The 131,743-nt window shown below is 38.4% G+C and overlaps 1 pseudogene; it reads right to left on the minus strand.

Moving 5' to 3' along the window:
* Nucleotides 1–64,456: 64,456 nt before the first annotated feature.
* Nucleotides 64,457–121,034, minus strand: LOC149240217 (UDP-glucose 4-epimerase-like; annotated as a pseudogene).
* Between the last annotated feature and the right edge of the window lie 10,709 nt (nucleotides 121,035–131,743).

A 131,743-nucleotide genomic window follows, 5' to 3' on the forward strand; every position in this document is an offset into this window, starting at 1 on the left:
ATTAAATGAAAGAAAGGTTTGGTTCAACCAAATCTATGGTTGGGTGTTACATGGAAGTCCCTGACTTGGTTGGATTTTGCACAAGTTACTAAGATATATTTTCCCATTGTGATCTATGAGAATTTGTACCTGTTATTATGTTTATTTAATGACTGATTTTTCATGGTTACTATTCTGGTTATAAGCACGGTTCTATGATGTGCTCTAACTATGGCTCTTGTTCATGATTTGATAAGTATTTTAATGGTTGATGAATGCATGGGATAACAAGTGTTGTTGCAACTATTTGAGAGGGAATTATACCTTCTTGGTGATTCTCAGATGAAGTTCATAAGATTTAAGATCAGATATTCATTCATGACCTGTAACTCATATGTTTTCCATATGTTTAACGAAATGTCTAATGTGTACTAGGAAATCTAGGTCAAGTTCTTGCATAGAGTTTGAATGTTTGGGATTGTTATCACCTTAATTATGATTTTGGAAAGTTACAATTAGTTTTGGGCAGTGGTCTGGAGGCTAGCCTGGAAAAGTGGCTCAAATCTTGGAATCGCTGACACAAAACAAGTGAATTTAGGTTATAACAGCATGTAGGCAAGCTTGTGAGTGTGGTTGGAGCCTCATAGTTGCACAAATGCAGTGTTATGCGTGCGGTTGGGGAATTTCCCTAGTGAAAAAGTGTTCCAACTCAAGGATTGACCACTTGGAGTGGTTTGCAACCTCCTAAGTGTCTGTGGTCTTTGAGAGATGTCAACTTGTGGTTGGATTACAGTCCTCACTTCCATAACTAGAACTTGGAGGTCGGGTCATGTCATAGTAGCACTCAGCTCACATTTACCTTGGAGAGCTTGTAAAAGTGGGTAAATTGGGAGGGGGAGTTACAGATTGGTATCAGAGCTTCCAAGTTCAAACACTTGGAAAATATGGGCTGGATGTGATTTTTATGCATGCATTTCAGTCATATGTATGTATTGCAATGACTATGGTTTTCATGTATATAATCAGTGTTACAATTTAAGTTATCATGCATGATGTCGATAGGTTGATATGTTGGTGTGTATACATACATACATACATACATACATACATACATACATACATACATACATATATATACATATATATATATATATATATATATATATCATGCTAATCTGGACTAATTTGTGCAGACGAGATAGACTACCCTGAACTTCACTAAGGTATGATTTTGATGATGTTTTATATTTGGTTTATCTAACATGGTATGTTTGTAGGAAGAAGAAGATCATAGATAATGAGAAGAATGGTAGATTATAGCTCACATGAATCTCCTTATAGATCAGCTGAGCAACAAAGAGATGAGTAATCTCTTGAAGGCTTGATGATTGCCAAGCTTGAAGGAAGAAATAAAAAGTTGGAAGGTAGACAATGACAAGATAATTGAGTCACAAGAAATACTTGTTAGAGCTTAGGAAAATCAAGTTGAGGTTAATGCAGTGATCATTCAGAGCTTATCAGATTTGCAGAGATAGGGAAAACCACAGATCATTCATGGGAAAGAGGAAAGGACTAATGGGGCATATGGTTACAAGTCTTGATTAGGATATATTTTGGACAAGGATGACACAATCATAGGTGGAAAATGGTTGGATACACCTACTAGGAGAGGTAGTACTTATGGGTTCTATTCTAGTTCTGGTTCAAAAAGACATCATTGTCATCATCACCATCATCCTTATAGGAGGAGTGAGAGACAATACTTTCCAGATGAGTTCAATAAAGTCAAGCCTCATACATTTGATTGAGAGATGAATAAACCACAAGATGCAGAAGCACAATTGCTTGGGATGAAGAAGTTCTTTGAATTGCATGATTATACAAAGAATATGCAAGCTAGGATAACTATTTTTAGTCTCAAAGGAAAAACAAATATCTAGTGGTAAGATGTGAAGTGTGTCAGAGGCATTAAGGTAGAAGAGTTGAGTTGGCATGAGTTTAAAAGATTCTTTAGAAAGAAGTACTTGTCAGAGAGATATTATGATGGAAAGGCTAAGGAATTATATGAGGTGAAGATGGGTTCTATGATAGATGAAGTGTACATGACAAAGTTTCTATATTTGTTGAGGTATGTGCCTTATCTCAAGGATGAGAAGACAAAGGTTCAAAGGTTCATTAGTGGAATGCTATTAACATTCAAGGATCATATTGAGTAAGATGAGCCTCGGTCATTGGAAGAAGTCATCGGGAAATTGAAGCATTGTTATGAGCAGTCGAAGAGTAAATATGAGCCTAAGAAGAATTGGAAAGGGAATGAGAAGGCTAAAGGAAAATGGCCTCAGAAGCGAGAAAGACCTCAAGATGTAGGTGAGAAATAGAATGTGGCTCCTTACAAGAAGTTTAGTGCATTGAGAAGGGTCATGGATCTCATCCTAGAGAGAAACATAATAAAGTTAGTGGCAGATAACCGTTGTAGTGTTAGATTTGTGGCAAGGACCATCGCAAAAAGGATTGTCCATTGTACTAGGGTGGTGGACCTCAGATCTACAATGCTCAGGAGGTGCAGATAGTTCGGGATGTTGGTCATAACATTCCTCGGATCTATACAACACTTGATAACAGGTAGGAAAATAATAAGGTATCCATTATTGAGATGGAAGGTAAGATTTGTGATAGAGTTGTTTCCATTTTGATTGATCCTGGATGTAATTATAGTTATGCTAGTCCTGACTTGGTGGATAAGTGTGGCTTGAAAAAAGAAGTGCATGCAAAGCCTTGGTTAGTGCAACTAGCTATAGGGACCAAGAAAGAGTTCATCATTAGGTGAGAGTTGAATGAAATGCATACATCAACACATCTAAATGTGCTTCCATTGGGGTCATACAATGTGATTTTGTGTATGGATTGGTTCTTTACTCATAGGACTAAGGTAGATTGTTATGAGAAGGCTATTAAATTCCTGGATGATGATGAAGAGGAGAATATTGCAAGGAAAGAAGAAGCTTACATCAGTGAGAATGGGTACAACCATGCAAGCTAAGAACAATTGCAGGAAAGGGTGTGTATTATTTATAGTGCATGTTTCTAGTGACAATGGGGAAAGATGTTGAGGATTATGAAGTATTGAAGAGGTATCCTATTTTGCAATAGTTTTAGGATGTGTTTCCTATAGATATCTCAGAGTTAACGCCTCATAGGGAAGTAGATTTCTCTATTGAGTTGGTACCAGGAGCAACACTAACATCAAAGGCACCTTACAGGATGAGCACTCCAGAGTTGCTAGAATTGAAGTTGAAGCTTAAAGGGATGATTGATAAAGGATACATAAGGAAAAGTGTGTTGCCTTAGGGTGCACCAATGTTGTTTTTCAATAAGAAGGATAGTACTTTCAAGTTGTGCATTGATTACAAACATCTGAGCAAGGTGACCATCAATAACATATATCATTTGTCGCGGATTGATGATTTTTTTGATCAGCTGAATGGAGCACCAGTGTTTTCAAAGATTGAATTGAGATCATGATATGATCAAGTGTGCTTCAAAGAAAAATACAATTACAAGACCACATTCTGTACCAGGGACGAGCATTATGAGTTTGTGGTGGTTCATTTTGGTCTTACTAATGCTCCAACCACTTTCATGCATTTGATGAACAGTGTGTTTTATCCTTATTTGGAAATTTTGTGATAGTATTTATTAATGACATATTGATATATTCTAATAATGAGGAAGAGCATGTAGAGAACCTGGCAATGGTATTGAATTTGATTTTGGTAGGATGTCATTGTAAATACTGCATCAAATTATGTTATAAAGTTCCATAGAAAGTATGTTTTGTTTACATAAGTTTGCTGGTCATAGGTGTCATGGAACATCGAGGATGGTGTTCCCCCAAGGGGGAGGGGTTTGTAACAACCCTAGGTTAAAGTTTCATGTAATAAAGGCAAAATTAGGCCAAGGTCACGAGGCATGTATTCCAAGCTGAATGTTGAGAAAACACTATAGTGGACATCACTTTTGGTTTATTTATGGCTATGGGAATTGGCAAAGGCATTGACAAAGACAAAGAGGCAATAATTGGCATTTAATTATGATAAATAAATGAAAATAGGAGAAAAGTAAGGTGAAGAGACACATATTTTCATGCAAGGGAAATTAGAGGGAAAATGAAGGAAAATTAAGAAAAATAGGAGCTCAATGATAAAAAGGCATCAGAGAAACAATTCACAACTTTTTGTCAGTGTTGGCTTGGATTATTTTGAGAGAGAGAGAGAGAGAGATCCATGAGGATAGAGCGAGTAAGAAAGCAAGAAAAGTAAAGGAAATAAAATGAAGGAAAAGTACAAGCAAAGGAAAGTGAAGGAAAGTAAGGAGAAGGCTGGATCAATTGCTTGAGCAGGAGGTTTTTCAGGTAAAAACTTGTATGTATGATTTCCTAGCTAAAGTGTGAATGTATTGTACATGCATTTGTTTATTTGGTTCATTTACTATTATTGGCATGGGTTTTTCTCAATTTGATAGTGGTTTCAACCTCACCTTCCCATTTCTTGGATAGCCATGGTGTGATGGGATTCATTCTTGGTTATGCTTTGGATTGCCTGAAGGTTTTGGAACCGGGTGAGGTGATCTCAAGAAAATTCCCAAGGGTTAGGGGTGGAGTTGGTTTTCTCTAAGAAGCCCTCAAAAAGTGGGTGGAGACAGGAAAGTTCCTCAAGGTATGGTGAAGAAATTCTGAGGCATCCAAGGTCGATTTGGTTTTGCAATCTCAGGACCGGTTTAGGTGAGATCATGATAGATTGAGGGTGGAGGTGGTTTAACCTCTAGATTCCCTAGTTGATTATGATTTGGTTTATCCCATGAGATCCCACATTCATGCTTGGAATATTGCATGGGGGTGATTGGCAGAAAGAAATATTTGGTTCAACCCAATCTATGGTTGAGTGGTACGTGGAAGTCCTTGACTTGGTTGACTTTTGCACAAGTTAATAAGAGTTATTTTCCTATTGTGATATATGAACACTTTTTCTTGTTATTATGTTGAGTTATCATGGTTAATATTCTGGTTATATGCTGGTTATAAGAATAGTTCTATGATGTGTTCTATCTATGGCTCTTATTCATGATTTGATAAGTATTGAATGGTTGATGAATGCATGGGCTAACAAGTGTTGTTTCAACTACTTGAGAGGGCATTAGACCTTCTTGGTGATTCTCAGATGAAGTTCAAATATGCAGTCATGACTTGTAACTCATATGTTTTCCATATGTTTGACGAAATGTCTAATGTGTAATGCAAAGGCTAGGTCAATTTGTTGCTCCAAGTTTGAATGTTTGGAATTGTAATCACCTTAATTATGATTCTGGAAAGTTACAAGCAATTCCAGACAGTGGTATGGAGGCTAGTATTGAAAAGTGGCTCAGATATCGGAACCATTGGCATAAAACTGGGAAACTTAGGTCATAACCGCACACATGCAAGCTTGTGAGTGTGGTTGGAGCCTCATAACTGCACGAATGTAGTGTTATGGGTGCTGTTGGGGAATTTTCCTAGTGAAAAAGGGTTCCAGCTCAGTGATTGACAACCTGGGGTAGTTTGAAGCCTCCTGAGTGGTCTCTAAGGGATGCCAGTTTATGGTTGGATTGTAGGCTTCACTTTCATAACTAGAACTTGGAGGTCAGGTCATGTCATAGTAGCACTCAACTCACGTTTACCCTGGAGAGATTGTAAAAATGGGTAAATGTGGGAGGGGGCATTACAAATAATCTTGTTATATTGTAAGTATTAAATTTTTATATACTTATTAATTAAATTTAAATATGGTTACAAAATAATTATTTTAATTTGTATTATAAAAATGATCTGAATTTATAACTACTATTTATATGTTATATATTTTAATGTGTTATGTATATTATGATTTTCTTTTATTTAAATAAATATAAGTTTTATTAATAAAAACAAAATTACAATGTAGATGATGATTTCTGATTTGATGTAACTCAATGTATGATGGTACATTAACTTAAAGTGACTGGATTAACAATGTGCATTGATTTCAGTGTAAGCACAAAAAAATGATTGACAATGCACATTTATTTTTGTGTTATAGTAATTCAACCTATTAATGTTGGAGAGCAAGAGAGACAAGGTATTATGTCTACTAGAATGGAAAGAATGATTTCACTCCCAGAGAGAGAGTGAGAGCGAGAGCGCCACGCCGCGATGGAGACCAGCCATAGTTTTTTTCCGCAGTATCAACCAACCAATGATCTTGGCCACCTCTGTGTTTGATCCAATCCTTTCCCGATGCTTCTATAGATCGCCGAGAACCCGCCGCGTCTCTGCTTTTCATTCGGCCATCTCTTGCTCCAATCAATAGCCTACCTCCTTTGCATGACGGGCTTACGATCCCTTCTCCTCGTTGCAGCCTAGCTACCTATCCGTCCGTGGTAGCTCATGCGTGCATGCGACGACGAATGGCTTGTGTCGTGTTACCTCCAAAAAGGTCCTCACTTCTTATTTAACAAAACCTTTTTTAGTCGCGCGCGGTCTTTGGCCCTCTGGCCATCCTTCCTCCTTGCGTCCAGTGCAATGAGGTTCCATTTTGTCCCATGCTTATCGTTCTGAATCCCGTCCTTCCGCATGGTGGAAGCCTCCATTTTTCTCCATCGTTTTGCTGATGGCATGGTGATGCTCTGCGCATGCGGTCTTCGGTGCTCTCACTCACACTGGATGCTCTATGTTAAGGTTAGTACCTTGCCTCCATAATTGTAGTTTTCTAATTTTTGAACACGATTCAAGGCTTATATTATGGAATCCTAGAAAATACAGTGACATTTATGGTTTTGCGTCCAAGAGTGTTCATATATAGAATGGAATGTTTCTTTTCTGGTCAATTTAGAAAGGAATGTCTATAACAAGAATGCTTTCTTAACCTGCGTACTCCCTCAGGGCACTCTCAAGATGTTTTTGGAAATCTTTCAAAAACTCAGGAAGTTTATAGTAGTTTACAAGCCATGCACAGACATAAGGTTCAGATTAGGAGATTGGTGGTGCATTGTCGAGGTATACTGCTACTGTTTTGTCTGTAATGATTCTCCATCCTGTTAGCTTATCCTCTGAGTTTTTGGCTTCGAAGTCACACAAGACCACCTGGTTTGGAACCAGCAACCTCCTCCATTGCCGGAAAATTTTATTTGGTGAACGGAATTTGACTGGATCCCTATTCCGTTTCTCTGAATGAAATTTCAAAATCTCATAGGGATTGGGGACGATGTCCTATAGTGACCTGTCTTGTACCTGAGTTTTATGAATTTTTAGGATCATCCCTTTTTTGTTCAATTTGACGGTGTGCTGTCGTCATCCATAGTTAAGATCCTGAACCAATTTGCAGCCTTTCCTGGGTTAGTGAATGCCTTGATTTCTGGAGCTGTTTTCCTAGTTTCATCTCCGTGCTTTCTCGACTATTCTATATGCCTGTCCTTGTGTCAGATCAGTTCCATCCCCACATATTTCCCTCTCCCAGCATTTATATAATCTAGCTATCTCTCTCAGAGGGTAGTCAGAGGGCGTTTTAATTTCCTGTACTAAATCGGACTTGGAAATATAATCTTGATAAGTATCCGACTGTAAACCCAAGGAAAAGATTTTTTGGAGGTGCATGGACGGTGGGTCCGATGCATCAGCCATGGAGGCTTTGATACAGGCCACTATGGAGGCTGAGAGGGCTTGGGAGAATGCCACGCTATCCGGGGGGTGGCAATCAACCCTGGATGACGTGGTCGTTAAACCATATTTACACGCAGGGAGAAGGAAGAACGCTCTTTCTGAAGGAGAATTATCTCGAAACAGGAGGAAAAGGTTTTATACAAGCACTTCAACCGCTATAACAAATCCCGAAACCTTGTCAAAACCATTGCTCCGCCTTCTGCAATCAAGCTGGATAGCATTCATCTGACTGAAAGGATCGAAAGCTTACAAAATCTCGCCTTGGTAGGTAGATGGCATTTCCCGGAAATGAACGATGCTGAGATGAGGAAATGGTTAGCAATCCATTGGAAACCAGTGATCGGATACACTCCTATTATATCTAATCTTATGAAGGAGTGGTATTGCTTTCACTTCTTAAATGCTACTGATGTTGATGCTATTCTCAAAGGCCCTCGGGTATATAGAAGGAGTTTTCTCGCTCTTTATAGGTGGTATATTGGGTATGATCCGCTGAAAAACACTCCCTCTAATAACCTCGTATGGGTAAAACTCCCAAATCTTCCCCTGGAGTTGTGGTCCAAGGAAACCCTTGAGGAGATAGGCAATTCAATTGGCAGATTTGTCTATGTAGATCCATGGTGTTTGGGAGAGAATGACAAGAGAATAGCGTGGATTCTCATAGAGAAGGCCTATAGGGGGGGATATCCAGATCACATCGAGATAGCTTGGAGAGATTTGATAATCAAGCAAAGACTGGATTTTTGGGGCATCCCATTCAGATGCGCAGCATGCCATAAAACTGGCCACCTCATAAAAAACTGTCCTCAACATCTGGTTCCAAAAAATAGGAGTTTTCATCGATAAAAAGGAGATCAATGAGAAAAAGGCAACAAAGAAACAATTCACAGCTTTTTGTCAGTGTTGGCTTGGATTAGTTTTGAGAGAGAGAGAGAGAGATCCAAGAGGATAGAGCGAGTAAGAAAGCAAGAAAAGTAAAGGAAAGAAAATGAAGGAAAAGTACAAGCAAAGGAAAGCGAAGGAAAGTAAGGAGAAGGCTGGATCAATTGCTTGAGCAGGAGGTTTTTCAGGTAAAAACTTGTATGTATGATTTCCTAGCTAAAGTGTGAATGTATTGTACATGCATTTGTTTATTTGGTTCATTTACTATTATTGGCATGGGTTTTTCTCAATTTGATAGTGGTTTCAACCTCGCCTTCCCATTTCTTGGATAGCCATGGTGTGATGGGATTCATTCTTGGTTATGCTTTGGATTGCCTGAAGCTTTTGGAATCGGGTGAGGTGATCTCAAGAAAATTCCCAAGGGTTAGGGGTGGAGAGAGGAAAATTCCTCAAGGTATGGTGAAGAAATTCTGAGGCATCCAAGCTCGATTTGGTTTTGCAATCTCAGGACCGGTTTAGGTGAGATCATGATAGCTTGAGGGTGGAGGTGGTTTAACCTCTAGATTCCCTAGTTGATTATGTTTTGGTTTATCCCATGATATCCCACATTCATGCTTGGAATATTGCATGGGGGTGATTGGCTGAAAGAAATATTTGGTTCAACCCAATCTATGGTTGAGTGGTACGTGGAAGTCCTTAACTTGGTTGACTATTGCACAAGTTAATAAGAGTTATTTTCCTATTGTGATATATGAACACTTTTACTTGTTATTATGTTGATTTATCATGGTTAATATTCTGGTTATATGCTGGTTATAAGCATAGTTCTATGATGTGTTCTATCTATGGCTCTTATTCATGATTTGATAAGTATTGAATGGTTGATGAATGCATGGGCTAACAAGTGTTGTTTCAACTACTTGAGAGGGCATTAGACCTTCTTGGTGATTCTCAGATGAAGTTCAAATATGCATTCATGACTTGTAACTCATATGTTTGACGAAATGTCTAATGTGTAATGCAAAGGCTAGGTCAATTTGTTGCTTCAAGTTTGAATGTTTGGAATTGTAATCACCTTAATTATTATTCTGGAAAGTTACAAGCAATTCCAGACAGTGGTATAGAGGCTAGTCTTGAAAAGTGGCTAAGATATCGGAACCATTGGCACAAAAATGGGAAACTTAGGTCATAACCACACACATGCAAGCTTGTGAGTGTGGTTGGAGCCTCATAACTGCATGAATGTAGTGTTATGGGTGCTGTTGGGGAGTTTTCCTAGTGAAAAAGGGTTCCAGCTCAGTGATTGACAACCTGGGGTAGTTTGAAGCCTCCTGAGTGGTCTCTAAGGGATGCCAGTTTATGGTTGGATTGTAGGCTTCACTTTCATAACTAGAACTTGGAGGTCAGGTCATGTCATAGTAGCACTCAACTCACATTTACCCTGGAGAGATTTTAAAAATGGGTAAATGTGGGAGGGGGCATTACAAATAATCTTGTTATATTGTAAGTATTAAATTTTTATATACTTATTAATTAAATTTAAATATGGTTACAGAATCATTATTTTAATTTATATTATAAAAATGATTTGAATTTATAACTACTATTTATATGTTATATATTTTAATGTGTTATGTATATTATGATTTTCTTTTATTTAAATAAATATTAGTTTTATTAATAAAAACAAAATTACAATGTAGATGATGATTTCTGATTTGATGTAACTCAAAGTATGATGGTACATTAACTTAAAGTGACTGGATTAACAATGTGCATTGATTTCAGTGTAAGCACAAAAAAATGATTGACAATGCACATTTATTTTTGTGTTATAGTAATTCAACCTATTAATGTTGGAGAGCAAGAGAGACAAGGTATTATGTTTACTAAAATGGAAATAATGATTTCACTCCCAGAGAGAGAGAGAGAGCGAGAGCGCCACGCCGCGATGGAGACCAGTCAGAGTTTTTTTCCGCAGTATCAACCAACCAATGATCTTGGCCACCTCTGTGTTTGATCCAATCCTTTCCCGACGCTTCTATAGATCGCCGAGAACCCGCTGCGTCTCTGATTTTCATTCGGCCATCTCTTGCTCCAATCAATAGCCTACCTCCTTTGCATGACGGGCTTACGATCCCTTCTCCACGTTGCAGCCTAGCTACCTATCCGTCCGTGGTAGCTCATGCGTGCATGCGTTTGGATGCGACGACGAATGGCCTGTGTCATGTTACCTCCAAAAATGTCCTCACTTCTTATTTAACAGAACCTTTTTCAGTCGTGCGCGGTCTTTGGCCCCTGGCCATCCTTCCTCCTTGCATCCAGTGCGATGAGGTTCCATTTTGTCCCACGCTTATCGTTCTGAATCCCATCCTTCCGCATGGTGGAAGCCTCTGTTTTTCTCCATCGTTTTGGTGATGGCATGGTGATGCTCTGCGCATGTGGTCTTCGGCGCTCTCGCTCGCATTGGATGCTCTGTGTTAAGGTTAGTACCTTGCCTCCATAATTGTAGTTTTCTAATTTTTGAACACGAGTCAAGGCTTATATTATGGAATCCTAGAAAATACAGTGACATTTATGGTTTTGCGTCCAAGAGCGTTCATATATAGAATGGAATGTTTCTTTTCTGGTCAATTTAGAAAGGAATGTCTATAACAAGAATGCTTTCTTAACCTGCGTACTCCCTCAGGGCACTCTCAAGATGTTTTTGGAAATCTTTCAAAAACTCAGGAAGTTTATAGTAGTTTACAAGCCATGCACAGACATAAGGTTCAGATTAGGAGATTGGTGGTGCATTGTCGAGGTATACTGCTGCTGTTTTGTCTGTAATGATTCTCCATCGAGTTAGCTTATCCTATGAGTTTTGGCTTCGAAGTCACTCAAGACCACCTGGTTTGGAACCAGCAACCTCCTCCATTGCCGGAAAATTTTATTTGGTGAACGGAATTTGACTGGATCCCTATTCCGTTTCTCCGAATGAAATTTCAAAATCTCATAGGGATTGGGGACGATGTCCTATAGTGACCTGTCTTGTACCTGAGTTTTATGAATTTTTAGGATCATCCCTTTTTTGGTCAATTTGACGGTGTGCTGTCGTCATCCATAGTTAAGATCCTGAACCAATTTGCAACCTTTCCTGGGTTAGTGAATGCCTTGATTTCTGGAGCTGTTTTCCTAGTGTCATTTCCGTGCTTTCTCGACTATTCTATATGCCTGTCCTTGTGTTAGATCAGTTCCATCCCCACATATTTCCCTCTCCCAGCATTTATATAATCTAGCTATCTCTCTCAGAGGGTAGTTAGAGGGCGTTTTAATTTCCTGTACTAAACTGGACATGGAAATATAATCTTGATAAGTATCCGGCTGTAAACCCAAGGAAAACATTTTTTGGAGGCGCATGGACGGTGGGTCCGATGTGTCAGCCACAGAGGCTTTGATACGGGCCACTATGGAGGCTGAGAGGGCTTGGGAGAATGCCACGCTATCCGGGGGGTGGCAATCAACCCTGGATGACGTGGTCGTTAAACCATATTTACACGGTGCTGACAGGGAGAAGGAAGAACGCTCTTTCTGAAGGAGAAATATCTCGAAACAGGAGGAAAAGGTTTTATACAAGCACTTGAACCACTATAACAAATCCCGAAACCCTGTCAAAACCATTGCTCCACCTTCTGCAATCAAGCTGGATAGCATTCATCTGACTGAAAGGATCGAAAGCTTACAAAATCTCGCCTTGGTAGGTAGATGGCATTTCCCGGAAATGAACGATGCTGAGATGAGGAAATGGTTAGCAATCCATTGGAAACCAGTGATCGGATACACTCCTATTATATCTAATCTTATGAAGGAGTGGTATTGCTTTCACTTCTTAAATGCTGCTGATGTTGATGTTATTCTCAAAGGCCCTCGGGTATATAGAAGGAGTTTTCTCGCTCTTTATAGGTGGTATATTGGGTATGATCCGCTGAAAAACACTCCCTCTAATAACCTCGTATGGGTAAAACTCCCAAATCTTCCCCTGGAGTTGTGGTCCAAGGAAACCCTTGAGGAGATAGGCAATTCAATTGGCAGATTTGTCTATGTAGATCCATGGTGTTTGGGAGAGAAGGACAAGAGAATAGCGTGGATTCTCATAGAGAAGGCCTATAGGGGGGGATATCCAGATCACATCGAGATAGCTTGGAGAGATTTGATAATCAAGCAAAGACTGGATTTTTGGGGCATCCCATTCAGATGCGTAGCATGCCATAAAACTGGCAACCTCATAAAAAACTGTCCTTAGCATCTGGTTCCAAAAAATAGGAGTTTTCATCCATAAAATGGAGATCAATGATCAAAAGGCATCAGAGAAACAATTCACATCTTTTTGTCAGCGTTGGCTTGGATTAGTTTTGAGAGAGAGAGAGAGAGAGATCCAAGAGGATAGAGCGAGTAAGAAAGTAAGAAAAGTAAAGGAAAGAAAATGAAGGAAAATTACAAGCAAAGGAAAGCGAAGGAAAGTAAGGAGAAGGCTGGATCAATTGCTTGAGCAGGAGGTTTTTCAGGTAAAAACTTGTATGTATGATTTCCTAGCTAAAGTGTGAATGTATTGTACATGCATTTGTTTATTTGGTTCATTTACTGTTATTGGCATGGGTTTTTCTCAATTTGATAGTGGTTTCAACCTCGCCTTCCCATTTCTTGGATAGCCATGGTGTGATGGGATTCATTCTTGGTTATGCTTTGGATTGCCTGAAGGTTTTGGAACCGGGTGAGGTGATCTCAAGAAAATTCCCAAGGGTTAGGGGTGGAGTTGGTTTTCTCTAAGAAGCCCTCAAAAAGTGGGTGGAGACAAGAAAATTCCTCAAGGTATGGTGAATAAATTCTGAGGCATCCAAGCTCGATTTGGTTTTGCAATCTCAGGACCGGTTTAGGTGAGATCATGATAGCTTGAGGGTGGAGGTGGTTTAACCTCTAGATTCCCTAGTTGATTATGTTTTGGTTTATCCCATGATATCCCACATTCATGCTTGGAATATTGCATGGGGGTGATTGGCTGAAAGAAATATTTGGTTCAACCCAATCTATGGTTGAGTGGTACGTGGAAGTCCTTGACTTGGTTGACTTTTGCACAAGTTAATAAGAGTTATTTTCCTATTGTGATATATGAACACTTTTACTTGTTATTATGTTGATTTATCATGGTTAATATTCTGGTTATACGCTGGTTATAAGCATAGTTCTATGATGTGTTCTATCTATGGCTCTTATTCATGATTTGATAAGTATTGAATGGTTGATGAATTCATGGGATAACAAGTGTTGTTTCAACTACTTGAGAGGGCATTAGACCTTCTTGGTGATTCTCAGATGAAGTTCAAATATGCATTCATGACTTGTAACTCATATGTTTTCCATATGTTTGAAGAAATGTCTAATGTGTAATGCAAAGGCTAGGTCAATTTGTTGCTTCAAGTTTGAATGTTTGGAATTGTAATCACCTTAATTATGATTCTGGAAAGTTACAAGCAATTCCAGACAGTGGTATGGAGGCTAGTCTTGAAAAGTGGCTCAGATATCGGAACCATTGGCACAAAACTGGGAAACTTAGGTCATAACCGCACACATGCAAGCTTGTGAGTGTGGTTGGAGCCTCATAACTGCACGAATGTAGTGTTATGGGTGCTGTTGGGGAGTTTTCCTAGTGAAAAAGGGTTCCAGCTCAGTGATTGACAACCTGGGGTAGTTTGAAGCCTCCTGAGTGGTCTCTAAGGGATGCCAGTTTGTGGTTGGATTGTAGGCTTCACTTTCATAACTAGAACTTGGAGGTCGGGTCATGTCATAATAGCACTCAACTCACATTTACCCTTGAGAGATTGTAAAAATGGGTAAATGTGGGAGGGGGCATTACAAATAATCTTGTTATATCGTAAGTATTAAATTTTTATATACTTATTAATTAAATTTAAATATGGTTGCAGAATAATTATTTTAATTTATATTATAAAAATGATCTGAATTTATAACTACTATTTATATGTTATATATTTTAATGTGTTATGTATATTATGATTTCCTTTTATTTAAATAAATATCAGTTGTATTAATAAAAACAAAATTACAACGTAGATGATGATTTCTGATTTGATGTAACTCAATGTATGATGGTACATTAACTTAAAGTGACTGGATTAACAATGTGCATTGATTTCAGTGTAAGCACAAAAAAATGATTGACAATGCACATTTATTTTTGTGTTATAGTAATTCAACCTATTAATGTTGGAGAGCAAGAGAGACAAGGTATTATGTCTACTAGAATGGAAAGAATGATTTCACTCCCAGAGAGAGAGCGAGAGCGAGAGCGCCACGCAGCGATGGAGACCAGCCATAGTTTTTTTCCGCAGTATCAACCAACCAATGATCTTGGCCACCTCTGTGTTTGATCCAATCCTTTCCCGACGCTTCTATAGATCTCCGAGAACCCGCCGCGTCTCTGCGTTTCATTCGGCCATCTCTTGCTCCAATCAATAGCCTACCTCCTTTGCATGACGGGCTTACGATCCCTTCTCCACGTTGTAGCCTAGCTACCTATCCGTCCATGGTAGCTCATGCGTGCATGCGTTTGGATGCGACGACGAATGGCCTGTGTCGTGTTACCTCCAAAAAGGTCCTCACTTCTTATTTAACAGAACCTTTTTCAGTCGCGCGTGGTCTTTGGCCCTCTGGCCATCCTTCCTCCTTGCGTCCAGTGCGATGAGGTTCCATTTTGTCCCACGCTTATCGTTCTGAATCCCGTCCTTCCGCATGGTGGAAGCCTCTGTTTTTCTCCATCGTTTTGCTGATGGCATGGTGATGCTCTGCGCATGCGGTCTTCGGCGCTCTCGCTCGCACTGGATGCTCTGTGTTAAGGTTAGTACCTTGCCTCCATAATTGTAGTTTTCTAATTTTTGAACACGATTCAAGGCTTATATTATGGAATCCTTGAAAATACAGTGACATTTATGGTTTTGCGTCCAAGAGTGTTCATATATAGAATGGAATGTTTCTTTTCTAGTCAATTTAGAAAGGAATGTCTATAACAAGAATGCTTTCTTAACCTGCGTACTCCCTCAGGGCACTCTCAAGATGTTTTTGGAAATCTTTCAAAAACTCAGGAAGTTTATAGTAGTTTACAAGCCATGCACAGACATAAGGTTCAGATTAGGAGATTGGTGGTGCATTGTCGAGGTATACTGCTGCTGTTTTGTCTGTAATGATTCTCCATCCTGTTAGCTTATCCTTTGAGTTTTTGGCTTCTAAGTCACTCAAGACCACCTGGTTTGGAACCAGCAACCTCCTCCATTGCCGGAAAATTTTATTTGGTGAACGGAATTTGACCGGATCCCTATTCCATTTCTCTGAATGAAATTTCAAAATCGCATAGGGATTGGGGACGATGTCCTATAGTGACCTGTCTTGTACCTGAGTTTTATGAATTTTTAGGATCATCCCTTTTTTGGTCAATTTGACGGTGTGCTGTCGTCATCCATAGTTAAGATCCTGAACCAATTTGCAGCCTTTCCTGGGTTAGTGAATGCCTTGATTTCTGGAGCTGTTTTCCTAGTGTCATCTCCGTGCTTTCTCGACTATTCTATATGCTTGTCCTTGTGTCAGATCAGTTCCATCCCCACATATTTCCCTCTCCCAGCATTTATATAATCTAGCTATCTCTCTTAGAGGGTAGTCAGAGGGTGTTTTAATTTCCTGTAATAAACTAGACTTTGAAACATAATCTTGATAAGTATCCGGCTGTAAACCCAAGGAAAAGATTTTTTGGAGGCACATGGACAGTGGGTCCGATGCGTCAGCCACGGAGGCTTTGATATGGGCCACTATGGAGGCTGAGAGGGCTTGGGAGAATGCCACTCTATCCGGGGGGTGGCAATCAACCCTGGATGACGTGGTCGTTAAACCATATTTACACGGTGCTGACAGGGAGAAGGAAGAACGCTCTTTCTGAAGGAGAAATATCTCGAAACAGGAGGAAAAGGTTTTATACAAGCACTTGAACCGCTATAACCAATCCCGAAACCCTGTCAAAACCATTGCTCCGCCTTCTGCAATCAAGCTGGATAGCATTCATCTGACTGAAAGGATCGAAAGCTTACAAAATCTCGCCTTGGTAGGTAGATGGCATTTCCCGGAAATGAACGATGCTGAGATGAGGAAATGGTTAGCAATCCATTGGAAACCAGTGATCGGATACACTCCTATTATATCTAATCTTATGAAGGAGTGGTATTGCTTTCACTTCTTAAATGCTACTGATGTTGATGCTATTCTCAAAGGCCCTCGAGTATATAGAAGGAGTTTTCTCGCTCTTTATAGGTGGTATATTGGGTATGATCTGCTGAAAAACACTCCCTCTAATAACCTCGTATGGGTAAAACTCCCAAATCTTCCCCTGGAGTTGTGGTCCAAGGAAACCCTTGAGGAGATAGGCAATTCAATTGGCAGATTTGTCTATGTAGATCCATGGTGTTTGGGAGAGAATGACAAGAGAATAGCGTGGATTCTCATAGAGAAGGCCTATAGGGGGGGATATCCAGATCACATCGAGATAGCTTGGAGAGATTTGATAATCAAGCAAAGACTGGATTTTTGGGGCATCCCATTCAGATGCGCAGCATGCCATAAAACTGGCCACCTCATAAAAAACTGTCCTCAGCATCTGGTTCCAAAAAATAGGAGTTTTCATCGATAAAAAGGAGATCAATGATAAAAAGGCTTCAGAGAAACAATTCACAGCTTTTTGTTAGTGTTGGCTTGGATTAGTTTTGAGAGAGAGAGAGAGAGATCCAAGAGGATAGAGCGAGTAAGAAAGCAAGAAAAGTAAAGGAAAGAAAATGAAGGAAAAGTACAAGCAAAGGAAAGCGAAGGAAAGTAAGGAGAAGGCTGGATCAATTGCTTGAGCAGGAGGTTTTTCAGGTAAAAACTTGTATGTATGATTTCCTAGCTAAAGTGTGGATGTATTGTACATGAATTTGTTTATTTGGTTCATTTACTGTTATTGGCATGGGTTTTTCTCAATTTGATAGTGGTTTCAACCTCGCCTTCCCATTTCTTGGATAGCCATGGTGTGATGGGATTCATTCTTGGTTATGCTTTGGATTGCCTGAAGGTTTTGGAACTGGGTGAGGTGATCTCAAGAAAATTCCCAAGGGTTAGGGGTGGAGTTGGTTTTCTCTAAGAAGCCCTCAAAAAGTGGGTGGAGACAGAAAAATTCCTCAAGGTATGGTGAAGAAATTCTGAGGCATCCAAGCTCGATTTGGTTTTTCAATCTTAGGACCGGTTTAGGTGAGATCATGATAGCTTGAGAGTGGAGGTGGTTTAACCTCTAGATTCCCTAGTTGATTATGTTTTGGTTTATCCCATGATATCCCACATTCATGCTTGGAATATTGCATGGGGGTGATTGGCTGAAAGAAATATTTGGTTCAACCCAATCTATGGTTGAGTGGTACGTGGAAGTCCTTGACTTGGTTGACTTTTGCACAAGTTAATAAGAGTTATTTTCCTATTGTGATATATGAACACTTTTACTTGTTATTATGTTGATTTATCATGGTTAATATTCTGGTTATATGTTGGTTATAAGCATAGTTCTATGATGTGCTCTATCTATGGCTCTTATTCATGATTTGATAAGTATTGAATGGTTGATGAATGCATGGGCTAACAAGTGTTGTTTCAACTACTTGAGAGGGCATTAGACCTTCTTGGTGATTCTCAGATGAAGTTCAAATATGCATTCATGACTTGTAACTCATATGTTTTCCATATGTTTGACGAAATGTCTAATGTGTAATGCAAAGGCTAGGTCAATTTGTTGCTTCAAGTTTGAATGTTTGGAATTGTAATCACCTTAATTATTATTCTGGAAAGTTACAAGCAATTCCAGACATTGGTATGGAGGCTAGTCTTGAAAAGTGGCTCAGATATCGGAACCATTGGCACAAAACTGGGAAACTTAGGTCATAACCGCACACATGCAAGCTTGTGAGTGTGGTTGGAGCCTCATAACTGCACGAATGTAGTGTTATGGGTGCTGTTGGGGAGTTTTCCTAGTGAAAAAGGGTTCCAGCTCAGTGATTGACAACCTGGGGTAGTTTGAAGCCTCCTGAGTGGTCTCTAAGGGATGCCAGTTTGTGGTTGGATTGTAGGCTTCACTTTCATAATTAGAACTTGGAGGTCGGGTCATGTCATAGTAGCACTCAACTCACATTTACCCTGGAGAGATTGTAAAAATGGGTAAATGTGGGAGGGCACATTACAAATAATCTTGTTATATTGTAAGTATTAAATTTTTATATACTTATTAATTAAATTTAAATATGGTTACAGAATCATTATTTTAATTTATATTATAAAAATGATCTGAATTTATAACTACTATTTATATGTTATATATATTTTAATATGTTATGTATATTATGATTTTCTTTTATTTAAATAAATATTAGTTTTATTAATAAAAACAAAATTACAATGTAGATGATGATTTCTGATTTGATGTAACTCAATGTATGATGGTACATTAACTTAAAGTGACTGGATTAACAATGTGCATTGATTTCAGTGTAAGCACAAAAAAATGATTGACAATGCACATTTATTTTTGTGTTATAGTAATTCAACGTGTTTAATGTTGGAGAGAAAGAGAGACAAGGTATTATGTTTACTAGAATGGAAATAATGATTTCACTCCTAGAGAGAGAGCGAGAGCGAGAGCGCCATGCCGCGATGGAGACCAGCCAAATTTTTTTTCCGCATTATCAACCAACCAATGATCTTGGCCACCTCTGTGTTTGATCCAATCCTTTCCCGACGCTTCTATAGCTCGCCGAGAACCCGCCATGTCTCTACTTTTCATTCGGCCATCTCTTGCTCCAATCAATAGCCTACCTCCTTTGCATGACGGGCTTACGATCCCTTCTCCACGTTGCGGCCTAGCTACCTATCTGTCCGTGGTAGCTCATGCGTGCATGCATTTGGATGCGACGACGAATGGCCTGTGTCGTGTTACGTCCAAAAAGCTCCTCACTTCTTATTTAACAGAACCTTTTTCAGTTGCGCGCGGTCTTTGGCCCTCTGGCCATCCTTCCTCCTTGCGTCCAGTGCGATGAGGTTCCATTTTGTCCCACGCTTATCGTTCTGAATCCCGTCCTTCCGCATGGTGGAAGCCTTTGTTTTTCTCCATCGTTTTGCTGATGGCATGGTGATGCTCTGCGCATGCGGTCTTCGGCGCTCTTGCTCGCGCTGGATGCTCTGTGTTAAGGTTAGTACCTTGTCTCCATAATTGTAGTTTTCAAAATTTTGAACACGATTCAAGGCTTATATTATGGAATCCTAGAAAATATAGTGACATTTATGGTTTTGCGTCCAAGAGTGTTCATATATATAATGGAATGTTTCTTTTCTGGTCAATTTAGAAAGGAATGTCTATAACAAGAATGCTTTCTTAACCTGCGTACTCCCTCGGGGCACTCTCAAGATGTTTTTGGAAATCTTTCAAAAACTCAGGAAGTTTATAGTAGTTTACAAGCCATGCACAGACATAAGGTTCAGATTAGGAGATTGGTGGTGCATTGTCGAGGTATACTGCTGCTGTTTTGTCTGTAGTGATTCTCCATCCTGTTAGCTTATCCTCTGAGTTTTTGGCTTCGAAGTCACTCAAGACCACCTGGTTTGGAACCAGCAACCTCCTCCATTGCCGAAAAATTTTATTTGGTGAACGGAATTTGACTGGATCCCTATTCCGTTTCTCTGAATGAAATTTCAAAATCTCATAGGGATTGGGGACGATGTCCTATAGTGACCTGTCTTGTACCTGAGTTTTATGAATTTTTAGGATCATCCCTTTTTTGGTCAATTTGACGGTGTGCTGTCGTCATCCATAGTTAAAATCTTGAACCAATTTGCAGCCTTTCTTGGGTTAGTGAATGCCTTGATTTCTGGAGCTGTTTTCCCAGTGTCATCTCCGTGCTTTCTCGATTATTCTATATGCCTGTCCTTGTGTCAGATCAGTTCCATCCCCACATATTTCCCTCTCCCAACATTTATATAATCTAGCTATCTCTCTTAGAGGGTATTCAAAGGGCGTTTTAATTTCCTGTATTAAACCGGACTTGGAAATCTAATCTTGATAAGTATCCGGCTGTAAACCCAAGGAAAACATTTTTTGGAGGCGCATGGACGGTGGGTCCGATGTGTCAGCCACAGAGGCTTTGATACGGGCCACTATGGAGGCTGAGAGGGCTTGGGAGAATGCCACACTATCCGGGGGGTGGCAATCAACCCTGGATGACGTGGTCATTAAACCATATTTACACGGTGCTGACAGGGAGAAGGAAGAACGCTCTTTCTGAAGGAGAAATATCTCGAAACAGGAGGAAAAGGTTTTATACAAGCACTTGAACCGCTATAACAAATCCCGAAACCCTGTCAAAACCATTGCTCGGCCTTCTGCAATCAAGCTGGACAGCATTCATCTGACTGAAAGGATCCAAAGCTTACAAAATCTCGCCTTGGTAGGTGATGGCATTTCCCGGAAATGAACGATGCTGAGATGAGGAAATGGTTAGCAATCCATTGGAAACCAGTGATTGTATACACTCCTTTTATATCTAATCTTATGAAGGAGTGGTATTGCTTTCACTTCTTAAATGCTGCTGATGTTCATGCTATTCTCAAAGGCCCTCGGGTATATAGAAGGAGTTTTCTCGCTCTTTATAGGTGGTATATTAGGTATGATCCGCTGAAAAACACTCCCTCTAATAACCTCGTCTGGGTAAAACTCCAAAATCTTCCCCCGGAGTTGTGGTCCAAGGAAACCCTTGAGGAGATAGGTAATTCAATTGGTAGATTTGTCTATGTAGATCCATGGTGTTTGGGAGAGAAGGACAAGAGAATAGCGTGGATTCTCATAGAGAAGGGCTATAGGGGGGATATCCAGATCACATCGAGATAGCTTGGAGAGATTTGATAATCAAGCAAAGACTGGATTTTTGGGCATCCCATTCAGATGCGCAACATGCCATAAAACTGGCCACCTCATAAAAAACTGTCCTCAGCATCTGGTTCCAAAAAACAGGAGTTTTCATCGAAAGGAGAGGAGAAATTATTCTTCGGCCAGCTTATCCTCCACAGAATTGTTGGATGAACAACATCCTAAGGTATCATCATCTCAGTGGGTATTGCCTCAGGATCTCTCTCAGACTCCCAAAACCAGACCTGGTAGCCCGGTTAAGATTGATGGCCCAATGATCAGCAGTCCTATAGCTTTTCATTGCTCACCCATTCTGGAACCGAGTGATGATAAAGTCGTTCCCTCCCCTGTTCCTTTACAACTAAAGGATTTCTCTTTGGGATCCCTCCCCATCCCTATATCATCTTCGTCACCGACTCCTGATAAAAATATTTTATCATCGAAGAAAGGAAAGGAGATATGCGTCGCTGCCACCCTTGTAAATTCCCCTGCTTCATCACCAATTAATTTGTATGACAACGATATAGACTTTCTTCTTAGTAGGAAATCTCTCGAACTGGAGCCATTAGCTATCCATAAACCTAGGAATCCTGCCTCTCCTTTCATAAGCCCAGATTCTGAAAAGAATATAACTGTAAGAAAGAAGCACAGGGGAGGTAGCAGACATTTTAGGGGGAGAACTACTGTTACAGATAATGGGGTTAGGAACCTATCTCTGGTCGATGTTCCTATTTATGACAATTCGAAGTCTCAGCCTCTTAGAGCAAGCACGATTGGAGAATCTTCCAAATGACATTCATTATTTCTATGAATATCAGAGGTCTCGGCGCTGACCCAAAATTCTTAACGTTGAAGGATATTTTCTACTCTGCTCGGCCGCAAATAATTTTAATCCAAGAAACTATGCACAGTAGCTAGGTCTCCATTTCTTACTTCAGGAAAATGTTTCCTTCATGGTATATGATAGCTTCAGAGGCAAGAGGTCTGTCAGGGGGGTTGGCAGCATTATGAGATCCTCATAGGTTCAGAGCCAAAGCTTACAAGTGTTTCACTGGCATCATTATCTCTGCCTCCATCAGGGGCAAAGAATTCCCTATAAACATTTTAAACACTTATGCGCCTTATAAAAATAGGGCTCCTTTCTGGGAGAAGTTTTTTGCCTCAGAAATTTTTGATATTGAATATCTGGTGATTGTAGGTGACTTAAATGTAACATTAAGCTCTGATGAATGTTGGGGATGCTGCAGAAAAAAGGACCCGCTTGCGGAACGCATAAAGAATGAATTTCTGAATAAGAACCTTGTGGATATCGTTCCTTTGGAAATGAAGCCGATATGGGATAATGGTAGATCAGAAAAGGCATATATTTCCAAAAGGATTGATCGGTTTATAGTGCATGTTAGCATTATAGATAAATTGGGCATGCCATTTTCAACAGTTGGGAATGCATTTGTATCTGATCACAGGCCAATTCTTCTTTCCTGGCGGAAAAAAGGATTCAGAAAGGGATATCCATTTAAATTTAATAGAAAATATTTAGAAGACCCAACGTTTAATGATCTCATCACCAATGATTGGAAAGATTTATCAGCCAAAGCTATGTCTCCCCCGTTTCTGACTTTTAGAGACAAGATGACTACTGTGAGAAAGTTGGTAAATGAATGGCAAATCGAAAAAAGGAAAAAAGACAGGCAGGAGCTTCAGGCAACATAACGGGAGCTGGACAACATTTTAAAATCTTCAGATGCAAACTCTTGTCCCTTCAGAATGAAATGTCGCATAAGAGAGCTCGAAAGGAAAAAATATACATTGCTGAAGCAGGAGGAATCCTTTTGGAGGCTTAAAAGTAGGGCAATATGGCTCAAAGAAGGGGATAGGAATACAAAGTTTTTCCACACATATGCAAATGCCAGACGTGAGAAAAACACCATATGGAAGATAAGTGATGGAAACGGGGGCTTCTTCGTATCTCAACAAGATATCACAAGGGAAGCCGTAAGTCATTTCAAGAGCCAATACAGAAGAAGAAATGATGGTGCTTTTCAGGGCATTCTTTGGGGTATCGAATTGGTTCCTCAAATGTTTGACGACGAAAAAAACGAGTCCCTGTTTCAGCCAGTCACAGAGAATGAACTTCTTGGAATCTTGAAGGCCTTCAAGAAGGATAAGTGCCCAAGCCCAGATGGCTGGACAATCGAATTTTTCACCCATTTTTTTGATGTCATTAAGTGAGATTTACCGAGGATGGTTGAAGCGTCTAGAATGTCTGGTAGCATTCACCACATAACAACATCCACTCTGATTGCTCTAATTCCGAAAAAGGGGGATGCAGAATCCTTTCATGATTTTAGACCGATATCATTATGTAACATTTCTTTTAAAATCATCACTAAAATTATTGCTGAAAGAATTAAAGCAACTCTGGCTTCTTTCCTAACTAAGGACCAACATGCTTTTCTGAAGGGTCGGAATATTTTGGATGTTGTAGCTAATACTCAGGAGTGCCTGTTTTTTATGATTTAAAAAAACTCAGATGCGGCCATCTTGAAAATTGACTTGCAGAAGGCCTATGATTATTTGCACTGGGGGTTTGTTAGATGTCTTTTGGCTAAGATTGGTTTGAGGCCCAATTCCATCCGGTGGATCATGGCATGCGTAGAAAATGTCAACTATGCGGTCATCATCAATGGTATTCCCTCCCATTTTTTTCAAGCGGAAAGAGGACTTCGACAAGGATGCCCCCTTTCGCCTCTTTTATTTATCCTTGCAATGAACCCTCTAAGCATCCACATTAACAAAGTGGTCGCTGAAAAAAGATGCAGGCCTGTCAAGATATGCAGGAACAACTTCATATCGCACAATCTCTTTGTTGATGATGTTCTCATATTTGCAATGCTTTGCAGGATATCGTGGATTTGCTTAAATGATATTCTTGAAAGATTCCAAAGAGCCTCTGGGCTTATAATTAACAAGGCGAAATCCACCCTCTTTCACAATGATGTCAACATGGAGTTGGTCATATGGATCTCTGAGTTATTTGGTATAGAGACAAGGTCACTCAAGGAGGGCCTTAAATATTTAGGCTTTCAGCTCAAAGCTAAGGGTTACTCCAAGAATGACTGGCAATGGTTAATAGAGAGATATTATAAAAAGATTTCGGCATGGGAATACATGAGTCTTTCCTTGGCAGGCAGATTTATACTTTCTCAAGCAGTGTTATCGCAGATGGCTGTCTATTGGGCTCATTTATTCTACCTCCCGACAAGCATCATTCACAAGTTGAACAAGGTTACGGCTAATTTTATCTGGCGCGGAAAGTCAGAACATCGGAAATTCCATCTTGCTAAAATGGAAAGAATATCTTTACCTAAATGCCTTGGTGGATGGGGATTAATGGATTTAAGGGCTTTCGAAAAAGCTCTCTTATGTAAATTGCTTTGGAGAGGTATCTTCGTGGAAGGGCCATGGAGTGTTACTGTAAAATTAAAATATATGAAAGGTAAAAATCTGGAATATTGGTTCAGAACTGGAGCAATTGGATCCAAGCATGGATCTGCCATTTGGCTTAGTCTTCGGAAGATTGAGCAATACTTTATAAAAAATCTGAAGTGGAGGATCCATACTGGTAGCAGACTATTAATTGGTATCGATCCCATTGCCTGCGGTCACGAAGTCATTTCCATTCCTGAGAGTCCCTTATTCTTCTTTCACAAGAATGGTATCTTTACATAGGACAAGCTCATATCCGCATGGCGAGGTTCTGCCCCTTTATGGAAGGATGCCATCGACCTTTGTTTACCGGAGAAGTTGGTGTTGTCATGAAATGCGGACAAAGATGCTCTCGGTGGTTGTGGGTTTCAAAGTTTTGGGGCGGCAGATCACCTAATCTGGACTGTGCCAAATGCACAAATGCCGGTCCAAGTAAAGGATATATACTCTGATATCATCAATTCAAAGGTCTCTCACTCAAGCTCTAAGTTTCCTGTGTCCCTTTGGAAATCGGGATGCCCCCTTAAGATGATCTGTTTCGCGTGGTTGGTGTTCAACAATAAGAATCTGACATGGGATAATTTAAGGAAAAGAAGCTGGCACGGCCCAAGCAGGTGTTCGATGTGCGAATCAGACGAGGAGTCAAATTATCACATGTTTTTCCAATGAAAATCCTCTCAGCAAATCTGGTATGATCTGGCTATCCTTTTCGGTTTTCCTCATGTTGCTTTTGTTTCTACCCATGCACCTTTCGAATGGTGGAGCGGGCAAAGAGAGACATGGTGTATCCTCATCATTATTGTGTTATGGTGTGCATGGAAGTGGAGGAATTATAAAATCTTCAAGTACTCAAAGGAACCCTTTAATTCTATTCTGCAACACATTATTGCAATCTACGATTCAGTTCCAAAAAGGCAGCCCAATAAGAAGAATGCAACCGAGAAAGAAAAAGAAGTTTGTCTCAATAGTTTCCCTTGTGCATTCTTTGTCGGTATAGAACAACAAAATAGATGCGGCTGTGGAGTTCTCATCTGCATGGACGAGAAGCTAAAATTTCTAATTTCTTGGAATGGAGGTACAGGTTCTTACAGGTTGGCTGAGGCTAAAGCTTTAGCAGGCGTTCTTGCATTCTGTGTTTTCTTCGATGTGCAGGCTATTTCAATTTTTGGTAACTCCAGGCAGGTGATCGATCACGTAAATGGTGTTTGCCTCAATAGGAGTTCCCTCATGATAGACTGGTTGGACAAGGTAATGCTCTTATGGGGACTCATGAGTGACTGTTCCATTCAATTCATAGGTCATGAACAGAATCTCCAGGCTGTTTGCCTATCAAAGGAGGGTCTGCTATCTGAATCTGGCTTGTGGTCTATGGAAGTAAAGGAGGAAGAGAAGTCCTGCTCTGTTCAGGATTTTGTTATCCATGGTTATTAAATTTTGATGCGTTTTAGTCCTTTTTCTGAAAGGTTTTGGCTTAACCCTTTGTTGATGTTTATGACTTGCCTTCTGGCTGCCCTGTATACACAGTCCTATAATGGTCTGGTTTGTGTTGCTGTATATGTTTCCTTATGGACCTTTGGCATTTGCTTCCATGATGCCTCTTTTGTGGCTGTCATATGCCACCTTTTTGTATCTTATGTTGTTTTTATATTGTCTTAATATAATCAATGATGCTTTTTTTCTCTGAAAAAAAGTATTATGTTTACTACAATAGTTAGAGTTAAAAAATTGAATGGTTTATGATCTCAACTATCCTTTTCATATAATCGATATGAAAATATGGAAAAACTAACAATAATGTAAATATTTTGTAAATCTGATCACTCATTAAAAAAAATCAAAATTACATTATTTCTTAACTTTTGCAAAACAAGCTATAGATTAAAAAATCTGACTACTCATTAAAAAAATCGAAATTACATTATTTCTTAACTTTTGCAAAACAAGCTATGAATTAAAAAAAAATCAAATAAATATGATACCGAACAAGCATTTTGACAACAAAGCTCGACTAGCATAAAGATGTTCAAAACCCATGAAATCTATGAAAAGAACTGCAGTGTTTAATTTGTAGGTGACACCGCCTGTTGGAAAGTTACCCGTGCCTTTCAAAATCTCAAGGAACACAGGGGACATGTTAGTACTATTTCAGGTGGGATGTCTGGCGAAAGCAGACAACGAGAGAATGAGGAAAGAGAACCTTCAATTGAAAGAAAAAAACGACGTGACATATTTAACCAATAGGATTTGATTAAAAATCCAGTTTCATTAGAGATTAATTTCTCACTTATGACATTATCTTCCAAACAGATAAAGATAAATGATAATGTAAGTTTCATTAATTTTTATTAATTTCTATCAGTATAAAAAATATGGGATGATGACATTATCTGCCCAACAAATAAATGATAATTTCATTAATTTCTATCGGTTTGAAATGTATCAGAGATGAAATAATATGCTTAACAAACAAATAAATGATAAGGGTAGGTGGGGAATGGTGTGGTCGAAAGAGGTCTGGAAGGGTAGGTTGTTGGTGCAGTTGCAGAGACAGTTTGATTGGGCCACAAACCTTGACTAGTAGTTGGTAAAACCAACCACTCTTTTTATAAATATTGTTTTCACTCAATGGAAAGCTTTGGATGGAAATACTTTTGCTGTTGTATATGGTGTCGTTTGTGCTAGTGCAGATGGTGTTGGTGTTGTGACGATTTCTCCTACATGTAACTAGGAGAGTTACAGGTTGTCATAGTTGTAGGCTAGTTGAGTTTCTGTTGTTTCTAGATATGGTGCAAAGGGAGATGGTTCTGAAGGTGCTGGTGATGCGAAGGCTTCTTTGCCCTCTATTCTCAGTGTTTACTTGTATAATAGTTGTCAGTGGGGAGTGGTTGTATGGTTATATTGGTTTCCCACCAATGAGCCTCACATCAGTAGTAACCAATGGCATTGTCTATCAAGGTGGTAAATTTTACTGGATGACATAAAATCGAAATGACATTAAGAATGTTTGAATCTTGTTTTGAATAGTGGAAATGGATTCAAGAACATCAAAAACCTCTAGGGCACCCAAAATATTAAATCTAATCGGTTATAACCTAGATTGGCGGATCAACCCATGCTTGGTCGTAATTTGGTCCAATTCAGTTGTTTCAGGTGGCCGATGACAATTTTGCGTTTCCTACAAGCAATTTTTGGTTATTTTGATTTGTTTAAAGGTGATATCGTGTTTTCCTGTTACCATGTCTGGCCAAATTCCATGTTTCGATCATATTGCAGACATGGAAAAGTTGATCGAAGTCATTGTAGCAATAAATCATGTTGCGAGTAGTAGGGCGGGTCAAACAACTGATCCCATATTGTCTGCATGTGCCTGATGTGGGAAAACATTCGTGGGTGTGACCACCGATTCCAGATTGGATATTACAAGCAAAGCCATTCCATAAAAGAAGTCTAGAAGTCTAGAAACAAGAGAAAAAATTCTATCAAGGCAAACACGGAAACCCAGAGCTTGATTCTTGGTGTGGACATCTACTGGGACATTTTGGCGAGGCTTAAGCAGAGTGTGCTAGTAGGGCGATGGGCATTCTCACATATGATAGGCTTGCAGATGAAAGATTGGATTGATAAGAGTTGGTTTCTAATCCTTCAATACAGGCCGAAGGTTAGTGTCTTCTGGATGGATTAACTTTCATTTTTTGAAGGAGGAGGATGTCAAGAAGATTATCTCCTACCCTTGGGTGAAAGGTCATGGCTTTATCTCGCTCCAAAGGTGGAATGTGGGTTTCGACCCCATAAAGGAAGTACCCAAACGAAAAATTTTGTGGGAAAAACTTCCCAGGCTCCCATTGGAGCTTTGTTCCAAAAAAAGCCATTGCAAAAGTTGCATGAAAATTGGCAAGTTTTTCTATGTGGACGAAGCGTTCCCGGAGCTCCTGGACAAAAGGGTGGCTTGGGTTCTTCTTGAAGTTGATTTCCTATGTGGCATACAGGTGGTTTTGGATATTTACTAGGGGTATTCTGTATCCAACAACATATAGACTATTGGGGAGTACCTTTCAGGTGCTTGGGCTGCCATGATATGGGTCATCTAATCTGGGCCCTTTGCTGTTTACTCCTAAGGCGATTATGTCTAAGCCCTTTAGTTCAAAGTCTTTTCCTCCTCTTGCACCCAGTCAGGGAGGGCCTAGTGGCCAATCTCTTCTAGCCTATAATGAATCCTTGACAGTGGAGGATTTGCTCATATTTGGTCCACGAAGGGATTCTCCACTTTCATGCCTATGGTCTCCAGAGAGTGCAATTGATAAATCATTTGATCCAAGGGCATCATTGGCACCGCCTTACTGCTTTGGGTCTCCTCTGGGGAGATATTCCTCTCCTCTATCTAAGGACATCAAATTAGGTATGCTTTCCCGTGAGGGGTCTTTGGGTTTGGAACCCATGTCTATCAAGAAATCCCTTTTCCAAGAGAAAGAAGGGAAAATCAACCCTGCATCAAGGAAGCAAGCAACATCAAGGAAGAAGAAAGGAATTAAATACAAGAAAATATCCTTAGTGACAGGGATAGTATCTGAGCTCAATACTAGCTTTTAAAAGACTATGGAGGAGGTCTGCTATCGTCCATTTGAACCTTGTCCGTACAATCACATCAATGACTCGTTAACAATTTCTGTGCCGCGGGTCCTCAGTGGGAATCCACCCACTGATTTTCCACTATAATGAATTTATGTCCCTCATCGTGAGGGGATTCCTCCAAAACATTTCCTCTTTGCAACAACCCTCTGTTGTTTTATTACAAGTAACAATGGTAGATAAAGGTTTCAAGTTCTGAAGGTCTGCGTTTTTTTTCTTTTCTATTTTTGGCATCGGCGTACATATCAAATTTTGGTCAATTTTTTGGTAGAAGGTGGTTCATGGTTCTTTTTTGTTGTTGACCATTGGTATATTCTTGTATAAGTAGATATTTTATGTGATGCTTTTGGCAATTAGTATCGTCATATAAGAATTTGAGAAGGGTAGCCCACAAGTTTTTCTAAGGATTTCCAGTAGGGAAATCTCTATGTTGTCCTTTCTCTTGCATTACTGGTCTTTTCTCTCTGATACAAACTATTATTTCTCACAGGAACAAAGATTATCAAATTGTTGAAAATGTAACAACTTTTGTTTTTTTAATGAAATTTTGTCGTTTTTTTTTCTATGGGAAAAAATGAGAAAGGTAGGTGATAATAACATAATATCCATTGATAAGTATGAGTATGTTTTACACATTCTCATACTTATCAATGAATATTATGTTATTATCACCTACCTTCCTCATTGGACTGTATAAAGATTCCTCAACAAATATAACCATCAATTTCCAATCTTTTCCCTGTGGAGGCAAATTTTGGATCTCTCATTGCTCCTGCTTCTGTTAATATTCAGTTCCTGGAATGGACTAACACATTGTAATTATCATTTCCTTATATTAATATAATTCCGCTTTTTTCGTGATAAAAAAAAGTGAGTATGTTTACAATTTAATATAAAGAGATTTTGTTACATTAAATTTAAATAATATTATATTAAAAATAATAAAAAATTAAATTAATTTAATTAAAATTATATATATATGATTTGTTTGGTAAAGTATAATTTTGATGGAAATATTTCTTCATATTTGATGATGCAAAATGTTTGAAAATAGAGATTTTAAAATAGAGTTTAGGAATCACATTATTTTCTCACATCTACAATACACCATTTAAATTATTTTAAGGTTTCTTTCTCAACTTATGTATGGTGGATTAGAGTGAACAATTAGTTGCACAAAAAAGTTGAATTCTAGCTATTGCCAAGAAAATAAGCATTCAATAATAAATAAACATTCAATAATTTATTGACTATGAAATCTGGAGCTAAGTAAATAAAAAATGAAAAAGTTAAAATTTATTTTGAAGTTAAGTAAATAAAAAATGAAATTTTAAAATTTATTTATTTAATTAAAAATAGCAAATATAATTTCAAAAATAAAGTTTCAATTGGTTTATTTTAAGTGGTTAGAATGAATGATTGTAATCTTTCCGACCTAGATATAATTTAGATTGAATAAACAACTAATTACAACATAACCTAAATTCAAACATTAGTTCTTGGATGGTGTTGAGGTTCATTCCTGCCCATATATTTTTTTCAACACTTTGTATTTTGTAGGTTTGTTTTCTTGTGAAATATGCACAACAATATGTTCTAGTGTAGAAGTATTATGTTGTAAATAACACTAAATCAAGAGAGAATCAGGCTTTGGTAATCTAAAAAAACCCCAAAGTAACCATAAATATATGTCTTTTAACACCTAATTTAGATAGTTCTTGCATGCAACAAAAGCCAAAAAAGAGCCCATAGCCTACCCTGAGGGAAACCAGGCATTATTCTTAGAATTTGGAGAAAGGTTCTCAAGATTAGTTTCCCATACTAGAAATCAAATTGGCTCTACGCCAAGTTTAAAACTACTAGAGGCTAGAAATAGAAAGCCAAAAAAAGGATCAAGACAATTATAACAAAATAACCATATGACTCGATAAAGGAAACAAAGAAAATTCACCTAAGCAGAAGGTTCTATTGATACATCAATGTGGTTTTCCTTAGAGGTCTCCACAACATGAAAAACAAGGACACCAACATGCTTCTTCGCCAATTGGGTGTAGAGAGTTACCAAAAAGCACCCTTCCTTCTCCATGTTATCTAAACATTATTTAAGCTCCAAATGTTCTAAATCGTAAGTGATGGGGGCGCGAGCTACACAAGTTTCAATGTGCCAATAAAGCTCTAAGGTAAAATGAAACTTAATGCCCTTGATTCTATTGGTTCTTGGATTTTGAATAAGATGCTTGACCATGAAATTGATTTCCTTGTTAGAGTTACAAGTCCTCTCCCTCTTGACCTCGTCACTTAGATCTTGAACATAGTGTTTGATCACAAAAGGAAAGAAGTGATGAAAGGTTTTTGCTGCATCATAAGCCACCAACTCTACCTCAGTCTAACACATCAAATCTTTCCCACAATAGCATAAGCGTGGAACCATGATGAATAAATGGAGTGAGAAGCAGAGGATGGACAAAGATCAAGGGGGATTGTTGTAGTGATGCAAAATAGAAACAACATTCTAGATAACAAGAAAAGCATAGCTCAATTAATCCATCAGATGACGATGGAGGCATATCTACACATCTTCCATTTGTGATGAATTGATGGCGTCATCCTCCTTCATCATTCCTATTGCGTCCCAAACCCTCATGCCACAGACATCCTCTAGTGTGAACTAGACCTATGGCCTACTCCCAACTATCATCTTTGTAGTTGGTGTCTTGTATTGCATGCGATGGGGAGGGCTTGTGGTGGCATGTGTCCTCTAATAGTGGTCCCTTGTCTCCCTTACATGTGAGTTATCCAATCGTACCATCAAACACTTGATATGGGGATAATTTTGGCAATCTAAATTACCTATTAAATCTTTTTTATTTGGTTAAATTGTAATTAAGGTAGTATTCGGTTTTATGTATGGTATCAAGGCTAGATGAAATAAAAAAGGTGCATGATACCATTAAAGGTATCCACTACAATAATTTTCTCACAAACATGATTTACACTAAAACCACTTTTTGATCCTAAAGTAAAACCACGTTTATCTTCCTTGAAAGCAAGGAAATAAGTTAAGGACTAACATTTGGTAAGAGCAAAAATTTACACCCCTTTATAGGCCACCAACAAATCATTTCAAATGGTGTCATTTTTCTTGAATAATATTTAGCCACATACTTGGATAGCAATTAGTGATGACTATCCCCACTTCCAACAACTAAATTGTGATATTACCAAATTTTCAAGATAGGTATACCCATTTGTCAAAGACCCATAACAAGTGGTTGAAAATAAATGTTATCATAGTATCAAAACATTACGTGGTGAAAACCCTAAAATCCAAAATCCCTAACCCTAGGAGCTAAGGTAGCAAAAGGAATGTAGCCTCAAGGAACCTATTTGGTACGTCAACTTATTGGGGCCATAATTTCCATAAATGAATTTCATTATGGGAATTATTTCGATCATTACAAATAATATTCTAAGTTCTACCTATTTTAAGATGTGCCAAAAAAATAAACACAAATGCATGGGAAAGGGTTCAGATTTCATGGAATTTAGGATCTCTAAAACTGTTATAATTTGGCAAGGTTTAGGACCATTTTTGATATGGTGGTTGACCCAAATAACCATCTAAATCAATGAGAGTTGGGTTATTGGTACAACAATGAGGAAATATCATGGCCACAAGGTAGAATGTGTTGGACCAACATTGTTGGTAAAAAAGAGAAACATGATGAACTCAACAAGGTTGAAGACAAATGAATTTTTTTTTTTAATAGCAAAATCAAAACAACATGTAACCTTAGGGGCTCCTTAAGGATGATGTGTATACAACAATAATACCTCAATAAATAGCATGATGCTTATTAACTACAAAATTACAACAACCTCATCCTGATACCTAACTTGTTGATTGTTTAATTATCACCTTAATTATTTGCAAGAATATAACTCTAAAGCCCAATATACATTTTGGATCATTATTCCTAACAAATGCATGAAAAACAATGATGGAACTCCACACAGGGGTGACTTAAACATGGTGTTTTATAGATATGTTCATGTACATTCATGGACATTGTATATGATTGGTTGAGAAATAATTCATCTATAAATTATTATGGGTGTTCCAGTAGAGTAGTTTGTCACAATTGTCTTATAATATTACACAATCTCTTATTATGCAATATTTAACTTCAAATTTTAAATTTAATATTGCTAGCTTATTGTATAAAATATTTAAATAAACATAAAGTGAAATGAAAGAATCCAACCAAATAACACATTATCCACACTAAACACAAGTTGTACCATGGGAAAACCCTATACGGGAAAAACCCAACTAGAAGGTGAAGCTTATGCCATGTTCCTTTCTTCCCATTTATGAAGTGCAAACATAAACACAATGCACTCACTATGGAGTTTTGATGGACACTATGATATGTATGGTTGTTTTGGGATGTTCTACTTCCTTTATTTTACTTCAATATCACACTTATAGATTCTTTACTTAAGTCTATAAAAATGAACATACAATAAGAATGATATCTCTTCCTATCCCTGCATTCCAATATTTAACATGACCCGATGGTCATCACGGGTTAAGGTTAAGATTTTTCATGCTTCAACTCCTAATAAAGGTTAGGTTTTTGGAATCTCTAGAATCTTATTGAAAATCCACACATGACTAGCTCCATGTGTGTGAGTAATGTGAGCCTATTTGGCATACACTTGGTAGCATGGTACTCAACATGATAGGTCAACTTACAAGAGGCATAACCTCCACATACAAGCTATGATTGAGGTGATATTCCTAGAGTTGGAATTCTCTTGAAGTGTAGAACAATGTTGAGGGGCTAGGAACATAAGTCATTGAGTTTTTACCTTCAAAATGACCATTTAAGGCCTCAAATATGCTCTAGAAGTTTTTGGACTCCTTATCACAAAAGTGGGACATGCCCTTAAAATGGGCCCTATAAGCCAATAATTCCATTTTAGATGAAAAAGTATATAATTACCCATCTTAGATCTAGATTCATCTCACTAATAATGATAATAACTGCATTCAATAACAATATGGCTACGACTATCACAAAAACAAGAGCCCACCAAACTTAACATCATGTATTTTAGCCAGTTTTTTTCAACAAGAAGTATAATTTTCCATATTTGTCCAACTTGAATGGAGTGGAAAGAATAAGGACCAGGCTCTCTATTTATAGGGAGATCGAGAGTCACAAATTGAAATATTACTTTCTTTCCCTTTTTTCTTTTTAAAACTTTCCACAATACTTTATGTTTCATTTTTTTGGTTCTTGTAGGGCCAATGATTGGTTTTTTTCATCTCTAACAAATGCATGTAAAAATGTTCCCATTCTGGCCTAGGAGGATCTAGGAGACCTCAAAAATCAAAGTACTCAAAATTTAATGGAAATAGTGCCATGTCGAAGAGTTCGACAAGATAATTCCGACACAAATTGAATTGCGTCAAACAAAGAGTGTATGGAAAATTTATGGCAGTCTGGAGTTTGTGCTAAGAAACAAAAAGGGAATCTATAGGGTTGCCATGTGGTAGCACTAGAAAGTACCACGTGACACTATACAAATTATAACATGGAAGACACTGATGAGCTTTTACAATGATGTGGTAGGCTCTAGGAGTTGATGTGGAATTGAAGGTGGCGCTAAGTTGGAAATCACATGGCCACAAGCTGAGACGTGACACCCTTAAGACACCTCCGTATGGCATATTTTTGTCGACAAGTGCCACAAGTACCAATCACTAAGTGCCACATGGCACCTTATGGTTGGCTAGGTTGGTCTACACAAAAAAATTAGCAGTTTGAATGACCAAGGGTCAAACCCTGACCTCGACACCAATAGAAAATGATTAATCAAACAAAAATGGGGTGGAACCATATACCATGTCATATCGCACTAAAGAGGGAGGCTCGCGAGCTTTTCCTCAGGACCTCTCCCCAACAAACTCCTTAATGTAGCCTTCACCAACCAGTCTGCCAATAGATCACGTTGTTAAGTCCCCCAAGCCATGGGTATGAATTCCATGGGAAGAGTGACCCACGTGCCCAACCATGGACACAAATTCCAAAGAGGGGAATCAATGTGCCTATTCATGAGCACAAAGTTTGAGGCAACTTGCAATTAATGCAAAGGGGTTCAGACTACGTGGCACAAATTCCAAGGTAGTGGAGCCCAAAGAAGTCCAAAAGTAATGGTGATAGTATTATGGTGTTAATAAACATTCTTCATAATTTTTTGAGATGATTCCCTTGGTGCAGACACAATTTGGATCTTAGCAACAAATATGAGGGCTTATGGCATAAGCCCACATGTTCCATTATTGCTTATCATGAAGTTTGAGACAAATATGCACTTTTCATAAACTGGTTGTGTTTACAATCAAAAGTTGCAGAATGATTAGACAGACCTGTTGGTGCTAAGTTTGCTAAGTTTTGTGCATATGATTGAGTGTTTTGGCATGGAAACTAATGTAAGTCTCATTTATTGTTGATTTTCCCCTTTTCAAGATTTGTAAGAGGGAGAATATGTACTTGCAGATTCAAAGAGGAATATGCTTGAGTCTGAGAAACAGATTCAAAGAGGAGATTGCCACTCGATGTGAGAGTTCAACTCTTTTGTATTGTCAAAGGGGAACGTCTCTTTAAAGGAGATACATTTCCACTCAATGTTAGAGTTCAATCCTTTTGTATTGTCAAAGGAGAACGTCTCTTTGAAGGAGAGACATTGCCACTCGATGTGAGAGTTTAGTCCTTTTGTATTGTCAGAGGAGAATGACTCTTTGAAGGGGAGACATTACCACTCGATGTGAGAGTTCATTCCTTTTGTATTGTCAAAGGAGAATGTCTCTTTGAAGGGGAGACATTGTTACTTGATGTGAGAATTAATTCCTTTTTATTGTCAAAGGAGAAAGTTTCTTTGAAGGAGAGACATAACCACTTGATGTGAGAGTTCAATTCTATTGTATTGGCAAAGGAGAGCATCTCTTTGAAGGGGAGATAATAAAGCGGCTACACAGTTGAGCGGATCCTGGAGACGTAGCCCACATTGGGTGAAATCCATTACCAACTCGATGATCTCCTCTTATGCAATTGATCTCTTGTCTCATGTTTTCTCATGCATGTCATTTTCACTATTATGATCACTAAATGTGATAAGTAATGAATTTGGAGACTATCAACTCATTCACAAGTTTAATATTCAAATTGGATTCAATCTTGATAATGCAATCCGTGGGCGATTCACTCAATGAACTTTTGACATATCATGTGCGTTCATGGCATAATAAAAAATACCCCCTAATTTGACTACATATTGGAAAATACCTCTAAAAATCACATTATTTAACCCCTTACCAATATGAACCCAATACACCTTCCCAATTTAAAAAACCTCTACTTTCACTAGATATTGTATGTATCCATTTTTTCATTAAATTTTTTTATACCCCTTTATATTTTTTCATTAACTTTGAGCTCCATTTTTTATATATGCAAATATAAAAACCCTTTACCCCCATTATATGCTCAATATATTATGTCATTTTTTTCCTCAATATATATCCCCCAATATGAACGCACGTGGTATGGTATTTCTCCCCTAGTGAAGCCCCCGTGATGCAATCAAGTCAGAAGGTCACTATTAAGAATTGGGTCTTCTTCAAGGGGATTTAAACTAGACCAAGTTTGTGATTGGTTGCCTCTCGGATTCGGATCACATTACTAAAATAATACAACAAGATCCCATTGAATATGAGTGAAATCAATTTAGTGCAAAATGATCACAGTCCAAATATAAAATTAAAACATGTCTCATATCCAATCACATATATTATGTAATACATGTATAATCGAATAAACCGCTCCTCTAATCCCTCCTTCCTTTGATCCTAAACAAGTTTTGGGAATTTTATTTCAACTATGGGGGAGGTCACCTTCCTCTCTCTAATCACAAAGTAAAAATATTTAGAGCAATGGTTTCGGCAATGGGAAATGCAATTAAATCTCAACCCTCTAGATTTATTAAGGAGTTGTATGAAATCCATGATGTGCCTCTTCCTCCTTCCTCATCTTAGCACATAAATTTGGTTTTTGCTGAAAAGGGGTTGATATGCTAGTTCATACAGATCCAAGGGTCGTGCAATATGAATGCAAAATAATTGGCAAGTTCTTCTAGAGGGAAGACTTCCCCATTATTTTTATGGTAGAGGATTCTATGTCTTTCTCGTTGAGGCTGAGGATTGTGACCTCGTTTTTCAAAATGCGGTTTTTCTTTCTGGGTATTAAGGGTATATAATAGAACATATGGACTCTTGATTTTAACCTAGAAAGTGATATATCATTTGTTGTGTTGGTGTGAGTTCACTAGAAACATCTTCTATTACATTGCTGGAAAGTATATTCAATGTATTGCATAGGAAATACCCTGGGTAGGTATATTGACAGATATAAACCTAGAGATAATTTTTTTTTAGATGTTTGTATTTATGTAGAAGTGGATGTGGAAAAGGGTTTGCTTGAGACAATTTAATTAATCCTATATAACTGGAAAAACATGCAATCAATGGAGTATGAGAAACTTCATTTTAAGTTCAAATACTACCATGAGTATGGACATTTTATTAAATATTGGAAAAAAATGCCTAGGTGTAGCAAGTAGTACAACAAAAGGAGGACTAATGATAACGAATCAAAAACAAGAAGAAAAAATTCAAACAAGCCACACCCGCCTCAAATACAAGACATATATCTCAAGCAATGGGTTGATTTGAACCATATAAATGTGGAAAAACAATAGGACAAATGCATTTTATAGCATTAATAGCACCAATATTGAGTTACCCTAAAGAATCTATAGGGAAATAACCAAAATTTCCCAAGGAGGTGAAACAAGTTTAATGGAAAACGTGTACGAAGTATTAGCACAAGAAAATATATTCCAACTATAGAGACTATACTTGTTCCTCCATTTAATTTAGGAATTTCAATAGCAACACCGATATTGGAAGAAAACCTAGAAACGTTGCTTTCTCTAAGAGTAAAAAGTAGTACCTCAGTTCATGAGAAAGAGCTTGACCATTTCCAGAAAGGATAGTGTCCTCAATTGGAATCATTACATGGAAACAAGATCAAAACTATTTGAGATGAGGAGAAGGGGGAAAAGGTGGCATCATAAAAACTAATGAAAATCCAAAGAAATAAACTAAATAAAGAACAAAGGGAATAAATAAAAAATAAAGAAAAGTGGTTGAGTACTGAAGTGGCCATTTAAATCACTCTGGGCATAGGGCTAAGAAACACTAGAAACCCAGGGGCACAATCCCGTCATTTGGAAGGAAACAAAAATCAACAGGTAACTAATGAAGGTGATGTTTTAGAATTGCAAAGGCATGGGTAGTAGGATCAAGGAAGAATTTGTAGAAAATTTAGTAAATTAGAAATGCCTAGTATCATCCTCATCTAGGAAAAAAACAAGAGGCTATGGAAGTAGCTAATATTTGTAAACTAAAGTGGAAATGTAGTGAAGGACAAGAAATTAGTTCAAGAGGTGCATTTAAAGGCATATGATCAATATGGGACTGTCTATCTTTCTAGTTGGAATTCTCATTGATACTCAATACTATTTATTAACAATGTTTATTAATAAGAAAATAGGAAGGAAACTTAATATTATCAATGTTTACATGCCCACTATCTACAAACAAAACAAAGGATCATTAGGAATATCTTTCAACCTTAAAAAGTATAGAACTTTGGCAAAAAAGCTTTGTAGCCATAAAATTTAAAACCATTATCCTTGACAAATAAACTAGGGAGGGAGTATAGTTTAAGATCCATTAAGAGAAATTATTGAAGGTCTAGTCTCTCTATGGGATATAATGTACATTAAACCAATTAAGGGAAAGTTCATTTGATCATCGATGAGAGCACATGACGACGCCCAAATTTAATAATAAAATTGAAACTAGGCAGTGGTGATCTAACCAATACGTAGTTAATTCAACTGGAGGGAGGTGCATCATAGGATTATGGAACGACATACTTGTAAGGGGCACACTTTATGTAGTAACAAGATGGGAAAACTAAGCACCTTGATTTTAGGATTCCATTTAAATTCTAGTAGCATTGAGATTAAGCTGGATCTTGCACATATATTTATCAACACCATGAGTGATATTGAGTAGCAAATGTATGTTGCTTGTGGTGGAAAAATCAAACACTACTTTAGATGACAAGTGTTAAATGGTGGCATGCCAAGTATCAACAACACGTGCCAACACAATGAACAACCAGGGTGTTGGCATAAGAAGTGGGAGAGAGGAAAAACACCAATCTTTATAGATACACCAAAAATTCATGAGAATGAAAACAATAGTCACTCAAGTTGCAACAACAATTGGCACACTTGTACAACAAAAGTATCAAATGGTAGTCCTGGAGGTTGAATTTGATATGCTTTAGAACATGGTGATCAATATGAGCAAGGAGGACCAATCAAGGACCTTAAATAAGGTTTAGCCCCTGAATTCATACTGTGGAAGACCAAAGGAGAAAGAGACAATGCATCAACTATATGATATAATGTAAATTGAAAAACAAGACTTGGACCTAGCCAATGTTGTAGTGGAATAAGTGATTAGTAGACATGTATTTGATTAAGTTTTATGTTTTGCAAAGTTTGAAGCATTTCATATTTATTTTTTAGAATACATACCACTCATAAGTGTTGGGAGATTTTACCCCCTAATATAATTAGGATTAGTTACAAAGTAGTAGATTGTATGGAATTTTGTTATTGTATGACAACTTTGGAAGAGACCTAAATGTAATTATTTTATAGCTTTGTTGCAATTTTTTTTATTAATATAAAATCTACCAATTATGGTTAAAAATAAAAATTATTTACATAATACAAGTCATTAAATTTACAAATCTAATTCCTTTGATAGGTTGATTCTTTAAATATTGTTGAAAAATATTCAATCTCTTCATATTGGCCCTAAATTGGGGAAAAAATCAAATACCTCAAAAATGCAAATGGCATATTACAATTTTGTTTCTAGGCACTACTACAATACATTTCCCTAGAGTCACCTTTAATGTTGTCTTATAGTGTATTTTTTTTTTTCAGTGAAACATTTATGTTCTCATGATGCACCACAAAACACTCTTTAGGGTGTTGTAGTTTGTGTTTTCTTAGAGTTAATAATCGTGAATATTGCATAAACAAGTTCAACATAGTTCAATATCATCTTAAAATCATAATATACATCACTCTATTCATTGTTACATAATCTTAACAACATATATAGTAGAATGAAAAGCATACAACATTGTTGTTGCATTGAATTTGTGCACAATTTGTGTTTGTTACATTGAATGCATGTTTGTTGTTTTAGGACAGTGTAATTTTGTTTTGTATGAGTGTTGTACTTGTGTCATTATGGTTCATCATGCTAGCATTAATATGGAAGTGATTAAACTAAAGCACATTGAGTTTGCATCATATGCATAATTTATAATGTCACCGAGATTGATGCAAATATACGTTGTCAACAATATAGCCTCATATTTGGGCTTGCTTGTGTCAGTATCATGCAATTGGCATCATATGTGAGTCATTCGTGCACCATTTAGATGTTAGGTACATTATCAATGTGAGAGTTTTATGTCCATATTTATTATGAATTATTCTTATTATTATCATTATTGAAATTTATTATTATTATTTTCCTCATTATTTCAAAATTATTAATAATTAATTACATTTTAATTACTATCAACTATTAATTTAATGACTATTTTTTTTGGATATTTATATTCTTATCATATTTAACTGTTTATGAGATTGATTATTATTATGCATATATTTTACCACACGAACATTCAACCATTTTCATAGGTTGAAAGAAAAAAAAATGTGTAACCAAATGTAATTATGAACTTTTATATCACTAACATTCAACCAATTTCACACCATAAAAGACAATAAACCATGCACACATAAGCACAATTATAACCCCAAGAGTTAGCTCAATCAATTTGTGCCAATTTTTCAAGGACCTTGTTGGTAATTTGATTCATTGTGCTAGTCCCCACATCAATTCCAATGGGGCCAAGTACATTAAATCTATGCCACCCACTCTACACAAGGTAACATCGTCAAAATGTGGGAAAATTCAAAGGAGTTTCCAATGGAATTATTTCCAAAGAAAACAATAAACAAAATTATGGAATTTTATAATAAGTTGTAAATTGCCATGTAATTTTTTTCCTCTATAACAACCAGTACGCTACCTCGCCCATGGAAATGTCAACTTTAAATACAACATAACATGGAAAAATATCTATAAACACTAAATGAAATGAAGTTGATATAAAAAGTTGACTAAATTGTTGTAACATAAAGCCTCCTCATCTTCTAAACCCTCCTCATCCTCACTTTCTAATAACATAATAAAAGAACACAAGTTCAATAAAATAAAGAATTACTAACATTAAAGATGTGGTAAAAACCATATAGGTTGAAAAGTTGTTAATACTCTTCGAATCATTGCCATTATCATGAGTTTGAATATTATTATAATAATTCAACTAATAAAAAGCAATTAAAATTATATATAAGGTAAGAAATAAACACATAATTAACAATTAATTACCAGTGGAATGGGCTAGTAAGCTTCACCATTATTTCATAACCATGCTTTAGGGAATATATTATTTCTTTTATACTTGGCTTATGACTATAACAATTTAATTGTATGAAATAAGAGAAAATCATATTTAATAGTAACATATAATAAGCTAGTGTATTAGCATAAGAAATGGGATTATCTTGATAAAAAATTACATAACAACCTTTAATTGAGGACCTCCCAACCTGATTGGAAGTGTGTGTGTGTGTGTGTGTGCGCGCGTGTGCACGTGCACACGTGCATGTGAGATCATATACATAAGCTATGTGTGTGAGAGAGAGAGAGAGAGTGTGAGAGAGAGAGAGAGAGAGAGAGAGAGAGAGAGAGAAGGAGGTCATGTACATAAGCTAGAATACGCTTAGTTAAGTTCATCAATTTCAAACAAATGTTAATGTTATTAAAATGATGCATCATAAAAAAAGTACAATGTCAATTCTAACCACCAAACAATTATAATCGTATCGAGGCCAGTGTTCCATTACTGTGTCTCCTACTAACATGGATAATATAGTTGTATAATTCTAAAAATTCCTTTATAAAATGAAGTCATTCCTATAATAGATTGAAGATCATGGGCCATAGGATATCACCCTAGATGAACCAAGGAAACCGTAATTTAAATTTTGATAAAAGGTCATAATTTTCAACTCAGAAACCGTTGTCGCCCTAATAAAAACCCCATAGCCATGTCCCTAGCCCTCAAATATGTACCATTATCCCTCATACACCTACATATGTTAGTATATGCATCAATAAAAAATCTCACTCTCCTTGACCAATAGATTAAGCCTCCCATTCTCAATCTAGATCCAACTCATGGTGTGAAGGGAAAGTTCTTGAAATTCTGAATATCCTTTGATATGCTCTTCAAAAATCATACTAATGAAGCTATGGACACCCCACAAATCACTATAGAAACTGTTAACAAAAGATTCAAAAACATTGGAAATCATAACAAGAACCCTAGAGATTGTCACACCTCAGACTGACCTGTCTTTATTGGTGTGAGTGTTGATGTGGAAACTTGATAAATTGTTGAATAGGTCAATATTTCTCTATTGCATAAATTATTTTCACTCTATTCTCAATAATCATCCCCTTATATAGTAGATCATGCCTCTCATTTTTTATCTATATCCCAAATCTTGACATGAAGGACAAGTTCTTCGTTCTATGAATATCCTTGATATGCATATTCAAAAGTTACATTGATGAAGTTGAGGAAACCATAGAAATCACAACTAAAGTAATTCACAGAAGATTAAAAAAATATATAAATTGTCTCACCTCATGTGGAACAAGGGTAATGTGATATATGGAGACAAGATACATTGTGTAAATTTAGAGAGTAGAGTTGAATCGGTTTGATGAATGCATTTTAGGGGCGGCGGAGCTTTGGTTCTAGGGTTTCACTAAGCGAGGGACGGAGGGCAACAGACACCCATGGAGACACAGGGAGGAAGGAGCTCTGATCCCTCCTACAGTAATATGGTAACAAACAGAGGATAAGGAGGGAAAAAGAACAAACCTCCACAACCCTTGGAGATTTAGACAAAAAACACTGAAACGCAAAAGGTGGAAGGCAGCAAAACCCATGCAGAGCAAGGGACCCACAAAGAAGACCGTCAGGAAGATAAAGAGGAAGACAGAGGTCAGGGGTCAGAGAACAGAGCCAAGATGGGTTACTCTAGAGATTGTCCTCTTAATAGAAACGAGGAAAACCTAAATACTAGCAAAGGGAAAGACCAAACAGGTTTCACCAGAGTAGAAGGAAGAGGAAAAGGAGGGGGAAGGAAGACACAAAAGAACCCTATTGGGAATGATAAAACTAAAAGCTACAATAGGTTTGAGATCTTAGGAGAACAAGAGGCAGATGGAGGGGATCAAGAGAGTACAGAGAAGAAGATAGCAAGGGGGAAAGAAAGAGGGACCAACATGGAGTTCACTCAGGAACAGAATGAACACACAAAGGATCCTTTGAGTAACATGGAAATAAAAAAAGACCAGGAAATGTCTCAAAGTGAAAGTGGCACAGAGGATCAAGACTTACAGGAGATCCTAGAAAGGGAAAACCTAGAGTTGGAAAAGTTTCTAGAACAAGGAGGAAACTTGGGAATAAACTCCATCCCTTAGGAGGATGTGGACAAGGTCCAAAAAATATTCCTGAACAAGTCAAACCAAACAGCTACAGGAGTCAAAAGGGGACATGACAACCAGGAAAACAAAGGGACTTCCTCAATAGGATTAATAACAAGAAAACTAACAAAGAATCCAGGCAAGGGGAGGGGAAGAAAAAGACAGAAAGAACTACTACTGGAGTGCAGCAAACTCATGATTGACTCAGGAAGGATGAAAGACCTTTCCAGTTACTCCTTTAAAACCCCACCTCAATGAAAATTACAACCTGGAACATTAGAGGACTTGGGAGCAGAAGAAAACAGAGGAATCTAGGTAAAAGAATCAAAGAGGAAAAACCTGACATAGTATTCATACAGGAAACAAAATGCTCTATGGAGAGGATCCGCGAAAAACACAGCAAATGGTTAAATAGATATGAATACCTTGAAGTTAATGCAAATAAATCTGCTAGTGGCATTCTCACTCTATGGGATCCACAAAAATTTGGTGTGATTGATGCAGAGGCATCCAGACATCACCTTTCACTGATTTTCCAACCAGTGGGTGACAGAAAATGTTACAGTATCACCAATGCCTATGGTCCTTAGCCAATGGAGGACAAACTTCGACTCCTCACAACATTGGAGGATATGAAGAAGAGATACCCAACTCTACCCTGGATTCTTGGAGGTGATTTTAACATAACAAAATCACTCATGGAGAAGAAAGGAGGAACTAGAACACTTGGAAGAGACTTAGTTGCCTTCCGGAACTTCATCACCAATAAGAAATTAGTTGATATGGAAACAAGCAATGGAATCTTCACTTGGAATAACAAAAGAGGGGGACCTACCCAAGTAGCCTCAAAACTGGACATATTTATTGTTTTAGAGGAACTTCTTGTTAGGGGAGGCATCATTATTGCACTCATTCTATCTTTTGGAGGTTCAGATCATTGGCCTATCCAATTGGAAGCTTCCCTCTTTGGCAAACCAAGGAACACCCCCTTCAGGTTTGAGAACGCTTGGCTCACACATTCATATTTCCTCACCAATATTGAAGAATGGTGGAAGGAAGAGCTTCACCTTCAAGGTACAAAAATGTTCCTTCTTCATAGCAGGCTCCAGCACATTAAAAGAAGACTGAAAGAATGGAACAAAAAAGAATTTGGTAACATCTTCAAAGCCAAGGAAGATGTGGAAAAGAAACTAAAGGAAATAAACCAGATTCTTGTCACTAAAGGCTATATAGAAGAAAGGAAAGAGATGGAAAAGTCACTCTAGTAGGAATGGGACAACAGATGCCTTCAAGAGGAAATATTCTGGAGACAGAAATCTAGAGTACAATGGATTAAAGAAGGGGAGAGAAACACCAAATTCTTTCACAGATCCACCATAGCTCACAGAAACAAAAAAAGAATAGTGAAACTTACAGACCAGCATGGAATAGAGAGAAACACTCATGAAGAAATGGAGAAGGTTATACTCCAGTATTTTCAGAAAATTGCTGAGGAAACCTTGGAAGACAGATACCAGTCCATGAAAAGATTTACTCAGTACATCCCTAAATTGGTCACTAGAGAAGATAATTTCAACCTCAACAGACCAGTAACAGAGGAAGAAATAGAGGAAGTCATGAAAGAGATGAAAAATGGGAAAGCACCAGGCCCGGATGGCTTTAATGTAGACTTTTTCAAAGCCTGTTGGAGGATAGTGAAACAAGACATCCTGGAGGTAGTGGAAGACTCTCGAAGATTCAAGACAGTCTTAAAGGTGCTCAACGAATCTTTCATAGTCTTAATCCCCAAACAGGAAAAGGCCACCTCTCTAGACAGATTTAGACTTATAGCATTACGCAATGTGATATACAAAATTATATCCAAAGTCATTGCCAACTAGCTCAAACCTCTCCTCCCAACCCTAGTGTCAGAGGAGCAAACGAGCTATGTGGAAGGAAGACAAATTCTAGATAATATAATTCAAGCTCATGAAATGGTTCATTCACTCATTACCAACAAACAGGCATGAATGATTATGCAGCTGGACATAGAAAAGGCATATGACAAACTTAGTTGGTCGTACATAAGAGCAATATTAAAATCCTATGGCTTTGATCACAATTGGATTAAATGGGTTATGGTGCTAGTTACCACTGCCAGTTGTTCAATTCTTCTCAATGGCTCTCCTTCAAGAACCTTCAAGCCTTCTAGAGGTCTCAGGTAAGGAGATCCTCTTTCTCCTTTCATTTTCATTCTAATGATGGAAGGGTTAGGGAGAGCTATCAGAGTAGCTAAGGAGGAAGGGAGAATTCAGGGTCTGAGACTCACTCAAGGTGGAGACACAGTGACACATCAACAATTTGTGGATGATACCATGCTTCAAGGCACACCCACTGTCAAGGAAGCCAAAGCATTCAAACAAATTCTGAGTGAGTTTGCTAGGGCAGCAGGCACAAAGGTAAGTCTTATTAAATCAAAGATTTTCTTTTTCAATATGGATATTTCAATACAAAGAAATCTTTCCAGAATTTTGGGCTTTGAAAGGGAGTCACTGCCTACGAAGTACCTGGGAGTTCCTCTCACTGAAAAACCGCTTCACAAAGATATCTGGGAGCCTGTTCTTAATAAGTTAAAAGACAAGATTATCAAATGGACAAATAGAGTACTAAATCTAGGAAGGAGACTGGTTCTCACTGAGGCTATCCTCCAAAGTATCCCTATCTATGCTATCTACCATTCCAGCACCAACCGATGTTGTTACTAATATAAGAAACATTCAGAGAGACTTTCTCTGGGGGAAAGGGGAAGAAAGGAAGAAATGGGCCCTTGTGGAATGGGACAAAGTATGCAAACCTAAGTCCCATGGTGGCTTGGGTCTACATGACTTAGGAATTCTTAATAGAGTTCTTGGAGCCAAAATCTGGTGGAGATGGCTAAAATAAATACAAGCCCCTTGGGCAAAACTTTGGAAGCAAAAATATGCTAGTGAATGGCAGGAGAAGAATCTAATTAGAATGATAGGACAAGTAAAAGGCTCTACAATTTGGAATAGGGCATGGGAGAATAGGGCCCTAGTCCAAATTCACAGTTTCTGGGAGATCAAAAATGGAAACCTGGCTTGGTTCTGGGAGGATAATTGGCAGCAGGAGGACAATCTCCAAAGTGAAGAATTAGCAGAAATTCACACTGATACCATCAACAAAGGACTAAGGTGGGTAAGTGACTACTAGGACCAATCAAGGAACAATGGGAAATGGAGAACATGGAAACTTACAGATTACAGAGAAATGGGCATGCTGGATACTCAAGCTATAGCCCCTAAAGGTCTTTTAGACAAGAGACAAATCTTAAAATCAGACTTGGATGATCAACTAAGATGGGGAAAGAACAAGGTAGGTCTCTTCAACCTTAAGGAAGCCAAAAGGATAGATGCAGGGTTTAACCTTTCAAACACAGATAAGACGTGGAAAGAAATCTGGGAAAATCCTCATTGGATGAAAGTCAAACTGTTCAAGTGGCTGGTTCACCAGGGAAAGATTCTGACATGGGATAATCTTAAAAAAAGAGGATTTTTTGGCCCCTCAAGATGTCACTTATGTAGACAACAAGAAGAAACTACAAATCATCTCCTCAATAGATGCACTTTCACCACAACACTTTGGAATTGGGTTGGAGAAGTCTTTGAGCATATAGACAGAGATGTTAATGACACGATCACTACTTTGAAGAATTGGAGGAAAAATTTCTCGGATAATGAGATCATAAACTCAGCCTGGATACTGATCCCAAGATTCTTAATCTGGAATTTATGGAAGGAGCACAATAATCGGATTTTCAAGGAGAAAGCGAGTCCAGCGAGCAACATCCTCAAACTAGTCCTTAAACAACTCAAAGAAACTGTGAATATCCTGGGAGGAGCAGCTACAGGCAAACCCATTGAACCAAGAGAGGCCAGAATATTGGAGAAGTTAGAGCTCAAGGTTATCCCCCCTCAAGGTTCTATGCAGATTATCAAGAAAACCTCAACAGAAAAGTCTTCTTGGCAACCCCCTTCTCAAGGTTTTTTAAAATTCAACATAGATGGGGCTTCAAAAGGGAATCCGAGAGAAGCTGGTTATGGAGGGGTTTTGAGGGATGAGGAAGGAAATATATATGTCATCTTTCACAGTTATCTAGGCAAAGCACCTAACAATATGGCTGAGCTCATGGCAATGGAATTATGCCTGGAAATACTGCTCAAATACAACATTCAAAATGTCATCATTGAGGCTGATTCAGAACTAGTCATTAAATCAGTGAAGAGGATAAATGTTGGCGCTGCTCCTGAGAAAATCTCAGAACATTGGGGGCTTCTGCAAGTCTACCAAAGAATCCAAGCGCACCTAAGAATGCTGAGAACCCTTAGGATGGTGCATGTTCGTAGGTAAGCTAAAAAAGTGGCGGACTGGCTTGCTAATGAGGGGGTACGAAATAAGAATATCGATTTTTGCTGCTAGTGGGATGAGATAACAGATGACAGGTTGAAAGAGGGATGTTCATCCAGGGCACTCAGCGACCGACAGCAGCGTCAGAAGAATCAAGAGACAGTATTTGTTGACACAGATCCATAGTGATGGGGTCCAATTATTTTGATTTCATTATGAAGTCTTTTGTCATAAGTGAGATCCTTTTTGGGTTGTAGGTCTATGTCAGCCTCATTAATGCAGGTAATGGCAAACCAAATGTCTCAGGGGGATGGCTGGTTAGAGGGATCTTCATCTCCCTTTGGCCCATGAGCCGGAACCCAGATTTCAACAGTAAACGCAAAAACCCAAATTTTATTCTTGTGAATAGCTTTACTGCCCTTGAGGTGGTTTCCGGTATATCGCAAGCTCCTCAAGTGGAAAGCGGTTTTTCTAATTTGGGAGCGATTCCACTCACCACGTGACACGTGGCCAAGGGTGCGGTGGAATTACCGCCTTCATCGCGCGCTAACTATCGATGCTCTTAGCCCGCACGATATGATCCGTAACCATTGGATCTAGCGAGGATAATCTACGGCCAAGATTTTGCATGCAAGTTGGTGGGTTCGCAACAAAGGTTATGTTTCGAGCTATTCGTTGGATCTGTCCGGGATCGCACGCAAATGGTGGATTTCAGAAGGTTAAAGTGATCGAAGGATAAGTTAAAAACAGACCCAATAGGATTATAGATTATGGTCTATTGGGTTCATTGGGTTCGATTCATTTGTTAAAAGGTGTGCATGTTGGCCACCCGATTTGTTTTTCATCCACTGGATCTACAACGCAAGATCCAACGGTCATTTTTGGTCTGCAAGTTTGTTTTGGCGGGCTCGCGTCCTTGGGTCCGCTTTGTCATTTTGAGACCATGATTTGGGGTAGGCCTATCATATTGGCGGGCCTCACCGCTGTGGTCACCTTTGTACAATATTTCTCCTTTTTTTAATTGAATAGAAGGATCCACTCTTGCCTTAGCAAAAAAAGTAAATTTAGAGAGTAGAGTTATAAAGGAAAAGAAGGTAATATATTAAAGAAGAAATCATAGATTTGTGGGTGAGAATAGAACATGAGAACATTGGATTTAGATTAGATTGCATATGTAGATGATATCAAGGTAAATTGAACCAAACCAGAGATAGATCATTTAAAAAGACAAAAAAAGTTGAAGGTAATGTTCAAACTTGTCCTCCCTCTCTTTATATTGCATCTTAAGATATTTGTGTGCGCCCTCACTTAGACCTGTCAACCTTCTATGAATACTTGCAAATCAATCTAGTGATGACTTATTCTCTTTTCCAGATTACAAACCCAAGGAAAACCTTGAGTAATTCCTCCCATTTCAAGGATAGTACCTAGATTAAACCACACAAATTCAGGGCACGAGATTGTCCAACAACAAGGCTTGAATCCATGACATTGATATACTTGTTAAGAGCTCAACATGTCACTTGCAATGATTGAATCAAGGTGGGGAGGATAATAATCATTCCTCCCGAATACTTGAGTTAAACCCATTTGGAAATTGATCTAATTATGACTTTATGTAGAGGGAGATTAAAATAATAGTTTTCACAACATATATTTTAGATTGAAGAGGCTTAAAGTGTGGTTTCCATGGTGTGTGCAGGACAATGATTAAAAGACAAAGCTTAAATTATATGCTCTTCTTCCTATCTCTATATGTTTTTCTTTATGGGCCATCTTCACTATAAGTAGATAAGCTATACCCAAACCATAAATTATATCCAAAGAATTGGGATGATCTAACCCCCCCACAAACTTTTATAATTAATATTGTAAAAATTCATTGTAATTTCTAAAGATAATTCTTAAAAAAATTTAAATTATTTATTTTTTAAAAATATATGTATTTTGGCAAAACTAGTTGAGCATTACATATCATTAAACTCTCAACATGTCACTTAACAAAATTGAATATCTTTGAAAAATATAACAATCATCATAACCCCTTGAACTAAACCAAATTCACATTATAAAATCATTTAATTATCTTAATTAATCAGTTAAAGCCAATGTAAAAATGAAATTTCATTACTTATAAAATGATCAATTATACAATGTCCCCTTGAGTCATATATTTGAAAAGCAAGCTACTTGCTTAATAATTATTGTACTTCCTTCATGTATCAATAAAAAAAATCACTTTGAAATGTCTAACCAATCTAAATGTGATAAGGAAACTATTAATAAAACTCAAAAATACATTACAGGTTATATTTAACTCTAAAAATAAAAATTAACAAGTTTAAAAATTTTAATAAATAATAAATAAAATAAAATAAAATACTTTATTTAAATTTCAAAATATTTTTATAATATTATAAAATTTACAAGATTATTTTAAATATTTACATTCATAAATTTCAAAAATTTACATTGATTATCTTTATCTCAAAATCTTCATTTTTAAAACTTCTTAGCTAATACCTTTATTGTAATGTAGCTAATATTTTTTTTTATTATTTTTGACATATGTGGGTGCATTCAAATGGAAGAAGGGCTCATGGACATTATTAGATTTTTCAAGTCATTATAATGTTGGAAAATTTCATTGTAATAACTCTTAGTTTTTAAATTACACTTATTTAGACAGTCATTAGACTTCTGATAAAATTATATATATTTGCTTTTCTTAATAGAAATCCCTAGTTTTTTTCTTTGCTTCTAAAAAAAGTACTTGAATTATCACAAATCAAACTTAATTTTAATTAAGTAGATTACGTGGTCGATATTCATAGAGATGTAAAACTATTTTTGTCAACTTAAATTAAAATAAATTATAATTAGGAAGAGTTCTTGCAAATTTTTAATTTATTTTTTATTAATTAAATATTAAGGTTAAAATGTTTGGTATATATCATTTAAACGATAAAAGTATTCATTCCTCGATTGGGGTGCGATATAGATCATTATCTTTCTCGGCACTCTCGACAACAACGAAATGACCGGTGATAGAGTAGAAGGGCAACTCAACCCAGGACCTTACGTGCACGATCAGGACGGTGGGGTGGTAGATAACATGGGTGAGTTTAATGTTTGGAGCGATCCGACGCATGATTCATAAAATCTAGGTGGTGAGGGCTCGTAGCCCCATTCATGCATTTGTTTTGTGATGGAGACTAGTTTTAGGAGGGAAGCGAAGGTGCTTAGTTCTCTATCCTCTGGTGGTAAGCTTGGTTGGGAGGTTCTGCTCACGGGATGTCACTAGCCTTGTGTTCATGGAAATTGTAGTCAGGTATGTATTGTTTCTTTTCTCCCCTCCTCATCCGCGACCTGCTCTATTTCTGAATGTCTCTTGCAAGTTTGTCGACCCATCCTGCAAATTGATTATTGAACTATCTGGAATTGACTGCTCGATAAGAGAGCATAGCTATGTGTTTACTTTTTATGTTGAGTGTGTTGTTTCTATGCCAATGTATGTTTATATGGTATTCTATTGTTTCGAATTGGAATGTATGGAACAATTTGGGTCAGTTTTCTTTTGTGGAAGGATTGTCCGCTTGATGGAAATGGTTTTCTTCATGATTTGTTGAACTGGAATGAGAAAGTATCCTATAATTCTTCGTCTCTAGTTTTTTATGGTTATGGTGTGTTTCTCCATGGTAGTTGGCTTGAGGAGCCGATCTGTGGCACCTCCCTTCTAAGTTGATAGACTATCTATGGTTTCTATATGTCAATTGAACCATCTGAGCATGAGGAGCTGGTTTTTTGCCACAAATGACGTTGGTGGTTGGCCTTCTCGACCTGCTGTGTTTTCGTATGACATGGGCATAATGTAGTTTGCTTCTTGCTCTTTTCCTCTGAATTTTTGTCAGGTTATATTAATTGGGGTTTTCACTTAGGCCGCACGTATTCAGTCTGTTCCTGGACTATGGCTCAGCCTGTTTGGGTGGAAGGGTATACTGTGTTGGATTGGTGGTTTATATATATGGCTTGACCTTCTCCGGGTGTTAGTCCGTCAGGAACTAGGGGTCGGGGTCACAGTCGTAATGTAATATCCCTCCCCTTAATAATAAATAATAAAATTAATAAATAATAAAATAATAATAAACAATAAATAATAAAAATAATAAATAATAATATAAATAATAAATAATAAATCACTTAAATAATAAAAATAATAAATCATAAATGATATTAAAAATATATGCAAAATAATTAATAATAATAATAATAATAATGGTGGTTATTCTCTAAATAAGAATAAATAGAAATAAAACAAGAAAAACAGGAAAAAGAAGAAAATAAAACAAGAAAGCTAAAGAAAAGAAAAGAAATAAAACAAGAAAACTAAAAAAATCAAAAGAAAAGTAAAGAAAGCTAAAAGTCAAAGTCGCATGTAGACACATGGAGTGTGTGCATGTGGTTCCCCATCCAATGTTTTCTCTATTTATTAGAGAGTGAGGAAGATGGGAGACATTCCATCTTTCATTCTCTTGGGAGAATGGTGTTCTAAGACTTAGGAGTCACTGGCAGTAGTACGTTGATTGAGGGCTCGAGGTGGCCAGTTGTAGTAGATCCTTGCACAATTGAGTCTACGATTTGGTGGAGAGTCATCCCCAAAACCTTGTTGTCATCTAGCAGACTTTGATCACAGGTAATATAGGTATGAGCTTATTTGTTTGTTTATGATTTTAATTAGGAAATTAACTTTATATTTACTTTGTACTATTAAGGTTGGGAATAGAGGTGGACATGGTTCCTCCTCTACATAGCCACTTAGGAGAAGTGACAGAAATTATGATGTTCAACTTATCAATGTCGCGGCCCATGCATATAACACAGGTACTCCAGCCAAGGTAAAACAATTGATTTCATCATGGGAGGTAGATCTCAACCAGTGTGCTGAGAATGAAGTGCAACTCATGGTTCCTGATCCCGGCCATACCCAAGGTTGGATCACACAGTATAAACAAATGGTTCACCTTTATCGGACGATGAAGAGTATTGTGGCCCGAGTTGTTATGAATTCTACAGGTTCTGTTAATTCTGATCACTATTTCCAGGAAATTTGGAAAGAATTTCGACTTACCCAATTTCAAATTCAGCAGCAGAATGTCCATCTTGGTCATATTGAGAAGCACATTCAGTGCCTTCCTCAATCAAAATTACTAGGTTCTATCACTAAGGACCCAACCCGGATGGAGTCCTCTGATGAGTAGTAGCTAGCGACATATTTTTTGTTTATTTGTTTGATCTATATGTCAGTTAACAATACTTATGTTAGTATGTTAGATGTAAATTGGTTTATAGACATTCAATCCTCTAAGGCATTGTGTGACAGACTTAAGATTCTAATATTTTGGATGGCATATAGTGCGGTCCAATGGCCAACAAACCTAGTTTCCCAATGGGAAGGTTGAGGCCACGGAATGACTTTCATGGATGTAACCTGCTTTTTTGCAAATGAATGAATGAAAGGTCCTACCAAGCTTATAAAAAAATGACAAAAGTATTCATCATAAAAACTTATATGATGTTTGAATATTTAATTGGTCACAACCAAGTATTCTCAATTCCAATTAATTTGTTCTATCATTTATCATGTTTGCGTTTTAAATGCTGGTTTTGATGATGGTTTTGGTGATAGTTATTGAAACATATACCGGTTCATGTTTTCTCGCTTAGATCTATAGTGAAGGGTTGTGGTTGTTCTTTTGTAGTATAAATGAAGAAATTAAAGATAGAATTAGTTTGTTTCACCATAATCTATTACAAAGTTGAGGTTCTTTGCCCTAGCCATTATTATTTATCCTCTTACCTTTATCTACATGTATGGTCAAAGTAGATTGTAATTATGCAATAGAATCCTAAGGAAAATGTAAGGGACTAACATTCATCTCAAGAATTTGAGTCCTTTCAAGGCTAATTTGAATAATTTCTCTTCATATTCAAAAGTTTTTTTTTTTTTTCCAATCTCTCAAACTCTCTCGTTTTCTCTTAGAATGTAATAGGCTCCACTTCTTCTAGTCCCTCTTGTCCATGTTCTATTTAGAATTTTGTCAATATTATTATTATGTTTGTAACAAAAACAACTTTAATATAAACCATATTCTATAAAAATTATGGGTTAAGTCGTTGCTTTAACATGTGGTAATGATTAAAAGACTCACATTACCAAATCTTTCAAAGCTGGAAGCCTTTTATATGGAAACAAATATATTTATCTATATATATGAAATTTTTTTATAATTAAATTTAATTAATATCTCATTATAATAATAATCTACATTTTAAACTTTAATTTTAAAACGATGTCAATATTAACATAAAACTAAGCTATAAATTTTAACTTTTAGTTTTTTAATAATCTCAATCTTTTATAAGTTATCCAACCTGTTTATGTGTGTCACACAATTTTTTACAAACATTAAAAATTACAAATGTTTATGTGTCGTCAAATGCATGGTACAAACTAATCAATTTATACTCTAACCAATCACAATCAAAATATAAAATCTAACTAAAATAAACATATCTTCATGTAATTATATAAATATTATTTAATAAATTTAAATTTAAATGGCAAAACAATAATCAGATTTTCATATGGTTACAAGGACATTATAAACAATTTAAATTGTGAAGAGATAATGAACATATTTTTATGTAACTATAAACACATTATAAACGATCTTCCATCTTATAAATGATGAGATGAATTAAATAACACGGAGGTTAAAGGATTGTATAAGGATAGTTGAAAAATGGGAGCTACTCGGTGGATGGCGGAGGAGGGTTTCGAAGGTGGAACCCTAGGCCCTAGGCCTAGGTGAGACAGGCTATGCAGTGGTCACGCAGGTACGGGGCCTGCAGTGCTGGCAGCTGCACAGGGCGACGTCAAGCACGGCGGGTCAAAGGTCTCGAGCAACAGTTTCATTACGGTTTCCGGTGGGTGGTTTACTGTTTAGAGGAAGGCAGGGAAGGTCGTTTTAGTGAACTTTGTTACCCGTGAAACCCTTGGCATTTCAACCCCGTTTCAACTGTGCTTTCGTTTTCACTGCTCGCGAGTAGGCGGTTTCAGCGGCTGCTGTGGGAAACGGTTGCAAGTGCTATTTTGGGGGTTTTTACCTTTTTACAATGGTTATTTCTGGTGAGTCGGTGGATTTGGACCCAACTCCCGAAGACCTGCTCACGGTTTGGGGGAAGGAGGTTAACGCTCAGACTTTGAGAGAGTTGCTGGGGAAGACGGAAGGGCACGGAGCTGTCAAGGCAAGGGGGGCGGCCTCTAGAGCGCAGAGTTACGCGAAAGTGTTGCTGGAGGAGAGCAGAGATTTATCCGGAAATCAGGGTTTACCTGGTCAAGAGGCTGTGGGTGAATTTCTGGGTTATGCTCAGAATCGTCGAGGAAGTAAGGCTTTGGTAGACACATCTGGTAAGCCGCTTTCACCTTCCAGAATCCCATATTCATCAGGAGGCTTAGAGGATATTATAAATTCTGCGCAGAAGGTGGGGGTTTGGAGGTCAGTAGGAGGCCTGAAACCTCCTCGTAGAGAGGAAGGAAGAAATTGTAATTCGGCGCCGGTTAGTAGGAGCCTCTTTCCCAAGTTTCTCCCTGAGCGGATCTCTGGAGTAGGAGGGTTCGACGTGGGTCTGGAAGGAAAGCAAGGATTTGGGGTGAATAGTGAAAGGGCCGAGACCCTTTTCGATTTCGAGCAGAATGGTAAGTCGGCTGAAGGGTTGGCCGATCCCTTGTCTGGTACAGCAGAAGCAGATCTTGGAACGACGGGGCGTCATGAAACCCAAGCTCAGAATCCGAGGGAACAGGCGGATGAGTCGGAATTAAGGAGAGCGGGATTAAAAAGGAAAAAATCAAAACCCCTGAAGACGAAGAGTTTTGCAAAGTTAATACTGGGTATGGATGTTCAGGTCGAAGACGTTCTCGACGTGGCCGAAGTGACGCTGGTAGGTAGAATCAGAGGCAGACCAGTATCGGGGAAAGCTCTTCGAATGTGGGCAGAGAAGTTATGAGCTGGAACCCCTGCATCATCTTTCAAATCAAATGTGCTCGTAAGAGGTTGGTTTATGGTAAGTTTTGACAGCAATGAAGCTCTGGAGTGGGTGGAAGGGCAGAATTGGGCTTTTGGAAGCCGGCCGATTTTCTTCAAGAGGTGGACGCCACTCTTCGATGCTGAAACTGAGAAGGTGGATGAATTCCCTGTGTGGGTTAGGGCCCCGAGTTTACCACCTTTTTTATGGGCGGATTCAGTGTTCAAGTCGATAGGGGACCTGCTCGGGACGTATCTAGATGCAGATAGATCTTATCTGCACACTTTCGAGAAAGGGGTGGCAAGAATACTGGTGCGGCTTAACCCGAAAGAGGGACTTGCAAAATCCATCACACTGGTCTACAAAGAGTTCGAAATTGAACAGAAGCTGGACTACGAGCTCCTCCCATTTCGATGCCATCGATGTCATGAATATGGGCATCTGGCGCGGGATTGTCCCCTGGGAAGACGAAAGAGGAGGACGCAAAAGGATGACGAGGAATGGATGGAGTTTGTGAAAAATGCTGAATATAAGGCGGATGGGAAGACCGGCGGTGATGAGGTAGCAGAAGTAATGGCAACTCGGGACGAGGATGAGCTCCCAAAGGACGAAGACGTTCAAATCCGTCCCTCAGAGGATCAGCCGTTGAGGGACGCTTCTGGTACAGCTCAGGATGCCGTCGGCGGAGACGAACATCCGGGTATGCAGCCCTCTTCGCCCCTTTCTGATTTCAATGTAGTTAAAATGGGTGAGGGATTATCTAAAGAAACAAAAAAAAATGATGATGATCTGAATAATATTGAAACCCTATCTGAAGCTCTCCCATCTCTAAATCTGAACTGTGAGAATTTTCCCCCTCTGAGTATTGGTGCTGGGTCTTCAAACGGTCGTCATTATAATTTGAGATCTTTAACCAAGAAATCCAGTGTTTCTTCTGAGCTCTCGGATCCCGTAGGAGGCCTAGGGGCTGAGACATCCAAAAGTGGATTAAAAAAGGGGAGGGGGCGGAAATCTTTGTTTTCAAAATCCCAAGCAAAAGCTATTTTTGATGTGGCAGATGGTAAGCAGATGACTATTCCTGGGGCGCTTAGAGCAGTCAAACCCCCTGATACGGGTTTAAAATGATTTGCCTCTCCTGGAATTGTAGAGGGTTAGCTAGTAAGCCTAAAAAACTAGCCCTAAAGGACCTTATTTCTCGCAGTAATCCTGATATTGTTTTCCTTCAGGAGACCCTTGGTAAGAGTCAGGATGTAGAAACGGCTCTAAACTCTCTGCTCCCGGGATGGAATTTTTTAGCTGTAGATGCCTCAGGCCATTCGGGAGGTTTGGCGATTGGATTAAAAGTAGGAAAACTGAAGGTTCAGAGTACGTGGGGATTACATAATGTTATGGGAATGGAGGTGAGGTCTCCTGATTTTGATTTTCCCCTGTTCATTGTAAATATTTATGGCCCTTGTCAGGGAAGGGTAATTTTTTGGAACGATCTCCTCTCCAAGAGTTTGATGAAAGCTGGAAACCTTATTATAGGGGGTGATCTTAATTTTTCTATGGGTCTCTCTGAAGCCTGGGGTCCGGTGGCGAAGGAAGATCCCCTCTCAGATTTCTTTGCAAATGTACTTCAGAATCACAAGCTGATTGATGTAAATCTTTTGAAAGCAAAACCCACTTGGAGAAATCGAAGGACAGGAGAAGAAAGGATAGCTAAAAGATTGGACCGGTTCCTGATTAGTGAAAGCCTGGCTTCAAGGATTCCATGCTTTCGCCAATGGGTAGGGGAAGGGGGAAATTCGGACCATTTTCCCATCTTATTAGAACTCTCAAAATCCCCGTTGAAACCGGCAGCACCTTTCAAGTTCAATCCATCGTGGCTTCAAGAGGAGTCTTTTATAAAGCTTTTTAATGAAACTTGGAGACACCCGGACCCGGGGTATATGGGGAGCCGAGCGGGGTTTTTTATGGAAAACCTTAAGAGACTAAAAAGAGCTTCCATTGAATGGGCCTCTGAAAGAAGAAGGAAACAAGTGGAAGAACTTGAATCTATCGATGAGGCTCTTGGGATCCTTGAAGACCCAGCATCTGATGCATATGCATGCAACGAATCAAAAGACAAAATTCTGGACCTTGAAAAGAAGAAAGCGAAGATTTTACTAGATAGAGAAGAAGAGTGGAGAATGAAAAGCAGAGCTATCTGGTTGAAAGCAGGAGATGAGAATACAAAGTTCTTCCACAATTATGCAAAAGGCAGAAGGATCGCGAATACAATCTGGAGGCTGAAGGACTCGGATGGAAGAGTGGCTTCCTCTTTTGAAGATTTGTCTGATATGGGGAAGAAGCATTTTCAGTCCCTTTTTGCTGACCCCGGTGGGATCTCTTTGCCGGAGATTATTCGAACTGCTCAGGCTTTCCCTCGTTTTGTGGAGGAGGAGGAGGCGGAAGACCTCTTCAGAGAAGTTACTAAGGAGGAAGTGGAAGGCGTTATAAAATCTATGGCAAAAGATAAAAGTCCAGGACCTGATGGTTGGACTATAGAGCTATTTTCCCATTTTTTTGAATCTTTAGGTTCTGAGCTGGCCGAGGTGGTGGAGGAATCTAGGACAAAAGGAGAAATTTATGGCCCTTTTAATGCCACTTTCATTGCCCTGATTCCTAAAAAAGAAGATCCAGAAACTTTTGAAGATTTTAGACCGATCTCATTGTGCAACACCATTTACAAGATTATTGCAAAGGTCATTGCAATTCGTCTGAAACCAAGCTTATCACGGTGTATTTCATCGGAACAATTTGGTTTCTTGGATGGGAGGCAAATTCATGAAGCTATTGGTGTGGCTCAAGAAACAATTCACAGTCTAAGACAGGCAAATAAGAAGGGGGCAGTTCTCAAAATTGACTTATCCAAAGCTTATGACCGGGTCAGTTGGACCTATCTAAAGATGCTCTTGACACATCTGGGTTTCCAGGTAGGTTTTATTAAATGGATTATGGGATGCATCTCTAATGTGAATTTTGCCGTTCTGATAAACGGCGCAGCCTCTCATTTCTTCAAAAGTCAAAGAGGTCTTCGTCAGGGGTGTCCCCTTTCGCCTTTGCTCTTCCTCCTAGCAGCTGAGGGCTTAAGCAGGCTTATTCAAAAGGCAAAGCGCTCAGGTTTGGTTAAAGGTTTGGAAGTGGCTATTAATCTCTTTATCACTCATCTGCTCTTTGTAGATGACATTCTGCTTTTTATTAATGGAAATATTGATGAAATTGTTGAAATAAAGCTCATCCTAGATCAATTTCTGAAAGCAACAGGTCTCCAAATAAATGAAAGGAAATCTCAGCTAATTTTTGAAGGCTTCAGTAGACTTGAGGAGGTTTCAATTGTTGCTCAGCTGCCCTTTCGATCCTGTAGTATGGAGCATACCTTCAAATATCTTGGTTTTTGGCTTAAACCATGCTCTTATAAGAAACAGGACTGGAAGTGGTTGATAGCGAAGATTGAACAGAAAATAGCGCACTGGAGCTTCAAGTGGCTATCCAGGGCAGGTAGATTGACTTTGATTAATTCAGTTCTGCAGGCTATGCCGGTGTTCTGGGCAGCCTTGACCTGGATTCCAAAAGGTACATTGCACAAAATAAGACAGATATGCAGCAGATTTCTTTGGTCGGGATCAAAGGAGGACTCCGTTCTTCCATGGGTGGCATGGGACAAAATTGCAAGGCCAAAAGACTGGGGGGGTTGGGGTTTAAAAATTCTCACTGATTTTAGCAACGCTCTTGCGGCAAAGTCAGGTTGGAGTATTATCACTAAGGAAAACCTCTGGACAAGAGTGATCAGAAGGAAGTACATTGACCCTACCCCCCTAGAAGACTGGATCAGATCTCCCCTCAAAAAAGGGAGGAACTGCTTAGTGATATGGAAAGCCACTACAGAAGCTTTCAAGATCATTGAACAAGGTCTGGCATGGAGAGTTGGGAATGGTGAAAATGTGAGAATTGGCAGGGATCCATGGGTAGGATGTAGTGAAGATTTCGCACTGCCTCCAGATATGCTCTTACATTTGGAAGACTTAGGACTCAGAAGCTTATGGCAAATTGCTTGTATGGAGCGAACCTCCATTTGGGGTCAAGCTTGGAAGACCGAAGCGGAACTTGGGATAAATATCAGGTGGAGAGAGGATTGGCAAAGATTTACTCAAGAGCTGAAAAGATCAAATGTTAGACTGCTAGACAGGCCTGACTCTCTAATATGGGCACATGCGGATTCTGGAATCTATTCCCCCAAGGCTGGGTATACTTTCCTAATGAAAAATAAAGGTTGGGCCCCACCGGTTTGGTGGTCGAAACCTCTGTTCAAGCTAAAGTGCCCAAAAAAAGCTCGAATTTTCTTCTGGTGTGCCTTAAACAAAAAGATTCCTACTTGGGATGTCCTTCAATCACGTTTCAAACTGGGACCAAGTAGATGTCCGCTGTGTTGTGAGGCCTCAGAATCCATCTCTCATTTGTTTCTCTCATGCCCTTTTACCAGGAAAGTCTGGCTGGAAGCTGAAAGAATCGTTGAGGCTAAACTAAAATGGGAGGGGGACGATATGTCTTTGGCATGGGATTATTGGTGGAAGCACTTCCATGAGAAGAACCTGAGGAACTTGCCACCAATCATTTGCTGGGGGATATGGCTAGCCAGGAACCGTTGTATTTTCAGGGAATCAAAGATAAATGAGGCAGTCATTGCCATCCAGAGCAAAGCAATTCTGGACAGTATTCCTTTAAAGGAAGATCAATCTGGGGATAGAAGGAGGAAGGAATTCCAAATTAGAGAAGGAGTTCCATGGGCCTTTTTCGATGGTGCAGCACAAGACAATATCACGGGGGCAGGGATCAGCATTCATTTAAACCAATCCCATTCTTTAAAGGCTTCAGTGGGAACTGGCGTGGGCACAAATAATTTTGCGGAACTCTCGGCCCTTAAACTGCTTCTCTGCTGGCTAATCCATAAAAATATTCTCACAGTTCAGATTTTCGGAGATTCCAAAAATGTGGTTAATTGGGTTACTGGGAAGTTTAGATGCCACCATTATATTTTGCTTCCATTATTAGAGGAGATTCAATCATTAATTCATCACTTTAATGGTTTTTACATTGATCATATCTACAGGGAATCCAATGAAGAAGCAGACGGGCTTTCTAAAGCAGGTCTGCAACAGGCTGTGGGCTCTTGGCGGATAACTGAACAGCGTTTGGATCAGATCCATGTGACGGATCAGCCTCCTTATGTTTGATTGGTTTATCGGTCCTTTTTGGTTTCATTCTCAGCAGATGCTTTGTTTTTCTGTCTATGAAACAAGTGGCATATGCAGTTCTTGGTCTCTTTTTTCTGTTGTTGGTTCATAAAAAACCTGGTTATATGGTGCTCTCTCAGAAGAGCTGATGATGACAGCAAATTTTCAGTTGTGCTATGGGTTGTTTTCCTTTTGTAAGGAGGCCCATGTGAACTCTGATTATACTCTCTGTGTTTTTATCTCTTTGGATATGGCTGCTCGGGCAGAGTTCAGCTTGCTTTTTTGATCAGCACTTTGCATGGGGTGTTAGATGATCCTCCTCAGAGGAGATATTGCCTTCCCACAGGCGTTTTTGTATCGAATGTTAACTCATGTACTTTGTAACTTTTTTTACTTCTTATAAAAAGAGTTCGCTTTTTTCCTTGGAAAAAAAAAACACGGAGGATAAATTTATTTTTAAATAAAAATCTGTAGTCGATTTCAAAGTAAGCAAAGTGTTTTAATTAAGAGGTTTAAGCACTTAATTGTATGGGAATAATGACACATTATAGCGTAAGTAATGTCAAAAAGGAAAGAAATAATGCAATTACTAATAACCATCACAGAATCCATGCATGTGTCTCTATTAGTTTATTTTTTTGAGGAAAATTAATTCCTTGATTCGATTTGTTTGGCCATGGTTTTTAAATATATTTTAAAAGATGAATAAGTATAAATACGGAAAAAGATACGTGATTTTTGGGTTAGAATTGGATGGGTAAATTGTTTATTATACAGTGATTTGATTGTTAAATACAGTAAAAAAATAATGCTTATAAATGTTTTCTTTAATTTCTCAATATGGAGCATCTAGTTAACTAGATTAGGGGAACAAAGATTTATCTTTTTTTTTTGGACCAATCAACAATAACCATCAAGTTGCTATAAATAAAAATCCTCTCCATATGAAGTTTCCTAGCATAAAATAGCAAGCCCTATAGAGCAAGGACTTTTGCTTTAGTGTTTGTGCCACTACCACCAAACCAATAAACTTGTATTTGGACATTTGAGTTGACATGTAAAATAACCCCGCAACTACAACATCTCTATTGGGCTGCAAGTTTATTAGATTTCTGGGTAACTTATTTTTGTGATGCTTCTACATTAGCACAAAGTCCACACTCACTAAGGTTAAGGAGATTTACCTTTCTTATAGACGAGTGAGTCACAAATAATCTTCCAACATGTAAGAAATGTCTAACTTTCAACAATAAATTAAGTTATGTATTCAAGCTTTTGTGATCCGTAATGAATTAAGCAAAGTCTTTCGGTAGAAATCACATAAGAGAAATTTTTGGCCAAAGCATTTCGAACCAACAAGTGTGGTTCATCATCAGGACCAGATGAAGAGACAGACCATGGCAAAGACTTAAATAGGGAGCAATGTAGAGACATAATTACAAGTAACGACTATATTTGAACAATAATATTTAAATTATGATATTAATTTATTAATATATTAAAAACAAATATTATTAAGTAACGACTATGTTAAACTACTAATTTTTGAAAAATAATATTTAAATAATGATATTAGTTTATTAAAAATATTAATAAGTAACCGCTCTATTAAATGGTTAGTTTTTAAAAAATAATATTTAAATTATAATTATAATTTATTAATTAATTAAAAATAAATATTAATAAGTAACCGTTATATTAAATTCTCTAATACAATTTCCACAAATTTTTTTTATATTAAATCTCAACATTAAACTAAATTAAAAAAAGAAGAAGAAGTTACAACACGTCTTCTTCGATATTTCTTTATGAGACATAAAGTGCTTGCTTTGGAACAATCTATTACACGGTCTCACGATTATCCAGCAATCATGAAATCTCCTTGGGACTGAACTATATCATACTAATCTATTTATTAAACATTAGAAATCATACTAATCTTATTGGAAGTTTTTTCCTTTTTATTAAACATTTTTACTTTCTTCATTTTATTTTAGTAAGAAATAACAAATTAAGGGAACCAATTACAGATTATAATTGTATATTTATTTATTTATTGAATATAATAAATTTTATTTAATAAGAAGTCAAGTATATATATTTATTTGTACTCTTAGGGAGTGTGTAACCCATGGGTTTTATGGTGTCCAATTTTATTGATTTTTACACATTTTTATATCTCATATTTAGCCTTCCAACTTAATTCATGTAAAAATTTTTCTATAAAACTTTTTCTATAGAGACATAAATAATTGTTGCATTTTCTAATCACTTTAGACAAATCCTGACATGAATGTTCTTTCTTGATGACTTTTCAAATGCAACCACTATTTCAAGAACAAAGGTACCATGCCCAATGCCTAAATTATAATTTATACAACCTATGTCACTTACTTTAAATAGTTTTTGAAGCGCAAAATATGACTTACCATCTAAGTCTACCACATGAATGTAGTCTCGACCCGCTATGCCATCTTTTGTTAGGTAATCATTACCACGTACTTTCAGCGCTAGTTCCCTACCCTCAACGACTTATTGGATGAAATGCATGAGGTTATTTGGAATTCTTCTAAGATCTCTACCAGTTTGGCCACTTGGGTGAGCTCCAATTGGGTTGAAGTGTCTCAACAAAATTATTCTCTATTTTGGATCTACCTTATAAATATTATAGGCTATTTCTTCAAGGAAGAGCTTAGTGCATGCGTATGGATTTATTGTAAAAAGTCGGAAGTCTTCAACACAGGGAATCACCTTGAATTGGCCATAAGCTATAGCTAATGATGAAAAAACCAACTAAAGAACATCATAAAAATAATTGACAATGCTTCAAGAGCTAACCCAAATTTTTGGCACAACTAACACGTCCACATAATAACCAAATACCAGGAAAAAGCGGGAGTATTGCATCCAACAAAGTAAGTAATCAATTGTGTAGATCATGACTTGTGGAACAGAATTGGAGGCACTTATGAGCATCGAGGGTTCCCTCTTGAGTCACTTGGATTGATTAACATTCCTAGCTGGGGAATTTGTTAAGCATGATTTGAGGTTGAGGAGGGCCGCTCTTGATCTTTAACTATAATATTAATACAATCAACCTTAAGAGAGGGGTCGTGAATTGAATCCAAGGATGTCATCAATTATGGAGTTAGTGCCACCAATGTTTGCAAAGAGAATCAACAACCTTATTGCATGTCTATTGTATGTATGTTAGAATAAGGACTTGGAGATGAGTAAGGAGCTATGCGATTTTGACTACATAGTTACCCAATCGTCAACAAGAAGATATTTTGTCAGGGTGAGATCCATTTTGCAGTTTTTAAGAATTTTTGCATGAAGATTTTTACAGTCAAAAACTTATTAATGATACAAACTTCTATTATACTATGTGTTTTCTTTGTTTGGATGTCCAATGTTTAGGGTGAACACTTCACCCTGAAGATGGGCGACGTGTTCACCCAAAACTTGAAGCATCCCAACAAGGAAAACACACATTTTACCATAAGTTTTTAGCATTATCAAGTTTTTAAATAGTTTCGATCACCAAGTGAGAGTCTCTCTCGACGACGAGTTTATGGAAGCCCTACGCATGCGCTAATCGGAGACCTTGTTCCGAAGAAAAAAATTCCCTCATGTTTTTATTGTTGATACCCATAGAACTAACTATGAGGAAATGAGGATCTCCACTATGGTTTCTGAAGATGCCCCCAAAACCAGCAGAGCTAGGGTTTCCTTTTGAGGCACCATCAAAATTAAAATTGTATTTTATGAAGAGTTGTGATGGGGGAGACCACAAAGTTGGAGACGATGTATTTAGAGCTCTAGAGAGTTGATTCGAGCTAAATAATGCATGAGATATGCTAAGAGCAAAGAGAATGAAAGGTTCCTTTGTGGAGGAGGGCTAATTGTCCACCAACCAGTGTGAGAAAATGATAGATTCTCTTATATTAACAATAATTTGAGTCCAAATGTCTGGAGATTCCCTTGAGAGTCCTTTAAAATTTCTACAATTCATTTCTTTCTAGAGGGACCATAAAACAAATCCAAGAGCCAACGAGAAAGCTTTGCTAATTGTAGTACAGTTGAACACAACATTTCTCCAGGAAAAGATAGTTTTGACAATCTGTCAATCACATTGCCTGAAAAATAGTGCAAGTTGCGTCCAGTGATATTGTACATAGGGGCATTCCTTAACAAGATGATTGGTTGTTTCTTGTTGATCTCTACAAAGGTGGAAATAGGAGAGGTCCTCGAAACCTCTTTTTTGGAGGCAATCCCATGTTAGTGTTCTTCTGCAAGCTAACATCTAGAGGAAGTGCATTATATTTGGCCACCAATTTCCATTCCAAATCTATGATTATATTTTATCCCTAGGTGGTAAGTTGTCTATGATAATTAAAGAGTTAGCTTCTTTTACTGAGAATGTTCTAGCCATATTGTACCCCAACTTAGTTTGTTAGGGCCATTTATTATGGGAATCTTTCTTTGTTCAAGCTTTTGTTCAAGATCATGTCATTCTTCTTGGGGGATGTCAAAGCCCCATTCTTCCTTGCATTTCTATATCCTCCACGGAGAATTGTCGTTTTGAGTCTTCCAATAGTGTGCCACCTATGTGAATCCTTTGCCTTTCATCAGAGATGCTAACTCAGGGAAAGGGAGTGAAGATTATGGGGGGAATTTCTTATTGAAGCCTCCTAGAATTTAGCCTGACCAACATTATGTATTTCCCAGAATGAGTTCTTTTGGACCAATAATTTGTTTTGATATGCTAGGTTCCATATTGGTAAGCCAAAGGTATGTTCGAGGGAGTGTAACATGGAGACAAGAATCTGTCCCAAGAAATATTTATTATTCCATATGGATTTCCATAGATCATCACCTTCCTAGAGCCATCACCACCATAAATTCCCCCCCATTACTTTGTTGAATTTTTCTGGGTCTCTTAGCCCAAGCCCACCTCGACTTTTTGGAAGGCAGACTTTCTCCAAGTCAACTAGTGCCCACTTTCGTTCTCTGGTAGTGCCACCCCAAACAAAGGATCTATAGAGATTGTAGATTGAACTCAATACCCCTTTGGGCATTGCTAGGAATGATATTATATAAATAGGAAAGGCCTACAAAAAATATTTTAGTAGAACAAGTCTTCTAGCAAGGTTCAAAGATTAATGCCCAATTTTCTAGCTTGGTTGCAATTTTATCCACAATGTCTTGTATAATTCTCTAAAAATGGTTGATTTTTAGAGAATTATACACAAGAGGAGTACCAAGGTAAATGACAAGGAGGGTGGCTCGCTAGAAGCCCGTGACTCTAGCAAGGTGAGCCTAAATGGTTGTAGATGTGTTAAAGGAAAAGACTTGTGACTTGGAGGCATTAATAGAGGTTTCAAAGGCTGCCATGAAATCATCAAGGGATCTTTTCAAGGAAAGTGCTTCATGGATAGTAGGTTTACCCATCAACATTTCATCATCTACAAATTTTTGATGGGTGATGGGCTCCATATGCCTGCTTAGTTTAATGGCCTTGATTATTTCCTTTGAGAATTGTTTCCTTCAAGTATCAACCAAGGCCTTCAACAACTAGGGAAAAGAGGAAGGGGATAGTGGATCACCCTGAAGGATGCCTTGAGAGGCACCACAGGGAGAGGAAGGGGATCCATTGATCAAAATTGGAAAAAAAGGGGTGAAAAACATAGTTGAGACCTAGGTTGTTCATTGGTAATAGAAGTGAGAAGTTTTGAGAATATGGAACAGGTAAGACCAATTAAGTGTATCAAAGGCTTTGGAAAAACTGAGTTTGATTATCATACCTTCCTTCTTGAGCCTTTTCATGGAGTGAATTAGTTTGTGAGCCACCATGATTCCATCCAATATTTATCTACCCTCAATGCATCATAATTTCTCTCTGGAGATTAAGGTAGCAAACAAGGGATTTAGTTTGGTAGCTATGATCTTGGAAATGATTTTATATATGACATTGTACAAAGCGATGGGTCTGAATCTGCTCAGATCCATAACCTCTGCCATCTCCACCCCCAAAAAAGATCAATAAGACTGGAAGAAATCTGAGGTGAAACCCTCTAGGCCTAGTGCTTTATTTTTTGGAAAACTCATGACAAATTTTTCCATTTCTTGCATTGTAACTTCCAGCATTAGGGCCACATTCTAATCATCACTAACAAATTTGTGGGTGTATTGTAAAATTTTCCCAATCGTTGAGAGGCGGTGAGGAACTAGATACTTTAACAGATTGTTCTAAAAGGTGTAACCTCTTTCTCTATCTTAGTGTGGGTAGTTATTCTTTTCCCATTGGAGTTTCTCAAGGAGAAAATTTTATTTTTATGTCGATTCTTGAGCATAGATTTGTGAAAGTATTGGGTATTGCATTCACCTTCTTTTAACCAATTAGTTCTTTAAATTTTTTCACCAAATTTTTTCTTCCTATCTCTTTCGTTGTTATAGTTGTGCAACAAGCTCCCCCTCCTGCTGATTTAATTCCTGGGTGCATCTTTCCAGGATGAATTTTTGTTGAATTGCTTCCAGTTGTGCCTCAAGCCAATATTTTTCTTCAAAAATGTTGTCAAACTTTTCTTGATTCCATTTCTAGATCTACGTTTTGAGGAGCTTGAGCTTCTATTGGAATTTGTACTTTTTCAAATTTCTTGGAGCTTAAAAGTTTTGCTACAAATCCCTGACTTTTTGACAAATGAAGGATTTGTGAGCCAAAAACATTCAAAACAGAAGGTTCGATTTCTTGGGGTTGATTTGAGATCAACTTCCAATGTGATAGGCCAATGGTTAGAGCCAACACAAGGCAATAGTGATGCCTCCATGACAAAATCCTTTTCTAGAAGATATTCCAAGGATAGGAACCGATCAAGTCTACTAGTTATTTGGTGCATGTTGCCTCTCTTGTTATTCCAAGTGTGCAAACCATTAATAGTCAAGACATCCATTGTTTGCATGGATTTAATTGTGTCTTTGAAGAGGGTGGAATCCCCGTCCAATATTCAAATGCCACCCTTTTTCTCCTCAAGAGATACAATCATGTTAAAGTCTCCTCTAACGGTGTAAGGCTTGAATTGTAAGAGTCTATGAAGTAGAGAAAGATTACTTAGGAAAATGTCTTTATCAACATATTGTTGTGGCCCATAGACAACCATTAAGGCATAGGAGTCCCTTGAGCCAATGGGATACATTATGTCTGCAAGGATACAAGGCATGACAATCCAATATTGTATATCTACTTCTTCAAGGTTCCATATTACAAAAATGCCCCCAACCATTCCAATTGCATCTAAGGATTGAACTTGGCTCCCTTTCCAAATTGTTTGAGAAAGGGTATCCATTATTTTGATTGTACATTTTGTCTCCTACAAAATAACAATGCTAGGCTTCTCTTTTTTAATGCGATTCTTCAGGATCCGTTGCTTAGATTTGCTATTCAGGCCCCTTATATTCCTGGAAAAAATATTCATGTAGAAAGAGGTGGAGATGGAGAAAAGGTCTTCGAAAGAAAATGTATCTTCCTTGAGTTAGCCAAGTTTAAGCTTCTTTCTTGTTAAATTATCTCCTAAATTATCTTCCTACCCCGTCTCTTCTCTTTGTGGCTGACCTTGAGAGCTAACTTGGATCCTGATAACTGAGGTTTAGGAGGAATTCGTGATGGTGTTGGAAATTTTTGAGTGATAACAGAGTTGTTTTGCAATATGAGCAGGGTTTGTCTAATTTGGACCATTTTGGGCTCTAGGACCACTTGAGGATCTTCATTTTATAGTTCATCTAGAATTTTCAATAATATTTGTTCATTGATTTATGGATCTATTGTATACTCTCTATTAGTTTTCATGTTACTTACAATATTATCCTTTAGGATTATCTGTTTAGTGATAGGAGCTTCAACCTCCATTTTTTTTGGAACCCGTGGGGTCGAAGTGTTACAAGCTAAGTTCTCTTGGTTTTTCCTTTTTTTTTTTTCAGAGGGATCCTGAGATGTTGTGCCTTGTGGGCCCTCATTTACCTAACATGTCTCTACATATTCAGGAGATTCCTCCATGTGGGAAAATACTTCATATTGGTTGTTGTGTTGAGGAATCTCCCTGCGATTGGGAATTGAATTGTATCGGTTCTGATGAAACATATTTTGCGGTGTGAATCCATCAGGCTCTGTAGTTGTTGCTTGCACAAGGGGAGGAGAGTGATTTAGGAGAGGAAAATCCCAGAAGAGGTGGCCATATTCATGGAATAAATGGCACTGGAAAGGGACATGCTCGTAATCGATGGGTTAGATAGTAACCTCATTGTGCAAGAATATTTTAATGGATTCTGGGAGAGGCTGGGAAATATTTATGTAGACACAAATTCTAGCATATATCGTGTATCTCCTTCTTTTGGTGATATTTGAGATTTTGATGTAGGATCCAAGTGCATGGACTATGTTAGCCAAGATATCTTCTTACCAGTGTTCAACTAACAAGGCATACAAGTGAATCCACAAGGAGAAGCCAAAAACTTCTCATCATTGGGGTTACATCTAGGAGTCGAGAAGAGGAGAAAGAGTCCTACATTATTTAGGAATTATGAGGGCTCCTTGAGGTTGGTAAAAAATGTCATGAAGAATCTCTTGGCGCCTATCTACAACTCAATATGGCCCTTTAGTTGCAATTTATTTTTAATCCACATGGACAAGTATTTCTCAATAGGTGAGACTCTTAGGAATTTACAAATGAGAGAGTGATCTTGCATGTGTTCAATATAGCTTAGGATAGAGTCATATTTTATCACATAACATGGGTTTTGGGAAACTTTGGGGTGACATTTTTTCTGCCTCTTGTTTTACTAAGTTGCGCCCAGGATGGGTGCATTCACCTAGCTTACTTGGGTTGTTTATCTCGTTGGGTTGTTGATCCAGAGTGTTGAGTCCACAAATTGGAAGCAGGGCCATGATGGCCCGTTGAAGCATCACCAATGCTTATATTGCAGTAACAAGGGTTTGAGACCCCTCCCCCTAGGAGGAAGCCACACTGAGGTTAGAAAGTGGCATGGAAGAGTGGATCAACATTTCAAAGGGAGGAAAATTGATATGCTAGGGCGATGTCAGAGATTCTCGAGAGAAACCCTCATCTCCAAACCCATTAGAATCCATAAAAAAATTATAATTTTGATTTTACTATATAAAAAATAAATAAATTAAAGGAGTTGATTAAAAACAAGTATAGTCACAAAAACAATTCTAAGATAACATTTTATAAGTGGAATTTTGTTATTTATAAATGTTTTATACTCAAACAACATATTTTACAAAGTATGGAAAATGAGAAAGTAAGCAAACTTGTCTCATAATCAATCAACAATTATATTAATAGTATTAATACAAGACATGAGTATTTAACTGTTGGGTTGTTAATGATTCTCAACCTATGTATTGATTTAAGAAAAAAATATTTTTCCAAAGTAAAATTATAATTTGATATCAACCTTATGTTTTTTTTTTTCCCTTGGAAAAATTCATAATTTCTATTAATGATAAGAAATTACATTCTGTAGATGCCATAGCATATGCATATTGAGGCTGGTTGCCTCCCCAAACTATTTGTAAAAACAACAACAACAAAAAAATTTACTGCATTCTCCACGCAGGGAGATCATAAAGGTCTCAAAACTGTCACTTATCAGATTTTAACCGACAAGAACAACAACAAAACCAAAAAACTAAATTCTCCACGTAGGGAGATCATGAAGGTCTCAAAATTATAATATCACTGAAACAGTCCTTACTGAAAGTCTGTCAAAATAGTCTCTAGAAGAGAGTTCTGTAGAACCATATGTACTGAAATATAAACAACATACGAAAAACTAGGAAAACCAAAAAATATAAAGACAGAGTGCTTATGTCTCCTGGTGCAAGTGAAGATCTATGAACGGTCTGTGATAAAACTGATGGAAGGTTCCATCAATTTCTTCCTGTATCAACTAGTCCTCTTCCTGCCGGCGCGCTGCCTCCTTTGATAGGTAGTCTGCCCCTGAGTTGCGCTCCCTGTAAATGTGATGACAGACAAAGTTATCAAAGGATGCTATAAGTCTGTGAGCCTCATCCAAAATGTGCCTCAATGAGAATGCAGAGCAATGAGATGTTCTATTAAGCCAGTTGCAAACAAGTTTGGAATCCCCAAACAGTTGGAGATGAGTGCAGTGTTTTTCAAGAGCAAAGTGGAGGAGATGTTTGGTAGTGGCTAGCTCAGCATAGTTGTTTGTGCCTCTTCCCAGGTTCATTTGGATTTTGAAGCAGTGAGATTCCCTCAGGTAGAGGATGCCCCCCCCCCCCCCCCCCCCCCCCCCCCCTCCGCACAGCCCTCTTCTTGGGCTGATCCATCAAAGTAGGCCCAAGGAATTGATTTATCTATGTGTTCCGGTTGAATGTCCCTAGGGGGAGGCTGAGAGACTTCCTCAGGTAGAGAATCAAAGTCGGCTATGATTCTGGTTCTGATGGAGAGCCAGTGGGGATCCTTGTGGTCAAAGATGGCCTGGTTCCTTGCTGTCCAAAAAGCCCAACACATCAGAAGGGGCAGATTCTTGTCTTTTCCCCTGTGTCCACCGAACCAACTAAGCCAGGCCTCACGTATAGTCCTCCCGCACCATCCTTGAAGGGAGGGGAAATGTGCCAGGATGTTGTTCCATTACTCAGAGATGATAGAGCAGTCTAGGAAAAGGTGCTCAGTACTTTCCTCATTGCTTCTGCATAGGTGACACCAAAAGGGTCCATGGAAAGATCGCTTCATTAAGTTTAGACCGGTTGGGATTTTGTTGAAGAGGATGGACCACATGAGCAATCGCGTTCTGGGGGCTGCTTTTAGCTTCCAAAGGGCTTTCCACCAAGGCTCTATATGCTCAGGTTTTGTAGCTTCCATGAGCTTCAGGTACCCATCCTTAGGCGAATATCTTCCATTTTTTGCATGTGCCCACACAATTTCATCCTCTCCTTCTGATATCCGAATATGAGCTTGAGTTAGGGCCTCAATAAATCCATCCCAGTCCTGATGCCATTGGGCCGGAAGGTGGAGGTCCAGGGCTGACTTCCAAGCCTACTGAAAAAGTGTTGTATTTGTAGGGTCAGCAATGTGACAGAGATGTGTGTAGCCTTGATCCGCTAGAAGACCAGTCACCTCTGCTGGGAGCCTGTGAGCATTCCCGCATCCAATCCAGGGGTCGACACCAATTCGAACTGCATTCCCCTCATGGATCCTCCATGTTAAACCTTCACGAATGAGGGGAAGGGAGTTTAGCACCGCCTTCCAAATGATGGAAATATTGTTGTTGATCCGATGGTCCATCTAGATCCAATCCATAGTATTTGAAGGGGAGATATACTTAGCATAGGCAACCTTTGTCCAGAGACTTTGTGTTGTGATTAGCTGCCAACCCAATTTTGCTGCCAACGCTTTAGCGAAGATGTCCAGTTTTTTGATGCCCCAACCCCCCCATCTCTTGGGTCTAGCAATAGTATCCCATTTAACCCAGGCAAAGAGACTTCCCTGTTTGTTTCCTTTCCATAGAAATTTGTTGCAGATGCTTTGTAGCCTAGCAAGAATCCCCCTAGGGATCTAGGCCAAAGTCATCCAGTATACCGGTGTCGCTTCCAAAACAACTTTAATGAGGATTAGCTTGCCAGCTTGAGAAAGATATCTATTGAACCAAATGTTCAATCACTTTTCCACCTTAGAGATGAGCCAAGTCCAATCTACAAGTTTCTAGCCTAGAGGCTTCAACCAAAAACCTAGGTATTTCAGCCCCTCCTCCAGAGAGTGTAAAGTAAAAGGGAAACAACGAAGTGAAAATTGTACTTCAAGCTGGGAGCATCCTGCTGCAGTCAAAGTAGACTTTGGTACATTAATAACCATGCCTATTGCCTTCTGAAAGATATCAAAGAAGTTCTGTAGAACCGTGGTGTTGTCAATACTACCATTCAAGAAGATGAGAACATCGTCCACAAACAATAAGTGGCTTAAGAAGCAGTTGACCATAATATTTATACCCACTATTCTGCCCCTTCTGTGTTCAGCCCCTATAGTTCTACTTAGGCCTTCCATGATGAGAAGGAATAGCAGGGGAGAGAGGGCATCCCTGCCTTAGTCCCCTCTCAGCCGAGAAAAAAGGAGTAGGAGCACCGTTGAGAAGAACACTGTATGAGACATTGGTAATACAGCTCATGATCCATTTGATGTATATGTAAGGGAAGCCCAGGTGCGTAAGTAGCAGTCAAATATAAAGCCAATTTGCTCTATCAAAAGCCTTAGATAAATCCACCTTTAGGATCATACCTTTCAGGTTCCTTATGTGCACTGAGTGAAGAAGTTCTTGTGCAGTTCCCACAGCTTCATGGATTTGGCGGTGCTGAAGGAAGGCAAATTGCTCGGGGGAAATATGAGCCGAGAGGATGGGCTTGAGCTTGTTTGCTATGATTTTGGCCATTATCTTGTAAAGGCAGTTGCACAGCGAGATGGGGCGGAAATCATTAAAAGAGGAGGGCTTGTCAGATTTGGGAATGAGCGCAATGAAAGTGGACTTGATAGCTGGAGACATCCTTCCAGAGAGGCGACAATTCTCCACCACCTTGAGTAGGTCATGGCCCAGGATGTCGAAAAAAGCAAGGTAGAATTCTATGGTCCAGCCATCAGGCCCAGGGCTCTTATCTCTTTGAAAACCTTTGATGGTGGCTTCTAATTCCCCCAAGGTTACCTCCTTGGATAGTTCCTTCGCTTCCTCCAACTCAACAAACCGAGGGAAGAGTTTTGCTATATGCATGATCTCCAGAATGTTGGCCTCTCTAGGGGCCGAATATATGCTTTTGAAATGAGAGCTGGCTAAGGATGCCAACTCTCTGGAGGTATTAACCTTTTGTCCCTGATCATTCTGGAGCTCCCAAATGGTATTAATGGTCTTTCACCCATTAGCAAAATGGTGGTAAAACTTTGTGTTTTCATCTCCTTCCTTAAGCCAGGTCGCTTTGCTCCTGAGGTGCCAACTTTCTTCTCTGTCCTTAAGAATTTGGGATCTTTGTTTTATTAGGAGAGCACACTGCTCTTTTTGCTCCGGAGAGGTAAAAGTACCCTCTGATTGTTCTTCAAGATCTGAGATGGCATGTTTTGCTTGTTTTAAGTTAGTGTCCTCTTGCTCCCTCTTCTTGTGTGCCCATTCTCTAGATAAGCCCTTTAGGTCCTTGAGATTACTGACAAAACCTTTTGCAGGATCCACCTCCTCTGAGATTAGATGGGATTGCCAAAACTTGGTGACCAGCTTGATATAGGTGGGGTCCCTTAGCCAGGTTGAATTGAATTTGAAAGGAGCTGAGATCTTGTGGGATCTGTCATCTAATTCCAGAAAAATAGGCCGATGGTCTGAGATTCCTCCATTGCCTACCCATTGCCTCGATCGGGAGTGTTTGGCATGGAAGGCCTCCTTAATAAGGAATCAGTCCAATCTCCTAGCCAGACTTTGGCTTCCAGTGCAATTGTTTTTCCAAGTGTGCTGGATCTTAGCAGATGGGATGTCGATCCAGTGATAATCCTCTAGCATTTGCACAAAAACTTCAGATAGTGGGTCTATCTGAGCCATATGGCCCCATGATTCCATGAATCCCAAAGAGAAGTTCAGATCCCCGCCAAGGATCACATTGTCTGCCTGAAAGAGAGAGGTGCTAAAAAGCCTTCTCCAAAAAATCTCTTTGTTTTGACAGGGGCCATAGACATTGATAACCCTTATCTCATCCTCCAAATCCTTGGAGAAGATATCAGCTCCGATGAAACCCCCACCACCCCAGATGTTCCTTATTTCAATAGTCCTGTTCCTGAACCCTATAGCAACCCCCCTAGATCGTCCAGAGGCATCCAGAGCATGGAAGGTCCAGTCCAGCAACCAAGATTTCAGAAGGGGAATGATCGAATCTGCCATACTTAAGGTTTCTTGTAAGAAAATCACATCGACCATTTCAGACAGAAATAGTCGCTTCAGGGCTAATTTTTTCTCGGGGCTAGCCAACCCTCTACAATTGAAAGATAAAAGCTTCATGGAGGGGGAGGGGGGAGGGTATCCTTTGCTCTAAGAACCCTTTCAATGGTTTTCTTCTTACCTTGGACAACCTCATCACTAGCTTGTGCAATCGCCTTGTGAAGGTTGGAAGGTCTGCCCTTCCCTGGTCTGGGTGAAACCAAGGGAGAATCCACATCAAAGCCTACTGCATCTGGCTCTCTCTCCTTGGTTTTGGAGTGGGTAGAGTACCTCGGGGCAGAGTTAACCGAGGGGGAGGGAGGCAGAAGAGAAGGGATCGGGGCAGAGGAGAGGGAGCAAGAAGTGTAAATAGGAAGAGGCACCGAGAGGGAGCAAGACATATAGGATTGTCCTTCTTGTTAGGGAAGGGGTGGAATCTGGAGGCCCGGAATAGGGCCAGGTGGGGGGGGGGAACCAAAACATATGGGGGCAACTGGGAAGAGAGTGATAGAAAAGATGCAGAATGTGGAGATACAGAGACATTAGAAAATAGAGACATACCCGAAGAGAAGACGTCAAATTTTGCAGCCCTGGAGAGCGTTAGAGGTGGGGAGGGAGGCCAAATATGGTTCTTGCCTCTCTTCTTCAGTGTTGGTGCAAGCGACACTTCCACTGTATCCGATGTCTTGTTCTGCTCTGCCGTCTAGGTCTTCGCTGCCTGAGGACACGGCTGTTCAGCTGGCAGAACTTGTTCCTGCTCTTATGCTTCTTTAGGAGGGGGAAAGCCTTGTAGAGATGACCCACCTAATGACACCTTCTGCAGTGATAGGGGATACCTTCGTAATCCATCGGCTATTTCTGCAAGAAGGATCTCCATTGTATGGTGATGAATTCCTAAAGACCTCCTCTGGTATCTAAGTGTACAAGGATTCTTGTGTAGGCCATCATTCCCATGGTCTGATATGACTTGTCGAACTCCATGTAAGTGCCCAGGGAATTCCCAATTTTCCGAAAAATGTCCTCTGACCAGTACTGTAGAGGCAGACCAGGGAGCCTAATCCAAACTGGTCCGACCCCAATTTTCTCAGTCTCCGGGTCGAAGAGAGGCGTCCAATTGAGGAGCACAGGTGCGTTCTCAAAATTCCAGAAAGAAGAGAGAACCCAGCTTGTATGGTCGGCCCTTGCAAAGCATAAAGAAAACCATCCACTGGCGAAAGTCTAGAGGAAAGGGATGTCAGCCAAGTGTTGTCCCCAGATCTTCGTGGCCCATGATTTCAGCTTGGCTGTAGAATAGGTCCTCCCTCTAATTCGATCAACCAAAACTTTGTCTGCATAGTTCATCGCGTCTCCAGGCCGGTATTTGAAGCACCTCTGTTTCTTCAAGGGACAGGAGGGCGGGTGGCTAGGGTTTACAGAAACCCTCACATCTTCTGGAGCTTCGGGTGGGGGGTTAGGGTTAGGGTCAAAGGGAATGTCAAGAATGGCTTCAGATAGGAGGGGAACCGAGGAAAAACTACCTGAGGGGATGGAGTGTGCAGAGGACGGGAGGGGAGCGACCGGCAGGGGGACTTCAAGCAGGGCTCATGACAGACATGCAGAAGAGAGGCCCGGCGGCACAAATGGACCCATGATATTCGGAGAAGGGTGAAAGCAGTCCGAGAGAAACCCTAGGGTAGCCATGGAGGACACAAAGAAAGGCAGCCAAGATGAGGGTTCTTCTGGCATAATAGAGGTAGAGTGAGCAGGACCAGAGGACTGAGGGAAATCAACAAAATTACAAGAGGCCTTCGCTATACATACCTTTAGTAGCTGCAAACATGGAGTGCCAGATGGAGCCTTCCTCTAGAGGTCCTTTGAATAATCCACCTCATCAACGTCCATAACAAAAGCTGCACTAAAAAATGGCTAACCACCTCGGAACAAGCTGGCCGATGGAATACTGGCACCAACAACAATGGGAATGGAACTAGACAAATACGAAAGCCCCGAGAAGAGTAGACCGATACGGGAGCTAGGGAGTAATAGTCACATAACCGTCGGGGAGGAGGGTGAAAGTGACCTGTGCATAGTCCTCCTCATACAAAAGAAACCCTAAACAATGAAAACGACAATGAAAAATGACCCGGCTAGAGGCAAAATATTTTATGGTTTTTAGGCATATACAACCAGGGATCGAGTACTGAGGAAGTGTAAGGGGTAGCTACAGGCTAGGTGCCGGTGGTTGTAGTACCCTATACCCACGAAAACCATCCTGCTCAAGCCATTCCATTCTGTATCAGAGGGTCACCATAGTCTGAGCCCCGTTCTTCTGATCATGGATCAGAAATCTAAGTCTGTTATAAAGTATTCTCAACCTTTAGGAGTGCTAGGTGGGGCCCCGGTCAAGTTATAAAGAGGAGATAAGGATGTTGGTGGATTGATAGATTGAGTGCATCATAATTCTGTGTGTTCTTCTCAACATTAGTAGATTCCAGGGGTTTTAGTTCTATGGCTTCATTTCCAACACAGAAGAGTAGAAGAAAAGAGGTTGTGTCACCCTCATATTTTCCAGCTAGTGTCACCATCAACCAAGTCAAGTTTTTCCAGTGTAGAGGGGCTGCGTTGAAGGTCATATGGATCCGTACAAATTTCATACAACATGTATGAGTTCCATATAGCACATGGGAAGGAGAGGTCGGCATGGAAAGGGACAATACAGCTTATGCATTGGGGGGTTTTCAAAGGTTGTTGAGTGAAAGGTAAGTTTCTCCCTCTTCATTGTAATTTTTTGATTGGAAATTTTGTTGAAGAAGAAATAAAGAACAGACAAATTGCAGGTTTCCCCAATTTGGGTTTTCTGTGTGTCTCCAATGTCATTGTGTTTTATCATGTTATTATCTTCAGGTTTTATTTTTATTTGTGCATGCTAGGTTAGAATACTCAATATGTTTGGTGAATATATTTGAAGGTTTCAGTTTCAGTTTCTTTCACTAGCGTAACCAGCTAACCTTCAATAGTTGGCTCAACACAACAAAAAAGATGTGAAATCCAAAAGAATTATCCTTGAGGGAGTCAAGGACCACATGATACCTCACTTATCTGAGAAAAAGACCACTCAAGCCATGTGGAAACCATCATACTGTTGTACCAAGTTTCGATTGAGGTGAGGAAACTAGTCCTTAAGGAAAAAACTTAGAAACATCAGGATGGAGAAGTTTGAGTTTGTGGTCTCATACCTTACCATGTCCACTCAAGTGAGGGACGAGCTAGTTGGAGTTGGGGAGACACTCTTGAACATAGAGCTTGTCAAATTTTGCACTATTGGGTTTTTCCAAGTCATGGGAAACTTCACTATCATGGTGATTGGTACAAAAAAGATTCAATATTGGGAGTGGATATGGGGTGACTACATCCAAGAGGAGATCTGGAGGTAGGCCAAAAATGGGTCTCACATAAATATGGAAGAAGAGGATAACTTTTACCTAATTGGAAAAGGGGCAAGGCCAAGGGAAATAAAGGTGTAGGAGGGGTCGAGTCTAGCTCTAGAGGTGAGAAGAAGAAGAAGGATCTCAAATAGATAAAGTGCTTCTCATGCCACAAATTTGGGCACTACACCACCAAGTGCCCAAATAGGAAGAATGGGTCTAAGAAGGACCATGTAGTTGTATCAACAAAGGTAGACGATTTCTCTTCTCACTTTGAGAGGGAGTTCTTTCTCATAGATTGCATGGAAATATTAGGGCTAGTAGTGTGTGGTATATTGACAATGGAGCTTCCTATAATGTGACCAGGAATAAGGAGTGATTCAACTAGTTGGCTGAGAAGGACATGCAATTTCATATAGAGTTGGGAGATGATGACAAGTACCTATCCAAGGGTGTGGATATTTTTAAGTTTGAGAGGGATTCTAGGAACCCTCTCTACTTCATATATGTCCTCTACATCCAATTATTGAAGACAAATCTTGTTTTAGTATCATCCTTAGAATACAAGGGTTATGAGGTTATCATTAGTAAAGGAAATGCCTTTATCAAGTCTTCCAAATCTAGAGCAGCCAAGCAGACTGGAGTAGGGCGACGAACCTCTACATGTTTCATTTTGAGACATCTGCAACCTTAAGAAACAAATAAGGAAGTGAGCAGGGCCATGACCTTGGGGAGATTTGGCATAGGTGTATGGGTCACTTACACCATGGATCGTTGAAGATTCTCAAGGATATTTCCACTGGGATACCATAACAACATGGGGACTATATGAGCACAATAATACAAAAAGGGGGTTGCAATAATAACAATAAGGGGTTAGACTAGTAGTATAGGGACCTAAGAATATGACAAAATTGTGTACATAATAAAGGCAGGAAATGCAACAATTTGATATAGGAAGTCATGAGATAATTTATTGAGCACTTGATGGTAAATCGATGATATTCTTACTTTCCTTGAGTTTCTTACTTTGATCTTCATTCCTTGAGTTTCTTACTTCCTTGATCTTCTTACTTTGATCTTCGATCCTTGAGCTTCTTAATTTGATCTTCGATCCATCCTTTATCCTTCCTTGAGTTTCTTACTTTGATCTTCAATCCATCCTTGATCCTTCCTTGAGTTTCTTATTTTGATCTTCGATCCATCCTTGATCCTTCCTTGATTTTCTTTGAAAAAATATATATACAATACCTCGATGTTATAAGGAAAAATGGTTAGTAAATTTCCGATTAAGATTTTGTCCCATCTCGCTAAAATGAAGGTCCTTAAGCTTCATTTCAGCCCTATCCTTGCTTGTTTTTTGAACCTTAAGTTGTCATTTTTGACACTATGGGGTTTAATATTGATCTAGAAGAACTTCACTTTCCCAAGATGGATAGAGGGAGTTATAATTAAGCTCTATGTTGATTGGTTTGACAATATACCTTTGATGAGAGAGATATTACAAATGGTGGTTAATGGAAAGTGATATAAAGGATTATGGAAAGAAACTTATCACGAAAATAAATTGTGAAATTTTTTGGCTCCATAAAATGTTTAACATTGAGGAAGGTTGAAGCTCAGGTATGATTTGATGTGAGATAGGAGCCCTACAACTACAAGTATATATCCATGTAAGAACATGTAGCTAATGATTAAGACAAGATAAGGCTTATGGTTATGTCTCCCCAGTTGAGAGGGAGTAAGGATCTCCTCCCTGGTTGAGAGGGAGTGATGATGGACACTGTATTCTTCATGTCTCATGCACTGGGCCATGGTTAACATTCATAAGTCTAGTGAAAGTACTGGTAGGGAGAATGGAGTATTGGATAATAAATTAGGATCGATAATCTTTAAGGATTTGGAATGCAAGATAGGAAGCAGTCCCATGGACCAATACTCTTTGAGGATAAGACAAGGTATCCAAGACAAGACTAGTTGAAGAGGGCTGATATTCTTTGCGCATTGCAAATCCAATATAAGAATCCATGGACCTGGTGAACATCTGGATGAGGTATGTTCCTTGAGAGGTGGTAGTGGTGGTGTTCAAATGTATGCCTCCTAGCATTGTGCTCTAATATAGTGAAGCATTAGAGCTTGTTATTCAAGGCCTTGCTATTTTTTAGATTGATAATGTTGGTTATGATGTTGATACTCGATGATGGCTTATCAATCCAAACTCTTCTTATGAGAGTATTTCAATTTGAGAGTATCCTTATATCTAATTATGTAATTATGAATACCTCCCTACTTAAAAGGGAGTGTTGGAAAATGTAACTAGGCCCGGTGTAACACCCTCCTCCCACATTTGCCCAATTTAACTGTTATGTTGGGGTAAACATGTGACGAGAGGCTGCTATGATATTATTCAAATCCCCATGTACATTTAAGGAAGTGGAACTGATAAAACACAACCAATCTGACCTCCTACACATGTTATAGAACCTCCAGGATCCAACCAACCTTTCTAAGTGACCAACCCCTAAGGCAACTTAACATTTTACTGACTTAAAGCCTCAGTCGCTCCCATTGCATGGGCATGCATGCAATTGGGGCCCTCCAATCACTCCCACCACAAGGGCATGCAAGCGACTGGGGACTTTTTTAGCTAGTTTAGAGCCAACAACCCTAGATTATGTGCCACATTTCAGGGCCAAGACTCGGGTGAACTACCCAGAACTCCATGAAACCTTCAGGAATGAAAAGTAACATCGAAATAATTATACTAAACCAAATACTTGAACAAATATTTGATTGGACCCATACTAGCCATGCCAGACATTTTGTCAAACATGTGACAAATATGCATTCTACAGGTCATAACAATAGATCTGAGCAAAGGATTCTCATACTTATATAAGAATTGCTAAGAAGCCATGACGCCTTATCACATTAGCTGCATTATCATCTATTAGTTCATATATTCATTGTTCATTCATTTACAAATCAAAAAATGATGAGAGCCATACATCATCACTGTCATAAAACATATGCATAGCCAACTTATAAACAATAGAAATAACAAGGATGGACCAACCATAAAATCCTTATATAAACTAATACATTTACACACGAAATATCAAGGGGAAGGAACTCTTATTAATGACTGCATAAGCCAACTAGGTATGGGACTTCCACGAACCTCCCGACCATAGATTGGCTAAACAAAATATTTCTTTCAGCCAATCACCCCCGTGCCATATTCCAAGCATGAATGTGGGATTCATAACCAAAGTCTCCCAAGGCTTTAAGAGGCTGCACCACCTCACCCTCATCAATAGAACTAGATTTTACTACAATCAACACTAGATCACTAGGCCCCAAACAAGCATGGACGCCACTAGATTTCTCCACCTACACCGCGAGGAATTTTCCTATCTCCTAATCTCTTGGCTTTGCCACAATCCACACTAGATCACTAGGCACTAACTGAGACTCCACCCTCTAGGATTTACCGTATATCCTTCCATTCACCAACCAAGGAATCCTAGGTTTGATTGAGGGCACCCACCTCTAGGCTTTACTGTATATTCTACCATTCACTGGTCAAGGATTCCTAGGCCCACTGAGGTAACACAAAATTTGGCTTTACCACAACCCATAGTGTGGTTTAGGGGTTACTAGGGAAATTCTTTAGCACAATCCACAGTTTGATTAAGGGATCGCTAGGCCATGTATTCTTTCTTTCAGCACAAATCCATCCTGCAATCTAGCTCAACCAAAACATCTGAACCCATCACACCATGGTTATCCGAAAATGGAAAGGAAAGGCTGAAGAACATTGTTACACCTAGAAAACCCCATGCCAATGACAACAAGAGAACTAAGAACACAAATGCATAACCATGCATGCCATAAATAGCAAAGGAAATCAAACATGCAAATCGATACTTGCAAATAATCCCATTGTAGATGTGTGATCCTCCTCTTCCTTGCTTGATCCTTGCTCTCCTTTTCCTTCTTTGCTTTTATTGATCTAATGTTGAAGTGCTCCAAGAAAAATCTAAGTGTCCAAGAGTATGAGAGAGAGAGAGAGAATAGAGAGGGAGCTCCAAAACTACAACTGACAAAAGGTATGAATTGATCCTTAGAAACCTTTTTATTAATGAGGCTTATATTTTCTTCATTTTCCATTATTTTACGTAATTTCCCCCCTCACATGCAACCTGTGACCTTTCACCTTTATTTTATCCTAATTTCCTTTATTTTCATAAATAAAATTCCAATTAATGTGTCATGCCTTTCCAAAGCCTTCGTTATGACCTTTGCCAATTTCCTTTTCCATAATAAACCGAATGAACACCCACATTAGGATGTTTTTGCCCAACATTCAGCTTGGAATAAGTGCCCCATAACCATGGTTATTATTTTGCCTTTATTAAATTATTTACATTTAATTTTGACCATGACAGTTACAAAAGCCTCCCCCTTGGGGGAACACCATCCTCGATTTTCAGTGACACCTACAACTAACAAAACTGATAAAAACAAAACATACTACCCATGGAGATTTATAACTTAGCTCAATGCAATATTTGCAATCATCAACTTGCTAAGAAGAAAGCAAACATCATACATAACAACATAACAACATGACACCCATACTGCTTATTGGAGCTTTATAACATAGCTCAGGGTGGTATTTACAACCATATACATATTTATATAAACCAAAACATCACACCAAAACATATATCAAAATCATTCGCTCCACTAGTGAATATAGAAGGATACATAGCCCAATTTTATTTTCCATCTCCCATGTAGCTTCATCGGGCTCAAAGGGCTTCCATTGCACTTTATCCTACTCGATTGCATGGTTCCAGAGCATGAGCATCTTTCTCTGCAATATACGCTAAGGTTCCGACTGGAATTCTCCATCTGGCTCCACATGCAATACAGACCATTCAATCACATGATCAACATGTTAGGTCCCTATAATACTAGTATATTACCTTATTATTATTGTCATTGTAGCCCGTTATTGTTATTTTTGTGCCCATGGTGTCCCCATATTGTTATTATTGTGCCCCATAGAAGCCCACTATTGTTATTGATGTTCCCTTGCATTATTACTGTTATGTCGGCTCTGATTAAATTGTGACCCCTTAGAATCCTCTATATAGAAAGGAGGTATTGTCATTTGTATCATCCAAGAATTGTTCATTTGTGTATTGTAAAGAAGGTTTCCCCTTCAAAGATGCTGATTTTGAAGTCGTTGATTTGTCTTTTCTTCTATTTTGTGAGCTAGTTGCATAACATTTGGTATTAGAGATTTGGATTCTAGGGTTTTGCTGCTTCAAACAGGTCATCGTGGAATTTTCGCTTTAACATTTTGTATACAAAGTTTCAGAAGTATAAATTAAAACCCATTTGAGAAAAAATCGTGATGCACCTCCGGTACAAATTTCAGATCTTGTCTTGCTATCTTTTCAGATATATGATCTAAGAAAGTTAGGGTTTTTGCAGGCTCCCAAATTATATCTCAAACAAGTGACCTGGGGAAAATATTCATAATGTTTTCTTTGAGCATCATATTGAAATTTCATAAAAATTTATAGAAACAAAACGGACTATAGTTTTCTTTGTATCATTTTCAGGTCTGAAGGTCGAAACAACGACACGTGGAACTTCATACAAGTTCGATTTATGGAACTAGTCTATAATCAAGTCATCGTAGGAGATTTGGAATAACTCTTCCTTGGAGAATCCAATCTTGTTCAGAATTGCGAGGTTGGAAATAGGACGTAGGGGGCTACCTCAAGACGAAATTTAAGATCTTGGAGATCCAAAATTATAGAGATACAACATATTCAATATCGAGCTCCTATGAAGCAAAAAAATGTGTGGTCTTTTTAAATTTTTGCATAAGTTTGGTTTGAAAAATTAGTTTGAAGGAATTCAATGGGCATAGTGAAGCATAATTATCATTAATTGATGCCCCAAAGAAATAAAATGGAAACACCTAATAAGCAACCTGAAAGCTCTAGCATGACTCATGAAGAAGACGAAGAAATGCAACATGATATATCAAAATTAGAGACCATGTGCAACAAATTTCACTCTCACAAAAAGTAACAGAAGCTAAGATGGATCATTTAAAGAAATGCGTGGAAGCTAATATGGATGGTTTAAAGAATGGCATGGAAGCTAAGATGAATGGCGTGGAAGCTAAGATGGATGGTTTAGAAGTAAAAATTGGAGATTTGAAGAAAGACATGGAAGGTTTGAAAGGAGGTTTGACAAAGTTACTTCAAGAAATGCTTCCTAATGGCGAAAAGGTGGTAGAGGAAACTCATAATGAGAACAAAATAAATGTTAGTCATGATTTCATAGACTCTAACATTGGATTGAAGATCCACCATGTTCCAAATATCGATATGAGGAAGTTTGATGGAAAGGATCCCATAACATGGATACTACAAATGGAGCAATATTTCGATCTCCATAATGTGCAAAACACACCAAAGATACACATTGTGACTTTATATTTGGAACCCAATCAATTTGTATGGTTTTGATGGCTTTGTTCTCGTAAAAAAATTGTCACTTGGGCAATTTTTTCAGAAGAAATGATAGCACATTATGAGGATACAAAAAGAGACACCTTTTTTAGCCAATTGATAAATCTTAATTAAAAGGGTTCAATGGTGGAGCACATTGAGGACTTCCAAAAATTGAATATAAGGTTAAAAGATATTCTAGAGGAGCATAGGATTGATGTGTTCATAGGGAATTTAAAGGATAACATCCAACATGATGTTCGCCTTTGGGAACCTGATTCATTAGAGAAGGCATTTAGGTTGGCAAGAAAAATTGAAAGAAAAATTATGGCAACAAGGAAGCCTACCAATCACAACTATAAAGATGGAAGTGTTATTTCCCCTAGCCTTCCACAACCTATAAGGTTGACACCACAAAAATTGGAAGAAAAAAGAGAAAAAGGACTTTGTTATAGTTGTGATCGAAAATACACTAAAGGTCATAAGTGTGACGAGAAGAAATTATTTTACATAGATTGTGAAGAGGAACAGGAAAAGGAACAAGAAACATCAAAAGAAGAGGACACACACTAGGAACAAACCCTAGAGGAAGAAGAAATGAATCCGACCATATCTTGTAATGCATTGGCCGGAATTACCACTCTTCAAGCTATCAAGATAGAAGGGCATATCAAGAAGAAAAAGGTAATAGTGTTCATTGATTCGAGCAATACACATAATTTTATTCATTGTAAGATACGAAGGAATTGAATTGCTTCCTATATCCAGCACCAGAGTGTTAAGTGATGGTTGCAAATGGAGGAACCATAAACTACTCTGGAAAGTGCCATAATATCAAGCTATCCATGGGATAATATGTGTTGAATAGTCCAATGCTTTCCATTCTAATGGGTGGTGTTGATGTTGTACTAGGAGTCCAATGGCTACAATCTTTGGGTACGATAGCTTTTAATTTTCAAGAACTTTTCGTGAATTTTTTGCAGAAGGAAAGGAATTTGAATTAAGGGGTATTGCAAGGAAATTGGGAAAGATAATCAACTCTAATGGCATGACAAATCTTCTAAAGAAAGAACAACATGGCGTAATTGCACAATTATGTTCGCTAGAGGTTCCCACATCAAAGTCATATATTTATCCAGATCTCCAAAAAGTCTTGGACAATCATTGCAATGTATTTGAGACTCCCAAAGGCCTCCTACCTATTTGTGATCATGATCATGCTATTCATTTGATTCTAGGAAGTGTTACTCCAAACATTAGGCCTTACTGATATCCCTATGCACAAAGGAGTGAAAATGAATGTATGGTTGTAGAAATGCTAGAGGCTGATATAATTCAACCTAGTCAAAGTTCTTTCTCTGCTCTAGTAGTATTGGTGCACAAGAAGGATGGATCATGGCGCATGTGTTAAGATTATAGGGAGCTCAACAAGCTCACTATTAAAGATAAATTTTCAATTCCTGTCATTGATGAATTATTGGATGAATTGCATGGAGCAATTTACTTCACCAAGTTGGACCTTCGTGCAGGATATCATCAAATCAGAATGAAGATTGAAGACATTCCGAAAACAACATTTAGGACTCATGAGGGTCATTTTGAATTTTTAGTCATGCCTTTTGGCCTTACCAACGCACCTTCTACATTTCAAGGTTTGATGAATTCCATTTTCAAACCCTTAGAAAATTTGTGTTAGTATTTTTTGATGATATACTAATCTTCAACAAGTCTTGGAAGGATCATGTTCAAAATGTTGATAGAGTGATCAAACTATTGGAGGAGAAACAGTTATTTGCAAAACCTCCAAACGTTTCTTTGGAGTACAAGAGGTGGAATATTTGGGTCATATTGTATCTCATGAAGGTGTTAAGGTAGATCCTAGGAAAATTAAATCCATTAAGGAATGGAAAATCCCCACATCCATAAAACATCTACGAGGATTTCTCGGGTTGATAGGGTATTATCGCAAGTTTTTTAATAATTATCAGAGAATAGCATCACCTCTAACAATATTGTTGAATACAGATGAATTTTCTTGGACTCCAGAAGCAACGAAAGCCTTTGAACATCTTAAAGAGGTAATGTGCCAAGCACGGGTCTTAGCTATGCTATGCTTCACAAAAACATTTATTGTGGAATGTGATGCTTCAGGAAGTGGAATTGGTGATGTTTTAATGCCAGAAGAAAGACCCATTTCTTTTTAAAGTTGTCCAATCAAAGGAAAGTATTTTCAAAAAGCTATTTATGAGAAGGAAATGTTGGAAATACTACATGCACTTAAGAAATAGCGACCTTACCTAATGGGAAGACACTTCAAGGTAAAAACGGGTCATGATAGTCTTAAATACTTTTTAGAACAAAGATTATCTTCGGAAGAGTAGAAAAAATGGCTTACAAAGATGTTGGGTTATGACTTTGAAATCATCTACAAAACAGGGAAGCAAAATGTTGTTGCAAATGCACTCTCAAGAAATGATGAGGATGTGGAAGCATTGCTTTGTGCCATTTCTATTATCCAACCAGATTGAATAAATGAAGCAATGGATGAATGGATGAATGACGAAGAAGTGTGGGAACTCATTCAAAAGTTGCAGCAAGATCCCAGTACATCTAATACATTTAGTTGGAAAAATGATTCGTTATGTTACAAAGATCGCTTATACATCTGTAAGAACTCCCAAATCAAATAAAATATTATTTTGGAATTTCACACATGTCCCTTGGGAGGGCATTCGGGATTTTAAATACTTACCACAAGGTGAAGAAGCAATTTTTTTGGGATGGCCTTAAATATGATATTCAAAAGTTTGTGGTGGAATGTTTGGTTTGCCAACAAAATAAAGTTGAGACAATTAAGACCCCAGGTCTATTACAACCTTTATCCATTCCAATTCAATGTTGGGAGGAGGTTTCAATGGATTTTATCACAGGTTTACCCAAGTCCGAAGAAAAGAGTGTCGTCATGGTGGTAGTTGATAGACTTACCAAGTATGCACACTTTTGTGCATTATACCATCCATTTAAAGCCAATACAATTGCTACTGTATTTATGGAAACAATTCAAAAGCTACATGGAAACCCAAAGATTATTATAAGCGACAAAGATCCTATTTTCACTGGAAATTTTTGGACAGAGTTATTTTCTTTTCTCGGTACTCACTTAACTCACAGATCATCTTATCATGCTCAATTTGATGGGCAAACTGAGATAGTGAACAATTGTTTGGAAGGATATCTTCGTTTCTTTGTATCTGATAAACAAACACAATGGGTCAAATGGTTTCCTTTGGCAGAATGGTGGTATAATACTTCCTTCCATACTAGAGCAAAAATGACCCCATTTATGGCACTTTATGGATATCATCCACAGTCCATCACATCATATTTAAGAGAAAATTCTAAGGTTCAAGCAGTGGAATATCACTTCGAGCATCAAGAAAAATTTCTCCAACTCTTAAAGGATAACCTGAGTTTGGAACAATAGAATGAAACAACAGGCATATCACCATCGTAGCGAAAGAAGTCTTGATGTCCGTGACTAGGTATTTCTATGACTACGACCATAAAAACAAATGTCCCTCAGGCAAGCTAAGAAGGATAATAAATTATCACAAAAATATAATGGTTCATACATGGTGTTGCAAAAGATTGGTACTATGGCATACAAATTGGAACTTCCTGCATCTTCTCGAGTGCACCTAGTTTCCCATGTATCATGATTAAAAAAGGTTATAGGTGACAAGGTCCCAGTTCAAACAATATTGCTAGAACTTGAAGAGGAAGGAAAAATCATATTAGAACCTAAATCAATCACTGAAACAAGAAATAGGCAGCTGTGAAATTGATCAATTTCAGAGTATCTCACCAAGTGGAAGAATTTACCCGCTAAATATTCCACATGGGAGGATGAAAATTTTATACAGAAGCATCCATAACTACTCAAGCATTAAGAACATTTTTTTTTTGAAGGAGAGGGGCATGTTAGGTCCCTATAATACTAGTGTATTCCCTTATTATTATTGTCATTGTAGCCCCTTATTGTTATTGTTGTGCCCATGTTGCCCCCATATTGTTATTATTGTGCCCCATAGAAGCCCACTATTGTTATTGTTGTTCCCTGACATTATTATTGTTATGTCAACTCTGATTATATTGTGACCCCTTAGACTCCTATATATAGAAAGGAGGTCTTCTCATTTGTATCATCCAAGAATTGTTCTTTTGTGTAATGTAAAGGAGGTTGCCCCCTCGAAGAGGCTGATTTTGAAGTCGTTGATCTATCTTTTCTTCTATTTTGTGAGTTGGTTGCATAACACAACATCTTTGACATACTTCTTAAGTAATTACACATGGAAAACATCATGGACTTTAACTATTGAAGGAAATGCAATTAGATAGACCATTGGTTTAATCCTTTCAAGAATCTTGAAAGGTCCAAAAAATCAATATGTCATCTTAGTACGTGATCCAATCTGCAAGGAGATGTTCTTGCGATTAATGCACAAATACACCTATTCCCCGACCTGAAACTCCTTAAAAAACTTATTCTAGTCTCCATAACTTTTCTTCTTGTCCTGTGTCGTCTTTAGATTCTTCTTGATACCCCACATTTCATGTTCCATCTCTACCAACATATATGGTCCAATCAACAACCTATTAACTGGATCACTCCAACTGATGGGAGTATTACAACTCTGACCATACAATGCCTCAAACGGAATCATCCTCAAAGATTCTTGAGACCCATTGTTGTAAGTGAACTCAACCAGTGGAAGATATTCCTCCCACTTCCATTGTTAATGAATGACATACATCCTCAACATGTCCTCCAATATCTTTTTGACCCTCTTTATCTGTCCATCTATCTGTGGATGATAAGATGTACTGAAGGCCAACTATTTCCCTAAACCTAGAAACAACTCCTTTCAAAACTTGGAAGTGAACTTAGCATCCCTGTTTGATACAATCTTCTTCAGAACACCATGCAATATCACTACATCTTCGATGAAGACTTGTGCTACATCACTAGATTAATAAGTAGACATCACTGGAATGAAGTGTGCTACCATGGTCAACCTTTCCACCACAACCATGATGGAATCATGCTATCTAGATGTCCTCGGAAAACCTGTGATGAAATCCATGGAAATGACCTCCTGTTTCCACTATGGAATCAAAATTGGTTATAGTAGTCCACCTTGATGCTTACACTTTACCTTTACCTGTAGATAGTCCAAGCATCTAACCACAAACTCTGCCACTTCCTTCTTTAGATTCAACCAATAATTAAAATTCTTTACCGTTGCCAATGTATTTTGATATCCTTGGTGACCTAAGTGTGGTTTCACATTAAACTCTCTCAAGATAGTCTTCTTGACCTCACTACTCTCTAGCACAGATATCCTATCCTTGAATCTGATCAGGTAATCTAATGTGAGATGATAGTCCACATCCTAATCACCTGTACCCTGTTGAAATATGTGCATAAACTCCACGTACCTTCCATCCTATTGAGTGTAACACCCTCCTCCCACATCTACCCAAGCAACTAGCCAGCCCAGGTAAACATGTAACGAGAGGCCATCATCATATGATTTGACCTCCTAAGTCACCTTAAGGAAGTGGAACTGATGGAAACACACCATACAGACATCCAACACCATCAACATAACCCTCAAAAGACAATTAAGCCACTTAGACAACCTGTCTCTTGGTCCCACTGTTGTTTTAGGTCTCTTGGGACATAATCTCTCTCATTCTATGGGCAAGGGAGTGACCAACAACCTAAAGTAACTCTCACAGGCCTGGCTGCCAATGATTGTGGACCAAAATTGTCAGTATTGTGCCAGCGACTCCAGGATTTTAGCCACTTTTTCGAGCCTAAAGCCTAGGTCACTGCCCATAACTGATCCATCTCTTCAAATCATTAAAGTAACAGGGAAATGGAAGTACTAAAGCAAATACTTGTTCAAGACCTTAACTGGATCCCTACTAGCCATGACAGGCATTTCGTCAAACATATCATCGACATGTAACCTACAGGTGTAAACAACAAAATCAAGTGCAGGGGTATCATACTTATCTGAGAATCACTATGAACCATTGTTCCCTTATGCCATTTGTTGCATTTTCATCTATTAGGTCATAGACACATTATCCATTCACATACAAGTAAAAACATGCTGAAATCCATACATAACCGATGTCATAAAATGTGCATATAACCAACATAATAGGAACATAAATACAATAAACATATCAACCATCAAATCGACAAATACATCAGTACCTTTACACATTAAAATCAAGGGAATGGATTTCTCATTAATGAATGCAATGAACCAACGAGAGTTGGGACTACCACATTCCACCCGATTGTAGAATGGTTGAGACAAATCTCTCTTCATTCATTCACCCCCCTGCCATGTTCCAAGAATAAATGTGCGATCTCATATAACACATCAATCAAAACTCATCCAATGCTTCCAGAGGCCGTCCACCTCAACCCATAAAAAAGTGATTCCACCTCATGGTTGGACATCACCAAAATAATCATCAGATTGGTATCCATCCAAGCCTTCCAGGGCTTCAAGAGCGTTTTTCCAACCAAGGCTTCCAAAACTAAAAACTCAACCCACAACTTATACAGGGCTTCCAGAGCATTTGTACAACTAAGGCTTCCAGGACTAGTAGCTCAACCCACCAAGGGCTTCTAGAGCGTTTGTCCAACCAAGGCTTCTAGGATTAGTAACTCAACCCAAGTTGTTACAAGGCTTACAAAGTGTTTGTTCAACCAGGGCTTCCAGCACTAATAACTCAACCTAAGCTAAGGAAACATGAGAGCCAACCAAAAAAAAATAATGAAAGTAAACCCACAATCACCACCACTATCGATCTAGGCAATCCTCCATGCCAATGACAGATCACAACCAAGAAATCACATGCATATGTCATGCATGCCAAAACTAGTGAAGAAATCATACATGCAACTCGGTGCTTGCAAGAAAATATGATGTAGTTGCTGAGGTCATTCTCTTCTTTCACTTTCCTACTCTTCCTTTGCCTTCTAGCTGCAAAATTCCAAGTATGCCACACCCTCCAAGAGTGCTCCAAGAAAACTCTAAGTATCCAACAGTATGAGAGAGAGAGAAAGAATGATGAGAGAGAGCTCCAACACTAAATTGAAAAAAGGTTACTAGCTGATCCTCAGAAGCCTTTTTATGAATGAGGTCTCCATTTTCTTCATTTTCCATTATTTTCCTTCATTTTCCTCCTCACATGCAACCCACAACCGTTCACCTCCTTTTTCTCCTAATTTCCATTATTTTCATATATAAATGTGCCAAAATGCCTTTTAATGCCTTAGCCATTGCCTTTTCCAATTTCCTTAGCCATAAAGAACCAAATGAACACCCCCTAGGATGTCTTGCCAAACATTCATCTTGGAATAACTGTCCCATTCATCCATGGTTATTGTTTTTAAAATTTATTACATGGAATTTTCACTAGGGCTGTTACAGAACCCTCCCCCTTAGGGGACACTGTCCTCAGTGTTCAATCACACATATACCTCAACAACTTGCTGAAAGAAGACATAATTCTCTTGGAGCTTTATAACATAGCTCGATGTAGTATTTACAATGAAATATTTTCTCAAGATAAAAACATCATGACAACATGACAACATATTGCATAGTGGAGCTTTATAACACAACTCATTACATTATTTACAATGATCATCTGCTAAGTGCCAACTCATATGACACCATAACATCATGATAACATAACCACGTGATAGCATAATAACATAACAACCATAATGCATAGTGGAGCTTTACAATACAACTCATTACGGTATTTACATCCATACACGGGTGTACATATAAAAACATCATTAAAATCTATATACCAAAACATATTCCAAATCATATTTCAGCCATATACTAACATAATATCTAAGCATATGTATCAAAACATCATATAACATATATCAACCATCATAAATCATATATCGGTCACCATAAAGCATATACTAAACCAACATAAAACAAAGATTAAACCACCATGAATCATATACCAAGCCATCATAAGCAAATACTAAACCACCATAAAGAAACTACCAACCACCATAAGCAATCACCAATCCACCATATCAAAGTTTCTTTGCCTTGACTGGAAAAAAAGGAAGGATACATGGTCCACATATGATCTGACATCTCCCATGTAGCTTCATCGGGCCCAAAGTGCTTCCATTACATTTTAACTTTCTCTATTGCTTGGTTCTGGAGCATGAGAACCTTTTTATGCAATATACAATGAGGCTCTAGCTCAAATTCTCCATCTAGTTCCACCTACAATACATACCAATCAATCACATGATCAACATCTTTAATATACTTCTTAAGTAATGAGACATGGAAAACATCATGGACTTTCATTGTCGGAGGTAGTGCAAGTTGATAGGCTACTGGCCTAATCCGCTCAATAATACTGAAGGGTCCATAAAACTATGGTGCCAACTTGGCACATGATCCAATCCACAAGGATATCTTCATCAGTTTTATGCGCAAGTACACCTATTCCCCAACCTAGAGCTTCTTGAACAACCTATTCCTATATGCATAATTATTATTCCTATCCTATGCTACCTTGAGATTCTTCTTGATCACTTACATCTCATGTTCCATTTATGTTAACATATCTATTCCAATCAATACCCTGCTAACTAGATCACTCCAACTAATGGGAGTGTTACAACTCTATCCATACAATGCCTCAAAAGGACTCGTCCTTAGTGACTCCTGATAACTGTTATTGTATGAAAACTCAAAGGGAGATACTCTTCCCATTTGCACTATTGATGTGTCACATACATCCTCAACATGTCCTCTAGTAACTTGTTGACCCTGTCCATTTGTACAATTGTCTGCGAGTGATAAGTTGTGTTGAAGGCCAACTTTGTGCCCAAACTTGCAAATAACTCCTTCCAAAACTTGTAAGCAAACTTTGCATCCCTATCTGATTTAATATTCTTTGGAACACCATGTAGTCTAACCACATCTCAGATGAATACATGTGCCACATCACTAGTTGAGAACGTAGACTTTATGGGAATGAATTGTGTAACCTTTGTTAACATGTCCACAATGACCATGATGGAATCATGTTGTTTCAATGTCTTCGACAACCCTATGATGAAATCCATGGAAATGACCTCCCATTTCCGCTATGGATTCGCGATCGGCTGTAGCAGTCCACCTGGATGTTTGCACTCTGCTTTCACTCGTTGATAGTTGAAACATCTAACCAAAAACTCTGCTACATCCCTCTTCACATTCAACCAATAGTAATATATCTTCACCAATGTGAGTGTCTTCTAATAACTTGGGTGACCTTAATACGGTTTCACATGAAACTCCCTCAAGATCGTCTTCTTGAGCTCATTGCTTTCAAGTACATATATCATGTCTCGAAACCTAACCAATCCATATGTTGTAAGATAATAGTCCTTTCCCTATGCACCTGCACCTGTACCTATACATGTACTTGTACCTATACCTATACCACCACATGTACCTATACCACTACATGTACCTATACCTGTACCATGACCTGTACCTGTACCTGTACTATCACCCTGCTACAACATGTGCACAATCTCCATATATCTGACATCCTATTATCGTACCCACAAGATCTTGTCCTATAAATTTGTCCCATAAGAGCTCATAGCTACTATGTGATTCACCTGTACCTGCCTACTAAGAGCATCTAAAATCAAACTCACTGATCATGGCCAACCAACTAGCTTACCTGGAATTCAAATTTGGCTGGTCAAACAAATACCTCAACCCAATGTGATCACTCATAAGCACAAACCGCCTGCTAAGAAGATAGTGCCTCCACATCTTCAGTGCATGTATAATTGTTGTTAACTCGAGATGATGCAAGGGATAGTTATGCTCATGCTCATTTAGTTTCTAGAACTCATAACATACCACCTGTCCATCTTGCATAAGGACTCCACTAAGCCTTCTCTTGCAAGCATATGTAAATAATACAAACTCTTTGTCTGGATCTACAATTTGTACTATTGGTGCATGTGTTAGAAACTTCTTAAGCTTCTCAAATCTTGTCTCCAACTCTTTAATCCATTTGAACTTCTTACCTTTTCTTTGCAATCATTAATAGGATAATCAATCTGCGAGAAGTTCCTGATGAACCTCCTATAATAGCTTGCTAGACCAATGAAATATCTCACCTCATACACACTCTTAGGAGCTACCCACTCCATGATGGCCCTTATCTTCTCTGTATCTATTGAAATACCCTCCTTGGAGACAATATGTCCCAAGTAGTGTACCTTTGTCTAAAAGAAAGTACATTTTCTAAGCTTAGCATACAATTAATGCTCTCTTAGCAAACTCAAAACCGTTGCTAAGTGCTCGACATGCTCTGCCTCATTTTTAGAATATACCAGTATACGATCAATAAAAACAATAACAAACTTATCCAAATATGGATGCAACACACTATTCATCAAATACATGAATGTAGTTGGAGCATTCATTAAGCCAAATGGAACAACAACAAACTCATAATGCCCATACTTGGTCCTAAACACAGTCTTGTATATGTCCTCCTCTTTGATGCGTACCTGATGGTATCCAGATCTCAATTCAATCTTCAAGAACACTGTTGCTCCCTTCAACTAATTGAACAAGTCATCAATCCTTGGAAAAGGGTATCTATTCTTGATATTCACTTTGTCCAACTGCTTGTAATCAATGCATAATATGAGGGTACCACCTTTCTTCTTCACAAACAAGATCGGTGCACCCCAAGGTGATACACCTGGCCTAATGTACCCCTTTTCCAACATTTCCTCCAGCTGCAACTTTAACTCCACCAACTCATGTGTGCTCATCCTGTAAGGTGCTTTCGATGCTAGAGCTGCCCCTGGCACTAGCTCAATAGAAATGTCTACCTCCCTATGAGGTGGTAACTCTGTAATGTCCTAAGGGAATACATCCTTGAACTGCTGTAAAACCAGGTACTTGTTCAACACATCTACATCCTCAACCTCCTTACCCTTATCACTAGAAATATGTACTGCAAATAGCTTACACCCTTTCCTATGACTATGCTTTGCTTGCATAGCTGTCACCATCCTAACTGATGTGGCTTTCTTCTTACCCTGCAAGACTCTCGGTTCTCAATTGTCATCAACACATTTAATGGGCATGTCATAGCAGCCAATCTTGGTTCTATGTAGAAACAAGAAATCCATGCCTAATAACATAATGTATGAACCCAACGGTAAAAAATTCAAATGCGTTGCGATAGGCATACCATTTAAGTCAAATGCAGAAGATATTACCCAATGATGAACTCGCTTCTTCATACCTATATCCAACTACACTAACCAAGACTCTGCATGCAATTCTTACTCAAACCACACTTATCCACAAACTCAAGACTAATATAGCTATAATTATATCTAGGGTCAATCAAAATAGAAATAAATTGATCACAGAGCTTACCGTCCATCTCAATGATAAATGCCTGATGTTCTGCCTCCTTGTTGTCCACGACTGCATAGATACGAGGAATACTCTGGCCAACATCTCCAACATTTTGTGCCTCCTGTGCACTATATATTTGGGGTATACCACCCTGATTCTACAGAAAATCTCTCTCGCGATGATCTTTGCCACAAGTCTAACACTCTATAAGCTTCCAACCTCCATCTGTGTTCTTCTCTTCAGCTCGATGTCCCTGTCCTCTATTTGATGCATTGAACCTCTTAGGTGGTGCAACATTATCCTTGTTATCTGTACCCTATGGCCTTGCTTGCTTTTTATCCCATTTTACTTTGTTCTTTACATTACCTTTCCTGTCTAGCTTAGTCTCAGTTCTGCACTTTGATTGTTCATTGCAATGCCTTAGCTTTCGAATGGCCTCCTCCAATGATCTAGGCTCATTGAATTCAATCCTATCTTTGAATGCAACCGATAGTCCACTAATGAATCTTTGAATCTTAGCCTTCTCCTCCTTGAGGTAAGGCACATACCTCAACAATTCCAAGAACTTACTGGTGTACTCATCATCTGTCATGGATCCCATTTTTAGTTCATAGAATTATTTTGCCTTAATGTGTTTCCGATAAGTATACATCTAAGTAACATATTCCACATTATAACTATGTGAGTCCTTATGTAGAGGTAATAGTTTGAGACGTGATGAGTGTGTTGACGATGTTCACTATAATGAGATATTTAATATTTAAATATTTAATTTTGTGAATATTACTTAGCAATTAATTTTGGATGATCTACCCTAGGAATTAATAACCATACACTTCTGAATTATTTCATATTAGGATAGAATACCCTGCATTAGGACAAGGAGATCACGAGACCACCGTCCTTGACCCTGGTACCAGTAATATCTGCCTAGCAGATAAAAATAGCAAAAAACCATACCCGTTTATGAATGTGAAATTGCAAAAATAAAACTATATGTTAAATTTGATTGTCTACCTCAAATTTTTTATAGAATTTTATTATGTACACAGGAAACATTACAATGGTAAAGACATATGAGTGATGACAACACGATCGGGAAGCATCACCGCCATTAATGCCGCCATCGTCACCATCATCATCCCCATCGCCACCACTATCACCATCGTCTCCACCAAGACCATTATCAACATCAATCGCTCCAGCACCAGAGTTGACCGTGATAATGAACTCATTGGAAGCCTTATTGGAGACATTAAACGAATCAACTAAGGCTAAGACCAAAGAAGAACTTCAACCCTTAGCTACTAGTTCAGTGGAACCAAAGAATTTTGAGCACAAAAGATTAAAAGAAGATATTTCTAGGGAGCTTTAGAAAATTAAACTCCTAGAATTTTCAGGAGGTCGAGGAAGGGAACGCGCTGAGGCATGGTTAGAAGGAATGAACAGATGCTTTAGATTAAGAGAATATTCTTCTTCGGCAAAAACAAAAATTGTTGTATTTCAATTAAAGGAAAGTGTTTGATTTGGTGGGGAAATCTGGAAAAGCAATTGCACCTTACATCGGATAATGTCCCTTGGGAGCTATTTGAGGAAAGATTTTGCGCAAAGTATTTACCTCCATACTTTGAACAACAGTAAGCCTGAGCCTTCCATACCTTAGTTCAGGATAATAAAACAGTGGAAGAGTACGAGATAAAGTTTATGGAGCTTGTAAAATACATTCACTACTTAGATTCTGATGAGTGTCAAGTTGAACGCTTCATATTTGGGTTAAATCCTCGCATCAGAGCCTTGGTGAGCATGTGGAAACCATCATCAGTAGTCGAGGCAGTATAATGTGGTCGTTATGTAGAAGAGCACCTGGGAATAAAAAAAATGTAGGGCCAGCAGAACCTTTACAATCAGGATTTCCAGGAAAAACTCCTGGAAATTTCTTCAGAGGAGGTAGCTCGAGGCCACCTTATGGTAATAGATTTACCCCAAGAAATGTAGGAACAAGAGCTCCCATGGAAGTAAACACTATAGCCATGGAATCATCAAACACCGGTCCATGGACATATCGTGGAACTGCCAGTAGAGGAAGAAATTCGAGAGGAATCAACATGAGAGGACAAAGCTCTTTATCTAGAAATTCACGCCCTGATTCAAGGGGATCAATGCAGCTTAATTGTTGGGGATGTGGAGGACCGCATTTTCAACGTGATTTACTAGAAGCTTCGTCAAATATATTGCACAGAAATGGAAAGGAATCAATATCAAACAATCAAGGTAATCATAGAATTCATGCAGTAGTCAACAACGACCAAGCAGCACATCAATCCACTATAGTGGAATCTTCAGGTGTCATTAATGGTATAAAACTCAAAATCTTATTTGATATTGGTGCCACAGATAGTTTCATTTTGTCATATGCATTAAACAAATGTGGGTTGGTAGCTCGCAGGCAAAATGATTTCAAACAGGTGGAAATGGCCTCAGGAGAACTCCAATCCGTGGGCTTAAGTGTGGATCAATGCAAATTGACCTAGGGGTCTGTACGACTAAACTGAAAGTTTATGTCATAGCATTAGGAACTTATAATCTTATCATAGGTATGGATTGGCTAGAAGCTCATCAAGCTTGGGTAGACCGTTATGGAAAATAATTCTGGGTATAAATGATAAAGGAGAAACAATCCAAATTCAAGGAATCAAGAGAAAAGTATCTTTATGCTACATATCAGCAATGAAAATGAAGTGTTGTTTAAGAAAAGGCTGTCAGGCATATGTAATTCAAGAAGTAAGCAAAGAAAAAGGACCATACTTAGAACAGTATCCGGTGTTAGCCGAATTTCCGGATGTATCTCCAAAATAACTACCAGGATTACCCCCTGTAAGAGAGCTAGATCTCACTATTGAATTAAAACCTGGTACCCAACCAATCACTAAAACTCCTTATAGAATGACAGCTCTAGAACTTCAAGAATTGCAAATTCAATTAAAGGAACTACTGGATATAGGACATATTCGGCCTAGTATATCACCTTGGGGCACTCTTGTAATTTTTGTGAAGAAGAAAGATGGATCTTTAAGATTATGCATAGATTATCGAGATTTGAATTGAGCTATAGTAAAGAATCAATATCCTATGCCTCGAATAGATGGTCTTTTCGATAAAATGAAAGGAGATGCTGTCTTTTCAAAAATTGATCTCTGATCAGGCTATCATCAGCTAAGGATTTCTAAAAACGATATTTCCAAGACTGCATTCCGAACACGTTTTGGACATTATGAATTTACTGTGGTACCATTTGGATTAACAAATGCACCAGTAGTATTCATGAACCTTATGAACAGTGTTTTCCACGAATATCTTGATCAATTTTTACAAGTCTTTTTAGATGATATTCTCATCTATTCCAAGAATAAGAAAGAGCATGAAGATCATTTACGGATAGTATTTTCTTGCCTTAGAAAACATCAGTTGTATGGAAAATTATCCAAGTGTTCATTCTTTCAAAAAGAGATTCATTACTTAGGTCATATCATATCAGGTGAAGGGATTTCAATAGACCCTGAGAAGGTAAAAGCAATCATGGAATGGCTAATACCGAAAAACGCACATGAAATACGAAGCTTTATGGGTTTAGCCAGTTACTACCGAAGGTTTGTGGAGGGATTCTCCAAAATTGCAAAGCCGATTACAACCCTTCAGCGTAAATGTGTTAAGTATGAATGGACTAAGGAATGTAATAAAGCATTCTCTGAACTCAAAAGACTACTCACCAGTGCACCAATCCTAAGAGTCCCTAATATGGACAAAGATTTCATGGTATGTACTGATGCATCCAAACAAGGGCTAGGTGCAGTATTGATGCAAGATAGAGGAGTGATAGCATATGCTTCCAGAAAGTTAAAATCTCATGAAGAACTCAATGCTACTCATGATTTAGAATTAGCTGCTGTAGTGCTAGAATTAAAGATTCAGAGACACTATCTAGTGGGACGAAGTTTATACTTAAAAGCGACCATCAAAGTCTACAATATTTATTCACCCAAAGAGACTTAAATGCTAGACAAATGCAATGGAGTGAATTCCTAAGTGAATATGACTTTGGAATATCATATATTAAGGGAAAAGAAAATATAGTAGCAAATGCTTTAAGCAGAAGACCACGGATATTCTCTCTCATACCTATCAAAGTAGACTTAAGGCAACGAGTACTAGAATATCTCATAAAATATAGCTGGTATTTAAAGGTGAGATCTAGTCTTGAGGGTAAAAAGCCAAAAGATTCTAAGTTTGAAGGATATGAACTAGAAAATGATGGAATCTTACGATTCTATGGAAGGATGTATATTCCTGATAATAAGGGTCTTTGAGACACTATCCTTAGGGAAGCCCACAAAGCAGTATATTGTGCACATCCTGGAGTAAAGAAAATGTATTCGGAAACTAAGAAACTCTACTTCTAGTCAGGCATGAAACGTGATATCGTTCAATTTATTGCAAAATGTTTGGAATGTCAACGAGTAAAAATAGATCATTGTCACCCAACGGGTCTCTTACAACCTCACGATATTCCTATGTCTAAATGGGAGATCATTTCTATGGATTTCATCACTGGACTACCTCTTACTTCTCAGAGACACAATGCCATTCTAGTAGTATTGGATAGGTTAACGAAAAGCGCAAATTTCATTCCCATAAGAGATACTTACGAAGTTGCTGACATAGCTCGAGTATTCATAAATGAAATTATCAGATTTCATGGGGTACCTAAGAAGATTATATCTGATAGAGATTCACGATTCACTTCAAGATTCTGGACTTGCATGCAGACAGCCTTAGGAACTCAACTAAATTTAATCACTGCTTACCATCCTAAGACTGATGGGAAAACAGAAAGGGTAAATCAAGTACTTGAAGATATGTTGAGAATGTATGTTATGGATCAGCAATCACACTGGGAAAAGTATTTACCCTTAGTCGAATTCACATACAATAACAATTACCACAGTTCGATTGGAATGCCTCCATTTGAAGCATTATACGGTAGACCTTGTAGAACACCGTTAAGTTGGGACAGGTTAGAAGATCGAGTGATGATAGGACCAGAATTAATCCAAGAAATGGAAGAGTAGGTAAGACAAATTAGACAATGATTAAAGGAAGCAGAGGATAGACGAAAGAGTTATGCTGATGCTCACAGAATTGATAGGAAGTATGAAGTATGGGATCAGGTTTTCATCCACATCAAACCAAATAAAAGTACTATTTGATTCGGAAAAGGGACAAAGTTGTCACCTCGATTTATTGGACCATTTAAAGTCACAGAAAGAGTTAGACCTGTCGCCTATTGTCTTGCCTTGCCGCCTCACTTGCATAAAATTCATAATGTATTTCATGTATCTATATTAAGACATTATATAGCTAATCAATCTCATAACCTTCAATGGAAGGAATTGCAGGTATCGGACGAGGGAATCGTATCGGTCGAACCATTACGTATACTGGAACGTAGGGTTTGACAGCTCAAGAATCGCCTGGTAGACCAAGTTAAGGTCCAATGGGACAAGTATAGTCCTGGATCAGCTACTTGGGAAGATACAAAGGACATATGTCAAAAATACCCTAATTTGTGTCAATTTTGAAGAACTTTAAACTATGTTTAGTAGATATTTACTTCGCTGCAAATCACAGACTCAGAACCATTTTGAATGATTATATATAAACGTGTAATTTTGTGACATAATATATGTTTAAATTCTACTGGTACATGGATACCAAAACGAAATATGTTGTCGATCTTACTAAATTATAGTGGTCAAAGTAAAGTTTAAAACAATTAAATGATTTTACTTCTGATGGGAATTAAGATGTTATAAATATGTTTTATTTATCCATGTCAATATGATCAATGGAGTAGAAATTAAGGAATAGTTACATTTTAAATGAAAGTCAATGAAATGAATAGGATATGGAAAATATGCTATACTGTAGTTGACATATGTGAGTTATACATAAGTTATTTTGAATATGCTAATGCACATTTTATAAATGCATGGATAAATGTATGATTGCAGATAATAAACAATTACCAAAATGACCACGTCATGACAGAACCTCAGAACAATTAAGGCTCAAAGAGATTCTATGATAGGGTATTAACCCTAATTCTACTGAGAGGGGTGGAGGTGTTTCCCACCGTTTATCCTCTGAACCCTGGAGTCATGGGAGGACTGTGCAAATCACGCTCCCCTAGACGTGTGATGATGATTGTCGGACGCCTACTCGGAATCAGGTCGGTATAACTAACACTGTCACCCTTAGAGTTTATGAATGGTTAGACCAGTAAAACCGACGCCATGGCACACTCCAGTAGAGGACAGATAGGATGGGAGCGGAAGAGATTAGGAAGGATAGGATGATTTTAGAATAGCTTGGGAACTTGGTTAGAGCAAGGCATGACCATTAAAATCATAAACCTAAAAATATTCGAAACACCAATTTTATAGTCTCCTTATATTAAATAAGAATTTAACTTCGGTTTACAATCCTAAGAAGAATGTACTAATTGCTATCATAAGTAATCAAATAATATAAAACCCTAACTTTGGGATGAAGTTTTCTGAAGGGGGAGTGTATGTAACGACCTATCTATTAATAAAAATAAATTATATTAATTAATAAAATGATCTAAAAATACAGATATAAATATAAGAAATTAATATAATGTTATAACCTTAATAATATTTTAATAAATCATAAAGTGATATATTTAATTAAATTTGGAAATACTTACGTATACGTGACCATAACAGTGTGATAGAGAAGGCGAGACATGGAAGGTGTCACCCGCAGATTAAGCGATGGGCTGCTGATGGAAGGGTGACCACCGCCAAGAAACCTGATAAAACCACTGAGTAGAAGGTTACGGGGGGGGAGAGGGAAGGAAAAGAACAAGGGGAAGAAATTCTGAAGAAGGAAATTATCCACAAGAAGATCTTTAGTTGTCCTGAGGTTCTCGGCATGGGGGAACAGTCAGCGTCTATTAAGAAGCTTGCTGGATTGAGCATCCAGGTTCTACTTAGTTTGGCTGGGTGGATTCGATCTTTTGGTAACTGAAGAAATCAGCTGGGGCATCATCAACCTACTAGAGGTATCATCAACTTGCTGGAAGTACAGGTAAGTACCCTTAGTAGTTTAGTTAGTCAATTCTGTCAATTTTTTTTCCTTTACTGTAATTATATCTTCTTAAAGGATGTCACAGTAATTATTGTTGCTTTACTGTAATTATATCTGCTTAAAGGTTGACACATTAATTATTGTTGTAGAAAGGTTGTCACATCGAATCATCTCTCTGAAAAATACTTCTTCTTGAATAGCCTTTCAAATTCACTCCAAGTTAGATCTTCCTAATCTATATCTCTAAAATTCTTCACATCTTCCCACCAAATATCTGCTTTACCTTTAAGATTGAACGTAGGCACTCTAGCTTTCATGTTCTCTGAGTAGTCATGTAACCTGAAGAATTTCTTGATACCAAGCAGCCATGCCTTTGCATCCTAAGATCTCTTTAACTCTCCATCAAAAGTAGGTGTATTTTCCTTCTTAAATTCATCTAGAAAATACCCCCTATCACTCCTCCTATAAGGATGATATCGATGACGATCATAGTGCCTATCTGAATCAGAACTAGAATCATACCTGTGTCTATCCCTTCTCCTCTTCGGAGTGTCCAACAATCTTCCATCTCTAACTGTATCATCTCTATTTGATCGATGACCACCATGTGATCTACTACCATATGCCCCATTAGTTTTATCTTCCTGCTCATGATTGATCCGTAGTGGTCCTTGTCACTGCAAATTCGACAAGCTCTAAAGTATTACTGCATTCACCTCTACTAACTTTTCCTGTGACTGTATGATTCTGTCATTATCTGCCTTACAACTCCTTATCTCCTCCTTTAAACTTCTCAATGTAACTGCCAAGTCAGAGGGGTTCCCAACACCATACTACTCTTCAGATTCATAGGGAGAGTCTCTATAGTCAACCATCTTGCTAGCCATTTGATATTTCTTCCAGCAAGGCATAATATTTCAGATAAACCAAATCGCAATAAACCAACATACCTTAATATAGCTTGAGGAGGATACCTTGTCTACAAGATTACCAAATCAACGTGATACATGTATGAATAATCATAACATCATATAGACATACACAAATAAATGTATTAACTCATAAACAATACTCTAACTAGGATCCAGTCATCAATGCAAGGCAATATCAACAATGCATGCTATGACCTCATGCATGATAGAAACCATTAATCCATTGTACACATTGCCACATGCAACCAGAAGTATGCATAAGAAATACCAAACCAGCTACAAATACGCATAATTGCATGTAGTCAAACATTATCAATCAGTTCTTCTAATCAACCAACAAGATTGCTGCATGTAATCAAAATATTCAAAAATGTAACCTAACATACAAGGATGTAAGTAGGTACCATGAAATCAACATGTAAGTAACATATAATCCATACACACTCAGTCACATATTCATTTCAAATACATTTCATGAAATCAATAACAAATTCTCCATGATAACCATACTACAACCCTAATCTTTTAATCAAGAAATTTCCAGAAGTATATAAGTGTAAGAGATACGCATGCAACTTCCATGCATGTATGACCAATATATAGCCCATCCATTTCGATGGATGAACCATGCTCTAATACCACTCTGCAACACCCTCCTCCCATATCTACCCAAGCAACTAGCCAGCTGTGGTAAACATACGATGAGAGGCCACTATGATATGATTTGACCTCCTAAGTCACCTTAAGGAATTGGAACCAACGAGAACACACCATACAAACATCCAACATCATCAACAAAACCCTCAGAAGACAATTCAACCACTCAGACAGCATGTCCCTAAGTCCCATTGTTTTTTTAGGTCTCTTGGGCCATAGTTGCTCTCATGCTATGGGAAAGGGTGCGACCAATAACCTAAATTCACTCTCACAGGATTGCCTGCCAACGAATGTGGACCAAAGTTGTCAGTGTTGTGCCAACGACTCCAACATTTGAGCCACTTTTTCAAGCTCAAAGCCCAGGTCACTGCCCATAACTGATCCATCTCTTCAAATCAGTAAGTAATAGGGAAATGAAAGTACTAAATAAAATACTTGTTCAAGACCTTAATTGGATCCCTACTAGCCATGATAGGAATTTCGTCAAACATATCATCGACATGTAACCTACAGAAGTAAACAACAGAATTAAGTGTAGGGATCTCATACTTATCTGAGCATCGCTATGAACCATTGTTCATTCATGTCATTTGCTGCATTGTCATCTATTAGGTCATAGACACATTATCCATTCACATACAAGTAAAAACATGTTGAGAGCCATACATAGCTATTGTCATAAAATGTGCATATAACCAACATAATAGGAACATAAATACAATAAACATATCAGCCATAAAATCCATAAATACATTAGTACCTTAACACATGAAAATCAAGGGAATGGATTTCTCATCAATGAATGCAATGAACCAACCGGAGATGGGACTACCACGTTCCACCCGACCGTAGAATGGCTGAGCCAAATCTCTCTTCAGCCATTCACCCCTATGCCATATTCCAAGCATGAATTTGGAATCTCATAGAATACATCAATCAAAACTCATCCAAGGCTTCCATAGGCCATCCACCTCAGTGCATCAGACAATGATTCCACCTCACGGTCAGACATCACCAAAATATTCATCATATTGGTCTCCATCCAAGCCTTCCAAAGCTTCCATAGAGTTTGTCCAATCAAGGCTTCAAAAACTAGTAACTCAACCCACAACTTATATAGGGCTTCCAAAGCATTTGTCCAACCAATGCTTCCAGGCCTAGTAAGTCAACCCACCAAGGGCTTCCAGAGCGTTTGTCCAACCAAGGCTTCCAGGACTAGTAACTCAACCCAATATGTTACAGGGCTTCCAGAGTGTTTGTTCAACAAGGGATTCCAAGACTAATAACTCAACTAAAGCTAAGGAAATATGACAATCACCATGGATATCTAGGAAATGGAAAGGCTAATCAATCCACTTTCCATCCAGGAAATCCTCCATGCCAATGACATATCACAACCAAGAAACCACATGAATATGTCATGCATACCAAAACTAGTGAAGAAATCATACATGAAACTTGGTAACTGAAAAATCTGATCTAATCGCTGATGTCAATGCCTTCTTGCGATTTCCTACTCTTCCTTTGCCTTCTTACTCCAAAATTCCAAGTATGCCACACCCTCCAAGAGTGCTCCAAGAAAACTCTAAGTATCCAAGAGTATGAGAGAGAGAGAATAATGAGAGAGAGCTCCAACACTGAACTGACAAAATGTTACCAACTGATCCTCATAAGCCTTTTTATGAATGAGGCGTCTATTCTCTTCAGTTTCCATTATTTTCTTTCATTTTCCTCCTCACATGAACCTGTGAACTTTCACCTCCTTTTTCTCCTAATTTCCATTATCTTCATAAATAAATGTGCTAAAATGCCTTTTAATGCCTTAGTCTTGCCTTTTCTAATTTCCTTAGCCATAAACATCCAAATGAACACCCCCTAGGATATCTTTCCCAACATTCATCTTCAAATAAGTCTCCCATTCTTCTGTGGTTATTGTTTTTAACCTTTATTACATGGAATTTTCACCAAGGTTGTTACATTGAACTGCCTGTAAGATCTTGTCCTATAAGTCTGTCCCATGGGAACCCAGATCTTCTATGTGTTTCACATGTATCTGCCTGCTAAGAGAATCTGTAACCCTATTATCTTTACCCTTGATGTACCTAATCTCAAAATCAAACTCATTGATCGTAGCCAACCATCTAGCTTTCCTGGCATTCAGATTCGGCTGATCAAACAAGTATCTCAACCCACCGTGATGACTCATCAACAAACCTCCTTCCAAGAAGATATCCCCTCCACATCTTTAACGCATGGATGATTGTTTCCAGCTCAAGATCATGTGTCGGACAATTCTTCTTGTGATCATTTAATTTCTGTGACCCATAGCAAACTACCTACCCTTCCTGCATAAGGACTTCACCAATTCCTCTCTTGCAAGCATCTGTGTATACCACAAATTCTTTGTCAAGATCTGCAAGCTTTAACACTAGAGCATTTGTCAACAACTTCTTCAATTTCTCAAAACTAGCTGCATATTCCTCTGTCCATTCAAATTTCTTACCTTTATTTTTCAATGACGTAATAGGATATGCAATGTGAGAGAAGTTCATGATGAACCTCCTATAGTAACATGTTAACCCCATAAATGATCTTACCTCATTTACATTTCTAGGAGTTTTCCATTCCATGATAGCTCTTATCTCCTATGGATCCATTTTTGTACCTTCCTTGGAAAAAACATGTCCCAAGTAATGTAACTCTATTTGAAATAAACTACATTTGCTAAGCTTCGCATACAACTGATGTTATCTTATCAATCTCAACACTGTTGCTAAATGATCAACATGTTCTTCCTCATTCTTAGAATATATCAAGATGTCATCAATGAATAAAATAACAAACCTTTCCAGATAAGGATGCAACACACTACTTATCAAGCACATAAAGGTATATGGAGTATTAGTTAAACCAAAAGGAACTACAACAAACTCATAATTCTCGTATGTGGTCCGGAAATTTGTCTTGTATATGTCCTCTTCCTTGATTCATATCTAATGATATATGTATCTCAGATCAATCTTTGAGAACATTGCTACTCCCTTCAACTAATCAAACACATCATCAATTCTCGACAATGGATACATGTTCTTGATGGTTACCTTGTTCAACTTCTTGTAATCGATGCATAACCTAAGAGTACCATTCTTCTTCAAAAATAATACAAGTGCACCCCAAGGTGATACACTTGGCCTAATGTATCCCTCATCAGGTATTTCCTTCAATTGCAACTTAATCTCTACTAACTTTGGTGTGCTCATCCTAGAAGGTGCCTTCGATATTTGTGCTACCCCTAGTACCAACTCAATAGAAAATTCCACTTCTCTGTGAGGCAGAAACTGAAATATTTGTTGGAAACACATCCTGAAATTGTTGTATAACTGGGTACCTGCTCAAGACATCTGCATCCTCAACTTCCTTACCTTTGTCACTAGAAATATGCACTACAAATAACACACACCCTTTTCTTGGACTGCACTTTTCCTGCATAGTTTTCACCATTCTAATTGATGTTTCCTTCATCTTACCCTACAAGATTCTTTGTCCTCCATTGTCATCCAAACACTAAATGGATTTGTTATAACAATTTACCTTGGCCCTACGAAGATATAGCTAGTCCATACCGAATAGCATACTATATGATCCCAATGGTAATACATTCAAATGTGATGAGGTAGGCATACCATTCAGCTCGAATTCACAAACTCTTACCCAATGATATACTCTCTTCTTTGTACCTATAGCCAACTACACTAACCAGGGTTTTTCATGCACTTCTTTATTCAAACCACACTTATCCACCAGGTCAAGACTGACGTAACTATAATTAGATCTAGGGTCAATCAAAATTGAAACAGCTTGATCACAAATCTTACCATCCATCTCGATAACAATTTCATGGTGCTCTTCCTTCTTGTTATCCAGTGCTACATAAATTTGTGGAATGCTTTGCCTAACATCCCAAACTATCTATTCCTCCTGTGCATTGTAAAATTAAGGCCCACCACCCTGATTTTGCGAAAAAACCATTTTAAGATGTTACTTACCACATGTACAACACTCCAACTGTCCTGTACCATCACCTATATTCATTAGTTGTGACCCATGTCCCTGTATAGCTATGTTGACTACCATTTACCTTTACCTTTATCTTTCCCATTCCATCCTTACTGAAATTCATTCTTATGCTTTGACTTCTCATAACAACGCTTTAGTTTCGTAATATCTTCCTCAAGTGACTGAGGCTCATCATACTCAATATGATCTTTAAAAGCTAGTAGAAATCCATTAAAAAATATATGAACCTTAGCCTTTTCATCTTTACTATATGGTACATACCTCAATAACTCCGGGATATTAGTCGTATACTCCTCATCTGTCATTGATTCCATCTTTAGCTCATAAAATTCTTTGGCCTTACTGTCGCGTTACCTTTCTGACAAGCACTTCTTCCTGAGAATTATTTTTAATTCATGCCGACTCAACTCATTTGTCTTGTTGTATCTAGCCTACTTTACATCTTCCCACCAGATGTCTTCTTTCCCTTTGAGGCTAAATATAGCTATTTTGGCCTTCATATTCTCCGTGTACTGATATAGTTCAAATAACTTATTCATCCCAAGTAACCAAGCCTCTACATCCTCTAGCTTGTTCAAATATCCATCAAAAGTAGGTGGCTTAAATTTCTTAAACTCATCTAGAAAATATCCCCTGTCACTCCTCTTGTAAGAGTGATAACGGTGTCGATCATAGTGCCTGTTAGAACTAGAATAGTACTTGTGTCCATCACCTCTCCTACCTGGAGTATCCAAGAGGCTAAAATCTCTAATCATTTCATCCCTATCTGATCTATGACCACCATGATACCTACTGCCATATGCCCCATTAGGTTTGTCCTCCTGCCCATGGCTAATTTGAAGCGATCCCTGTCTCCTCAATTTTGATAAACTTTGAAGGATTACTACATTAATTTTTATTTTTTTTTTCGTTTGTTCTTACATGATTCTGTCATTATTTGCTTCACAAATTCTTAATTCTTCCTTCAAGCTTCTAAATGTGTCTACTAATTTAGAAGAGCTCCCAACACCACGCTACTCATCTGATCCATAGGCAGAATGTCGTGAACTTTAGTCTACCATATTTCTAGTCACCTTTGATGTCTTTCTTGCAAAACATACCATGTTAGCTAAACCAAAATATAAACATAATTAAGACACCTCATTATAGTTCGGGGAGGGTATCTCATCTGCAAGGTCAACCAGATTAGCAAAATACATGTATACACATAATCATAACAACATATAGATATCATCCTAACCAGATTCCAGTCATCAATGCATGACTGTATCAACCACACCTCAAGACTCCATGTATGACAACTAAAACCATGTCAATGTATGATAATAAAAAAATAATCATGAACATGCATAACCAATGCATGACCAACATACACTCACGATCAACACATCCAACAACAACACCATCAACTTTTACATGATGACACAACTACGACCACGACCAACACCATGCGTATGACACAAGCACATAGAACACAAGTATAAGGAACACATACGCAACCAACATGAATGCATGACCAACACACCACCCATCTAGTCAAATGGGTGAATCATGCTTTGATACCACTCTGTAACACCCTCCTCCCACATTTACCCAAGTTAACCAGTCCATCGGGGTAAACATGTGATGAGAGGCTACTATGGTTTGATTCAAATCCCCATGTATAGCTAAGGAATCAGAACAGGAAAAACACAACCAATCTGACCTTCTACACATGTTACAAAACCTCTAGGAGCCAACCAACCTTTCCAAGTGACCAAATCATGAAGAAACTTAACATTTTACTGAAATAGAGCCTCATTTTCTCCCATGACATGAGCATGCATGTGACCAGGACCCTTCAGTCACTCCCACAGCAAGGGTATGCAGTCGACTGGGGACTTTTTCAACTAGTTAAGAGCTAGCAACCCCAAATTTTGTGCCATTTTTTAAGGCGAGAACTCCTACCACTTCCCAAAACTCCATGAAACTTTCAAGAATGAAAAGTAACATTGAAACAATGATACTACATAAAATATTTGAATATATACTTGATTGGAACCCTACTAGACATGACAAACATTTCGTCAAACATGTCACAAATGTGCATTCTATAGTTCATAACAACATATCTGAGCATAAGGGTCTCATATTTATTTGAGAATCGCTAAGAAGCATTGATGTCTTATCACATTAGTTGTATTATCATCTATTAGGTCATATGTTAATTATCCATTCATTTACAAATCAAAACATCATGAGAGCCATACATCATCACTTTCATAAAACATACTCATAATCAACATATAAACAATAGAAATAACAAGGATACAACAACCATAAAATCCACATATAAACAAATAAATTTACACATAAATATCAAGGAGAAGGAACTCTTATTAATGAATGCATAAACTAACCAGGTATGTGACTTCCATGAACCTCCTGACCATAGATTGGCTGAACCAAATCTTTCTTTCATCCAATCACCCTCATGCCATATTCCAATATTGAATGTAGGACTCATAACAAAATTCAAACAAGGCTTCTCGAGGCTACACCACCTCACCTCATCAATAGAACTAGGGTTTATTGCAATCCTCACCAGATCACTAGGCCCCAAACAATCATGGATGCCATTGGATTTTTGCACCTACACTATGAGTAATTTGTCTATCTCCTAGTCTCTAGGATTTACCGCAATCCACACCAGATCAGTAGGCCCTAACCGAGACTCCACCCTCTAGATTTACTGCATATCCTTCCATTCACTAGCCAAGGATTCCCAGGCCTGATTGAGGGCACCCACCTCTAGGATTTACCCTATATCCCACCATTCACCAGTCGAGGATTCCTAGGCCCATTAAGGTAACACAAAATTCAGCTTTACCACAACCCACAATCTGGTTCAGGGGTTAATAGGAAAACGCTTTACCGCAATCCACATTCTGATTCAGGGTTCACTGGGCCATGTGTTCTCAGTAACCACCTCACTCAATTTCGAATCCATATGGAAATCCAACTCAACCAAAGCTCGAGAACCCATCAAACCATGGCTATTTGGAAATGGAAAGGCAAGGCTAAAGAACAGTGTCACACTTCGAAAAATCCATTTCAATGACAACAAGAGAACCAAGAACACATATGCATAACCATGCATGCCAAAACTAGCAAGTAAAACACACATGCAAAATGACACCTGCAAATAATCCAACTGTAGCTGCTTGATCCTACTCTTCCTTGCTTGATCCTTGATCTCCTTTTCCTTCTTTTCTTTTCTTGATCCAATGTTGAAGTGCTCCAGGAAAACTCTAAGTGTCCAAGAGTATGAGAGAGAAAGAATAGAGAGAGAGCTCCAAAAATGAACTGACAAAACATAGCAACTGATCCTAAAAAGCATTTTTATTAATGAGGCCTCTATTTTCTTAATTTTCCATTATTTTCCTTCATTTTCCTCCTCACATGCAACCTGTGACCTTTCACCTTCCTTTTCTCCTAATTTCCTTTATTTTCATAAATAAAATGCCAATTAATGCCTTATGCCTTTCCAAATCCTTTGCTAATTTCCTTAGCCATAATAACCCAAACGAACACCTACATTAGGATTTTTTTTTTCCCAAAATTCAGCTTACAATAAGTGACCCATAACCATGGTTATTATGTTTCCTTTATTAACTTTATGTACATGGAATTTTGACTAGTGTTGTTACACCCGCTCTTCATAATTATCGTTTTACTTGTATCATTATGTATTTCATGAAAAAGAAAAAGAAGAAACAAAATGTATTATTATTTTTATTATTTCATTAGTCAAGCATGTTCTTCATGCTTCTAGGTTTATTGAGTCAAAACAATATTTTTCATGAGTCAAGTCCCATTTGGAATTTTGAAAGAAAGAAGAAAAATAATTTTATTTGAGTCAAAATAGTCAATTTTTTCCCAACAAGACCAATTCAGCCCTAAAAGGAACCTATTCGACCTCCTGAAAGAGCAAGAAGGCAAGTGAAAATCAAAGAAGAAGAAGCAAAAGTTGAAGGAGGGAGAGAGAGAGAGAGAACGTCTAGAAGGAATAAAATCAAACTTTTGTCTGTCTCTTTTCATGCATGCAGAGTAAATCTATGAGCTATAGGGCCAAAATTCTATTTCCACAAAGGTGTTGAGGCAACTCTGCGAAGTTGCAAATACGAAATTCCGATGGGAAGAAGCTTTGATCTTCGTTGATTTGATTGGATTTGACTTGGTTGAGGAAGGTTTGAAGGTGGGCTGACTTGGGTCTTGTGGAAGGTCTTGGTCTTGGTTTTTGGGTCTTGGATTTATAACTTTGATCTAATTCTATAAGAAGAGAATATTGGTTGGGTTTTACCCCTTGTGGGTTTTTTCCCTAGCTTGGAGCCTATGTCTTGTGTTCATTGTCTTTTGTGATATTCATGGTTTATGTTTTGGTAATTGTTTGATGAAGAGAACATAATAAAAGTAATAAGAAGCCAACATATATTCACAAGCAATTATCAAGTAAGAGAAATCAACCCTAATTATTTACCTTAATGATTTCTCAATGCCTCCAAAGAAGAGGATATATCCTTTAAAGAAGGAGAGGATGTTGGCTTGAGGGGGCTTGGACCCAGGTTCAGAGTTAGTTGCGCTAACCAACAAAACCCTACACTACTAGCCCTTTTGGAAACAACCCATGTAGTGTAGGTTGCAGTCTCACGCGAGGCACTATTGGGGAATGGTAGAACCAGGTTTCTGCATCCAAAGGACTATGTGATGCGTTTCTGTTATACTTATGGCTTTAGCCATCCTTCGAGAACCCTAACCCTTAAAACCCAAAAACTACAACAACTAATAGTTAAAAAATTTAAACCCTTAGTTGATTGCGCTAAACATTCATAACATCATGTAAATAAATAGATCTACTTCTTTCGCACATCTGTTAAGTACTTTTCATGATTAATTGCATTCAACAGATCAAAACATATATTAAATTTAGAGATAAGCAATGGTGCACAAAAATAGTTTTTTTTCTTCATAAAAACCTTAATTATGCTTAGGTATTCTATTACAGACTCTTCCCCGCGCACTCAGCTTCAAACTTGCAAAGGTATTTGCGCACACAACTGCAGGAGACTTCCCCTTCACCCAAGTACAAAGTAGACCAAAAAACCCAAAGCTTTCCCATATATGCTCTTCGTTATCTTCCTATGACTCATTTTTATATGATTCTTCATTACAATACCATGGTCCACAAACCATGCACGGGTCACAAAACAAATTAAATATTAACAAACTATAGGGTTTTGACCTTCCTAAAGCCCCTTTGACTCCTATCGACCTACGTGCTCCACTCCTCAAAATGTGGATACTTTACAATATTAACAAAACTTTGACAAAATTTAACCCTAGGGGACCTTATCCCAATAGGACCCCAACACAATGTTGTGATTCATCCCGAGTCACTCTACTGGTGTTGCCTCGATATTTTCTTGCAGACTGCTGAACTTTGTCTTCAATGCATGAAGATATGTTGTTCACTACAAAGTGGCCTGACGAACTTCTTCAACCAGATTCTCTATGGTTGGACCTTCGACTACAAGGCCCATGGTTCTCAATGTTTGCTGCATAACCTTCAACTTTCTCTGAACGATCTATGAGAGCTGACTTTCCTCATCAGGCCAGAGTTGCATCCTTGATGATATGATGGATGCCTTCCAACGCATCTCATCAATCTAGGTCTAGATGAACTTTCACTCTTGCAGTCTGGTGAACCTTTGCACTAGTGCTAAGGTCCATGTTGTTTCCCTGATTTTGTTAAACAACACCTGTTTTTCTCGGATGTTTGCTTTAATTTTCTGCAAGTGTGGATACTCCTGTAGCAAGGTCCACATCTCCATCGTTTGCCCAAACAATTGGTTGCAATCCTTGACTGCAGCTTCTAGAGTAGTCATATTCGCTTTAATAGCAGCCTCGCGTTGCTCTCTGACTTCTGGAGGAGTTGTTGGATGCAGCTTAAGTTGAAGCTCAGATATCTGCAGTTGCAGCTCAAAGAAAACCTTGCCAATTTCCTCCTTTGATTCCTTCACCACAACAACTAAATTTTGGATTTTCTCTATGGAGGCTGCTTCCACTAGAATCTAGAGCTCAGGAAGCTCACTGCAGGGTTGCGTTATCACTGCTTCCAACCGCTGACTACGCGCAATGACCTCTTCTCATTCTTTGAGCGCCTACGCCTTTTCCTTGAACATCTGCTGGTTGTTCATTTTGACTTCACTGACAACCAATTATGATTGTTGTTCCCGAACCCTGAGCTCATTTGATACTCCTTGATGTAGCTGATGTAATGTCTGAATGGGGAGCACTGCAAGGTTAACGCTCAAATTCTTCAGATGCAATATGCGTGCCCTATCCTCTAAAGTATCAATGTGCAAGGATCCCTCTGGTAATTGTAATTCACAAAGGTATGTGGTGATCTTTTTTGTTGAGGCTGTCACGCTCACTTGCTTTAGGCTCATAGGCTTCAGGTTCACTTGTCCTACGCTTGCTTGAATTACCCCTGTCTGGACCTGCAATTTCCTCAGACCCTATTGTACCTTGTCCAATGCCTTATGGTACTGGTCTTCGATGTGTCTCCAAATATTTTCCATGGTGTTGTAGACTACATCGTTAATCTCATCTAAGTCCCCCTTCGTGAGGATCATTGGTGTTGTGCTCATAGACTTGTCAGACTTCTGCTTCTTGCGAGGCTCGGTGGAACTCTACTTCTACCTCTTCCTAAGAATGAAGGGGGACTCCAAGTCTGTGCCCCCTTCCTCTTCACCTTCAATCTATACTTCTACATTGGTGTGCTCTATTTCATATTCATCAAGGTCAACAGTGGACAATGACGTGGTTTCATCTTTCTCCTTTGGTGCGTCCTTGTCTTTCACAACCACCTTCTCTTTCGGTGCCTCTTTATCCTTGGTAGAGGCTTCTTTCTTCTACGCGTACGCCTCTTTCTGCACTGCCTTTTCTTTCGCAAAAACCTTTTATATTTATTTCTTCTATGCAGATGCCTCTTTCTACGCTACCTTTTCTTTCACTAAACCTTTTATGCTTCTTTCTTCTTGTCTTTCTCTGCTGATGTTGTAGCTGTGGTTTTCCATATTTCACCTTTGGTAGCCTTACTAGTTCCTTCACATGTGTCAGATGGGGTGAGAAATTTGGTCGACCATTTACTGATGACCCCCATAATATCATCTGATGCAACCAAGTATGGCAACTTATGCCATGTGCTCGTGGCATCTTTCTTTACGTAGATAGACGGATTGTGAAAATCTTCCTTGAAATCCGCAATGTTAGCATACTACGCATGTAAGCTTGGTGATAAATGTGGTCATTGGTTAATCACCATCTGTAACTTAGACTCAAACAAGACCCAGAATATCTTTGTGTCCATGATGCATTCAGTATCCTTCGTCGCCCACAACAAGGTGAAATTCACAGCCTCACATAAGTATAGATCATGTTGCTGGAATTGGCTTTTCTTGGGCATCCTCCATGCCACTAGCGTGATCAATAGAAGTAGCCACGCGTAGTGGAATTCATTGTCGATGTCCTGGGCTTCGCAGAACTATTCTAAGAACACATGACATAGATACTTGGCTTAGTTATATTGCAATCCACTGTTGCATTGCACAACCAAAAATACTACTAGTGTCGGCACTTCATCAGCACGACGCTTCCTCATTATCTTCCCAGCCAATATTTGTGCAAAAAAATACACAGTGCCATCTGATATGAAGCTAATCGCATAGTCGTGTGACTTCTTCACCAACCTAAAGTCGCTCTTTATCTAGTCTGCCATCTTCTTCTCCTGTGATTTCCCCACAAACACATTTGTAGGGTTCATGCCTTGAAACGACAATAAGGTTATTCGGTGAATTAACATATCAGTGATTGGGATGGGCCCTCCCAACCAAAGGCATCCACCATGAAACAACGTCAATAATTGACGCACACAGGTAGTGTTAATGGTGTTGCAGCCAAAATGTGGCACCCACAACATGTTGAGAAACCCTGCGCACTCAATTTCGGCTGCCAACTTCATTGGCTCAATCTATGTAACATCTGACTCCTCATAATAGAATTTTCTTCAGGTATTTTCTCGATTCCAACTGTGGGAAATTTGCATGATCGCCCAGGTCCCATTCCTCCATCTTCAAAATTGGTATTCGGGCCAACAAATTGCCCTCAAAAGGTATCTCTGCTAGTAGCAAGGGTGTAGAGACCTAGAATATCACCGAATCTGGGTCCTTAGTCACTTTCGCTGTTGATTTTTGAGGGGGCACATAAGGTGGTAACTAAGTAATCAACACTGCTTCATCGACATCAATCGCTTCAACCCCCATAGTTAAATCCTCTTCAACAAAGTCCAAGGGTTTCGTCTTATTTCTCCTATCTATCCAACCCTTCTATCTAACCTCTATTGGATTCTTGTGCAGTGATTGTCACACTAGCGCTTGCTGGGGCTTCTTTTGCTTCGTCTCTCCTGTCGCAGAGGCAAATGGGAATGGCATTGGGCTGGTTTGATGGTTGGTTGGGATGGATGGTCTTTCTTAGTGAGAAACTGGTAAATTCACCTAAGAAACCTGGCCTATTGGGTGGTTGGTTGGTAATTAAAATAGTGAAAGGCCATCCTCATCCTCCTACCCTCAGGTGAGCCATCTTTCCTCTATTTAGCAGGCCTCGGTGACCTAGGAACTGTGGTAGACACAGGTTGTGTTGCAGTCATTCTCTCAAAGAATATTTCCTTTTGCCACTCAGTTAAATTTTCCTCCCACCCAAGTCCTTGTTGTGAAAACTTCTCTCGAGTCACCCTCCAATACCCTCTAGACATGCAACAATTTTCTTTGCGCACACTAAAGCGCAAAATCTCAAGGAAATTTATCTAGAAGAAAAGTGTTTGAAATATGGAGCAAGATGCTATATTTATAGCCCATTTTGAATTCAAATCCATCCATTCCCTCTAGATCTCGATCATTAATGCGCTTGTGGCGGCATATTTCCAAAGATATGCTCCTTAAATCCACCTCCCCCCCCACTCCCGGTAACATAAAAATATCCATCCAATCATCTACAATGATTCCAATGGTCACTTTTGGGAAATTTTTATGGGACCAATCGTGCTAGCGCAACTTCTTCATTGTAGTTCCCCTCTGTGCCTTTCCTCTATTCATCATGCATCCCATTCACTTCACCAAACTATCCTTCTGGTAGTGTAGTTTATAGTCCCACTCTTCCTTGCAATTTCTTGGAGTACTAAGACTGTTATGCATTCATATAGTCATTTCAAGGGTGGGATTTCCCCTGTACAACTTTAACCGACTTCCATTTATTTTTCCTGGAAACAGTTCCCTATTCAGCTTCGTGAGTTGAATGCACCTCCATCCATAATCTCCTTAACGATGTATGGCCCCAGCCAATGCCTCTGAAACTTCCTTGGAAACTTCATGAATTTACTATCATATAGCAAGACTAAATCATCACTTTTAAAGGTGCACTTCTTAATGTGGAGATCATGCCACGCTTTTTCGCGAGCCTTCTGATGAAAACCAACCAAGAAGCGATCTTATTCCAACTCAACTATCTACACAAGGTGTTCTTCCATGATATCCTGATCTACCATCTTCGTGACTGCAACAATCCACAAACTAGGCACAATGTACTCCATTGGCATCATTGCCTCTTGTCCATAATCCAGTTTGAACGATGTCTATCCAGTCAAATTTTTATAGGTATTTCTATATGCCCAAAGAACAATTCATATGCACACATCCCAATCGTTCCTATTTGCATTACAAATCTTCATCAAAGAATTCTATAGGATTTTATTAAAGGATTCCACTATTCTGTTTTCTTGAGGATGGTACATCATGCTTTTCTGATGATACATCTGGAATTCTTCAAGCAAAGCAACAATTTTTTCGTTCAAGAAGTGTGAACCCCTATTGCTCATCAAAATATTAGGGCAGCCAAAACGAGACAAAATGTATTCAAATATCAACTTCGCAGCTTTAGCTGCACTACAATCCTTCACAGGTTGCACCTCATCCCACCTGGTCAAGTGCTTTATCGGCGTAATGATGTGTCTTGTTCATGTCTTCTTTCCTAGTGTTTGAATTGGTCCCATAAAGTCTATTGCCCGCTTATCAAATGCCTGTAACAACACTTGTGGGTTCGGAGGAAATTCATCCCTTCAAAATGACCTCCTTGTCCTCTAACAAACGTCACATGCACTGCAATATTCCTTGGAACCCTTGTGCACAGTTGGCCACAATAGCCAAGCTCGTAGGATCTTCTGCACAGTCACTCTTCCCGCATAATTTCCACCAGCAACTCCTCCATGTGCTTCAGCGAGGATGTTTTGTCGTTCATAATCTGGGACATACCTACAAAGAACTTCATCTGATCCCATTTTATATAAGTGCCCTATAATAATAGAAAAATCTGTAGCCCTAACCACCAATTCTTTCTTTGTTTTGTGTCATATACCCTTTAGGAGTTGTACCCATAGACAAGAATTGGGTTATGTCTACAAAATGTTCATTTGTGACATGCACAACAAAGAGCTGTGCATTAGGCAATCCTTCATCTGGATTTGTAGGCTCGTCACCATTCTCAATTCACGAAAGGTGATCCAGTCCAACATTTTAATCTCCCTTGCTTCACAACTACCTCAAAGTCATACTCCTGAAATAGCAATAATGGTTTACAAATTCCCCCCCGCCCCCAACATAGGCTTGTTAACTAGGTACTTCAAAGTGGAATGGTCTGTCTACAATTGAAAATGCGCACCCAACAAATAATGTCTAAAATTTTGAAGTGCATATACCATCACCAATCCTTCGTGCTCCGTGGTTGAATAATTCTTTTCTCCCTTAGACAACTTCCTGCTCGCAAATGTAATCGCATGGTCAATATCACCTGCGCATGGTTGGGTTAACACTACTCCTAATGATATGCAGGATGCATATACATGTACATGGAATTCCTTCTTCCAGTCGGGGAACACTAGAATAGGCGTTGTAACCATATTTTCCTTCAACACATCTAAACTCTTCTGGCAATCATCATCCCAACAAAACGTTTCATCCTTCTTCAGTAATCTCTCCATGGGTGCAATGATCTGTGTATATGTCTTGAGGAACTTCCTATAATATCTTGTATGGCCTAATGTCATGTGCAGTTGTTTGACATTCCTCAGAGGCTCCAAAATTGATAATCATTGCAATTTTGGCAGGGTCCACCATCAACCCCTTCTTACAAACAATGTGGCCCAAGAGTATCCCATATGGTGCGCAAAAGATGCACTTCTTTAGATTAAGGGATATTTGATACTTCCAACAAGTATCCAACATTAGGAGAAGACTGGAAACATGCTTCTTTACTAACCCAAACACTGTTCAATCATCACAGTAAACCTCCAAAAATTTATGAATAAATTCTTTAAAAGTTGCAACTACCACCCTAGAAAAGATTGCAAGGGAATTCTTAATTCCAAAGGGCATAACTGTATACTGAAAATAGTCCCATTCTATGGTGAAGGTAGTCTTACTTCAGTCTTCTAGTGTGATCTTGATCTAATGATGTCTTAAGAACCCATCTGCAAACGAATATGCTTCTTGACCTCAAACATTCTCCAATACTTCATCTGTGGATGGTGTTAGGAATGGACTATGGACACAAGCATCATTCAACTTTCTTAGGCCTACGCAGATTTGGAATTCACCCTTCATCTTATTTTCCTGAACCACCATAAGACTAACCCAGTCTGATTCTTCTACGCGTTTAATAATCCTTGCTACAAGCATCTTATCCAGTTATTTAGGCACTTTTTCCTTTTACTTAGGATTCAATCAATATGGGCGCTGCTTCATAGGCTTCACATCTGGCTTCAAAGTGATCTTCATGACACCTATATCTCCTACTATCCCCTTCATATTAAAGAACTTTTTTTGAAACAAGTCCTGATACTCCCGCAGTAACTTTGCAACTTTCTCAACTGTGTCCTTATCCCAATAATCACATATATCTGCAAACTTCGAATGCTCTTCTGACCCAATGTTCACTTTCTTAGTTTTCAAGGGTTTTGAGATGTCAGGAATTTCTGCCTTAGGTCCCGCGACTTTGCGTTGTCCTTCTGACTCAAGAACACTAATTTTCTTGGGGTCTTACTCACCTTCTTTTGTGGTCACATTGTAGCATTCCAGAGCATGGAGTAGTTGCGTACTCCAGCCTGGTTGTACCTATGTGATAGGTTCTATAGGCATTCTGAAGATTGCAGCCTTGATATCCTTTAACACTTCATCAATACACTTGAATCCATCCTCAAAACTGAACATTAACATAAATCTCTCCTTTAGTACATCCCACTCTGCGGTTTCGTGTCGCAACTCTGTTTGTAGATACCATCTCATCGGAATAGTATCCAAAGTGTGGCAGAATATGTGAACCCATTCTAGTTGTGGTTCCTCTCCCCATGCTTTCGTCCATCGAGATAGAGCTCACTCGGGTTATCCTTTCCTGTATACTTTTCCGTAATGCGGGTATTGGCATATCCAAACCACAGCTTCATCATCCTTCAGTTCTCCTTCTAGTCCTCAAAATTGTTCTTATTAGTACCCCACCATCTAGGAGGCATAGCTCTCAACATGATATATAGTGCTTAGAACTGATGCTCCTTTGGGACATCCCTTTCAAACTTATCCAAAAATAAATTTACACCTTCTGAAGCCATCATAATACGATAAATTATGTACCTCGGTAGATATACATCAGAGTGACCTAGTAAGCATTTTACATCGCAATGTTGATACTTCATGCAATCTATTCTGCTAGTGTTTGAGCTCCTCATTGGATTCTGAGTTTTAGGAGATGTCCTTCTCCCAAGTAATTCGCCCATCCACCATAGGGTTGATCCAATCCTCATACCGCATAGTAATCTTATAGATTTTCTCAATATCATCTCCCTCATAGTAATCTCAGACTGGTTTAGTATATCGCACACCCATGGCTAGATCTAATGGAACAATAACCCTTAGTTCCTTCTTCTCAAACGTCATGCTGCGCTTCTTTAGGTTGATGACCTCATTCATATCAAATGCCCAATCAATTCTAGGCATTGCCGCGTAGGGATTACTATCATCCACTATTTAGATTACTTCAAAATCGGTTATAATGCATGCCCCTTCAATATCCATAGTTACTCCATGTAGGCGCCCCATAGGAATAATATTTTGCTAGTTCACCGTTCGCAGCTGGATTGGGGACCACTATAAAGCCAAATTTCCCATTCTTTCCCAGGTTTTTTTAGGAAAAACATTTGCATCAGATCCCAGATCAAGGATCACCTAGTCCATTTCGAATTCTCTGATCTGTGCAATTAATCTCATCTCTCTACCAGTCCTTTCCTTACCCTTGTCTACCTTATTCATTGCGCGTTGTTTAGGTAGTGGCTTTCCTTTGCTAGCACAATTGTCTATCAACTCTTCCAATCCTTCTACTAATTTTTGGTCCCTTAGGAGTTTCATGCGGGTCTGTAACAAAGATGTTAACAATTAATGATTTGTTTCCTGCGTAGCACTAACTTCTTCAATCTTCTCCGTTCGTGCACCTTGACTTTTCGATGTGGAAGCTCCCGAACCTGCAAAACTCTTTTTTGCCTCCATAAATTTTTCCTTGCCTTATTTAAATTGAATCCAGTATCTTTGTTAGCAGCCTTGTGCACCCAAATATTGTCTTCTGGTTGTTTCCCTTTATCCTCCCCAGTAGCTATACTGCTTCGCATAACTATATTAACACTAGGTCCATCTTCACGCAATCTTGATCTCATCATCTGGATGTTCTGAGTAGGCTTCTAGGTCCGAGTATTCTTTTCTTGCATCTTTGCGGTGAGCATGGGACAATCCTCTATGACATGATCAAACTGTTGACAATATTGACAAGAGGAGTGCGTAGGGTTCTGACAATCTCATGCAAAGTGACCTGGTTCTCCAAAATTGTAACAAATGATTTGTCTGTGACCTCTTCTAGCTCCTCCCCCTCATCCTCTTCCTTGTCCCTAGAATCCTCCACATGCTGCAATTGCACCTTGATCCTACTGAGGGTGTGTCTCAGGTTGTACTCGATAATTTGGGCTTCTGTCCATCATTAATTCATAGCTTTAGCAATTGCACTCCGCATGGCCTACAAACTTACAAAAATTGCAAAACAATTGTTGGGGAGTCTGTACAAACTTTTGTAGCAAATGACAATTGTCCATCGTATGTTTTCCTGTGATCTGGCAGATAGCGCACCATGGTACCACACTTATACTCGATCTAGCAATATTTTCTAGTTTCAGGGGGACAGGACCCCCCCAATTAGATAATGCTGATACACCGGGCAATGATCCTTGTCGTTACCATGGCCTTTGCACTTTAAGCACCATACTTCTACATGGGTCTCATTCTAGACCTCTTTTCCCTTTTTGAGACTCTGCAACTCCATATCCAGGCTAGCCAACTGTAACTGAATTTACTGCACTCCCAAATTCATATCCTGGATAGGCAAGGCCTCCAACTTCATAGCAATCTTTAGTGCCTCAGCCTGCATTCCAATCTTATACTGTGACAATGGTAATCTCAAATGAGGTAACAACGAAGCAATATACCAATCCTTATGTTTCTCATCCAAGATTTGTAGATTAGCCTATTGTAACAGACATTTCAACCTTTTATCAAAATCCCATGTAGATTCATTCACCTTCTGCTTGATTTATTTAACCTCAGTTACAAAATGAGCTTGAGACTAAGGCTTTTTGAATTCATTATTCAACGTGTCTTTCGTATCTTTCAACGTCTCAGCTGGATGAGTGGTATTATACTTACTATACAAGCTCAACGCCCTATCCTGCAATGTTGTGACTAGCTGCACTTTCTTCAGGTCATCATTAGTTATCTGCTATGACTTCAACACAACATCTGTTACAAACCAAAATTGTTTAGGGTCCTTTGTCTCCAGACCCTTAAATATAGGCATCTTCATAGAAATCACCATATTGAATAGTTGAGGTGGAGGTGGAGGTGGAGCTGTAGGTGTAGGTGTGTGAGGTGGAGGTGAAGGCAGAGGTGGATTGGATGGACGTGGTATTCCTGCAATACCCTAATTTACAATCTGTGATGCATCTTGAGGCATCTTCAGACTATTACTTTCTTTGTCACTATCAGACACTCCCAACAAAGGACTATATTCAACACCTGAATCTAGATCTCTTCTTAATGGCTTCGCACTTTGCGTAGCTCCCGCCAAGTCTCATCTAAACATCAATTCAATGGCATAACCCATTTCTCACACAATAGAATTTTAATCCAAGTTTTCGGAGACCTCAAATACTTACCTCTTGGTCCTTTGAAAAACTAACATTCAACTTCACTATAAGTGACGGATGTGTCAACCAAGAATTAAGTAATAAATCCACCCAAGATACTATCGATCCAATAATCGACATCCCTCGAGATCTTGTTTTCTGAACCTTCTAGGCACCTTACTAATTCTGGAGTCCACACAATAGGGTAATTCAACTTCCAAGTACCTTGACCATCCGCCAATTTAGCCAACCATTCATATAACTCACAAGGAAAACAACAGAAGAAAATTGTGTGTTCTTCTATATACAAGTATCTATTCAACCACTCCTCTTTCGACAGGTGCAGATTTGTGTTTTCTTAGGCTGCAAACTTGTGCAACTTCTGATCATGGAAAATTTTAGGGGTGAATTTTCGTCCTTGGGAAAAATTAAGGGGTTTTAAATTTTTATTGGGCGAATATCTGGTATTGTAGTACATTGTTACAAATCGCCTCAAATTTGTTTTATAAAAGAATTAGGTATGGAGGTTAGCTGGCCTTATTTTAAGGGAGAGGGTAAAAAAAGTAAATTTAACCCTTGAAATTAGGAGTTAAAACTTACAAACTTCCTCACATTAATTTTCAAGAATAAGTATTTATGATAGTTATTATGGAGGTTAGCCCACCTTATTTTAAGGGAGAGGGTAAAAAAAAAGTAAATTTAGCCCAAATTAGGATTTATAGCCTTCCATTCACCCTAATTGTCAAGAATAGGTATTTATGATAGTTATTTCCCCCTACCCATTTGGTGTAAAAAAGTTTTTGTCTTTCATTTGCTCGTATTTCATGGTATTATGATTAATTTCAAGAAAGTGACCCTCAATTTTTGGAACAAATGTTCACAAAAGAATAATTCATTTTTATTTAAAACTTCAAGTCTCTTATTTTCATGTTTGTTTAAAGATTGAATAGTGCTCTTCCCATCTTCAATTTTGCGTCTGTTTAGTCATAATCATATATGAGTGTTGTTTGCAAAGTTGTAGAATTTGAATTAAGAAGTCAAGATTGAGAATAGTGGTACAGGTTGTTCAAAAAGTAGTGAAATTTGAATTAATAAGTCAAGAATCAACGTACAGTAGTACAATGGTACAAGTAAGTCTGTGTTTTAACGGATTTTTGTTATATATAATTATTAATTTTATGATATATACTTGTCAAAATATCATTTAGATAATAAATGTTTAATGGATTTTTGGTATATATAATTATTAATTTTCTGATATATATTTGTCATTTTCAAATATTATTTAGTCGTACAGTGGTACAAGTAAGTCTATGTTTTAACGGATTTTTGTTATATATAATTATTAATTTTATGATATATACTAGTCAAAATATTATTTAGATAATAAATGTTTAATGGATTTTTGGTATATATAATTATTAATTTTCTGATATATATTTGTCATTTTCAAATATTATTTAGATACAGTCGTACAGTGGTACAAGTAAGTCTATGTTTTAATAGATTTTTGTTATATATAATTATTATTTTTATGATATATGCTTGTCAAAATATTATTTAGATAATAGATGTTTTAATGGATTTTTTTGTATATATAATTATTAATTTTCTGATATATATTTGTCATTTTCAAATATTATTTAGATAATAGATTTTTTGAATGTTCAATCCTGTTAAAATAATTGATGTTTGATTCATGTTTTTTTTAGCTTCCACCCATCGCTAATTCAACATTTGTCACAAAATTTAAAAATCTCTATTCCAAAAAAGTAATCCCTTATGTTCCAAAATCAATACAATCCAGATTTCATCGTTTATTTTGTTACTTGCCCTTTATCTTCAATGTACACTCTAGGTAAATTAAGTTTCTATGAAGAAATGATAAAGTAGTTATTTCTATTTGAATACCAAGGTGTTGACAATTTGAAAAACTCTACCAGAAGACCGTTTGTTGGAAGACACTATTAAAAATCAAATTTCTCTAAAATTGTTTTAAATTTTATCATTTCTACTAGGAATTGATAAAGTAGTTGTTGTTATTATTGGAATAGTAAGGTGCTGGTTGTTTGAAGAAATCAGCTGGAACACAATTGAATGGATGTATGAAGACATTTTGTTAAAAAAAAAAGCAAATATATTTAAAATAGATGTATTATCAAATCAAGGGCCGTTGAATGGATCTCTGAAGACATCTTATTAAAAAAAAAATTAACCAGATATATTTTGTAGAATTTTCTCTACAAATTAGCTAGCTCACTGATATCATGCAGATCCAATTGATATATGCAATGTACTAAAGCATAATACTAGATCTACATCTACCATAAACTTAGTGGAAGCTTAATTGAACATGAGCAACATCAAGCATGAACACATATAACTGATAAGAAGGAATCAATCACATAACACAGAATATATCACTAGGGAAAGTGCCAACATAAAACGCCAACACTGTATTATTAATCAACTGGAAATCCTCAACAACATACAAAAAGAATAAGCTCAATAGCTATCCTGCTTTCTTTGTACTCTGATGATGATGATCATAGACTCACTAGGCCTCAATATATAGGCCATAAGTCCTCTAATCCCCTATTTCTTTGTGCAATTTTGACTGGGGTCCAATTACAAAACATATGTGAATTGGCCCCAGATCATACCTGCTGTCAACCATAGGTCCAACTACACAATCCTTGAGGACACTAGTTCCACCTGCATGCAAGGAATATTCACTAGGAAGATCCAAGCATCTGATACTACATTGTCTCTCATCTGATCTCAACTGGGTCTCTGACAGAACTGACATGCAATAGTTATCCATGAGTGAATCCTCAGTTATCTAAAATAATAGTTGTCACATGCATGCAAGCATTAACAAACTATATTTTATTATTTTAACAACTTGTTAAAATAATCTCACTGGACTTGACTAGTTAGAACTAAGTCAACTGATTCTCTTATTATAGAACTCATACTTATTCCCTCAATCGGTGGAGGAAATTAAGGATATATTCCTCAATCAGTGGGACAACTCATGTGCATGCTCACAAAGACTTCAAATTCGAATTTCCTTAACTAATTAACTCAACTGAATTAATTAATTAATTAATTAATATTTCCAACTACTATTAAGACCAAGATTAATTTTACTTCCTATAGATAGACTAGGGACTGCTATAAATAGGAAGGGACCGAGAAATGCTATTTTTAGGACTTTCTATTTTTAGCAGTTTCACCTCTCACACAAGGTGGCCAATGACCTCATTGGAAAAACTACTATTTTTAGACATGCTATTTTTAGCAAGTCTATTTTTAGCACATTCTAAATTTAACATATCTTGTTGCACATTTTTCAACACTCCCTCTCAACAAGAAAGGCTTTCTCTCGAACCCGATCCTGTAACTCTGGAATGTTCTGCATGCAACACATCTACCTGGTCCACTTGCTCCAACAACACTTAGAACAAAAACACTCCCAACTGACCACTTTGTTGGTCTAGGAACATACTCTGATACTGAAGCTCTACCTGCTGCTAACAATGCTCCCTCTCTGACATCTGTGCTACTACAACATCTCCATGCATCTTGCACCATTGCACACCTCTTTGTGCCACCTAGCACTGTGCAAAACACTTATGCCTCTCGCATTGCTACAACGTGCTAGCTATGCATTGTCCTGGGATTCCCTGCACTGTCGCTCTCTCTGCCGCTCCATCCACATCTGTCTCTACCCAATCAGTCAGTTCCTGCTACTCCACATCGGGGTTCCTGTAGCAAGGTCTCATCTAAGAGGTTGGGTACCTCAAGGATTCTGCCCCTCCTCCTTGGGATGATCATTCCATATCGCCCCACCTCCTACCTAGAGGTATGATTGCATGTGATCCCTCAACCCACCTGGCTCGAAGTTTCCCCCTACTGGAGATCTTTGCATGAGTAGATGTCTCTACTCGATCTCCTCTCAACTTCTCTAGTTGTGGCTGCTCCACAACCTCCTGAAGCTGCTATACCAATCGTGGCTCCTCCACAATCATCTAAGACTTCTTCTGGCTCTACATGTTGAGAGGTAATATACCCTCCCTCTCAACCACCAAGTCTCCATTAGTTGCCTTGCTGCTCAAGGCTTTGCATGCATCTTGAACCTCAAGAGCATATAGGTTCTTGACCCATGAACCAATCTGATTCACCTGTCTAGTGATTATGTGTCTAAGGAAAACCTTTCCCTTACTGAAGACTACATCATAGCCTCTGTCTTCTAGCATTGTGATCGACACCAAGTTTCTCTTCAGTCCTGGTACATAATTGGCATCGGTCAAGGTAAGGCAAGATCCATGCTCCCTCTGAAAAATAACCATGCCTACACCTGAGACACTATACTTCTCATCATTACTCATCGCTATGAGTATTTGGAGATCTTTCTCCTCCAACGTATTGAACAAACTCTTGTCGTCGGTCATGTGGAAACAAGATCCATTGTTAAGAAACAAACACTTCCCACCATGGATGAAACCATGCATGCGAAGAGTGTGAAATCCAACTCAAACTGTGAAGCAAGTGCCTCACCTTCAGCTCCTTCCCCGGATCCCATCTTGGACTTCCTCCAAGGACAATATGCAGCATAATGGCCCACCTCATGACAATGAAAGCATCACACTTTTGATTTGTCAACCTTCTTCCCATCATTGGAAGAACTGGGTTCAGAAAGAGAAACCTTCTCCTTCCCCTTCTTTTCCTTATTTGCTAAGGCATAGTTCTCCTCATCCTCCATGGATGAAGAACCGTCTTTGGTGCTCCATCTAATCTCCTCTTGCATCAAATCGGACCATAGTTGTTCCCAATCTGGCAGCTTTTACCTTCCATTAACCAAGTCCTCGTAGCTATGCCAGCTCTTAGGAAGGCCAAGGAGTGCTAGAATCACCATATCATCATCTGAGGTCACAATCCCTACACTTCCAAGCTCATCCCTGCATGAGTTGAGCTTGTTCAGATACATAAAGATTGTCTTATCCTTTTCATGCTTGATCCTTTGAAGTTTGTCATTCAGTGCCAGCTTCCTCTGATCACTGCTATTTTGATATAAATATTTCAATGTCTTCCACATTGCATGCGGAGTCTCCTTCCCATGGAGACTCGAAACAATGTGATCTCAAACTCCCTCCAAGAGAATTCTCCTTGCTCTAGCCACACACTTCTTCCAGTCTGCAACATGAGTAGCATCAGTAGGCTTAGGGACATCTTGATCAATGAAGTACTTAAGGCCATTATCTTCCAATACTACCTCCATGCGATCCTTCAAAGCTATACAGTTTGAGCTGTCATCAAGGGCATACTCAAGCCTCAAACCATAGAAAGCCATCAATGAACTAGGTGTGATAAGAACTGAGATCTATATCCCGAATAATAAATTTCGAATTCCTTCTTCTATTATTGTTCTTCCTTGATCACCTGTGCTCCAATACCATGTATAATTTTATCTACAAATCAACTAGCTTACTGATATCACGTAGAAATTTCACCTACAAATCCAACTGATATATGCAATGTACTAAAGCATAATACTAGATCTACATCTACCATAAACTTAGTGGAAGCTTAATTGAACATGAGCAACATCAAGCATGAACACATATAACTGATAAGAAGGAATCAATCACATAACACAGAATATATCACTGGGGAAAGCACCAACATAAAACCCCAACACTGTATTATCAATCAAGTGGAAATCCTCAACAACATACAAAAATAATCAACTCAATAGCTATCCTGCTCTCTCT

Source organism: Pinus tabuliformis, chromosome 8 (assembly GCF_031772625.1).
Source record: "Pinus tabuliformis cultivar Carrire ecotype Pingquan chromosome 8, CPIR1, whole genome shotgun sequence".
NCBI classification, from domain to species: Eukaryota; Viridiplantae; Streptophyta; class Pinopsida; order Pinales; family Pinaceae; genus Pinus; species Pinus tabuliformis.